Source organism: Salvelinus namaycush, chromosome 17 (genome assembly GCF_016432855.1).
Source record: "Salvelinus namaycush isolate Seneca chromosome 17, SaNama_1.0, whole genome shotgun sequence".
Lineage (NCBI taxonomy): Eukaryota > Metazoa > Chordata > Actinopteri > Salmoniformes > Salmonidae > Salvelinus > Salvelinus namaycush.
The window spans coordinates 21,466,438-21,607,796 of NC_052323.1; the positions used below are offsets into that span (position 1 = coordinate 21,466,438).

Here is a 141,359-nt window from a genome sequence, read left to right on the forward strand (position 1 = left end):
AGGCAGGGGATGAGCGGGGATGTTCTCTTGATAAGTGCTTGAATTGGAACAATTTCATGCCATGCTATGCAGTCAAAATGTAACGAGTATTTGTGAGTAGCGCTCCTGTATCTCTCACAGAACTAGAATGAGATTCACTATGACCTCTCTCCCTCTTTCTGCTCTGATAGACATGACCCTGCAACTCTCATCACTCCAGGGTTGCACTTCTTTATAGAGGTGCATTTGATTCTTTATAGAATCATCTCCACGCGAAGGGTTCTGGAGGAGCTGCAGCACCCCTGATAAATTGAAATACATTTGCCAAAGTTATAGAATAACTGCTGTCTGTTCAGAAAGAAATGAAATAATTCAGAGTAGCCTACTACACCGCGAGAAGGCCTATAATTTAGCCACAGAGGATCAATATCTTATTTTTTTTAAATTAGCCTAGCTCTGGATTGTGTGTAGCCCAATAACAAGGCATAGCCTACTGTCGGGACCTCGCGCAAATCTGTCAGGGAACAGCATGCAGACAAAACAGGCCTTTCGCAATATTTAAAATACAATCGCGGGAAAACACAGGTTGGAAATCAAATAGCTCCTGCTGGAAAGAGAAGACTCTAATCTGTCTGCTGTGGGCTAACAAAATATTTGATCAACTCTGAAATATTGTTTTACAAAGTACAGGTACAACTCTCCTTCCGTGGCCTCCAACTGCTCTTAAATGCAAGTAAAACTCTGTTACGGCTGTCCTTGCTGACAGAAGGTGGGGACCAAAACGCAGAGTGGTTAGTGTTCATTCTTTTAATGAAAATCAACAAAACACTTCAAAATACAAAAACAACCAACGTGACAAAACCGAAACCGTCCTGTGTGGCAACAAAACCTCCACAGGAACAAACACCCACAAAACACAAGTGAAACCCTGGCTGCCTTAGTATGATTCTCAATCAGGGACAACGATTCACAGCTGTCTCTGATTGAGAATCATACCAGGCCGAACACAAAATCCCAACATAGAAAATCAACCATAGACAACCCACCCAACTCACGCCCTGACCAACTAAAATAAATACAAAACAAAGGAAAACAGGTCAGGAACGTGACAAACTCAACCGGTCGCTGCCCTACCTGCCTGCCCGTTCAGCATCACTACTCTGGAAGGTTCTGACTTAGAATATGTGGACAACTACAAATACCTAGGTGTCTGGCTAGACTGTAAACTCTCCTTCCAGACTCACATTAGGCATCTCCAATCCAAAATGAAATCTTGAATCGGTATCCTATTTTGCAACAAAGCATCCTTCACTCATGCTGCCAAACATACCCTCGTAAAACTGACCATCCTAACGATCCTCGACTTCGGCGATGTCATTTACAAAATAGCCTCCAACACTCTACTCAACAAATTGGATGCAGTCTATCACAGTGCCATCTGTTTTGTCACCAAAGCCCCATATACTACCCACCACTGCGACCTGTACGCTCTCGTTGGCTGGCCCTCGTTTCATACTTGTCGCCAAACCCACTGGCTCCAGGTCATCTACAAGTCTTTGCTAGGTAAAGCTCTGCCTTATCTCAGCTCCCTGGTCACCATAGCAGCACCCACCTGTAACACGCACTCCAGCAGGTATATCTCACTGGTCACCCCCAAAGCCAATTCCTCCTTTGGCAGCCTTTCCTTACAGTTCTCTGCTGCCAATGACTGGAACGAACTGCAAAAATCACTGAAGCTGGAGACTCATATCTCCCTTACTAGCTTTAAGCACCAGCTGTCAGAGCAGCTCACAGATCACTGCACCTGTACATAGCCCATCTGTAAATAGCCCATCCAACTACCTCATCCCCATACTGTATTTATTTATTTATCTTGCTCCTTTGCACCCCAGTATCTCTACTTGCACATTCATCTTCTGCACATCTATCACTCCAGTGTTTAGTTGCTATATTGTAATTACTTTGCCACCATGGCCTATTTATTGCCTTACCTCCCTTATCTTTCCATCTTTTTGAGAACTTGTTCTCAACTAGCCTACCTGGGTAAATAAAGGTGAAATACATTTTTTTTTTTAAACCAATGTAAAACAATAGCGAGATATAGGCTCTTCATCGCCATTATCTGCGAGTGAGCTGCACATCATTGGGTGAGTCAGTGAAACTGGCAAGTATGTTTAGGACTTTAATTTCCTCCTCATATTGTAGCCTACAATATGTCTCCACACACCTAGGCTTACTATTGATGGATTCAAGATTCTCAGTTTGATCTGAGATTCTCAGTTTGTCTGTGTCAAAGGAGCATGTCATTTCGATCATTTGTGCGGTATTAAAAAATATTCTGCCAAAGTCTCGTCATGTAAAACAATGATGAATTGGATTAAATGCATTTATAATATGGCAGCATTTACCTTAGGCTACTAAAATGTTCCCCATGTGTGCAACTTCTGTAAGTGCCTCTAGTTTACTGCTCAATGCCACTACTCAAATGCGATGATAGGCATGCAACATTTTATTATAAAGGTGTTTTTTTCCCTCATGCGTTCCAGGACCTCAGAGCTTCCCAGGTCACCACCCTCTCTTGCTCACTTTTTGTTCCGGCACCTCCCAATTGACAAATTAAGCACTGGGCCTGTCACACATGAAACACATGCAGCCTGGGGGCCACTTTGTACACTGCCATCTGGTTGAATGTGAGCCAAGACTTGTACTCCCAACAAGGGTATGTGTAACAGAAGTGAATTCACATGTAATGCTGTTGAGGCAGTCACTATACTGTGACAATAGGCTACTGTAAATAGAGGCATATAACTAAACAAAGCCTAAACAAACACTATATCCTGTTTAAACCCCCACCAGACAAGACATGATTACATTAAATCTGTTGAGGTCATGAGAGGCTGAAACTAGCAACATCCAGAGGACAGAACTTCACTCCCTACTCTCACCGATCGTTAAATTAGTTGCCTAAAGGAAGGCTGGCAACACTCATAATCAATGGTGATAGCAGCAGGCTACCCAGCCCTGCTCTTGAAAAAGAAAAACACAATGACTGATAGTGTTTTTGCCTGGAGCGACTGATAAGGACAGATTGTGCCATTCGAAATGTACATGTTCAGACACCACCCAAATGAATGCCTGTTCTATTGTATTGTGTGTATGATCTAATTCAAAGAACCTTGCAGAGAAACAGCAGTTCTTCCAGGACCTTTGGACTTGTTGTTTTGCATTTTTGTGTAGTATATGTCAGGCCTATTTCTGCTTATATCTTCTCTATTATATAGGCCCAGGCCATAATATTTCCTATTTAGTCTACTCTCCTTCATCAACCTCCTACATTAATCTGGGCTTGTCCCTTGATGTCATTGTGATGATGACGTCAGTGTGATGGAGACTGAATTCTACTCAGAACCAAATATAGGCTCTGCGCCATCTGGGCCTACTGTTCGCTTTTAGAGATGATCTTCCTATTCCTTTCCTAGTTTGATCTTCATTATGATATGTCTGACTATCGAGTGACGCATGAGGTTTTGTGAATTAGCTTTGCGCCATCTGGTGGTGAATGCAAACTCATTCCTCTGCCTTCCAGATCCAGGCAGTAGTTTTCCACTAAGACACAAATTGAGCCTTTTGTTGGATTCTCAAGATTCAAGCTTTATCTTCTAGATTGAAGACACAAAATGTCCTTGGCTAGCAGATATTGATCACTGGGTGTCTAAATAGACAGATAGACCCAGATAATTCAATAATTAAGTTTTTTTTCTTCTCCCTTTTATTTAATCGGATTGTTGTGCCAAGATATCACATTAAAAAAGCTGATTATAAGACACAAATAAACCTGCTGATGGATGTGGTTCGGCTGCTGCCAATGTTGGCCTCATGAATAATCATCACTTTTCCAGCATATAAACCACACAGGTTTGTTCTGGGCTACTGCAGCCATCTTGAGTTTTGTTCTGATGTAATATTTTGAACGCCACTGATGAGTCATGTTACAGCTCGTCAGGCTATTTTTGTTCAAGGAAAATTAAACTGGTTTGCTCTTCTGCAAATGTGTAGTTGTTATATTGTTTAAAAGATGGGTGGGAGTCCTTGGTTGGTAGGCTACACAATCAAAGACGTGTGACACAATATCCGAAATTAGTCAAATCCAACTTCAGCAATGCAGTAAAAGAGAAGTAGACCCGGTAGAATGAACTAGTGAATTCCAGTTTCATCCGGTTTGTAAGGACTGTTCACATCTAGCTTTGTATTCATCCGAGCACCAAATGCTTTGACGTCAACTGTTGTTATTTGAAAATGTCGAATGACTGACTCACTCTTCCAACTGCAGCGTCTGTGACCAACGAAATGAGTAGACTTTATAATAAAGAATGGCAACATTTACAGTACTGTATTATGGTTGGCAAGTTTGAAACTGTTTATATAGATAGGTTGGTTCATGGATGAGGTGAAAGCAAAGTGCACATTTTGATGGGCTCCCATAGTTACTTTTTTCCGAACCCCTTTTTTCATGACCATAAATCAAAATGAGTAGGTAAGAAAGCTTATGTTTCACGGTGAAGTAACAAAGTGTAAGTAGAAGTACGTAGTAATTTCATAAAGGCTCGACAAAGTTGGACCTATTTCGTAGAATCACTAGGTCGGAGGTATTCGCATTGTGACGTTGGCCGCATCACAGCTAGACTATAAATTCAGTCAGCAAACCTTCTCTTCTTAACACGCGTTGATGCGATCTCGTCGTGTTTCTTTTGCGGTCCGGTCGTTGTGATTTTATTTAAATGTTCTGACTCGCTTATTGGGCTTCTTTTATTTGAGAAGTGCCTAATGATAACGTTAATTGAGTAGTACAGGTTTAATAGCAGCAGTGTAGTGTGAATATAGGTGAAGTTGACCAGATAATGTAGGTATGTTACTGTAGCTAACTTTAGCTGTTTGGTTGTCATTCGACGCCTAGATTTGTTGCTATCTATATCTATCGCATTCTAGCGACAGATACATAGTTGTAGTTGTGTATTTAATTAAAAACAAGGTGACGTTAAGTCATAGCAACTCGCTAGCAAAGGACACTTTTGAATTCTGACGTGTCAGTTGACAAAAGTCAAGATGATGGCCACGAGATTAACGTTACGCGGCAGGGTCTTGTTTTTAACAGCGGCGGTTACGTAATATACCTCAAGTATGCTTATTTCAACTGAACTGGCATCTCGGTATTAATTCTAAGCTAAGTAACATCGAAAATGTCAACCAAAAAATGTTTGCCAAACAAAAGAAGCGTCTTGTGGCGCACTTGTAGGCCCGATTCAAAATGGCGATTAGGGCGAAATGGATGTCCTGGGGATTCAGTGCTGAAAACAGCTGGTGCAGTTATCTGAAGTCCAAGCTATCGTTTTTTTTCGAAGATCAGAAAAGAATCAGGTTGTATAAGGAGCGTTATTGAAAGAACCAAGTTACAATTCAATAACCGTATGAAAGATGAACGACGTTCCTATTTATGAGGCAGTATAGTTACGTCAATGCGTCTATTTTATCTTTTTCCTAAAATGAACAATACGTTACAAGAAAATAACTATATGAAGCCTTGTGAATACGAAGCTAAATATGCAAGTTACTAGACAATCTTGTGAAGAATTGAGACGTCATAAGAATAGCCAGCTAAATATTTGAATACTTGGAAGTAGGGCGGCGGTCTCAGACAGTTTAGCTAACTTTAAGTGGTGTTGCAAGTTGATCACATCGGCAAGAAATACATTTTATACCGAATAAGAATCAGTAATAGAAGTTGGGTGAATATCAGATGCATTTCCACGGTTTTGTTATTTTAAGCCTAAAATTAATAAGTGTAGCTGCTGATAGTTGATTACATAGAAGGACAATCGTTTAAAAAAATTGAGGGAAGCAAGTTTCAAGACTAATACCTTGTGAAAAGTTAGGATGCCTTTTGAGAATAGCCAACAACAAATTGAAGAATGGAAGTTGGGTGATGGTCCCATTTATCAGACGTTTTTTAGCAACTTCAAGACGTTTTTGTTTTTACTTGACCTGAAGAACAAGTTCTGATAATTGTCTATTGTCAGGAAAAAAAATCTGTGTAGGTAACATGTGAAAGAAAAAAGCTACTAAACTTGAACGATATGAAACGTGAAGCCTTATTCATTTGAATAGCAAGCGAAGTATTGGAAGAGAATTTGGCCTGACGGTGCCTGTATCAGTCATTTGACTGACTTCAAGAATTTAAAATGTTTTAAACCTAAAATGACAAAAAGATGTGCTGCTGATTAAGGATCCAAGTGAAGTGGTCGCCTTAAGTGCACGTGCTGTAATTCATGGAATCGCAGGCTCAAATGTGACCTTGCGTTGTCACACCTCAGATTTTATTAACTTTTTCAAAACACAATTGGCTCTAGTGAAGAAAAGAAGGCTATTTTTTCCTGGGGAGAATGGACTGAGTTTGAGTTGTGGGGGGAAGGACTTAGCTAGTAAGCAGTTTGTGAGGAAGGACTATTTCAGGATCAGAGGGAGGAACCAGGCCATGGGCAAACTGGGAGGACCAGCGGGGGAGCCAGGCAGGACCCAGGGGGATCGAGGGAGGAGCTGATGGGAGCCAGTCGTGGGACGCAGCCGGGTGTTCATCGGAGGGAGGGAGCGAGCCAGATGGCAGGGTAGCGAGCCTTGCAGTGAGCCGAGAGCGGAGCAGTCCTGGGTCGACTGTTGCCCTAAGCCAGCCAGTGGGTCCCAGCAGCAATGAGGCAGACGGGTTAAAGAGCAAACGCGTAAAAGGGTCAACTAGCTTCGCCAGTCACAGGAAAAGTGTTTGGTTTGTATGATGGGCAGTGGTAACATTTAACTAGGCCAATAGTCTTTATTTAAAAGTCACTTTTTAAATCTGTCAAGAACAGTTGCTCGCGAAGTTTTGTTTCTTCCTCTTTCAGGTAATGGTGTGGTAAAGCGTTTATTTTCCTGGTCACAACCCTTTCCTGTGTGCTGAGTGTCTGCTGTGATACGTCCCCCATGGCCTTCTTGGTAGAGTGGGCTGGTGAGAGGAGGACCGTCTTAAAAGGATTTCACCCTCCTGCAGCACAGATGTAGTGCCCCTCGGGGCGGAGGAGTTTCTCCTGTCATTGAGTTCAATAGGTCTACCCCCCAAGATGTGGTCTACATGGGAGTGTGTTGAGTGGGAGGTCTTCTGTACGTCCGTACCACAACGCCCCTTTGGTGCTGAGCAGCTACATCTGCTGGTTAAAGTGAGCAGTGAGTTTAAATGCATGATCTGATCACGTGCGGAGTAACTATTCCCCTAGCTAAATATTGATATCAAATTTACATTTGCCTTTGTATTGGTAACTAAGGGATTATCCCTGAATTTGTATTTAGTCTGGTGTTATTGGTCCAACTGTAGTGCCTTTGTGGATGGGGGGGGACGTTTTCCGAGTTCTTCTTTTCACAGGCTCGGCCCTTAAAGCAAAGCTGACCTTCCAAGGGAGTCCCTCTTTAGTACTACCCACCACATTAATCAAAGTTGGGGACGTCACGTAAATGATAGTTCTAAGGATGGATCAAGTGACACCGGCATTAAAGTGATGTAGGAAGGTATTTTGTGCTAGTTTTCTGTAGTGAGTTGCTCACATTTGAATATGTACTACCATACTTAAGTGTTTTTCTTCCAATGCATTTTAACTGGGCAGACATCATTTGGGTTCTGGGAGGGTTGTGGGGGGTGTTAATCCAAATTTCTTCCTAGAATTCTTTCACACAGCTTCGTGTAAAGCAGCATTTAAAGATCCAAATGGCTAGCATTGAGGTTTGGGGAGCAAGGAATCAACCGCGTGGTCCACATCTTTCGAGTGTCCGTTTTGCCTTGTGGTGTAGAGATTCCTCGGTGTCTACAAGGGTGTAGCAAGTGGCGGGCCACGTTTTGGGAAGTCGACTCGTATTCTCCCAGGGAGTGTGGTAATGGTCACCTTTTAGATTGACACATTTTATGTCATGGAGTATAAAGTTGCATTTGGGGTTTCTGGGGTCAGGGGACTGCTTAATTGTGACTTTTCCAGATTATTATGTGACCCAACCTTTCAATGAAAGAACAACTAGAGGTCCACGTCTACCCCCGTGTGTCTAAAGGAGAAACGGTGACGCAGAGGCCAGTGGTATTTTAAAGTTTTTTTGTGTGGGAAGTTAATGATTTGGTATTTCTCCAAATTTTGATATTTTCTTTGTATATTAGCAACTGTTAATACAATTTGATACTGTAATTGTGGTGTCTTGGTTGGTTACTGTTTGGGTTTGTCTGTGGGTGGGAATGGTGGAAGGCTTGTTTTCCCTTCTGCATTTTTCAGTGTGCTGTGTCCTGCGTTTTCAATACTCAAGACCAACAGGAACACCCCTAACTCATTGTATGTAAAGGTTTTCTATTGCTTCAAAACGCCTCGCAAGGTCTCAAGTAAGGTCACTTACAAATGTGTTCACATTTCCCTTTTTAATATTTCATTAACATTTGGCAACGCATAAATTGCACTCCCTTTGCAAATTAGTTAATGTTTTGTATTGCAACAGAGCTATCTGTAAAGGATTCATAATTGGTAATAAATGCATAGCTTATTGTGATTGAAGACATTTTTGTTATGCATTTGTTCTTTGGGGGTATCTTGTCTGGGGGGCTTTTCTTGTGCTTTTTCAGGTATGTCTTAGCTTGGTGCTTTTAGAGCACGAAGTAACCTGGGCTTGATGGCAGCTCTTACATGGTGGAAAGTGAAGGTTTCAGATAAGTTCAATCCAGCTCATATCTGTCTGAACATGGGTAAAGTCAAGATATGGAACATGGCTGTCTGAATGGGCTTATTCTGGCCTCAGTTGATTATTCTTGAATAGAGAAGCATCTACCTAGCAATGCAACAGCTCAGCACTACTTGTGGTATGTAGAAGTTGCACTGCTGTGCTTTCCCTATGGGTGCAAATCTCTTCTGTTCCAACAGGAAGATTTGGTGGAAACCCTTAATTTTATGTCAACTATAAAGCATACTTTGGGTATGGGTAACATGTGGGCTCTGGTGAGGGTGGGTATAGGGGTGTTGGTTGTTTGCTTTTGATCTTGCAGAATTGCAAAACCCCTACCGGAGAATGACATCTACCAGTGACGTGACCACAGGAATCGCACCGTCCTTTGACCTCGTCTCAACACAGGCAGGACAGTTTGAGCACGTTTGTTACATTCAAGACAATTTCTAGCTTTACCTATTAGATCACCTCAGCTACCAGCTCTTGTGCAACTGTTCAAGGACACAGGCAGTCTTGTATCACAGTAGATTTTCAACTGTATAGCATTTGGTTTAATGATTTTGCAGCAGTCTCGCAACTGTGTGACAGCTTTCCCAAATGAAGGTAGCTGAGGAACACTGCGCAACTGTGCAGCTGTAATTTGGACTGAGTGCAGCGCAAATGTGTTGCTTTTGGATTGGTATTTGTTGGGCTTGGGAGGGGAATTATGCAATTTTTCTCTACAGAAATCAGTGAGCCTGGTGCAAGCACATGTGATGTCTTCTAACCTGGAACATGTAGGAAGGTGTTTACCTCTTTCACTATTCATTTAATAAGACCCTTGTCATATTTTAGTTTGATTCAATGGACATCTTGAACTGGATTTCTGTTAATATCCATTAATGACCATAGTCAAGCAATGCTTTTAGCTGCATATACCTCACTCCCTTTGACCCAGAGCCCTACAGCTTTGCATCTTTAACTAAGTTAAGGAATGTCATGTGGGTGTTGTGAGTACTGTGGTGGGAGAATGTTTGTCGACACCTCTTCGTTTCAGATCATTCTCTCGTTTCACTGTCCACTACGATTGCGCCTCCTGCATCTATCAGCCGCCGGGAACTGTCAGCAAATGAGTGTGCCCCCTGAATGAAGTACCTACCATCTCCCTCTATTGGCTTGAGCTTAAAGTCCTCCCCGCCCGAAGTTCTTCATCGTCTCCTCTCCCTCTCTGCTCTGTTTGTTCCTTTCCTTTCCCCCTTTTGGTTTCTCAGGTGACTAATTTCTCAATCTGAAGTAAAATGGTCTTGAATTGGCATCTGTGATCCGCCCCGTAATGGAACACTGAGAACCAAGTCACTTTCAGATGAAGAGCCACAAGCTTGTCTTGCTGCTAATTGAGCATCTCTTCAGTTTCTTGTTTACTAAGTTAAGTCATTTTGGTTCCCATTTGACTTTGAACACACCATGGCTATGTGTAATTCAACCCTTTGTCTGCATGCACAACAGCTCTACATAACATTAAGATCATAAAAAAAATGCATAACCTAAATGTTCCATGTAACTATTGCGGAGAATGGGCACATTCCAGTAGTTTGGGTGGACGCAAGGAGGGTGGGGGGCAACACTGTTTCTTTCTTCCTTTCAGATATCTCTTGAGTCAACTTCTGTTTCTACGGCGCACTGGGACAGCTCACAGCTGCAGAGTCACGGGGAGTCGGTCTGTCTTGGTTTGATCCCGTTCTAGGAAGTTGAGTGTCAGTGTGGAAAAACTGTCTGGGTGCGGTTTGTACTGTTTCGGTCAGTCACAGTAAATGACTAAGGATTTCAATTTCAGAGAAAATCTGGTTCTGCGTTGGGGGGGGGGGGTAATTGTCTCTTTTCTTATTACAGCTTCAAATTTAAGCGCTTGATCCTCGCAAGTTTGACTAACTTCTGAATCCGGACCAGTGTCAGTAATCTAGTATCATGGCTGAAACTTAGTAATGTTGTGGAATATTTCTTATGGCATTTAGTGTACCGATGCAGTGTCTTTTTGGGAGGGGGGCGACCTTTTATTTTCCTCTAGTTTCAGGCACGCAACGAAGCTAGAGTCCTCTGGTTCGTGTAGAGCAGCAGGTAGTAAGGGTTTTTCTTTTCCTGGGAGAACAAACCATTTGGTTTTTGTTCCTCCAGGTTTTGCTTTTTGTCCTTACACAACAAAAAAAGCAAAAGACTCCGGTGGTGGCACTCCTGATATTCCTCAGGATGGGGTTCAATTCCCTGTGGAGTCTTTGCTTTTTCAACCTGCTGCTGAGTCAGGGAATAGTTAAACAGGAGAACCTAGGAACTTTTATACGTTTTAGCGAGATTGCGATTTGAATTCAAATATTGAATAAAGTCTGTTATAGATGGGTTAGCTGACGTCACAATGCATGCTTCAATGGGGCCGAAGTTGTGATTCTTGATGGCCAGGTGCTACTAACAATGACAAACTGCCATGTCTGAATCATAAGTGACTTGTTTCTTCTTGATACCACATCTTGTTTTGACTAATGTCAATGCTAATATGACAAATTTGCTTGTTAACCCTCTAACAATGTATTTGAGACTAGTGCAAATGTAATTGTTTTCAATTAACATTGGAGACTAAATATATCCGACTTGTCAACAATCTAAGCCAACCTAGTCTGGTTTATGTTGCTGAACAACCAACCTGTCTTGAGGCTGTTAATAGGGTCTGAAAATCCTTTCAAGTCATGGAATTTTAAAATTGAATTTTTCCAGACCTGGGAAAGGATCAAATCCCCGAAGTTATGAATGAATTTCCACAACTAAGTGTAATTTAGGCTTGTTTAAAAAAAAAAATCAACTTATCGGCCAGGATCAGAATGCCACTTTGACGTGTCAGTGTTTGCGCGCATTACCTGCACGTGTGAAAGACGAGTGGGCCGGTGCTCAAGGAGAGGAAGACTCGGACATTGCAGTAACAGGTAGGCCTAGCCTGTAAAATATGATAGGAAACAAGTTAATGACTAATTACGTAGCCAATTCAGAACATATATTGTAGCCTGTAGTTAACTGTTTAGCAAATATCATGTATTAATGTTTGCATCATGTCTGAAACTGTTCCATTGACACTCAAATAAGGACATATGAAGTTATGGAACTTTTTAAATGAATCACTTAAACAATTTGAATTAATGATTCACTTTGCCATTGTATTAGTTGAGATTTGGTTCAATTGCAGTGATTTGAATAAAAAATATCAACTTTGTAGATGCTTCCAGTTTATTTGGTCATTTTGTGTATGGGACTCAATAGCCTGCAAAGTAAGCACTTCTAAGGTGGCTAAGATAACTGACTGAACTAGGAAAGGTACATTTCCTGACTTTGCTTTTGCTTCAGCTGCATAGTTAAGGCCAAAGGGGGTGTGGTATAAGGCCAAAATACCACAGCTAAGGGCTGTTAAGCACTATGTAATGCAACACCGTTAGCTGTGGTATATTGGCCATATACCACAACCCCCCCCCCCCCCCCCCGTGCCTTATTGCTATTATAAACTGTAACAATGTAATAAGAAGTAGAAATGAATGTTATAACTGGGTGACAGCAATTCTATTTTAAACTACCAATCAGTGCTTGAACCACCCAGTCCATAAATATTTATTTATAGCCTACCAGAGCTAGTTGATCTTTGAATTAAAATTTTTCAAAAGGCAATGTTATACATCAAGGGTGGTCAACTAGGGCTGTGGCGGTAATGATATTTTGTCAGCCGGTTAATGTCATGCAAAAGACTACCGGTCTGATGGTAACTGACCGTTAACACGTTTAGCATCTCCAGGCCTCCACACATGCGAGCTTTTGGAACATCTACATTTTATAAAAGTCGATTTAAATCAATTTAATATGCACATCACAATAAATCCATTTCTTTTATGCAGGTCTAAAGAAACCTGAACAAAATATGAGTTGGCCTACTGTATGTTATCTGGCCATGCCACAGGCTGTAATTTTAACTAGGCGAGTCGGATTAGAACAAATTCTTATTTACTTTGGGTAGGCTTGTTCATTTAACAGACAATATATTCTGATGTCCTGTACTATTTTATTATAATGACCAAAAATATACATGCAAAAATTTAAAAGATTTTACTGAGTTAGTTCATAACAAAATCAGTCAATTGAAATAAGTTAATGAGGCCCTAATCTATGGATTTCACATGACTGGGAATACAGATATGCATCTGTTAGTCACAGATACCTTAAAGGTAGGGGCATGGATCAGAATCAGGCAGGGTCTGTTGTGACCTCCATTTGCCTCAGGCACAGGTCCTTCGCATTGAGTTGATCAGACTGATTGTGGAATGTTGTCTCTTCAAAGGCAGTGCGAAGTTGCTGGATATTAGCGGGAACTGGTACACGCTGTCGTACACGTCAAACCAGATCATCCCAAACATGCTCAATGAGTGACATGTCTGAGTATGCAGGCCATGAAGAACTGGTACATTGTCAGCTTCCAGCAATTGTGACACGGGCCTGTGCATTATCATGTGATGGCGGTGGATGAGTGGCATGACAATGGGCATCATCACGGTATCATTGTTCATTCAATTTACCATCGCTAAAATGCCATTTTTGTGCTTGCCCATTTTTTTATGCTTGCCCATACCATAACCCCACTGCCACCATGGGGCACTTTGTTCACAACGTTGGCATTGGCAAACCGCTCGCCCAAATGTCACCATACACACTTTTTTTTCACCTTTATTTAACCAGGTAGGCTAAAGTTCTCATTTGCAACTGCGACCGTGCCAAGATAAAGCAAAGCAGTTTGACACACAACACAGTTACACATGGAATAAACAAACATAGTCAATAATACAGTAGAAAAAGTATATAGCATGTGCCAGGGAGGTAAGGCAATAAATAGGCCATGGTGGCGAAGTAATTACAATTTTGCAATTAAACGCTGGAATGGTAGATGTGCAAGTAGAGATACTGGGGTGCAAAGGAGCAAGATAAATACAGTATGGGGATGAGGTAGTTGGATGGGCTATGTACAGGTGCAGTGATCTGTGAGCTGCTCTGACAGCTTGTGCTTAAAGCTAGTGAGGGAGATGTCTCCAGCTTCAGTGATTAAAAAAAATAAAAAGTGTGTGCAGTTCGTTCCAGTCATTGGCAGCAGAGAACTGGAAGGAAAGGCGGCCAAAGGAAGAATTGACTTTGGGGGTGACCAGTGAAATAAACCTGCTGGAGCGCATGCTACGGGTAGGTGTTGCTATGGTGACCAGTGAGCTGAGATAAGGCGGGGCTTTACCTAGCAAAGACTTATAGATGACCTAGAGCCAGTGGGTTTGGCGACGAATATGAAGCGAGCGTACAGGTCGCAGTGGTGTGTAGTATATGGGGCTTTGGTGACAAAACGGATGGTACTGTGATGCACTCAATCTGGATGAGAGCATCTGTTTAATTTACTAAAATGCCAAATGTAAACCGACAGGGCAATAGGTTCCATGACCATGTAGAAGAGGCAGAGGATTTATTTACCAGCATTTTACTCTATAAAACACATACATTAATTATTAATTTCGGTTGCCTATCCTGACATGAAGTTTGTTCTATAGAAAGTATTTGACTCTAGCCACAAAATTAAGGCCTGCCGAAAACCCCCCGCCCACCTCCCCCCTTCTATCTTGGGACTGCAAGGCCTGGCACACTTCAGAATCATTTTGGCAGCTCATGTTGACCAGTAGTGTATGCCACAGAAAGCAAAATTAGAGTATAAAGAAACATAATTTATTTTAGAAACATTTTGTAATGTTTAAGAAAATAATGATAATACATAAATATTATCACACAATAACAAAAAACATCACAGAAAGTTAAGTTTGTTAACAAACATTAAATAAGAAATACACATTTTGATCTTTGCATAATAAGATATAAAATGACAATAAATCAAATATAAAAAGACAAATAACAAACAAATATTGGAAAGCTGCAACAGCTCCACTGAACATTTAGTCCACTTTTTATGGAAAGTTTTCCAGGTGATACTGTCGCCTGGAACTCAAGCCTAACCTGGTCCTGACAGGCAGCGCAGACATAATGCTCCAATGGTGGGATGGTTTTCATACAGGTGGAGCCATTGTGGGCAGCGGTCACAACCAATCTGAAATTTATGATGAAAAAGGTTAATATATTTAAAACAAATACATTTTCTTGAATTACAATTATTTAATTATCAGACAACAGATGATACTACCTCAATAAATATTACTGCTTATACCAATTCGTACTCCTAAAAATGTGCCTTTAGAAGTGAACAGGCAATTACCCAGTTAGTGTCTTCCTCTTTGTTGGCCACCTCCCCACAGAAGTGGCACAGTTGGCTCAGGTCATCTAGCAAAACATAGTGTCAAGTAGTCTATACATCTTTACATGTATTTTTCTGAGCGAACAGGGAACAAAGGAATAGTATACGTTTCTTGTAACATAATTATTTAAATACATGTGTTAAGCAGCCATCTAGTCAGAAGTTGGATCACAGATAACTTTGAAAGATCCAAATATATATTTTTTTTTTAATCTACAATTATATTCAATTAGAAATTGAACATACCAGTGTTTTGGAGGAGCGTGACTGCTATTTCTTCTCTCACGATGTTAACATCTTTGTCCGTATTTGAAAAGACAATCGACTCCTTCAGGACACATTCAGCAAACTGGGGGAAAAATTTGATGGGCATTTCAGTTTCCCCCAACAAAATTGTGTTACACTTAAGATTCTAATTCGCAAGTATACAACGACACAGCTATAATATAATTTGACAGTTCTGTTTTGCCTTTTAGTATGTGTTCTTTCAGTAGGTTAATTGTACATTACTTATGCTCTCATACTTACTTTCAAGGCAAAGAACCCACAAGAAGTAACATCTTGTTGGCATGGGTGAGGAAGGGTACCACACGCCCATCTGGAGATATTACACCTCTTCTTTCTCAGGAATGAACATATATGTTAATAAAAGTACAGCATTTTGAAACACTTTATTGATTACAATATAGAGATTAATAACAGGGGATTCTGAGAATGCAGGGATTCCAGCAGGGTGTGAGTTGAAGTAGTCAAATCTGGAGCTGCCAAGGGCTGGAATGTAAATGACGATCATCTCGGATGATCTATTATCTGCGAAAAGGCAGGCCTTCCCTCGGGATGAAGAGCATCTCCGTTTATGTGCTGTCACCTGTGTATCTGATGTAGGAAAAGAGATAAGTTGAGTGTTCTGTGAATATGTTTATGTACTGTACGTATATATTTTTTTTTATTTACATTTATATTATTATTATCATTATTGTGGTCAAGGGATGGAGGGGGGCTGATGGTGGAGGTGTCCCATTGAGGGCGAAGGGACCTATTGGGGAGGGGATTCTTCATGGAGGTGTAACAGTATAGTATATACTATAGTATAGTATTCCGTCCCTCTCCTCACCCCTACCTGGGCTTGAACCAGGGACCCTCTGCACACATCAACAACAGTCACCCATCCGCCACAAAAGCATCTGGTTCTTGCAGAACAAGGGGAACAACTACTTCAGGTCTCAGAGTGAGTGACGTCACCGTTTGAAACGCTATTAGCGTGCACCACCGCTAACTAGCTAGCCATTTCACATCGGTTACAGAGGCACGTTCAGTCACATTATTATACATTTTTCCCCCCTATTATTATAACAGTTCACTGTGATTATGGATATGCACTCATGTTGACTTATATATTTGAACTTTCTTTTTTCACATAGAGTACACATTTTTTATTTATTATCCTTATTATTGTAATGAAACCGGCAGGGAGCAGGCCTCGAACCCTCGACCTTCTAGCCCGAAGTCCAGCGCGCTATCGACTGTGCCCCAAAATCGTGCTTGAGCGGCAGAGTCGATATCAGCGCTTATAAACCCAGTGTCGGTACATTATTATTTTATCATTACTACTGTGCTTCCAAGCGCATACTTCACCATTTTCGACACCTCAAATGGGTTTGCCACATTTTTTTTTTTTTGTAACTAGGCAAGTCAGTTAAAAACCTGTCTAGGACTGGGGTTCCGCTAGCGGAACTCCCCCCCACATTCCACTGAAAAGGCAGCGCGGGAAATTCAAAAATATTTTTTTGAAATATTTCACTTTCACACATTAACAAGTCCAATACAGCAAATGAAAGATAAACATCTTGTGAATCCAGCCAACATGTCCGATTTTTTAAATGTTTTACAGCGAAAACACCACGTATATTTATGTTAGCTCACCACCAAATCCAAAAAAGCACAGACATTTCTTTCACAGCACAGGTAGCTTTCACAAAACCCACAAATATAGATAAAATTAATCACTAACCTTTGAACATCTTCAACAGATGAGTCATATAACATCATGTTACACAATACATTTATGTTTTGTTCGATAATGTGCATATATATATTTAAAAAAAATCTCAGTTTACATTGGCGCGTTACGTGCAGTAATGTTTTGATTCCAAAACATCTGGTGATTTTGCAGAAATACTCATAATAAACATTGATAAAAGATGCAAGTGTTATTCATATAATTAAAGATAAACTTATCCTCTATGCAACCGCTGTGTCAGATTTCAAAATAAACTTTACGGAAAAAGATTAATCTGAGAACGGCGCTCAGATCACAATCCAGCCAAAGAAATAGTCGCCATTTTGGCGTCAACAAAAGCTACAAAAAAACTATAAATATGCACTTACCTTCGAATAACTTCATCAAAAGGCACTCCCAGGATTCCCAGATCGACAATAAATGACTGAAAAGTTCCATAAAGCCCATCATTTAGCCACTTGTTGTTAGCATGTTCAGCCCAGGAATCCATTTTCATGACGCATGAGCAATCCCTCCAGACAAAAACTCAAAACGTTCCGTTACAGGTCGTAGAAACAGGTCAAATGATGTATGCAATCCATATTTAGTATGTGTTTTACATTAATCATCAATAAGGATCCAACCGGAGAATTTCATTGTCTGAAGAAAGAGCATTGGAACGAGAGCACTCTCTCTCGTGAGCGCGCCAAAAGAGACTGAAATATTCTGACGACCACTCAGTAAAACAGCTCCTATGAGCCCCTCCTTTATAGTAGAATCATATAACTAAAATCTAAAGACGGTGACATCTAGTGGAAGCCCTAGGAAGTGTTTGTTCATTCATATCTAGAAGGGGTATCATTTGACACTGTTTTGAAAATCGAGTTCGCATTTCCTGTTTTGACCTCTTCTCAGGTTTTTGTCTGCCAAATGAGTTCTGTTATACTTACAGAAATAATTCAAACAGTTTTAGAAACTTCAGAGTGTTTTCTATACAATAGTAATAATAATATGCATGTATTACCTTCTGGGTCAGAGTAGGAGGAAATTTCGTTTGGGCACGCAATTTGTTCAAAGTGGAAACACCGCCCCCTATCCCGATGAAGTTTTTAAGAACAAATTCTTATTTAGAATGACGGCCTAACCCGAATGACGCTGGGACCATTGTTCACCGCCCAGTGGGCCTCAAAAGAACCCGGACAACAGAAGTGTTGTGTTTTGAGTTTCGGAGCAGAACAACCTTCAAAGGGATAATCTCAGGGGTGAAGACGGATGTTCAGGTTGAATACCTGAAGAGAATTCCTGGTGTGATTGGTGACTGGCATATGACCCGCTGGGTGAATGGAGAAAAATAAGAAAGTCTGGCGGTCCTGTTGTTTTATGATAAAGAGCAAATAGCTGTGAAGCTTGTTTATGTAACATACGCCGTAAGAGCTTTCGTCCCCAAACCACTGTAGTGTAAGAATTGTGTGTGCAGATGAACAGAGTATACTGGAGACAGGTGTGTAGAAGGACGACGGCTTCGCAATTGTAATGGGGATCATGATCCTGAGTTCCTGGAGTGCCCTGTAAGGGTAAATTGAAGTGACACAAATTGGAGCGGTCAATCGAATCCCCTATGCGGGGGCGATTAAAATAATTGGTTAAACAAGTAATCTTAGTGAAGAGATGGTAGTGGATACACCACAGCCTGTGGTAAATGTTAGCTGCCAAACAAAAGATACCCTGTGTTTTAAAAATGTGGATTTTGTTGAATTCATTTCCACAGTTAGAAACTGTACAGCACAAGTCTCAAATAAGTCGAAAAAACTAGACATTATTGTGGCTGCAGTTGAAAGGTTTCTGGGACTGAAGGATTTTACATCGAAATACTTCCAAGGGGTACTGACGCCGGAAGACACGCCATCCCAGGTTTCCCTTGAGACTGTAGGGATCAGATCTGTTTATTTTTAACCGATTTTTTGGTGGGAGGCACATTAAATTGTGTGATCGCCAAAATACCATAGAAGAAGAAGAAGTCAACATTTGAATCACCCACTGCCTACACTCGCCAGTCTGGCACTCTGCTCCCCCCCCCCCCCCTCCCCTGGAATCAACGACAGGGAAGGATCTGATCTATCCGGTGTAGCTAGCCTGCTAGCAGGCTGCGGTTCGCCATAGCTACGTAGTTGTTTGCTTGATGTAGGAGCGATGTGGTCCTTTTTCGCTCGGGATCCAGTCAAAGACTTTAATTATGAAATTTTACCGGACACTCAAGACACGTCCGGAATATGGACACTGCATCGAGGCAAGCGAAAGGTAAATACAATAGTGGGGGCAGACATATATTTGACAGATGTCTAGTTAGCTTGCTAGCTAGCTGATACAAGGCAAGGCCTCGCTAGCTAGCTATGACTGAGTTCAAGGCAGGACACCATTCTTATTTATGGGATGAAATTGAATGTTAAATTGCCATACATGATTATCACGATGTATGTCTAATATATAGATGGTGTTGTCCGGATATTTATCGCCTAGTTAAAACAGCACAGTTAGCGAACGTTACTTGTAGGCTAGCATAGTTAATGTTAGCTATGTTTTGTTTATGCAGGGACACGTATTATCGCCACGTCAATCTCTGCTACAGTTATTAGCTAGCTAACGTTAGCTATCTAGCCACTGGTGTCACCTATAACGAGCTAGTTAACGTTACATGCTCATGCAAAATGTATTTCGACAAACTGTCATGACAAATAATGATGTCGTTAGCACACTGTCATTCTTGTTCTGCCTGGTAACTTAGCTAGTTAGCTAACTACTAACGTTATTGGCTAATTTGTCAAAGGTTCCGCTTAGCATTGTTTTTTCCTTTTACTTATTGTTCAATGCCATGCAGATGCAATGGTGGAACCTTTGACGTACTTGTGTAGCTAGTTGACTGAGACAAATTGTATGGTGACATGACAACAACCCTTATTGCAAGGTTCAGGATCGAACAACACCACTCCTGTGATTGAAGTCTGGCCTCACCAGGGAGACTGTAACTTAATCTCCCTTAAATCACAATAACATCACCGCTAAACCTCGATAACATCTCTTCTCATACTAATGATGGATCATGACATTGTCACATTTTGACATCTCCTTAGACGGGTGGGGAACCACTATCGGTGTTTGTGTACGAGGTGTCAACAGGGACAGAGGAACAGACCCAGCTAGCCAAGGCAGCGTTCAAACGTATGAAGACCCTCCGACATCCCAACATCCTGGCCTATGTAGATGGATTGGAGGTGTGTGTCTGTGTGTTTCACACCAAATGCAAATAACATCACAATTTAGTTGATATTTAAAAGACCAACAACAGTATTGTACAACAATCATTCTGTCACCATTTTCTCAGTCTTCTATATTTGTTTTTCTTGTAATTGTTTTTCATGCAGAGTGTGGTGAGTATCAAGGACTGAATCAGTTAGTTCCCCTGTCTCTCTTCTAGAGAGAAACAGTAGTTAGTGTGCTAGTCATTAGTGTACTAACTGTATAATAGAACCATACTTAAAAGACTAATGCACTTTTTAACAATGCCATTGTGAATGCATTAATGTTGTCTCTTTCTGGTGCCTTGCAGACAGAGAAGAGCCTGTACCTGGTCACAGAGCAGGTCACCCCCCTGGCAGCCCACCTGAAGGCCCAGTCAGAGAGGGGGGGCTCTGGGGAGCTGGAGGTGTCCTGGGGCCTGCATCAGACTGTGGTCAGTACACTGGAGGGGAGATGAGTGCTCTGATTTCCTGATGTGTTTCTTTATGTTGAGTGCTGCTTGTCCTTTATCAATCCTCTTCCACCTCTACTCCATTATCCTCCTTCCTTCCTCTCTATCAATCTCTTACTCAATGGAAAGATGACTCCATCTTGTCTAAGAAGGCACTTGTATATTAATCACACAGTACTGAATGTTCTCTAAACACCAGCCCGAAAGGCTCGTAGGAAGTCACATTAACTGCTACAGAGTTAAACAGGTTCACAGATACACCAGAATGGCGTCTAACTTTAACCATACAACACGGTCAGACATTTGATGCTGGCAGTTAAACAGGTCAAAGGTAGAGCATCAGTACTCAGTTACAACAGATGATTCTAGACTAACTTTCCTCAAACGAATGTATCTGTCTCAGTCTTCCCACACTTAAAATCATGTTTATTACATATCAATCTATACCAAATCAAATTCAGGCAAATAATTAGTCCATTGTTATGGGGAATTATTTGATTATCTCTCACACACTCTATTTCCCCCCTGTAGAAAGCCCTTAGTTTCCTGGTGAATGACTGCCACCTCCTCCACAACAACCTGGGTATCTGGGCTGTGTTTGTGGACCGAGCTGGAGAATGGAAGCTTGGCGGTCTGGACCACATGACCCCAGAGAACGGGGACGCCTCCACATCACTACCCTCCGCCAAAGCTGTTCACCCTGACATGGACAAATACGACGCCCCTGAATCACCAAACAGTGGAGAGAAATGGTGAGGCGGACAGAGAATAAGTTAAGAATGAAAGACTGATTTCATACTGATTTCATGAAAAATTATCTTCCTGGGATCTCACATACAAAGGTTTTAGTTCAATGCTTGATGTAGTCTGAAGATACTTCATATTTGTATTGTCTGAGTCCATCTCTCTGTCCTCAAGGGCTGGGGATGTGTGGCGGCTGGGCTGTCTGATCTGGGAAGTGTTCAATGGTCCACTTCCCCGAGCCTCCTCCCTACGCTCCCTCGGAAAGGTACCCTCCTCCCCCACCCTTTACCTTCTAACATTTTACCAGAGCATCACACATTTTAAGAAAATCCTAGTGATTTTAATGTCCTCCTGTCAAAAAAAATCAAAGGTCATGAATTAATTGGAAGTGATGTGAAATGTTGTCCCTCAGATCCCTAAAGCATTGGTGCCACACTACTGTGAGCTGGTGGGGGCCAATGCCAGGGCCCGGCCTAACCCAGCCCGCTTCCTGCAAAACTGCAGAGCTCCTGGAGGATTCCTTAGCAACAGCTTCGTTGAGAGCAACCTTTTCCTAGAGGAGATCCAGGTGTGATTCCTGACCCCCATCCCAATATTCTTTATTTATTTTATTTTTTATTTGACCTTTTATTTAACTAAGCAAGTCAGTTAATTAACAAATTCTTATTTTCAATGACGGCCTAGGAACAGTGGGTTAACTGCCTGTTCAGGGGCAGAACGACAGATTTGTACCTTGTCAGCACGGGGATTTGAACTTGCAACCTTTCGGTTACTAGTCCAAATAGTCCAATATAGAAAAAGCTTTACATATTAAAGATGACACAGCTCTCATTGAAATGTGTTGACTTACCGAATAAAATGTTTTATCTATTCAATCTGATCCAGATCAAAGACCCAGCAGAGAAGCAGCAGTTCTTTCAGGACCTGAGTGAGAACCTGGACTCATTCCCAGAGGACTTCTGTAAGCACAAAGTGCTGCCACAGCTACTCACTGCCTTTGAGTTTGGCAATGCCGGTGCTGTCGTCCTCACACCTCTGTTTAAGGTATGTGTGCTGTGGAGGCAGAGAGGAGGGATTCAGATAGGAGAATGGATCACCGGCCTGGCATTTAATTGCTCCTCTCTTTTATGCAGAAGTGGGAAAACTATGTCATATCTATATAAAGCATAATCATTAAACGGCTTTTAAAGGCATTTCTTCATGAGGAAACATGCTTTTGGCAACTAATCATCTCCCACCCTCAAATCAATCAAATGTATTTTGTAAAGCCTTTTTTTACATCAGTAGTTGACACAACAGATACCCATCCAACCAGGCAGAATATAACCCCACCCACTTATCCAAAGCGCAGCCCCCCACACCACCAAGGGGATATCAACAGACCACTAACCCACTTCAGGATCCCTAGAGGGCAGAAAATCATTCCTTTTTCCATGTCTCTTTCTTTCTGTCTCTGTCAGGTGGGGAAGTTCCTGTCTGCAGAGGAGTACCAGCAGAAGATCATTCCTGTCATTGTGAAGATGTTCTCTTCTACAGACCGGGCCATGAGGATACGACTGCTTCAGCAGGTACAGTGTACCACACATCAGAGTACAGAGGCGGCCATTACACCAGAATGAGTGTTTGCTGCAGAACCCTTGTTTTATTCCTCTTTCCAACCCCGTCCTCATCTCTCTTTCCTTCAGATGGAGCAGTTTGTTCAGTATCTAAACGATGCAGCGGTGAATTCGCAGATCTTCCCTCATGTCGTTCACGGTTTCACAGACACAAACCCAGCCATCAGAGAACAAACTGTCAAGGTATAACTGGCTCACCAACTCTGTCAGACTTATCCTCACAAGACCAGGTGGCTTCACTTCTTTATTCAAGTGTAACTGAAAGTGTACCTTCCCTGTGGATAATGGTGTTCTCAAAGGTCTGTTCTTGTTGTTAAATGGTTCTGATGCCTCTTTCTTTTCTCTCCTTCTCCCAGTCCATGCTGCTGCTGGCCCCCAAGCTGAATGAGAGTAATCTGAATCAGGAGCTGATGAGGCACTTTGCGCGGCTGCAGGCGAGAGACGAGCAGGGACCAATCCGCTGCAACACCACCGTGTGCCTGGGAAAGATCGCCCCCTACCTCAACGCTGGGGTAACTCACCTGCTTTCTCTCTCTCTCTCTCCATAGATCTATAGATAGAATGGGTTGTATTTACAATGGTGTTTGTTCTTCACTGGTTGTCCTTTTCTTGTGGCAACAAATCTTGCTGCTGTGATGGCACACTATGGTATTTCACCCAATAGATATGATTTATCGAAATTTGATTTGTTTTAAAATGTGTGGGTCTGTGTAATCTGAGGGAAATATGTATCTAATATGGTCATACATTTGGCAGGAGGTTAGGAAGTGCAGCTCAGTTTCCACCTCATTTTGTGGGCAGTGTGCACATAGCCTGTCTTCTCTTGAGAGCCAGGTCTGCCTACAAGGCTATGCTCACAGAGTCTGTACATAGTCAAAGATGTCCTTCATTAAGTTCCGGTCAGTCACAGTGGTCAGGTATTCTGCCACTGTGTACTCTCTGTTTAGGGCCAAATAGCATTCTAGTTTGCTCTGATTTTTCGTAAATTCTTTCCAATGTGTCAAGGAATAATTGTTTTGTTATGATTTGGTTGGTTCTAATTGTGTTGCTGTCCTGGGGCTCTGTGGGGTCTGTTTGTGAACAGAGCCCCAGGACTAGGGCTGTTGCGGTGACCGTATTACCGCCACACAGGCAGTCACGAGTCATGAAGGCAGTCAAATTCCACGTGACCGTTTAGTCACGGTAATTAGACTTCTCCAAGCTCTGATGCTGCTGATGGTCATTGGTAGCCTACCAAACTTGCTAACTGCCTGGTATTCAGCAATCTATTGTCCCTCTAGATTTTCGACTACATTTGCATTGATGTCAGAGTGATTAATCAAACACTTCATGAGAGCTCATGTTGTTTTGATCACGCGGACTGGGATATGTTCCGGTCAGCCTCAGAGAACAACATCGATCTATTCGCACAGGTGAGTGAGTTTATAAAGAAGTGCATTGGAGATTGTGACTATTAAAACCTACCCTAACCAGAAACCGTGGATGGATGGCAGCATTCGCACAAAACTGAAGGTGCGAACCATCGCATTTAACCATGGAAAGAGGTCTGGGACTATGGCTGAATATAAACAGTGTAGTTATTCCCTCCACAAGGCAATCAAACAAGCTAAATGCCGGTACAGGGACAAAGTGGAGTCGCAATTCAACGGATCAGACACGAGTCGTATGTGGCAGGGTCTACAGGAAATCACGGACTACAAAAGGAAAACCAGCCACGTCACGGACACCGACGTCACGCTTCCAGACAAACTTAACACCTTCTTTGGCCACTTTGATGATAACACAGTGCCAATGTCGCGGCCCGCTAATAAGGACTGCACTCCTTCTCCGTGGCCGACGTGAGTAAAACCTTTAAACGTGTTAACCCTCGCAAGGCTGCTGGCCCAGGCGGCATCCCTAGCCACGTCCTCAGAGCATGCGCAGACCAGATGGCTGGTGTGTATACGGACATATTCAATCGCTCCCTATCCCAGTCTGCTGTCCTCACATGCTTCAAGATGGCCACCATTGTTCCTGTACCCAAGAAGGCAAAGATAACTGAACTAAATGACTACCGCCCTGTAGCACTCACTTCTGTCATCATGAAGTGCTTTGAGACTAGTCAAGGATCATATCACCTCCACCTTACCGGCCACCCTAGACCCACTTCAGTTTGCATACCGCCCCAACAGGTCCACAGACAATGCAATCGCCATCACACAGCACACTGCCTTATCCCATCTGGATGAGGAATACCTATGTAAGAATGCTGTTCATTGACTACAGCTCAGCATTCAACACCTTAGTATCCTCCAAGCTTATCATCAAGCTGGAGGCCCTGGGTCTCAACCCCACCCTGTGCAATTGGGTCCTGGACTTTCTGACGGGCCTCCCCCAGGTGGTGAAGGTAGGAAACAACATCTCCACTTCGCTGACCCTCGACACTGGGCCCCCACAAGGGTGCATGCTCAGCCCCCTCCTGTACTTCCTGTTCACCAATGACTGCGTGGCCAAGCACGCCTCCAACTCAATCATCAAGTTTGCAGATGACTCAACAGTAGTAGGCCTGATTACCAACAATGACGAGACAGCCTACAGGGAGGAGGTGAGGGCCCTGGGAGTGTGGTGCCAGGAAAACAACCTCTCACTCAACGTCAACAAAACAAAGGAGATGATCATGGACTTCAGGAAACAGCAGAGCGAGAACCCTCCTATCTACATCGACCGGACAGTAGTGGAGAAGGTGGAAAGTTTTAAGTTCCTCGGCGTACACATCACAGTTAAACTGAAATGGTCCACCCACACAGACAGTGTGGTGAAGAAGGCGCAACAGAGCCTCTTCAACCTCAGGAGGCTGAATACATTTGCCTTGTCACCCAAAACCCTGACTAACTTTTACAGATGCACAATCGAGAGCATCCTGTCAGGCTGTATCACCGCCTGGTTTGGCAACTGCACCGCCCTCAACCGCAAGGCTCTCCAGAGGGTGGTGCGGTCTGCACAATGCATCACCGGACGCAAACTACCTGCTCTCCAGGACACCTACAGCACCCGATGTCACAGGAATGCTAAAAAGATCAAGGACAACAACCACCCGAGCCACTGCCTGTTCACACCACTACCATCCAGAAGGCGAGGTCAGTACAGGTGCATCAAAGCTGGGACCGAGAGACTGAAAAACAGCTTCTATCTCAAGGCCATCAGACTGTTAAATAGCCATCACTAGCACAGAGAGGCTGCTGCCTGCATTGAGACCCAATCACTGGCCACTTTTTAATAAATGGATCACTAGTCACTTTAAACAATGCCACTTTAATAATGTTTACATATCTTAGATTACTCATTATCATATGTATATACTGTATTTTATACCATCTATTGCACTTTGCCTATGCCGCTCGGCCATCGCTCATCCATATAATTATATGTACATATTCTCATTCACCACTTTTTAGATTTGTGTGTATTAGGTAGTTGTTGGGAAATTGTTAGATTACTTGTTAGATATTACTGCACTGTCGGAACTAGAAGCACAATCATTTCGCTACACTCGCATTAACATCTGCTAATATATATGTGGCCAACAAAATGTGATTTGATTTGTTGCGCAACATTTCAATAGGCTATGCAATTGCGTGAGAAAACGAGAGTGATGGCCTCTAGTAACAAGAGGATCAGCTTTCTATAGGCTAGGCCTACTATATTTATTCATCAGCTTTCCTAATATTAAGCACATAGGCTATACTCCTGTTGTAAATATAACCAACCAGGCTGGCATGAAAATAAACCACGGGAAAAGCGTCCTCCATTCGCTATTTAAATGCATAAATGACATGTATTTTTTCAGCTGCCCCTGTTGTGCAGGATAATGATCCATTCTAAATCCAAGTTAATTTCACACATATATTATTTAGTGTATGTAAATTAAATCAAGAATATATAGCCTATCACTTGTGAGTTATATATCACTTGTGAATGATGCCCAGCATAAGAAACCAAGCCTTTTTTGCGACTTTTTCGAAACGTAGTTGCACACCTCGTGTAGCCTAGCCCATAGGCCAATATGTTTGTATCACAACTAAAGTGGCCAAATAACTTCTTAAAATTAAGAACGTTAATCCGCTTTACAAGGGGTGTAGAGCCTAACATAAGCAGCTCGTGAGTTTCAAGTTTGGGGAAGATGGATTTTCACCATAAAAATGCACCTTTATAATAAAAGCATTACAAGCATAATTGCATTTGCGGTCACTTTTGATAATGGTGATTTCCGCTAATTGAACATTTGCACTTATAGACTACTACCATATGTGCATTGCTGCTCTTATAATGTGAAGAAATATTAGAATAGTTTCAACATTTTAAGATTAACATTCAGATCTGTTGCGTCAGCCACATTGTGTAAACATAATTTTTTTATGATAGTGGTTGTAATAATTTGGGATCTATCGCATCCCACAACTGTCCCAGACTGTTTGGAATATTTATTTATCGCTCAGAATAGAATAGGTCGACCTTTGTACTATGGAGGATAGTAGATTGACATAGGCTAGTGCTTTTGCTGTTCGTTAGGTCTACTCATCTGTTGGCTGACGAAAAGTAAATGTGGACAGTTCTTCCAAAATCTTCAATATGCACCTCGTAATTCGATAAGGACATGCACAGTTGTGTTCCTGATGTGTCTGTCTTCACTTGTAGCCTGTGAGAAAGACCCAACCACGTGATGGAGCGCTCAGGGAGAAGGGCACCACGGCCACTGGCCACAAAAGGCCAGGATTTTCTTTTTAGGGTGCATTGTTTTAGAGTGCATGTCAGAGCAAAAACCAAGCCATGAGGTCGTAGGAATTGTCCGTAGAGCTCCGAGACAGGATTGTGTCGAGGCACAGATCTGGGGAAGGATACCAAAACATTTCTGTAGCACTGAAGGTCCCCGAGAACACAGTGGCCTCCATCATTCTTAAATGGAAGAAGTTTAGAACCACCAAGACTCTTCCTAGATCAGTCTCAAAGTGAGAAATCAGGGGAGAAGGGCCTTGGTCAGGGAGGTGACTGAGAACCCAATGGTCACTCTGACAGAGCTCTAGAGTTCCTCTGTGGAGATGGTTGCCCTTCTGGAAGGTTCTCCCATCTCAGCAGCACTCCACCAATCAGGCCTTTATGGTAGAGTGGCCAGACTGAAGCCACTCTTCAGTAAAAGACACATGACATCCCACTTGGAGTTTGCCAGATTCTCTGGTCTGATGAAACCCAGATTGAACTCTTTGGCCTGAATGCCAAGCGGCACGTCTGGAGGAATCCAGGCACCGCTCACCACTTGGCCAATACCTTCTCTACGGTGAAGGCTGCATCATGCTGTGGGGATGTCTTTCAGCAGAAGGGACTGGGCGGCTAGTCAGGATCAAGGGAAAGATGTATGGAGCAAAGTACAGAGATACTTTATAAAAACGTGCACAGGACCTCAGACTGGGGCGAAGGTTCACCTTCCAACAGGACAATGACCGTAAGCACACAGCCAAGACAATGCAGGAGTGGCTTTGGGACAAGTCTCGGAATGTCCTTGAGTGGCCCAGCCAGAGCCCGGACTTGAACTTGATTGAACATTTCTGGAGAGAACTGAAAATAGCTCTGCAGCGACACTCCCTCTCCAGCCTGACAGAGCTTTAGAGGATCTGCATAGAAGAATGGGAGAAACTCCCCAAACACAGGTATGCCAAGATTGTAGCATCATACCCAAGAAGACGCGAGGCTGTAATCGTGCGAAAGGTGCCTCAACAAAGTACTGAGTAAAGGGTCAGAATACTTATGTAAATGTTTTTTTTTATATATTTGCAAACATTTCTAAAAACCTGTTTTTGCTTTGTCCTTATGGAGTATTGTGTGTAGATTGAGGGGGAAAAAATATTTAATCAATTTTAGAATAAATCTGTAAAGTAACAATGCGGTAAAAGTCAAGGTGTCTGAATACTTTCCAAATGCACTGTGTGGAAGGTTTGGGAATCGCTTCCTTTTAGATGGTTGTAGAATTTCTGGGTTTGGATAATTAGTGGGTATCTGCCTAATTCTGTTCTGCGTGCATTATTTGGTGTTTTACGTTGTATACAGAGGTTTTTGCAGAGTTCTGCATGCAGAGTCTCAATTGGTGTTTGTCCCCGTTTTGTGGTTGGTGAGCAGACCCCAGACCTCACAACCATAAATGGCAATGGTAACTAATTCATGTATTTTTAGCCAGATCTTAATTGGGATGTTGAATTTGATGTTCCTTTTGATGGCGGAGAAGGCCCCTCATGCCTTGTCTCTCAGATTGTTCACAGCTTAGTGGAAGTTATCTGTGGTGCTGATATTAAGGCCGAGGTAGATATAGTGTTTTGTGTGCTCTAGCGCAACTGTGTCTAGATGGAATTTGACCTTTTTTGGAACACCATTGTTTTTGTCTTACTGAGATTTACTGTCAGGGCCCAGGTCTGACACAATCTGTGCAGAAGATCTAGGTGCTGCTGTAGACCCTCCTTGGTTGGGGACAGAAGCACCAGATCATCAGCAAATTTGACATTAAATAAATAAAAATATCAAACTTTATTTGTCACATGCGCCAAATACAAGTGTAGACCTTACTGTGAAATGCTTACAAGCCCTTAACCAACAGTGCAGTTCAAGAACGAGTTAAGAAAATATTTACCAAATAAACTTAAGTAAAAAAGTAACACAATATCAAGGTTATATACAAGGTGTCCCGAGTCAATGAGCGGGGGTACAGGTTAGAGGTCATTTGTACATGTAGGTAGGGGTGAAGTGACTATGCATAGATAATAATAAATAGTGAGTAGCAGCAGTGTACAAAACAAATGGAGGGGGAGGGTGGTGGTGTCAATGTAAATAGTCCGGTGGCCATTTGAGTCATTGTTCAGCAGTCTTATGGCTTGGGGGTAGAAGCTGTTAACTTCTTATGGCTGCATCCCGCTAACGGGATCGATATGACAACAGCCAGTGAAAGTGCAGGGCGCCAGATTCAAACAGAAATCTCATAATTAAAATTCCTCAAACATACATGTGTTTTATATCATTTTAAAGGTAATCTTGTTGTTAATCCCACAAGTGTCTGATTTCAAATATGCTTTTCAGCGAAAGCACTACAAACGATTATGTTAGGTCACCACCAAACCACAATAAGCACAGCCATTTTTCCAGCGAAATATAGCAGTCACAAAAAGCAGAAAGAGATAAAATGAATCACTAACCTTTGATGATCTTCATCAAATGACACTCATAGGACTTCATGTTCCACAATACATGCATGTTTTGTTTGATAAAGTTCATATTTATATAAAAAAATCTGAGTTTACATTGGCGCGTTACATTCACTAGTTCCAAAAACATCAAGTGATTTTGCATAGCCACATCGTTTCAACAGAAATACTCATCATAAATGTAGATGATAATACAAGTTATACACATGGAATTATAGATATACCTCTCCTTAATGCAACCGCTGTGTCAGATTTCAAAAAAACTTTACGGAAAAAGCAAATCATGCAATAATCTGAGACGGCGCTCAGAACAATAGCCAAATTAGCCGCCATGTTGGAGTCAACAGAAACCAGAAAATACATGATAAATGTTTCCTTACCTTTGATGAACTTCATCAGAATGCAGTCCTAGGAATCCCAGGTCCACAATAAATGCTTGATTTGTTCAATAATGCCCGTTATTTATGTCCAATTAGCTCCTTTGGTTAGCGCGTTTGGTAAACAATTTCAAAGTCACAAAGCGCGTCCACTATAACGTGACGAAATGTCCAAAAGTTCCATAACAGTCAGTAGAAACATGTCAAACGATGTACTGAATCAATCTTTAGAATGTTGTTAACATACATCTTGAATAACGTTCCAACCGGAGAATTAGATTGACTTCAGTTGAGCGATGGAACGGAGCTGCCTATCACGTGAACGCGTGTGGTCAAAGCATGGTCAGCTGTGGTGACTAATTCCTGTCTCCTTCGGCCCCCCTTCACATTAGAGTCATCAGTCAAAGTTCTATTGACTGTTGACATCTAGTGGAAGCCGTATGAAGTGAAAACTCATCAATATCTCGCTGTAATTTCAATGAGAGCTTGGTTGAAAATCTGCCACCTCAGAAAAAATCCAAACAGGAAGTGGAACTTCTCAGGTTTTTGCCTGCCATATGAGTTCTGTTATACTCACAGACATAATTCAAACAGTTTTAGAAACTTCAGAGTGATTTCTATCAAATACTACTAATAATATGCAAATATTAGCAACTATGACTGAGGAGCAGGCCGTTTACTCTGGGCACCTCTGTGCACCTTTCATCCAAGCTACTCAATACTGCCCCTGCAGCCATAAGAAGTTAAGGAGCCTTTTGGTCCTAGATTTGGCGCTCCAGCACCCCTTGCCGTGCAGTAGGAGAGAAAACAATCTGACTTGGGTGACTGGAGTCTCTGGACAATTTTTTGGGCTTTCCTCTGACCACCTAGTATATAGGTCCTGGATGGCAGGAAGCTTGGCCCCAGTGATGTACTGGGCCGTATGCACTATCTTTTGTAGCGCCTTTCGGTTAGATGCCGAGCAGTTGCCATACCAGGCAGAGATGCAACCGGTCAGGATGCTCTCGATGTTGCAGCTGTAGAACCGTTTGAGGATCTGGGAACCCATGCCAAATCTTTTCAGTCTCTTGAGGGGGTAAAGGTGGTGTCGTGCCCTCTTCTCGACTGTCTTGGTGTGTTTGGACCATGACAGTTCGTTGGTGATGTGGATTCAGATTCTAGAAGTGTGAGGGTGGGGGCTGTAGACTGTTCTAGTGCCCCCGCCAATTAGTTGATATATATACAGTTGAAGTCGGAAGTTTACATACATTTATGTTGGAGTCATTAAAACTCGTTTTTCAACCACTCCACAAATTTCATGTTAACAAACTATAGTTTTGGCAGGTCGGTTAGGACATCTACTTTGTGCATGACAAGTCATTTTTACAACAATTGTTTACAGACGGATTATTTCACTTATAATTCACTGTATCACAATTCCAGTGCGTTAGAACTTTACATACACTAAATTGACTGTGCCTTTAAACAGCTTGGAAAATTCCAGAAAATTATGACATGGCTTTAGAAGCTTCTGATAGGCTAATTGACATAATTTGAATGAATTGGAGGTGTACCTGTGGATGTATTTCAAGGCCTACCTTCAAACTCAGCCGAGACCTCAGAAAAAAAAATTGTAGACCTCCACAAGTCTGGTTCATCCTTGGGAGCAATTTCCAAACGCCTGAAGGTGCCACATTCATCTGTACAAACAATAGTACGTAAGTATAAACACCATGGGACCACGTAGCCGTCATACCGCTCAGGAAGGAGATGCGTTCTGTCTCCTAGAGATGAACGTACTTTGATGCGAAAAGTGCAAATCAATCCCAGAATAACAGCGAAGGACTTTGTGAAGATGCTGGAGGAAACCAGTACAAAAGTATCTATATCCACAGTAAAACGTGTCCTATATCGACATAACCTGAAAGGCCGCTCAGCAAGGAAGAAGCCACTGCTCCAAAACCGCCATTAAAAAAGCCAGCCTACGGTTTGCAACTGCACATGGGGACAAAGATCGTACTTTTTGGAGAAATGTCCTCTGGTCTGATGAAACAAAAATAGAACTGTTTGGCCATAATGACCATCGTTATGTTTGGAGGAAAAAAGGGGAGGCTTGCAAGCCAAAGAACACCATCCCAACCGTGAAGGACGGGGGTAGCAGCATCATGTTGTGGGGGTGCTGGTGCACTTCACAAAATAGATGGCATCATGAAGTAGGAAAATTTTGTGGATATATTGAAGCAACATCTCAGACATCAGTCAGGAAGTTAAAGCTTGGTCGCAAATGGGTCTTCTAAATGGACATTGACCCCAAGCATACTTCCAAAGTTGTGGCAAAACGGCTTAAGGACAACAAAGTCAAGGTAATGGAGTGGCCATCACAACGTCCTGACTTCAATCCTATAGAACATTTGTGGGCAGAACTTAAAAAGCGTGTGCGAGCAAGGAGGCCTACAAACCTGACTCAGTTACACCAGCTCTGTCAGGAGGAATGGGACAAAATTCACCCAACTTATTGTGGGAAGCTTGTGGAAGGCTACCCAAAATGTTTGACTCAAGTTAAACAATTTAAAGGCAATGCTACCAAATACTAATTGAGTGTATGTTAACCTCTGACCCACTGGAAATGTGATGAAAGAAATAAAAGCTGAAATAAAACATTCTCTCTACTATTTGTCTGACATTTCACATTCTTAAAATAGTGATGATCCTAACTGACCTAAGACAGGGAATTTTTACTAGGATTAAATGTCAGGAATTGTGAAAAACTGAGTTTAATATTTGTATTTGGCTAAGGTGTATGTAAACTTACGACTTCAACTGTACAGTATGTTGAAGACAGTGGGGTTCAAGCTCACTCCCTGTCTCAACCCACGGCCCTGTGGAAATAAATGTTTGTTTTTTTGCCCATTTTAACTGCACACTTGTTGTGTACATGTTTTTTATAAAGTATTTTGTTTTTCCCCCAACACTGCTTTCCATCAATTTGTATAGCAGACCCTCATGCCAGAGTTGAGCTTTTTTTTATATTCAAAAAAGCATGAGAAGGGGTGTCAGTGGGCTGACTGTGAACACTCTGAGAGACTCTGTGTTGAGGTCAGTGATAAAGTCATCTACACTACTACTTCCAAGAGATGAGCTATAGGTGTACCTACCATAGAAGTCCCCTTGAAGCCTACCATTGACTATGTACAGACCCAGTGTGCGACAGAGCTCCAGGAGTTGTGACCCATATTTGTCATAGTTGTGTCTAGGGGGGCATATCAGGGAGGGAATGCTGTCACCTCCAGGTAGGTGTTTGTCCCCCTGTGTGCTGAGAGTGTTGTGTTCTGGCATGTAGTTCGCCACAGACCAGTACATGTCCCTGAGCCTGGAAATTGTTGATCTCCCCTCTAGGATGGCGAAGCTGTCATCGTTAAAGTACATGGATACTGTAGGGGGGATATAGGTAGCACACATGAGGACATTTTTCTCTGTTGAGATCATTTCCTTATTAATTTGTTCCTGTTTTGAATAATTGAATAGAGTGGGATAGGTCTGCTCTACCAAATTAGCATACCCCTTGAGTCTCTTCCCTGTTTCACACCTGGTAGTTTGGTGGATGGGACTACCAGCTCTCTATAACCTAGAGGGCAACGCGTGAGTCCGTCTCCTCTATACCATGTTTCTTGTGGGATGACAATGTCTGTATTTCCAATTTACTTGAAGTCTAGGTTCTTGCTCTTTAGTCCAAAGGCAGATGACCTCAGGCCTTGTATATTCCAGCATGCGATAGTAAAAGCTTTGTTTTCCATACTGTCTAGTGGTGTTTTGTGTGGTTTAGGCTCGGACCATTACAGTAGGTGTGAGCAGAGCATGTTGAGCAGCTCTCTCCCTCGCTCTATGTTAAGCTTGCTCGCTCCTTGCTCTCTCTCTCCCTTTCTCTTCCCGTCTCCCCCTTTCTCGCTCTCACTCTCCCCCCTCGTTCGTGCTCTTATTCATACCTCTCTCCTTTCCTCCACAGACACGGCAACGAGTGTTGATCTCGGCGTTCTCTCGGGCCACTAAGGACCCCTTTCCCGCCTCTCGGGCGGCCGGGGTTCTGGGCTTTGCAGCGACCCACAACTACTACAGTGTGACAGAGAGTGCAGCACGGGTACTACCAACACTCTGTACCCTCACTGTTGACCCTGACAAGAACGTTAGAGATCAGGTGAGATGCACTACAAACACCTTACACATTGAAATAACTGCACTAGTACATTTAGCTTGCATTAGGTTTAGAAATATTTCACCCTGGGGCTTCCGGTGATGCAACTTAGGAAATGGCTGCCTAGTTTTTCGTACTGCACATCAGTTGGGTATTTCCCCCCCAAATTCAAGTATTTACTCTGAGCATTATAATAACTTACGCAAAATGGAAAAGGGGAAAATAGGAAAAGGTCGCGGAGCTACAACAACAAGACAGCAGAAGATATAATCGTCGATGAACCCGAAATGGCTAATGCTGGCGCAAATAAGATAGCAGCAGCAAAAGAACCCTCATTTCGTGAGGTGATGAAGGAGGAATTGCGCAAGGCGCTCACAGGCTTACGAGAGGAACTTCGAGAAGATGTAAGAAAATAACTAAATGAGTTCAGGAAGGACATTAACCAGAAACTGGAAGAAAACAAGTTAGAACTTCACAGCATATCTACAAGAATGGGGGACGCAGAACAGCGCATTGGGGAAACGGACACATGGAACTTCGCAGTCACTGAAAAGCCAACACGCACTACAGGCAAAAGTGACAGAACTCTCAGGTTTCTCACGTCGAAACAACATTAGACTTTATAACGTAGTAGAGGGCGCAGAAAAAGACTCTATGCCCAACTTCGTGGAGGGTCTATTCAAGGACATACTTGAAGACGACACTAACCTGGGAATCGAGAGAGCACACCGAGCTCTGGCCTCAAAACCCCCCAGTGGCGCCCCACCAAGATCCATAGTACGGTTCCTAAAATTCTCAGTCAAAGAGAAAGTATTACATGCTACCTGGAAAAAGCCTGTTAACTTCCAAGGCCAACGAGTATGCTTTGATCATGACTACGCGGGAGAGATACTGAAAAGAAGGAAAGAATACACCCCCATTAAGAAAGCACTTAAAGAGAAGGGTATTTCTGAAAAATGGCCCGGTTACATACGAGCATGTAGACGAGGCGGCTGAGGACCTGAAGTCAAGGGGCTTCCCAGTGGAGTATACCGCCAGGAGAAAGGCGACATCACCAGCGGAAAGACTCGAGCAGGCTCTCCCATGGATCGTTGTCGACAAGCAGGGTCATGGAGAAAGAGGGAAAGCATCTCGGCGAGAGGACGTTCACATCCGAGAGAGACTCAGGCATTTCCAACGGGAAGATGTAAGACACTGAATCGGATTTAACAGAATTAATAGTTACCGCAGCTGTTAAGACTTTGGGTTGTTACGGTTGACATTGCAATAGATAAAATATCTCCCCTATTTTCCCCCAATGCTGAACAAGGGTGAGTAGCCAAAAGCATGTGTTCTTTATGAACACATTAAGTAGCGTCACGTTAATAACATATATATATATATATATATTAGCTAAGGATTAATGACACATTGACAACGGGGCGACAGAAGGGCATATCAAGGGGAGGTCATGCGTGATATGCACGCATGACCGATATAGTTTTCACTTGTAATTAACCGATGTGTATAAGCGACGAAATAGGCGCCCTTATTATTTTCGCTTCCACCAGGTCTTGTTTGTGACTACGTCACGCATTTTCATATCTGAGCGAGGGGCCCATCCTGCGGACAGGCTCATCCCCTCAAACCCCAGAGGCAAGAGACAGTCCTCTGACATGGGAGTCCAAATACCAAAGTATTTTCCCACTTTGGTTTACTTTATTATCGTTCTTGATTTTTCGTTCATGATAAGCAGGCAGATATAGTGCACAGTTTTTTTTATTTATATCGATGCATCATCGGGAATTTAAGGTCATAAGTCTCAATGTAAACGGACTGGGGAGTGCCATCAAGAGAAGTAAGGTAATAGCAAAGATGAAACGGGAGAGAGTTGACATACTATTCTGGCAGGAAACTCACTTATCCACATCTGAACACGAGAAACTCAAGAAAATGGGATATAGGAACACTTTTTTTTCTTCTTACAAAATGGGTAGAAGGGGAGTTGCAATCTTGATCCCAAATTCAGTTAATTTTGAGTTTGTCAGAAATAAAAGACGAGGGTAGATTTATACTTGTTAAATGTAAACTGGATAACAAGGAAGTTACATTATTTAATGTATACGCACCCCCAGGGAGTGACATGGTCTTCTATAGGAAGGTGTTTGATTTAATTGCCACATAAACCACTGGCACTCTTATCTGTGGAGGGGATTTTAACACAATTCTAAACCCAAAACTGGACAGCACAAATCAAAATAGGAAAATGAGCCTAGTTGCCAAAAAGATCAATAGGATACTGCAGGATCTAGGACTGCTCGATGTATGGCGTGACACCCACAAGACCGATAAGGAATATACTTTTTACTCAGCCCGCCACACTGAATACTCCAGGTTAGACTACTTTTTTATGTACAGTGCAGATAGACACAGGCTTAAGAATTGTAGGATCGGGCAGAGCGACTTATCAGATCATAATGGAGTTTACCTCACTCTACACCTTGATAGCAAACCAAGAAATACTATATGGAGACTTAATACAAGCATGCTGAATGATCCAGCATTCAAGGAATCAATAAAGACAGCATTGAACATCTATCTGGAGAATAATGATAATGGGGAAGTATCTCCTGCTACATTGTGGGATGCAGCTAAGGCGGTTATTAGAGGAAAGATCATAGCCACATCATCTCTCAAGAAAAAGATTAAAGCACAGAAACTGCTGAAATTACAGGAAACCCTAAGAAACTTAGAACGATCTCATAGTCAATACAAAGACCCTCTTATATTACGAGAGATTCAAAAGGTAAAACAGGAAATTGACCAGATTTATAGAGAAGAAGTAGAGAAAAAGCTTAGGTTCCTGAAACAACAACGATATTATGAAGCAGGCTCAAAGGCAACCAGATTACTAGCATGGAGACTCAGGAAACAACAAGCACAGAATACCATTTTCAAAATAAGACCCCAAAACAAAAAAGATCAATATATATATTTCACCCTGAACACTCCATCTGCATATGAAAATCTATGTTTACCTACTCTCTCATTTCACATTGCAACATTCCATCTGTAAGAAGGTTCCATCCAACCTTTTTATGCGCGTGAAGTATAAAAAATGCCACGACGGGCAGTAAACTTTCCAAATGTCGAAAAATACGCTAGACAAGGTGGGATCTTTTTGTGTCTGTAAAATGTATTATGCGAGAAATGGCGGTGGAAACGCTTTTATGCGCAAATATTGATATAATAACCAACATATGGAAGTAAACTTTGAGTCACGTGATGACATGTGGTGTGGTTCTCCCACTACAACTGGAGAAAGCATGCAGTTTGTTAGGCTACAGATGAAATAAATAATGATGAACTTCACAGGGTGGTGACAGTACAAGGTGATGAGCTTGATGCTCCTTTCCAATAAATATCCAGGGTCTTATTCTGGTGACATGATTGACGCTTGGCTTCCATTTGACAAGCCAAAAATTATTTTGCTCCTTTGTCCATAATAATGTCATCATGTAGGCCAGGGGTGTCAAACCCATTCCACGGAGGGCCTAGTGTCTGCAGGTTTTTGGTTTTTCCTTTCAATAAAGCCCTAGACAACCAGGTGTGGGGAGTTCCTAACTAATTAGTGATGTTAATTCATCAATCAAGTACAAGGGAGGAGCGAAAACCCGCAGACACTCGGCCCCCCGTGGAATGAGTTTGACACCTGTGATGTAGGCTATACCTGCACTGTGTCTGCAAGCTGTTTGCTAGAGCGCAGTGCCAACACCAGAGTGGGTATATTTAGCTATATAGCGCAACATTTCTGGTGACGAAACCATCAGTGAAGTTGATTGCGATGGAAATCCATTTTAACTTTGTATTTTTATGTGAATTAAACGCAAAAGTTATTTTTATGTGCGCTACGTCATCACACAGACTTTTGATCACAAGTAAATTTGATGGAAACGCATATCTGGTGAGAAAATGCACATAATTGTATTTAATGCCTTTTTTATTTATTTTTACATTTATTGATTTAATTAAAATGTTTTGTTATTTTTGTATTTATTTATATATATATATATATATTCGCATGAAAATTTGTTGCCAATTGGATAGAAACCTAGCTTGTGAAACACATGTTTTTTTTCTGTCCCTCAGGCATTTAAAGCCATAAAGAGTTTCTTGACGAAGCTGGAGACTGTTTCTGAAGATCCAACCAAGCTGGCTGAAATAGGTCTGTACACAATCGCAAACCTCCAGGTCGCCAAAGACAACAAAGCCTCAAGCACTGATCTCACATTAAAGGGATAGTACGGGATTTTGGCAATGAAGTCCTTTATCTGCTTCCCCAGAGTCCGATGATCTCGTGGATAAAAATGTTTCTGTGTCCAGCATGAAGGAAGTTAGAGGTAGTTTTGTGAGCCCAATGCTAACTAGCGTTAGCTGTACCCAAAGACTTCCAGTCATTGCGCTAAGCTCGGTATCATTTGCTCGCAAAACTACACTATATAAATATATAACACACACACACACACAAAAATATGTGGACACCCCTTCAAATTAGTGGATTTGACTATTTCAGCTACACCTGTTGCTGACAGGTGTTTTAAGATCGAGCACACGGCCATGCGATCTCCATAGACAGACATTGGCAGTAGAATGGCCTTATTGAAGAGCTCAGTGACTTCAACGTGGCACCATCATAGGATGCCACCTTTCCTACAAGTCAGTTCGTCAAATTTCTGCCCTGCTAGAGCTGCCCGATCAACTAAGTGCTGTTATTGTGAAGTGGAAACGTCTAGGAGCTTCATGAAATTGGTTTCAAATGGCCGAGCAGCCGCACACAAGCTTAAGATCACCATGCGCAATGCCAAGCGGCGACTGGAGTGGTGTAAAGCTCGCCGTCATTGGACTCTGGAGCAGTGGAAGCGCATTCTCTGGAGTGATGAATCACGCTTCACCATCTGGCAGTCCGATGGATGAGTCTGGGTTTGGCGGATGCCAGGAGAACGCTACCTAGTGACAACTGTAAAGTTTGGTGGAGGAGGAATAATGGTCTGGGGCTGTTTTTCATGGTTCGGGCTAGAACCCTTAGTTCCAGTGAAGTGAATTCTTGGCGCCACAGCATACAACATTCTAGACAATTCTCTGCTTCCAACTGGGTGGCAAGTTTGGGGAAGGTCCTTTCATGTTTCAGAATGACAATGCCCCCATGCACAAAGGGAGGTCCATACAGAAATGGTTTGCCGAGATCGGTGTGGAAGAAATTGACTGCCTTGATCTCAACCCCATCGAACACCTTTGGGATGAATTGGAACGCTGACTACGAGCCAGGACTAACCACCCAACATCAGTGCCCGACCTCACTAATACTCTTGTGGCTGATAGCAAGTCCCCGCAGCAATGTTCCAACATCTAGTGGAAAGCCTTCCCAGAAGAGTGGAGGCTGTTATAGTAGGGGGATCAACTCCATATTAATGCCCATGATTTTGGAATGAGATGTTTGACGAGCAGCTGTCCACACTCTTGGTCATGTGGTATACCTGTAACTTCCTTCATTGCCAAAATCCCAAACTATCCCTTATAAGGAATCTTTTTGCAGCCTTTGAGTGTCTAATATTACTTATCTCCTTCTCAACCTAGAAAAGGATGTGATGTCATCAGCCCAGCCGGCTGGGGCAGCGGCCAGTTGGGCAGGCTGGGCAGTGACGGGGGTGTCCTCTCTGACCTCCAAGCTCATCCGGACCGGCCCAGGGGCAGAGGGGGGCAGCCCGGCCGAGAACACCCCTGTTGGTGGTGGTACTGGATCTCCTTGCGCCGGGAGCCCTGTGATAGATGGAGTACCCGGGGGTAAGGAACTGACTTATTCGCAGGATTACTCAGATCTTAAATATGTTTCTGTTTGATTTGGCATGGGTCCCCAGATCCTCAATGTTATACAGCTGCACCATCGAGAGCATCCTGACTGGTTGCATCACTTCCTGATATGGCAACTGCTCAGCATCCGACCGTAAGGCGCTACAGAGAGTAGTGCCTACAGCCCAGTACATCAAGCTTCCTGCCATCCAGGACCTATATACTAGGCGGGGTCAGAGGAAGGACCAAAGAATTGTCAGACTCCAGTCACCTAAGTCGTAGACTGTTCTCTCTGCTACTGCACGGCAAGCGGTACCGGAGCGCCAAGTCTAGGTCCAAAAGGCTCCTTAACAACTTCAATCCCCAAGCCATAAGACTGTTATTTAAATGGCCACCAGACTATTTGCATTGACCCCCCCCCCCCCCTTGTTTTTACACTGCTGCTACTCGCTGTTTATTATCTATGCGTAGTCGCTTTACCGCTACCTACATGTACAAATTACCTCGCCTAACCTGTACCCCCGCACATTGACCCGGTACCCCCTGTATATAGTTATTGTTGTTTTATTCTAACTTTTTAAAATGTATTTTACTTTAGTTTATATTAGTAAATATTTTCTTAACTGCATTGTTGGTTAAGGGCTTGTAAGTATTGTAAGTAATTTCACAGTTGTATTGTGACAAATAAAATTTGATTCGATTTTTGGTCATTCTATACATAAGGGTGGCATCCCCCATAGAAACATAGGAAGAGCCGGCAAAGCTGTATCCATCAGTTAATGGCATCCGCTATTTACATCCACCTTTCACCTCACCGTTCTCCTCATTCCTCCAGGCTCTGAAGTTAAACCACCGCCGGCCTCCATGACTCTACCCATTGCTTCTGGCCTTGCTACCCAATCAGACTCTCCTAAGGTGACCGAAAAGAACGAGGAGCCAATCGGAGACCGGTGGGATGACGAGGACTGGGGAAGTTTGGAGGTAATTGGCATGGAATGGTTTTGGGGTGGGATTCGACAGTTGGGACCGTGGGACGTCAACTGTCACGGAACATGGGAAACAGTGATGTTTGTATTGGAGAGGCATGTTCTATTTTATCAGTTAACTCATTCAACTACTCTCGCTCTCTCTCCCCCCACAGGACCCAGAGAAGGTACAGGCAGCAGACCCAGATGACTGGAACTCTTCTGATTGGTCAGGAATGTCTTCTGTCAAAAAGAAGGCCAGTGTAAGAGGAGTACGTATCTGGTTTTCAGGGAGGCAGAATGTTTGAATAGAGTCAAAGATAATGGCACATTGCATAGTCATGCTATTTCTGTAAAGTAACTAACACTCACACTTGTCTTTTCTTACTAGCTCTGGCTTTGATGATATATACTTAATTGAGGAAAAATGTACTTACTATGACAGAGATGTGGTTGTCTCACCTAGCTGTCTTCTCTCTGGATAAGAGCATCTGCTAAATGACTAATTTGTAAATACATTCCTGTCTGCAATTTCTTGAAAGTTCCAACCTACTGAACAATGGTCCATGATTTAAAACCGTGTGCATGCTGAAACTTCATGGGGAATATTCATTCATTTCTGTCTCCGATTCCATCCAGGTGGGTCTAGCAACTTCTGATGCAGTGAAAAAGCAGAGCTCTGATTGGAGCAGCTCGGGCTGGGATGCCGACGACAGCTGGTCCAATGAGAAGGAGGCTGACAGCCAGGGTCAGAGTTCACCAGGAGAGGAGGCGTGGGGCAATGACTGGGAGGAGGAGGGAACGACTGCTCCGGCCACTAAGAGTGCTGCTCTGCCGGAGGGGGTTCGGTTAGCCAGCGAGTATGACTGGGACAGTAAGGGAGCCACGCAGACGGACTTCCTTGCCAACGTGTCTCAGAGAGCAATGCCCACCCCCATTGCTACGGTGAGGAGAGGGGGGGGGCTTTATAAATAAACGTTTGACAGGAGTAGGCTTTGTGTTTTGAAGAACTGACAAACAGGCTTGTCAAAGTGGAGGTAAAAGTTAGGTGTTGATGTTGAGTGGGGAACATTTGAGGTGGAAATGGAAGGACAATGCATGTTTTAATGTGCGCTGTGCATGTGTTTTCTGGTTCATGCTAGGCTGGTGATGGCTGGAGTGCAGAGCCTGCTGGAGACTGGGGAGCCGAGGAGAGCTGGGAGTCTGTGGACGGAAGTCAAGGTGAGTCTCAACCTGCTCTAACTTCTCTATACTCCATCTCTCAATGATCTGAAACCAGGGAGTCCTTTTAATGAGATGCTGTTCATGTTATAAGGCTCAAGTCAAATGATAACAGCTGTCTGTCTTTTTGTTTCCTAAGCAGGCCTAAGCAAGGCAGAGCTGGCCAAGAAGAAACGTGAGGAGAGGAGGAAAGAACTGGAGGCCAAACGGGCAGAACGCAAGGCAGCGAAGGGTCCTCTCAAACTGGGTGCTCGGAAACTGGACTGACTGGAAGGAAGAGGAGGGCTGGCGGAAGACAGGAAGCGAAGCAGAGAGTGCTATGATGACTTTCCCCTGACTCCCACAGAGAGGGTGGAATGTATGGAAGGTTCAACATTCCATAATGAAAAAAATATTGAAGAAGAGACACTGTGAACTTGACGACTGTGCAACCTGCTCATTGGCTGAGAGGGGATCAGAGCACCAGAGGCTGACATGTCTCATCCAGACTATTACGGGGTTTAAACATTGCATTCACATTACAACGCAAATATTGTTTTTATATAAAAACAAAGATGTAAAGAAATGTACATAGTTGGTGCATTTGTCTGAAAATGTTTTTTTATTATTATATTGATATAAAATGTGTATATGCTGAATGTTCACATATACGCATAAATGGGTTATGAATGTTTTAGATAAGCTGTCAGTCACACTGCAGAATTAAGACTGACAGTCTGCATGCATGGGTCTGTATATGAGTGACCCACCAGACGGCATACGGTACTTCCCTAAAGGGTAATGCTGGGACACGTTCAGCAGGGCACAACGTTGTGGAACAGTCTGATAGAAATATGTTATGTAGAACAAACATTCCTCTCACATAGAATAAGGGATCATGTCAAGTCTATTCATGATATTTCTATATTTGTTTGCCAACTGAACGTGTCTCTGTTGATTAAAGGTACCTCACTGTACGCAGATGAATAATATACACCTGGCCTACATCCCCTCGGAGCCAATCAGTTATCATTAGTGGTGGTGGGTTGACTGACTTGAAGCCTTCATATTCAGCATGGATGGTGTTAACATGCAATTTTACCTGTAGCTTCCTCCTCCTATATATTTATGGAGTCACTTAGCTATTTAAAATCAAATCATATAGTGCAAGATAATTCTGCCCATCAACTATCTTGTCAGATTGGTAGTGTTGGGTGGGTCAAGGGAAAGAGAAGGTTCTGTTTGATGGCAGCATTGTTTACTGGGGTTAGGTGGTCAGATGAACTGTGCTCTGTGATTTTTAAATATGTTGTGGGTGGCGAGGGAGGTAAGTCCAGTGAAATCAGATGCGTTGTTTTATAGAGATGGAATCTTGTGTATAATGAACAATTCCCAAAATAAAACCATGACAAAAAAAGTGTTATGCGAAAGGGTGTGAACTGTTTTACAAATATATATTCAGAACAATTCCTACTTCTGCCAACATCCAAATCCACTGGAAAATTCCTTGTGGGGCAACAGAGGTGTTTCTGTTTACTAAGATAAGTATGTTAATCAGACCACAAACCTAGAGACCAAATAATGTTTATTAAAAATGTACAAACTTACAGAGCATGTCAAGACCAGATCAACTAATCTAAAATGACGAGGTTCAGTTTATTCATTATCAATATATTTCAACTTAATTCATGTGCAAACAAGTTTATGGATCAAACACGGGTTAATATGAAATATTTTCAATCCAACATCTAGAAATTGCTAGTATACTCATGAATAAAGATTTTGTTCATAATGCTGTCAGTCATTTCAAGGCGATATAAGGAGCATTAGATGTATCCAGTGGCGGGGCAAACTCCCCCAAAATATTTTAGATGCATGCCAGCAAAGCCACAACACTAAACACTATAACTGTGACAAACTGTTAAAGCCGACATAAAGCTGTCCCAACAGCAGAGCTTTCTGTTCAGCACCATGGAGTGAATCCTTACCACCGCTACACCTGGTTATCAGTGGAGCCTTGTCTGGCAGCAAAGCAGTTCATTCAGCCTCATTTACTGCCTTTAAAAAAACATTGCTGATATTGCTGACTTGCTTGAACAAATGTGGTTTCTACTGACAATTGAGATGTACAAACTATGGCAGAAGGGGACGACGAGCGGATAAGAGGCAATCTGTAATTTCTATTAAAATATTAATGAGCGAGCTAGGATGGACATAGTCAGCATAACTATTTGTTCTGCACTTTTGAAATGTACAGCGACAGAATTTAGAACATGGGCCGTTCTTACATTATTCTCCCTGTACACCAAGTCAGAACCGTAGGATAAATAAAGGGGGCATTTAAGCAGAAAATGAAAGCTCTTACAATATTCAATGATTATATTTCTCTAAAACAGGCTATAGGCTACATGTATACCTCCAAGTCAGAACAGTAGGCTAAGTTATGAGGGGGAAAGGGACCAAATTATTAAAGTGAGGCACATGGGCTACTAACAGCTTACTACACAACATACACTTAGTATTACTTTCTTAGCTACGGTATACATATCTCACTGGCATATTTCATAATTTATGCAGCAGCATACAATACATTTTTGGACTCACCTTGTTGTGCTGTGCTCACTTGAACAGGAAGGTGGCACGGCGGTCCTTGAGGAAATTTTTTGTCATCAAAGTCTGGCATTCTCTGGATTTATGGTGCTTTCAAGACAACTGGGAACTCTGGGGAAAATAACAGGGTTGAATCATGACTTCAGTGGTCTTCAGGTCAGAGCTCTAGAAAGAGGCCAGAGTTCCTGACTTGGAATTACAAGTTGGATGACCGTTAAAAACGTATTTTCCCAGTCGGAGCTAGTTTTTTTCAGAGTTCCCAGTTCTCTTGAACTGACTGAAGTCTGAGATATCCCAGTTCTGAGTTTCCAGTTGTTTTGAACGTGGCAGAAGTCATGCTGGATTGAGAGCATGGCCAATGTACTACAAATTTTCTGGCCCATGGTGTTGAATGTTTATTATTTTAAGCTTGGAAAAGAGACCCTTAAACCCCGACTTGGACCACACACCCACTCCACTGAATAGCAGGCTAGTGATTGCTTTGCAAATAGCCACTGATTCCTTCCAAACCACTCATTGTTGAATTTGTGTTTTCCAACTTTTTGTGTAATGTTTATGCCCAATGGCCGATGAGCACCGATACGTTTTATCTATAATTTCTCTTCATATGACAAGGATTGAAAAGGATTTTTCAGTAGATTGTCTACATAATTCATGACGATGACTGCTTGTCTAGCTAAGATTTTTAAAGTATGATGTTGTCATGATCAGTCCAATCAAAACTACGGTAGATATAACGTGATTTGCCATAATTTTTATCTGTGGCCAATGACCTTGAGCCTTCTTGGATGGGCACTTCTAATGTAACTCTATGGCAGCACCCAAGGGGTTTGAATTTTCAAGCTCTAGCCGTAGATTTTGCAGTGACGTAGTGTCCCCATGAGTGACAGAACACTGAGACAATCACGGCACAACTAGAGAACATTACCAACCCCTACGCTCCGTATTTTCCGCTGGCTGCCCCACCACCACAGAAAGCACTGAGCTAGGCTGAACCACCTCCGTTTTATTAACTCAATGATTTTAAAAAAACATTTTTTTACAATGTTTGCAAACTGATATGTGACACGTTTTAATGCCAAAATAACATGCAAAACAGGCACACATTTTTAAAATATATTTTTATTTTTTATTAGCTAAACAGGTGGGGCTCAAGCCCACTGGACGTATCCACTCCGACCCTAACCAGGAGTAGTTCTGTGAGTCCTAAAGACAATTGACTTCATGATAGAAATATCAGAACTTCCGTGGAATACCATTTTATCCCATTATAAACAGATCTCAGTCTACATAAATATGTTGAAACTTTAGTAGGGAAACTTAGTAGCTTATAAGTAACTGACAATTTTTTTGTTAAATCAGCTAGCAGCCTGCAAGGCTATGACACCTCCAAGGCTTTAAACCTCGGAATTATAACAAGACACTGTTCCTCGTTTCCTTTGTGCTTTCAAATCACGTCTGTGTAATTGTAAAAGTACAAAAAAAAGATGTAGGGAAATACTCAATCCTCCCTTCTGAAAACAACAGAATTATTTAAGTGACGAGGGCAGTAGTACTGTAGTTGAATAATTAATCTCTATCAGGCTTATTGGTGATTGGCTGCTCAGGAAGCTATCATACAGGTGCTCACTTATATTCTCCTCCTTTATTCTTTTTGCTTCCACCTCCAAAGATGGCCGCCGCGACACCTGCAACAGCAAGGACTCCGAAGCCCACCATTGCGGCCATTCCCACTGTTTCCACAGCTTGCCGAACCTGGCAGAAAAAAACATTAATTTGAATGAATGACTGACTCAGAAATAGTCATAGCTACTTTGAATGTATAACAACAAGTAATCCAGTTACTCTACACTCTCTTGACACACATTCATAGCTTGAGAATGTCATTGTGGCTCACAAGATAACTCTATGCTGAGCACAGTACACCTATTGATGAGCACCAGTCCATTGTACCTACCTGTCGAGACTCAGCCTTCCCATATCTCAGCTCTGTGACAAAGTGCTCACAGTTCCCCTTGAAGACACAGAAGGGCAGCTCCCGGTCCACATAGGCCTGGGCTTCCTTCAGTATCTCACAGATGGGTCGAACCTATAATAATATAATGCATGACATTTAGCAGATTATTTTATGCTAAGCAATTTATGCCATTTAGCAGACGTTTTTATCTTAAGCGAACTTACACTAGTGCATGCATACATTTTCATTTGGGTGGCCCCAGCGGGAATCAAAACACTATTCTGGCATTGCAAGCACCATGCTCTATCAACTGAGCCACATAGGATCACACAGGCTGGCACCTTATTCCCAGCGGTGGAAAAAGTACTCAATTGTCATACGTGAGTAAAAGTAAAGATACCTTAATAGAAAATGACTCAAGTAAAATTGAAAGTCACCCAGTAAAATACTACTTGAGTAAAAGTCTAAAAGTATTTGGTTTTAAATATACTTAAGTATCAAAAGTAAATGGAATTGCTAAAATGTACTTAAGTATCAAAAGTAAAAGTATAAACCATTTCAAATTCCTTCTATTAAATAAACCAGACAGAATCATTTTCTTTTATTTATTTATTGGCAGAGAGCCATGGGCACACTCCAACACTCAGACATCATTTACAAATGAAGCATTTGTGTTTCGTGAGTCCGCCAGATCAGAGGCAGTAGGGATGACCAGGGATGTTCTCTTGATAAGTGTGTGAACTGGACCATTTTTCTGTAAAAATGTAACGAGTACTTTTGGGTGTCAGGGAAAATGTATGGAGTAAAAAGTACATATTTTTTTTAGGAACGTAGTGAAGTAAAAGTAAAAGTTGGCAAAAATATAAATAGTAAAGTACAGATACCCCCCAAAATACTTAAGTAGTACTTTAAAGTATTTTTACTTAAGTACTTTACACCACTGCTTATTCCCTACATAGTGCACTATGTTTGACCAGGGCCCCATGGGGTGCTATTTTGGGTCGCAACAATACTGTACTTACTGGTACTGACCTGGTAATCCTGATCCAGCTGGTTGTTGATGCACCACTGATCATGCCCCACCACGTCCCAGATCTCTTCCTTCTTCACCTTAGCCTTGTCACTAAGCACAGACATCAGGCTGTTGGAACTGGCTCCAGAGACCTCGGCTGGGGAGCAAAGAGACATGGGAGAAGGAGAGGGAAAAGTTCCAAGGGAGGGGGTGCACAGACAAAACATGTCATAAAACATATCATCAGTACCAAAGATGAGTTTAAAGTTGAGTTTTGTCACATTAGTTTTTATCAGAAAGTATTCACTCCCCTTGACATTTTCGTTGCGTTACAGCCTGAATTTAAAATGGAAGAAATTGAGATTTTGTGTCACTGGCCTACACACAATAACCCATAATGCCAAAGCGGAATGACGCTTTTCGAAATTTTTACAAATGAATTAAAAATCTAAATCTGAAATATCTTCAGTCAATAAGTATTCAACCCCTTTGTTATGACAAGCCTAAATAAGTTCAGGGGTAATAATTTGCTTAACAAGTCACATAATACGTTTATTTTCTTCACCTTTCAGCAGAACAATATTCTAAAACACAGGGCCAAATATACACTGGAGTTGCTTACCAAGGCGACTATGAATGTTCCTGAGTGGCCTAGTAGCAGTTTTGACTTAAATCGTCTTGAAAATCTATGGAAAGACTTGAAAATAGCTGTCTAGCAATAATCAACAACCAACTTGACAGAGCTTGAAGATTATTTTTAAGAATAATGAGCAAATATTGTACAATCCAAGTGTACAATATCGCTTAGAGACTTACCCAGAAAGACTCACAGCTGTAAACGCTGCCAAATGTGTTTCTAACATTGACTCAGGGGATTGAATACTTATCTGCTTCTACACCTGCATTGCTTGCCGTTTGGGGTTTTAGGCTGGGTTTCTGTACAGCACTTTGAGATATCAGTTGATGTAAAAAGGGCTATATAAATAAATTTGATTTGATCAAATCAAGAAACAGTGCATTCAGAAAGTATTCAGACCCCTTGACTTTTTCCACATTTTGTTACGTTACAGACTTATTCTAAAATTACAAAATGTCCACATCAATCTACGCACAATACCCGAAAATAGCAAAGCAAAAACAGGTTTTTAGAATTGCTAGCAAATGTATAAAAATAAAAACTGAAATACCTTATTTACATAAGTATTCAGACCCTTTGCTATGACACTCGAAATTGAGCTCAGGTGCATCCTGCTTCCATTGATCATCCTTGAGATGTTTCAACAACTTGATTGGAGTCCACCTGTGGTAAATTCAATTGATTGGGAATGATTTAGAAAGGCACACACCTCTCTATATAAGGTCCCACAGTTGACAGTGCTTGTCATAGCAAAAACCAAGTCATGAGGTCGAAGGAATTGTCAGTAGAGCTCCGAGACAGGATTATGTTGAGGCACAGAGCTTGGGAAGGGTACCAACAAATTTCTGCAGCATTGAAGGTCCCCAAGAACATAGAGGCCTCCATCATTCTTAAATGGAAGAAGTTTAGAACCACCAAGACTCTTCCTAGAGCTGGCCGCCTGGCCAAACTGAGCAATCGGGGGAGAAGGGACTTGGTTAGGGAGGTGACCAAGAACCCGATGGTCACTCAGAGAGCTCCAGAGTTCCTCTGTGGAGATGGGAGAATCTCCCAGAAGGACAACCATCTCTGCAGCACTCCACCAATCAGGCCTTTATGGTAAAGTGGCCAGACGGAAGCCACTCCTCAGTAAAAGGCACATGACAGCCCGCTAGGACTCAAAACATGAGAAACAAGATTCTTTGGTCTCGTTAAACCAAGATTGAACTCTTTGGCCTGAACGCCAAGCATCACGTCTGGAGGAAACCTGGCACCAACCCTACGGTGAAGCATGGTGGTGGCAGGGGACTGGGAGACTAGTCATAATTGAAGGAAAGATGAACGGAGCAGAGTACAAGCATCTAGCATCATACCCAACAAGACTCAAGCCTGTAATCGCTGCCAAAGGTGCTTCAACAAAGTACTGCGTAAACGGTCTGAATACTTATGTAAATGTGATATTTCAGTTTTGTATTTTTTATCAATTTTCAAACATTTATAAAAACCTGTTTTTGCTTTGTCATTGTGGGGTATTGTATGTAGATTGATGAGGGAAAAAAACCAATTTACTCAGTTTTGGAATAAGGCTGTAACGTAACAAAATGTGAAAAAAGTCAAGGGGTCTGAAAACTTTCCGAATGCACAGTATATTAGTGTTTTATTTTCCATTATTTAAATTCGTTTTAATTCCACTTTGATATTAGCGTATTTTGTGTAGATCCTTGAAAGGAAATGATAATTAAATCCATTTTAATCCTACTTTGTAACCACAAAATGTGGAAAAAGTACTTTCTGAAGCCATTGTCTGTACTCTATATCTACAGTGCCTTACAAAAGTATTCTTGCCCCCTTGGCATTTTTCCTATTTTGCTTCATTACAACCTGTAATTTAAATAGATTTTTATTTGGATTTCATGTAATGGACATAGACAAAATAGTCCAAATTGTGAAGTGAAATTTAAAAAATAACTTGTTTAAAAAAATTCTGAAAAATAAAAAACGGAAAAGTGGTGCGTGCATATGTATTCGCACCCTTTGCTATGAAGCCCCTAAATAAGATCTGGTGCAACCAATTACCTTCAGAAGTCACATAATTAGTTAAATAAAGTCCACCTGTGTGCAATCTAAGTGTCACATGATCTCAGTATATATACACCTGTTCTGAAAGGTCCAAGAGTCTGCAACACCATCAGATGGGGCCACAGTGTCCCCTGACCCCTCCTGTCTCAGCCTCCAGTATTTATGCTGCAGTAGTTTATGTGTCGGGGGGCTAGGGTCAGTCTGTTATATCTGGAGTACTTCTCCTGTCTTATCCGGTGTCCTGTGTGAATTTAAGTATGCTCTCTCTAATTCTCTCTTTCTTTCTTTCTCTCTCTCGGAGGACCTGAGCCCTAGGACCATGCCTCAGGACTACCTGGCATGATGACTCCTTGCTGTCCCCAGTCCACCTGGCCGTGCTGCTGCTCCAGTTTCAACTGTTCTGCCTGTGGCTATGGAACCCTGACCTGTTCACCGGACGTGCTACCTGTCCCAGACCTGCTGTTTTCAACTCTCTAGAGACAGCAGGAGCTGTAGAGATACTCTTAATGATCGGCTATGAAAAGCCAACTGACATTTACTCCTGAGGTGCTGACTTACTGCACCCTCGACAACTACTGTGATTATTATTATTTGACCATGCTGGTCATTTATGAACATTTGAACATCTTGGCCATGTTCTGTTATAATCTCCACCCGGCACAGCTAGAAGAGGACTGGCCACCCCTCATAGCCTGGTTCCTCTCTAGGTTTCTTCCTAGGTTTTGGCCTTTCTAGGGAGTTTTTCCTAGCCATCGTGCTTCTACACCTGCATTGCTTGCTGTTTGGGGTTTTAGGCTGGGTTTCTGTACAGCACTTTGAGATATCAGCTGATGTAAGAAGGGCTATATAAATACATTTGATTTGATTTAAGCAAGGGGCACCACCAAGCAAGCGGCACTATGAAGACCAAGGAGCTCTACAAACAGGTCAGGGACAAAGTTGTGGAGAAGTACAGATCAGGGTTGGGTTATAAAAAAATATCAGAAACTTTGAACATCCAGCACCATTAAATCCATTATTAAAAAATTGAAAGAATATGGCACCATAACAAACCTGCCAAGAGAGGGCCGCCACCAAAACTCACATACCAGGCAAGGAGGGCATTAATCAGAGAGACAACAAAGAGACCAAAGATAACCCTGAAGGAGCTGCAAAGCTCCACAGCGGAGATTGGAGTATCTGTCCATAGGACCACTTTAAGCAGTACACTCCACAGAGCTGGGCTTTACGGAAGAGTGGCCAGAAAAAAGCCATTGCTTAAAGAAAAAAATAGGCAAACACGTTTGGTGTTCGCCAAAAGGCATGTGGGATACTCCCCAAACATATGGAAAAAGGTACTCTGGTAAGATGAGACTAAAATTTAGCTTTTTGGCCATCAAGGAAAACACTTTGTCTGGCACAAACCCAACACCTCTCATCACCCCGAGAACACCGATGTTTTTCATCGGCAAAAGTATTGACTTTTGGGGGGTGAATAGTTATGCACGCTCAAGTTCTGTTTTTTTGTCTTATTTCTAGTTTGTTTCAAAAGAAAAAATATTTTGCATCTTCAAAGTGGTAGGCATGTTGTTTAAATCAAATGATACAAACCCTCCAAAAATATATTTTAATTCCAGGTTGTAAGGCAACAAAATAGAAACAATTCCAAGGGGGGTGAATACTTTCGCAAGCCACTGTATGTAGGCTACTGTATATAAATTGTTGAGTGCACTATATCTTCTAAAATAAAGATTTGATCATACTCAATAGTATAACTCACAGGGTGGGGCCAGGTGAATGACAAAACCGTCACCAACGTACAAAGTCCAGTGCTGGTAGTTCCCTCTGAATATCTCTATCAGGTCCCCTGGCTCTGGCTTCTCATCGTACTGTCAAGGGAGAAATAATAAGTATGATTTAGCAAATCTGTGTATTGCCACATACAGGGGTGTTGTTGCTAGACACCCTCTTGTTGAAGTACGCAACCGCCAACCAACTGCCAAGTATGCCGTTCTGAAAGGGAAAGTGCTCAGATCTGGGAACAAAACTAAGTTCTTCGTCGTGCAAACACTATTTTGTACAAACAAAATGCAAATATTTGCATAAAAACAGACTACACAGAGACAGTGGACACAATCAACATTTGTATTGGACTTTACTTACCAATGTTGGAGCCATGGTTACCGTTATTTCCTTTCCACAGCTTTGATTTCCCTTCTGCTTGTAAATAACTTTACGTTTCCTATTTCCTGAGCTTTTATCTCGACCCTGTAAAGTCAGAACAAAATCTATGGGTTATATTTAGGGGGCCTGTTTTCCTAAGACATTAGCTAACAAAATATTAGGCAATCTATTGGCTAATAAACTAGATACTGATCTAATTTCACTATGTTCTGGTGTCTATAAAAAATCAGTGGAGTGTATTCATGGATGCCAAGGGGAGCCAGGCTACACCAAAAAAGAAGGGGGAAAAAAGAAAATATATAATTTTTCAATGACATTTGTCTCTCTGTTTCAGAATTTTTCTTCAATTCCCAAGAGGCTGAATGTATCTCTGGAGCAAGATAGCTGCCAAAAGGTTAAACGTACGTATCGTTAGGATCGTAAGAAAATCCATATGTAAATTGTTAGGATCCTAAGAAAAGCCATATGTGAAACAGAAAACGTAACCGTTAAATTAGATCTGTAAACGTATAAACCCTATGTTACGACTATGAATGAACATTTACACGTTCAATTCTTACTTTACGTCTCCCTTTACTCGGTTACAGATATTTTTTATACGCACAAACTTTTGTCAGGAATGTGACATCTGCAAAGGACATGAACCGAATGTAACTAGTCAAAGATAGCTAGTCAATCAAGCAACTCTAGCCAAGACGTTATAGTTGATTTGCAGCTTCCGGTTTCATTTCCAGAATAAAAGTCTAGAGCTTGTTTTAGAACAGCATTCGATAAGGACGTTATAACAGTAGATGACGTAATACAGGCTTGGGCCTTCAGCAAATGACTTGTGTGAGAATTGTATTATAAAGACACAGAAGACCCTTGTCTAGAATAACCGCCTGAGCTGCAAAATAGAAAGTAAATATGATTTAGGCTAGGCCTATTCCACTATCTAAATATGCCATACTGTTGTGTGTTATTTAACAGTCATATAATTGCATCATTTATTTTTTATAGCTGCGTGAGGGCTACTGAGGTGATCATGTACACTTTTTCCAGTATTTGGGAGCACGGACTGTAGGCCTTATACAAGGCATTTTGACTGTTGTATTTGCAAATTCCACTCTGTATGTAGGCTTATAGCCATTTGCATTGCACAACCCCATCACGCAGAGGCTATATCCATATCAATAAATTAGATTAAAGAAATATTGATTAAGTCTTGGCTATAACCTGTCCTGAGCTAAATAGCCAAGGGGTCCCAAATGGTCAAGACTATGAATAGCCTATTCTTATTGCCAGATTGGTTTTCCCTATCCTATTAGCCACTGCATGTGCTTCTTCAACTATCCTATTAGCCACTGCATGTGCTTCTTCAACTATTTAGTTTCAAATGTATTTAAAGGCTATATTTAGAGGCCTGTGAGCTGGGGTCTCTTTTTAAGGGGAGGCCTATAATAAAAACAGTAATAAAATACAAATAGAGTTCTACAATTATTCTGCAAGACACCAGTACCCAAAATGATAGCCTAAATTGCAATGCCTACAAGTTTGTGGATAGGCCTAAATTAAACATTGAATTATTAGTAATATAGAATGGAGACTTTTAACTTGAAAACATGCAGGATACCTCTTTCCGGTTTCCCTGACTTCCGTTTTTTTATACTGTGTTATGCTTGTTCACATAGTACTCCTCACAAGTTTTTATTGTTGGTGAGATGAAATTGCCAAAACTCGGAAAGGTACATCAGAATTGCAACACAAAATTTTTTCAAGAACAAAAGTTTTGTCCGTAATCATAACATGGTGTTTATATGTTCACAGATGAAATTTCACATTTACGTTTCATGTTTCACGCATGGCTTTTCTTACGACCCTAACAATTTACGTATGGATTTTCTTACGATCCTAACGATTCATACGTTCAACCTTTTGGCAGCTATCTGGCTCCATATGTATCTCACCGGAGAAAGCATGTGAGCGACCAAAACAGTGCCCCTCTGTCTCTTTATGTGTAGGCCATCTATCTGATGCTGTCTGGTCCAAATGAGTATGACATTGTTGCCGCCCATAGCATTGAATGGAATGCAAGGGAAGCATGCGTGCATTTGGCTTACCTTGATAAAAAAGTATAAAAAATTAGCCAATCAGCATTGAGCTAAACTGAGCGAGCTCAACTGTGAATGTTCTTGGCGCACCAAAAGAAAGTGTCAAGGGAAGCCAGCTTGGATTTTGGTGTCACTCCTATCAAATCGCATTGAGCGCATACGTCATTGACAGAAACAACTTGAATTGTTGCATCGTGTTGTGTTGTTGTCCTCCGGTGGCTAGCTAGCTAGCTAAAATTGTCCCTTTCCTAAATTAGCCATGGATGGCGATAGGGATTTGGACATGTGGTTTTACTTAATTCTCCTTACTGGCCAATGATTGTAACGGCGACTCTGATCCAACCATTAATTCATACATTGTTGTGCCCCTGGCCTGAAAGGATGGAAGTTCAATATGTAGCTAGATGTTGAAGGGTAATGTTAACGAGCTAACGTTGCCCATGAATGGAAGTTAGGCTAGCAAACAACCATTTTAGCAAGGTAGCCTAGGACAACAAGAAATAAAAGCCTGTACTGTATGACAGAGTGATAGACCGTTTTGTCAACATGAAAGAGAGGAGGATGGCATTGGAGTTTCTCTACAAGTAGGGTGTCAACATATTTTTCTACTTGCACAAACGCACACATAGAAATCAGAACCATGGACAGCCGCATCTTAAATATATATATAGAGAGAGCGAACAGACACAGAGAGCATGGGCTCCTGAGTTCTTCTGCAAAAAGATAGAATTTAGAGTTGGATAAATGTAAATAAACTTGAATTTTTTCACTAGGACATCAAAACATCAAAACCTTCATTCCAAATCACAATTCCATACCTAAAACCTTAATTTTGAACAAAATTACCTGAATGGACTATTACTACCAAGGATTATCAAGAAGAAAAAAAACTTCTAGCAAACCAAAACCTGCATAAGAAACACAGCGGAACATGGAAATACCATCCAACAGAAAACTAGGTGAGTAATGTTCAGTCTGAACTTACTTCTGAAGCCAAAAATTAAAAGACAATCTCTAGGTAATTTTGTTATATAATGCTTAATAAATAAGGCTACGAAGCTACCAAGCTGCTAGGAAAGAAACTGACTGAAATTCGCACAGAAGTGTGAAGTGAGAGGTGTGGAAACTCTTGAGCCTAACAATGGCAGGAGAGTTTCACAGCACCACCCCCCCGCCCCATTGGTGCAGAGGTAATTAAAATACAGTACCCCCTGGATTTATCTCTATTTTTAACTGTAAATTACATCAATAAGAAACAATATTGTTGCTTTGATCACATCAGAAGATATCCTCCTCAGAATCTCCAAAATACAACAGCCACAGAACAACTTTACTTGGACGTCTTAAAGGACCATTCCCCGTCACTCACACTGTTGGGGCGAGTGACTCTGAGTCTTACAATGGTTAGCCCCAAGTCGTTATATTTTTCTCTGGTGCTTTATGCTATTTGCCTCATGACTCCTGCGTGCTTTGTTGACTATGAACTTCTTGTTTACCCAACCGTGAGACAGACTATGTTTGTTCCCAAACTCGGGACTCTGACTCTCTATTGGTTACACAGACTCTTGGCCTCCCATCCTATTCTAACCACCTCTCGCCAGCTTTGTATTCATGTTACCTGATGAAATTGCTTTACAATATGATCTTGTGCATGTATACCCTGGCACATTTACTGTTGCTAACCCCAATTCTGGTTTCTGCTCTTATATCTGCTTCAAGGATTTCTGCTCTCGTAAAAGCCTGGGTTTTCTGCATGTTAACACTAGAAGGTTATTACATAAAATGGATCAATAGAAAGTGTGGGTTCACAGCTCCAATCCAGATGTGTTGGTTATTACTGAGACGTGGTTAAGAAAGAGTGTTTTGAACACTGGTGTTAACCTTTCTGGTTATAACCTTTTTCGGCAAGACAGATCTTCCAAAGATGGGGGAGTGGCAATCTTTACCAAGGCCACCTTTAGTGCTCGGTTGTCTCCACCAAGTCTGTCCCCAAACAATTCGATTTGCTGGTTTTACGCATTAAACTTTCAAATAACTCTTTGTTGACTGTTGCTGGGTGTTATCGGCCACCATGATCCCCTCTGTCGAAGACACCTGTACCATCTTTTTTGATATTTTCAGTGGTATCGTTAACAAATACGCACCCATAAAGAAAACGATCATTAAAAATATGTTCAGTCCCTGGTTCGACCGTGATCTGTCAGAGTTACTCCACCTCAAGAATTCTATTTGGCAAATCGCTCGGCACACGCATACTCAGGCTGACTGGCTCTCGTTCAGGCAAATTAGAAATAAGTGCTCTCAGGCGATCAAGAAGGCCAAAGTGAGTTACTTTAAGGAGCAGTTCTCTCTCTGTGGGTCTAACTGCAAAAAGTTCTGGAAAACGTTTAAAGACCTGGAGAATAAACCCTCCTCCTCACAGCTGCCCATGTCCCTTAATGTTGATGATGTGGTTGTTACTGACAAGGAGCACATGGCTGAGCTCTTTAATCATCACTTCATTAAGTCAGGATTCCTATTTGACTCTGCCATGACTCCTTGAACCATTCAACATTTCATCACATCCCACCCCTTCTAATGTGACTATCCCTGATGCTGCTCCATCTTTTTCCCCTGCCCCGTTACAAAGTTTCTCCCTGCAGGCAGTCACTGAGTCCGGGGTGCTAGAGGAGCTCCTTAAACTTGACCCCCAAAAAACATCTGGGCCAGATGGTTTAGACGCTTTCTTCTTTAAGGTTGCTGCCCCTATCATCGCAAAGCCTGTCTCTCCTCTCTGGGGAGGTTCCCAGTGCTTGTAGGGCAGCCACCGGGCATCCTTTATTTAAAGGGGGAGACCAAGCTGATCCTAACTGTTATAGGCCTATTTCTATTTTGCCCTGTTTATCAAAAGTGTTGGAAAAACTTGTCAAAAATCCACTGACTGGCTTTCTTGACGTCTATAGTATTCTCTCGGGTACACAATCTGGTTTCCGCTTAGGTTCTGGATGTGTCACTGCAACCTTAAAGGTCCTCAATGATGTCACCATTGCCCTTGATTCTAAGCAATGTTGTCCTGCTATTTTTATTGACTTGGCCAAAGCATTTGATACGCTAGACCATTCCATTCTTGTGGGCCGGCTAAGGAGTATTGGTGACTCTGAGGGGTCTTTGGCCTGGTTTGCTAACTACCTCTCTCAAAGAGTGCAGTGTATAAAGTCAGAACATCTGCTGTCTCAGCCACTGTCTGTCACCAAGGGAGTACCACCAAGGCTCAATCCTAGGTCCCACACTCTTCTCAATTTACATCAACAACATAGCTCAAGCAGTAGGAAGCTCTCTCATCCATTTATATGCAGATGATACAGTCTTATACTCGCTGGCCCCTCCCCGGATTTTGTGTTAAACGCTCTGCAACAAAGCTTTTTTAGTGTTCAACAAGCTTTCTCTGTCTTTAACCTTGTTCTGAACAACTCTAAAACAAAGATAATGTGGTTTGGTAGCAAGAATGCCCCTCTCCCCACCGGTGTGATTGCTACCTCTGAGGGTTTAGAGCTTAAGGTAGTCACCTCATACAAGTACTTGGGAGTATGGCTAGATGGTACACTGTCCTTCTCTCAGCACATATCAAAGCTGCAGGCTAAGGTTAAATCTAGACTTGGTTTCCTCTATCGTAATCGCTCCTCTTTCACCCCAGTTGCCAAACTAACCCTGATTCAGATGACCATCCTAACCATGTTAGACTACGGAGACGTGATTTATAGATCGGCAGGTAAGAGTGCTCTCGAGCGGCTAGATGTTCTTTACCATTCGGCAATCAGATTTGCCACCAATGCTCCTTATAGGACACATCACTGCACTCTATACTACTCTGTAAACTGGCCATCTCTGTATACCCGTCTCAAGGCCCACTGGTTGATGTTTATTTATAAACCCCTCTTAGGCCTCAGTCCCCCCTATCTGAGATACCTACTGCAGTCCTCATCCTCCAACATACAACACCCGTTCTGCCAGTCACATTCTGATAAACAGTTCCCAAAGCACACAGATCCCTGGGTCGCTCCTCTTTTCAGTTCTCTGCAGCTAAGGACTGGAACGAGCTGCAAAAAACACTCAAACTGAACCGTTTTATCTACATCTGTTCATTCAAAGACTCAATCATGGACACTCTTACTGACAGTTGTGGCTGCTTTGAGTGATGTATTGCTGTCTCTACCTTCTTGCCCTTTGTGGTGTTGTCTGTGCCCAATAATGTTTGTACCATTGTTTGTGCTGTGTCATGACTCTCCTTTGAGGATCCAAAGATCAGGTTACAGTGGATCAGCGTCTACAGAGCCCTCTCACCCACAGAGGGGGGAAGGGATTGATGTGGAGGGTTTTATGACACCTCACGTCGATCATAAATTGTAGGCAGCAGACGACTCCTTTTGGTCTCTAGTATGGGTGAATGGAATGTCTCTTTGTTACAGAAGATTTTGCCACAAACATAATATCCAACAAGGAACACTGGGACAATATATTTCAACATCTGAATGTTGGGAATGATGAAAGATGGAATTTGGAAAATAAATGTCTATTTTATGATGTCATTAAAAATGGTATAAACACGTTATAACAACAAATGTGTAACTTGAGGAGCTTTTACACTGTGTATATCAGGTTTACATCCTTTACGTGGTGTAGAAAATATCAAGGATGAAGAGAATGTTTTTGTGATGATAGGATTGTGATTTTAGTTCTCTAATAAGATCATAGTAATTATAATACTTTGCCTCTTAACTAGCCATGCCCCAGGGAGCCCAGTGAGCATGTCATCATGATGAAAATGTCCCTTTTACCCAGAGGGTGTAAAAGATTGAGTTAAGAATTAACATACCAGACTAAACGGACCATAAGCTGCAGCTAGGTCACGACCAATGAAAATCAACATGAGGTTGAAGAAGACGAAGTAGCCTCTAACAGTCAATGTTACGGTTGAGTAGCTGTATCTAAGAAAGGGAATTTGAGTATGAACATCTGGTTACTCTTTTCAAATCATCGCCGACTACACTGCTTTCATCACCACTCGGGATCATCGACACGGCTGATTAGCCGTCTTCAGAAGACCACTCTTCCAGAACAAGTGCAAGTAAACAGACAACTAAGAAGGACATTGTGACCTGTTGTGGACAATCAGAGCCTTACACCTGAGAACGAAGGAGAAGGCCCATCCGAAGAAGGCCCAATCGAACCCTTTTCACGAAGGCCTGGGTCCAACAGAGATACACGACAAAGACCTTCAACACGTAAATACATGCATTACTTCTTACCCAAAGAGGCAGCAGTTCGGGGCAAGGTATTAGGGTTACTGTGAGCGTAGTTCCCCAAAGTATCCAAGTGTTGTCTCTCTTTCTCTCTCTCTTTAACTCTCTATCTTTTGTAACAACTGTCATATTGTGTTAGTCCGCCAGGTACCTGTTGTCATCATATTAAGTTTCTAATCAATAACGTATACTGTATGTGTGTGTGTCTGTGTGTATTCTGTGTTATCATTTAGTTTGTTAGTAAATAAATAATGAAATACATTTGTGTGGTACAAAATTATCAGTAAGACTCAGGTTTGTGCAGATTCAAGAAGTCTGCGATGTTCAGAATGAGACTGATATGAGGTAATGATTAATAAGTGACTGTTATCGATATATATATCCTTTAGGTAATTCGGGAGATGGTAACTCGTTAAACAATTTCTCCCGTGGTGCCCCAAAGTCCTAATGAGTTAATTGTTAGATGATTAATTTAATCTGGTAACAATTAAACATAGTAGGTAATTATTCGATAAATAACAGTCATCACATTAATGAGAGTCACATCACAACAGCTGCTACCATGTTGTGCTGCTGCCATGTTGTGTTGCTACCATGTTGTTGTCATGTTGTGTTGCTACCATGCTGTGTTTTTATGTGTTGCTGCCATGCTGTTGTTGGCTTAGGTCTCTCTTTATGTAGTGTTGTGGTGTCTCTCATGTCGTGATGTGTGTTTTGTCCTATATTTTGTATTTATTTTGTATTTTGAATCCCAGCCCCCGTCCCCGCAGGAGGCCTTTTGCCTTTTTGTAGGCTGTCATTGCAAATAATAATTTGTTCTTAACTGACTTGCCTAGTTAAATAAAGGTTAAATAAATAAAAAACTTATTATTTAGCTTACGTTGATTGGACTAAATTGTTTTTGGTATCTTTTAGTTGTCACTGTATTAGATTAAGCAGAGGTGATTTGATGATGTTGAAATTGAAATGGTGTTGGAATAGTGGAGGCAACTCCTGTTTCTTTGCAATTTGTGGTAAATATCTGTGGTTCTAAATCAATAGTTGTTTAGTGGTCCGAAAATGTCGGAAACAATAACTTGCTTGAGGTCATGTAACTGTCTATTACATGCAATATGCTATGTGGACTAAACCGAACAGAGGTTGCTATCCGGTTTTGTGTTAAAACAAAGGTTTGGGTGAATTTATTCTGCAACTGTCTTATTGTCTCGGGCTTTAGGCCTAAATATCACTGTGGCAACATATTACTTAACAGGTTATAGAGAAAACAACACAATTATCACAACACATAGGTTGTAAAATGGCTTTTTTTCTGGCTTCCTCAGTGATTTTACCCACGCACCGCTACTGTAAAAAACATTAATTATGCAAGGAAATAGCTAGCTACTGTAGCTACGTTACTGTAACTGACCACAAACGGCACACAACATAGACTATGTTTGCATGCTGTCAAGACTTTCGATCCCATTTAGCTGGCTAGATATTTGTAATTCTCACAAGTACTTTAGTCCAGATAATCACTAAATACTTGTACCTTCTTATAACTTACAGTAAGTTCGGTGTCGTGGCTACGATGTTGATTGCTTTACATCGAACACAGAAATAACCTTAGACGTCAACGATCAGCTGACTCGAAAAAAAGCAAACAAATCCGAGGGCGTATCTCTGGCAGTGTGCGTCCTGACGTAGTTTCCAAGTACAGTGTCAGGCCAGTAGATGGCAATAAATTACCCCTCGAAAGACAACGATAGAATAAGAAAATAAAGACTTCCGGTTTTGGAGCGCACTTGTAACAAGCTACGAATAATCAACTCTACACGTCAGATATGATGATATAAGGGGAGAGTTCTTCATGTTCTATTTTCAGTTTGGGAAGTTGAACGATGTGTGCCGTGTTTGACGGGACTTCCCTGACAGTCACCATGCAGACCTCTCTCACTCACACACCGCAGAATGCATTTAGGTGAGTTGCTTAGCATAGCTAGATTGCTAGCTAGCTAGCCAGTAGTTGTAGCTATGTGGCTGCTTCCCTACTGTACCAACAAGTTCTAAGGCTGTTATTGTGCTATGGTTAGATGCAGTGGTCAGCATTTTTCAAACATATTTATGAAATATTATAGTCTGAGAGAAAATACAATTGATACCAATTGTTTTTAGACAGAAACGTAACTTTTGTCGTGTGTGTAGCCCCCAGGAACTGTCCCAGGAGATAAAATCCTTCATCAGTGGCGTGGACCAGACCCAGGGTCGTAAACTCAGCGTCCGCGAGCATGCCCGCTGTGCTGTGCGTCTACTACGGTCTGTGCCTGCCTGTCGCGGGGCGGTCCTCGAGCACCTAAGGGGTGTGTACAACGAGCACGTCTCAGCCTTTCTTCACAATCTAGAGACGAACGGCGATGGCGACGGGGACTCCAATCTGGAGGATGTCATCACGGAGGTCCATGGCGTCCTGGCGGAGTTCATTAAGCTCAACCCCCGAGCCTGGGCTCCCCTTGTCTCAACCTGGGCTGTAGACCTGCTGGGGCAGCTGAGCTCCAAGCATGCTGGCCGCAGGGCAGCTCCCCACTCCTCCAGCCTCAACGAGCTGCTGCAGCTGTGGATGTCCTGTGCGGCTACACGCTCCCTCATGGAGGCCTATACCCAGTGCCTGGCGGCCATGATAGCCTGGTGTCCTGACCAATGTGTGGATGCTCTCCTGGACACCTCTGTGCAGCACTCCCCCCACTTCGACTGGGTGGTGGCCCACATTGGATCCTCCTTCCCGGGCACCATCATCAGCCGTGTCCTGGCCTGTGGCCTTAAAGACTTCTGCTCCCACGGGACGGCTGACAAGTGTCAGGGAGACAAGAGCAGCCGAGTGCCTAAGATCGGCTCTGTGGTAGGGATCCTGGGCCACCTGGCGGCGCGGCACTCTGACAGCATCCGGCGGGAGCTGCTGAGGATGTTCCAGGAGAGCCTCAGTCCCCCGACTATACCCCCCAGCTCTGGGTCCACCTCCTTGGAGCACTCAGCCCAGCTCCGCAGAGCCACAGTGCCCTTCCTTCTCCAGCTGGCGGCGCTGTCTCCTTCTCTTCTGGGTGCCGTATCTACAGAGCTGGTGGAGTCTCTACGGCCTCCAGTCTTGCTCCAGCTCCAGGCTGTTCTACAGGGCCTTCCCAGGGACGAGCTTGACAACATGCTGGGGCTGGCTGTCCACCTCATCGCCCAGAGCCCTGCTGGAGGGGCACGCATCCTCCGCTTCCTAGCTGACACGGCCACCCCCGCCTCTGTCATCATCTCCGGCCCCACGTCTTCCCCTCACGAGGGGGTCCGGGAAGCCTGCGACCTCCTCCTCCAGATGCTCCTGCTGCACCTCCACAAGCTGGTCTACACCCGCTCAGAGGGGGACGACGGCTACTACAGCCGCCCCCACTCTCCCTCCTCCCAGGCGCCCCGTGTGGTCCCCTTCCTGGAGGAGCTGCAGTCCCACGTGGGAGAGCTCTGTGCTGAGATGCTGAGACTGGAGAGGAAGCGTCATCTCTGGCTGCACCAGCTGCTGTGTCTGCTGTGTCTGCTGTCTGTATACGGGGGCCCTAGCGTGGCCACGGAGGCCCTCTGTCAGCTGCTCACCCTGGCCCGGAACCCAGACCAGCTGGCCCTGGCCTGGCAGCTCCACACCCCACTGTCCGCCTGCCTGCCGGGCCTCATCCCTGCCGCAGTGACCCGCTGCGTGGCCCAGATCCATACACACACCCTGGGACCCAGGCAGCTCTGCCAGCTCCTTCTCAACCTGGGCTCTGCCATGCAGAGTGTACAGGAGGAGGAGAGGAGGGGTCCAGGAGGAGGCATGGGAGGAGGAGGTGCTAGTCCTCAGTCCTCCATGGCAGTGCAGGTTGGAGCAGCGGTCTCAGGACACCTCCATGACTTCTGTCCTCTGCTCCTCCACGGTGACCCGGCGGTATCCCACGCTGCCGTGCGGCTCCTGTCCCGCAGCCCCCTCCCCCATGCTGCCCTGCCTTCCCACCTGTTGCTTGTTTGTCGGGCTGCTGTCACACACTTCTTTCTGGCGCTGCGGAGGAGAGGAGAGACAGGGAAGGGGAGAGACGAAGGCCAGGGAGGAGAGGCGGTGAACTGTTCGGTGCTCCTCCTGTCCCGTCTGGTAGGTTACTCCCCTCTAACCCTCAAATGTGTCCTGCAGCATCTGGTGGAGGGAGCTCTACATAAAGGAAACGCTGACCTGTTCGGAGGGCAGAGTGAGGACATTGGAGGGGACACCCCCATCTCCCCGTCCCTGGCCCCTGACCGGGGGGGCTCCCTGCTGGACATCAACTGCAGGTTCGGCACCACGGTCAACTTCTCTGGCAGTGTGTGGTCTGTGTTCCATGCTGGGGTGATAGGGAAGGGTCTGAAGCAGCGCAGTGCTACGCCTCACCCCGACGCCGCCAGTGTCATACAGAATGTCCAGACTCTGCTGGCTGTCACTGTCCAGTGCTGCAGCGCACCATCCGGGAATGGCGGCAACGGTGGAGGCACCCGACACCAGCCCTCCGTTCCAGATGAGCCGCCGCCCATCAACGCTGAGGCAGCCAAAATGATGGCAGTGACGCTGGTGGAGTATATCTGCCCCGATGTGGCCAACGGGGAACTGTCATGGCCGCCAGAGGAACATGCACGCACAACTGTAGAACGTGACATACACATCCGCCGCTGCTTCGAGGCCCACCCTGTCCTCTTCCCTTTACTCCATGTTGTGGCTGCCGGGCGTCCTGCTCTCTGTTACTGTTCTGCGGTGCTCCGGGGCCTGCTGGCCACTCTGCTAGCCCACTGGGAGGCTTCGAGGGAGGCTTTGGCGATGGACTCCCCGTGGCACCTCCAGGCCTCCTGCATGCTGGTGTCCTGTATGGGTGAGGGCCAGCTGCTGCCCCCTGTGCTGGGCAACGTCCACGAGGCTTTCCCCTACCTGACGCCGTTCGAAGTGAGGCTTCTCCTCCTGGCTGTGTGGGAATATGTAAGGGGTAACGGCCCCATGCCACAGAAGTTTGTCTTCAGTGCCGAGAAGGGCCTGTTCTGCCGGGATTTCTCGCGGGACGGAGACGTGGCGAGATACGTAGCACCCATTCACAGTGTCCTGCATAAGAACATTGACCGGCTGGGGCATCTATGCTGGCGTTTCCAGCTCTAAACAAGGGAAGGAGAGAACTGATAGAGGGATGCAGAGAAAAGGTGTAAGAAGTGGGACGGTTGGGATTGTTTGTGAAAGATGAGGATAGGGGTGGTTGGTGATGTTGCTTTGCTGTTTTCTTGTTTGTTGCTCTAACTTTAATCTAGATCTGTATGCGCTCTGAAGCATAGTTGAGCATGTTATATCTACTGTTTATCTTTCTCCTGTTTTGTATCATTTTATAGATTAAGTAGAGTTTTGTATGTAGCTGTTACTGTAGGGGGATAAAAACATGTAGTATACCATAAATAAAATAGCAGAAAAAGGAGTGATCATAATTTTGTTGTTTCAAATATCTGGCCTTTGAACTTGACTGTCTACATTTCGAGTTACAGCAGTTCTAAATTTCAATTCAACTTATTTTTTCATGAATTGAAACAGAAGTACAACTTTGTAATGAGAAGGTACATCAATGATAATGTAATCATTTTACATCAACAGCCTGCAGGTATATGATGAATCACACAAATATTCCTTAAAATGTCTTTACATGCAGCACAATTTATGTTTGAACCAGATCTCCTAATAAATGTGCAAGAGTGCAGCAAAGCTGACTGTTATTTTGTCAACCTAGAGGGGAATTCTATCAACACTACACCTTTGACACTTAATGGGCAATTTAATTCATTAATTGGATTTTAATCTGAATTGACTCCAAATGTGCATGCCATTCTAAACAGAGCCATACATATCTGTGAAAGATCATTGTCTCTGACTTCTATATGCTCTGTGCAAATGTTTCACAATGTAGTTTTATATTGGTAGAGCCTGAAGGAAAAATAAGCAAGTGTAGTGCAACCATAGTACAAAATAATCACAGAGAATTGCTCCAGAACTGACCACCTCAAGCTGACGTGTCCTTGTCTGAGAGGATAAAGAAATACAAGGAGGGGATAAACAGGGTGAATAATTCCGGAAGACTCATAAATACAAAATAACAGTTTCGAATCTAATTGCCGATGAAAATTGAATATATAATCAATAAATACTGAAAATAATCCACCAATATCGAATTTCGTCCTACATATTTAAAGACTACAAAAAAATATTGTTACTCCACGATTTTTGTTAGTTTGAGTGAAACGGGGGTGGGCCAAGGTTGAAACTAAACCAAGATGGCCGCCTTCGTAGTAAGGTAAGACAAAGCATTTCGGCGGTTAAATTATACATTTAACTAGTGGTTTCGAAAAATATTTCGCATGCACAGTGATTCGCTTGCTATATCCAAGAGTAGACAGGTCGAGTTATATTTTTACTGTCTCTAGCTAGCAGCAGTCATATCAAGAAGCTCGAGCCTTTAATTGAAATAGCGGCCTGACAGCGCTCTATAAGCAGCTAACGTTAACCTTTCAGGATGATGATCTATCTAGCTAGATAATGATGGACATACATTGGTAACTATTTCGATCGGTGAAATATCATATGTGCGTATCTCTGTCTTGTGTGTCCTACATTTTGTATTACAACGGGGATTTAGGTAGCTAGCAACCGGTGTTGGCTAACTAGCCAGATTTGACAGGACCAAATTGACGTTAGCAGTTAACGTTAGCTATCCAGCTGAATAGCTCTTCCAGCATTTTAGGACGCAGCGAGCGCAAATGACAAGGAGCCAGATAATAGTTTGCCAAAGATGGCCTTTCTATAACCCATGCATACTAGCTAATTAACATATATAGCTAACTAGCTATAACGTTAGTGATTCATCAAACAGTTAGACGAGGTTAATCAACAACAGGATATGATACCCGGAAGCAGCAACTTCGGGTCCTTGAGTACAGCATATATTTTTGTTGTATCCCCAGACAAAAACACTTGATTCAACTTGTCTGAATCACTTCAAAGGTAACGCGTACCTCACATGTGGGGTACAGCATTCATGTTGTGAAGGGTGTGATTGCTATGATGATTTCCTCCTTTTAATGTGATTGTAGTCTAATCGGGTGCACCAGTTGACCAGTAGAATCAGGTCTGCTTGTCTTGGAGCACAACAGACATGTGCTGTTGGGAGTACTCGAGGATCTCAGTTGGAAAATGTTTGACTTGTTGTCAGCGTGATCTATCACTGTAATGTTACAGAGCTGAATGTATGTAGTATTTCTCCACAACATTTACTTCCAATTTTCTGTTTCTCTCATCAGCCCTCTCAAGATGGGGCCTCTGTTAGTGTTGTGGCTGGCTGTCTGCCTCAGTGGGACCTGGGCAGTGGACCGGGGGAACTTCAAAACCTGTGACCAGAGTGCGTTCTGCAAGTGAGTTCTAGATGATACGCAGCTACACCACTTAGCACCTTCATAGAGATTGTACACAGTCAATGAGAGTAGACTGTCAGTCTAAGTAACTGATGGTACCGTGTAAGTCCTCAACAAGTCTACCCCCATTCTCTTCCACACTTATGGTCCAGTGTTCACAATATGTACTTCTACATTCACACAACACAAACCCTAATAAACATGTTTTAACTCTGTGTGTTTGTGCACTCAGGCGTCAGCGAGCATTGAAGCCTGGCCAGTCCCCATACAGAGCCCTGCTGGAGACCCTGGAGCTCACCAACACCAAACTCACACTGCAGCTCATCAATGACAACAACAAGGTTTGTTAGACACACACACAGACTTTAATTCACAGATGATGTAATATGTTATTGTACATCCATCCATACATGTATTAACAGGTGTGCTGAAACCCCTTTGGGTCCTGGTCTCGTCTTTTTTAACACCCCCCCTCTGCCCTGGTCCTTCAGGTGCGTCTGCTGCTTGAGCTCTATCGTCTCCAGGGCAACATGACCAGGGTGAAGATAAATGAATTGAAGCCACTGAAGCCTCGTTTTGAGGTCCCCGATGTGCTCATCAATGACCCTCCCACAGAGCCGTAAGTCTCATAGGGAGCCATCTGGAGTAGTGGATGGGTGACATTGAGCCATGTGGATGGGGATAATTAAAGAATTGGTTAGGACAGAGCCCAGCAATGGAGTTAAAAGATAATGTAGTTAGTGGAGGAAGCAGGAAACCACTACCTGAGGGCATGCAGTAGATAAATTGCCTCGCTCTCAGCAAGTGGTGTATATCGGTTGATAATGTTATAACCTCCAGCACCAAGAGAGAATACATCTGTGTGAATGGACAGTGGAGACGAGATGGCACAGAATAATTTATTTGTTGGGTGTTGTCTGTTTCTTCCATCAATTTACCTATTTCACACATCTCGTTCTCCCTCTCCTTCCTCAGCTTGTCTCTCCTGTCTCGGGATGAGAACGGGGTGGTTCTGTCTTTGGGGGCAGACTCTCAGCGGCTGATCGTCAGCGCTAAGCCGTTCCGATTGGACATCATGGAGGGGCGGGAGGTTCTTCTGTCACTTAACTCCCGTGGCCTGCTGGCCTTCGAGCACCTCCGGATCCGCAAGGATACGTGAGTCACACCCACATCCCACACACCCCTTATTATACATGTTTATTTGTTTTCTTGCTTTTTCACTGCTTGCTATTGTGTTCTCCATTTCATAATTATTTTCCTCCATTCTGTCCCGTTCTTCTCTTCTACCTCTCAGCATCTCCTATAAGATAAAAACCAAAGTTAATAGCATGTGGGAAAACATCAAGTGGGTATTCTCTAGGTAAATTCCTTCACCTTTGTAGGTTTGTATTTGTCTGCTGGCAATGTAGGAGTATGGAATTGAGTTGTAGTTTAGACATCCAAAAATGACATGCTCAAGGATGTGGTGACTTGGGCTGGTAGCATTTTCTGAAATATTTTCCTGTCTAGGCATGAAGGCCAGTTCTAGGCTCACTACCATTTGGTCTGCTCTTTACCTGTCTTCAGAGGAGATGCTCACACGCCTTTTTCCTCCCACATTTCCACAGTTCTCTTGACTTCAAGATACAGCCATTTCACCACACTGTTGACCCAACAGTCATGTGATATGTAGAGGCGGCCTAGTCTAATCCCATAGCACTGAGTAGACCACGATGTCTCCCCTCTCAAGGCTTGTTTGTTCCGGTCAGTGTGTGCTTTCACAGGGGTAGTATGTGTTCGCTGAGAAAGTCTGTGTAAGGCAGGGTACCGGTAGTCACTTGGGGTTAGTCCCTTGGTGTTTACCTCAAAATAACCACAAGGTAGGGAATTGTTCTCCTCTTGTTCCCCTTTGTCATTAGAGTGAAATCTTAAAAGGTTAAAAGTAGGTTGACACTAACACTATTTTGATTCTAGTGAGAAGGCTGTGTGGGGTCATGATTTTCCTTCTGTTCTCTTTTCCATGTGTGCCTCTTGTACCGTTTTGGGATTTTTATTTACTCAGTTGTCAGCAAGTTGTGTCTGTTTCTCTCTCTCCCACAGTAAGGTTGACCCAGAAGGAACTGAGAATAAAGAAGAAACTGAGGCTGCCAACGAACCGGCAGAAGGAGAGGAGGTATGGGGGGAGGTAACACTGTAACGAAGGTTTCCCCCAGGCTTTTGATTAGGATCAGTAAACTGAACAAAAGATGCAGTTAAAGGGTTTTTTAACATTGCTTTCTGTTGTAACATTACTGCCCCTGGGCTGAAATCAACTCCTTTCTGTTGTAACATTACTGCCCCTGGGCTGAAATCAACTCCTTTCTGTTGTAACATTACTGCCCCTGGGCTGAAATCAACTCCTTTCTGTTGTAACATTACTGCCCCTGGGCTGAAATCAACTCCTTTCTGTTGTAACATTACTGCCCCTGGGCTGAAATCAACTCCTTTCTGTTGTAACATTACTGCCCCTGGGCTGAAATCAACTCCTTTCTGTTGTAACATTACTGCCCCCGGGCTGAAATCAACACCTTTCTGTTGTAACATTACTGCCCCTGGGCTGAAATCAACCCCTTTCTGTGGTAACATTACTGCCCCTGGGCTGAAATCAACCCCTTTCTGTTGTAACTAGAGATGAAATGGTATGAGAATTTCATATCACGATTATAGTGACCAAAATGATCACGGTTATCAGTATTATCGTGGTATTAAAACGTGCTGGACATGTTCAGAAAGTCCTGATACACACACACACTGAAATCATTTCACCAAGTTTTATATTGAAAACCAACAAACAACGAATTAGCAGCACTATGCACTTTTTGTGTGCATAAACATTAAAATAATATCATTAACATTAAAGATGGCGCCATGAGCGGTAAGAGTTTCCCTAGTGCAGGTTTAAATGAACACAACCTAAAGGAAGAAAATCAAATGTGCATATAAAAGCAACACAAGTAAAGCAATGTGCATGTAAGAATAATACAACCATATGTAAACACATCCAACGTGTAGGTGTTGACATTAAAATGACAACACAAAATATGTAATCAAATGAACAGCACTGATTGTATGTCTGTTCTCTCCATAAAGAAACAAGGTGCTGCTGGCCTAACATCCTGCATGTATGCGTCGTTCACTTGAGATTGAAATGTAAAAATGTCAGCATATTTACTTTGTCTGGTTTAAGTAGTGATCTGCGAGGAGAGACGATGTGCCCGCTGGCACTGAACACTGATGGCACACTGGTTGCTGGGATGTACAAAAGCTTCCTGGCAAGGTGAGGCAGCTCTGATACATGGCCCCTCCACCACACCAGTGGATCCTCTTCTGCTGGAATGGGTGGGGCCCCTCCACCACACCAGTGGATCCTCTTCTGCTGGAATGGGTGGGGCCCCTCCACCACACCAGTGGATCCTCTTCTGCTGGAATGGGTGGGGCCCCTCCACCACACCAGTGGATCTTCTTCTTTCACTCTTTCTTCTGGGGTGGTCGGAATCTGACCCTCTTCACCTCTCTGCTGCCTTGAGGTAATCTTTCTCAGCAACCCAGCCAGGCCTTTCCCCTCTGATGCCGCTGTGGGGGTGTTGGTGGTGCTTTGTGGTTCTTCCCTGACTTGTGCAGCTGGCAGCTTCAAGGCCTCCTGGACACAGCTGTCAGTGTCAACTTGTGCAGCCTCAGGCTCATCTAAAAAGCTCCCTTTGAAGCAGGGGGTCAATGAAACAAGCCATGTGCATGACTCTTTGCTTAATGTGTATCTGTTGTTAAGGTCTTCTCTCATTACCCTTTTCATCTCATTGGTCAGGGATGGATCCATATCCTTTTCCACCAGAACATCACGGGTGATGTGGTCCAGGACAGGCTTGATGGCAGACGGTGTCACTCATGTCTCTGAGGCAAGTGCATCTGTAAACTTGCTCAGAGGTTCAAGGAGCTGGCACAGTTGCTCCCATAACACTTATGTCGGCATCCTTGGGCATCAGGTGCCATGTTCCTCTTTCTCCAGCTAGTGATGCACAGACTGGCTGCGGAAAAGCTCAAGCATCTTGTGTGTAGATCCCCATCGGGTCACCACATCATGGATCAGGGCCTTCTGTGGCATGTTGAGGGCAGCTTGCTTTTCTCTCAGTTCTCTCCTTCCAGCTCAGTGAGAAGCCTTGGACCAGATGACGGCAGGCCATGACTGTTGTGTCAACTCTCTGAATTTTCAGAGCCTTTGAGATGGCCAGGTTCAAATTATGGCCAAAGCACCCAAGCCACAGATCTGTGAACTCTTCAAAAGTCTTGGTCATGTTTGTTGTGTTGTCGGTGGTTATGCAGACCAGGTCTTTCTTGTTGATTCCAGCATATTCTCAAACTCTGTGAGCTGAGTGGTCTTCTGGGAAGAACTGTATTTCCAGGCAGTTTTGATTCCAGTTGCCAGGCTGGGATGAGGTAATGGATAGTGAAGCTGATGTATGGTTGACCACCCCGGATTTCACTGGTCCAGAGGTCAGTAGTTGCAGCAAACCATGTGCCCTGAGCCAAACTTTTTCCAACATCAGCTTTAACCTGGTTGTACAGGTTTGGGATTTCAGTCTTGGACAATAATGTTTGTGATGGCATGTTGTAGTGAGTCACGGCAACCTTCATCAGCCTCAGAAAGCCAGGGCTCTCAACAATTTGAAATTGCATCATGTCCTTTGCAATATGAAAGGGCTGCGGTGGGGTCTTGAGCATGTTTTGATGTGGGTGCATAAGCTGCCTGCCTTTTTAATACTTGCTCAGTGTCTGTGTCACAACTGTAGATGAGGGACCAGTAGAATCACTGGGTTTGCCTGCTGCATGCCCACTCTGTAAACAAAGGAATAGCAAATGTATTATTATTGGTGTTACATTATTATTATTCACACAGTCTATCTTCTGTGTTGCATTTGAGTATATGCAATGACCTCATCCACAATGTACATAAACACATGAGTCTTAAGAAGACGATCCTAGTTATTGCAATGAGCCCAACAAATGACATAAATACAGGAGTCTTGTACAGGAGTATATAGTGTTTCTCCTTTTGGAACACTTTTACAACCTAGTCGATGACTGACGGATTTTAATTGAACAAAATGTTGGTTAAATTAAATTGCATAACGTGTTATCGTGTGCAATGGGCGAATAGTCTGCAGATGTAACGGATGTGAAATGGCTAGCTAGTTAGCGGGTACGCGCTACTAGCGTTTCAATCAGTTACGTCACTTGCTCTGAAACCTAGAAGTAGTGTTGCACCTTGCTCTGCACGGGCCGCGGCTTTTGTGGAGCGATGGGTAACGACGCTTCGTGGGTGTCAGTTGTTGATGTGTGCAGAGGGTCCCTGGTTCGCGCCCGAGGTCGGGGCGAGGGGACGTACTAAAGTTATACTGTTACACAGACACACGGCGCATATAGCAGCAGAACAACGTGTAGTATTTTTTATAAGAGTAGGTAACTGACATTTTCAGTTTACATTATTGACAAGCTATTAGCAAGACAAAACATGACATTTTCCCCCATTCCGAAGTCCCTACATCATGCATTGAGCTAAAAGTTAACTTACTCTGCATTCGCTATAAAGTAGTGGGTGGTGGTTACGAAGATGACTCAAGAGATTTGAATTGTTGCCCCCTTATGTGCATTTTTTGGTTGTTGCATATTCTGCAGACAGGGTGACCATCTTCGATTAAATTTCCCTCAGCACTCTTGTAAAACCCAAAATACGACCACACTTCAGATTGGGTCCTCTTAGATGGCAGAAAAATCTCCCGAGCGCTGTCACTGCCTTCCGCCATGTTTTTACACGAAACAAAACCCACGTTGCATGCTGCGCCAGACTGTTGCTAACTTTGGTTGATGTTGAACAGCGTTTACTGTGAGTTTTTCAAACCGTGGTAATCAAACACGGTTTTAATGGTTATTTGAAACGGTAATACTAACCATCGGGAATTTTACCATGGTTTATCGTGAAGCCGGTAACCATTTCATCCCTAGTTGTAACATTACTGCCACTGGGCCGAAATCAAACCCCTTGTTGCTGTTCCCATTATCTCTCGCACCACAATGCTCCTCTGCAATTATTTCCATCTGTCTCTACCTTTGTTCTTTTGTTCCTTCCTACCTAGAAGGCGAAGGAGGATGAGAAAGTGGAAGATGGAATGTGGGAGGAGACATTCAAATCGCACACAGACAGCAAACCCAATGGTATGTATACTTTTCTGTGGACCCGTAATTTCAATTGACTGGTGGAAGAGGCGGCTTGCAGTTGAATAATTGGTATTCTGATGCTGAGTACTCACTGCTCATCTCCTGGAGATATTATTTTATGATTGATTGAGTTTTATGACTTGCTTTAGGCACAGTGACCAGTCAGTGTTGATTTTGTTTTTTTGAGTGTATCTTGATTGGCTGTTCTCTCTTAGGCCCTTCCTCCATCAGTCTAGACTTCTCTCTGCCAGGGGTGGAGAACGTCTATGGCATCCCAGAACACGCAGACAGCCTCAAACTCAAAGCCACTGAGTAAGTGACTGACATAGGCCATGACATTGGTTAATCCGCCATCGATAAAAGACAGTACTGTGCAGCCGTATTCATCGACCTGGCCTAGGTTTTTGACTCTGTCGATCACCATATTCTTATCGGCAGACTCAACAGCCTTGGTTTCTCAAATGACTGCCTCGCCTGGTTCACCAACTACTTCTTAGAGTTCAGTGTGTCAAATCGGAGGGCCTGTTGTCCGGACCTCTGGCAGTATCTATGGGGGTTACATCGGGGTTCAATCCTCGAGCTGCCTCTTTTCTCTGTATACATCAATGATGTCGCTCTTGCTGCTGGTGATTCTCTGATCCACCTCTACACAGACGACACCATAATGTATACATCTGGTTCTTCTTTGGACACTGTGTTAACTAACCTCCAGATGAGCTTCAATGCCATACAACACTCCTCCCGTGGCCTCCAACTGCTCTTAAATGCAAATAAAACTAAATGCATGCTCTTCAACCGATCACTGCCCACCCGTCTAGCATCACTACTTTGGAAAGTTCTGACTTAGAATATGTGGACAACTACAAATACCTAGGTGTCTGGTTAGACTGTAAACTCTCCTTCCAGACTCACATTAAGCATCTCCAATCCAAAATTAAATCTTGAATCGGTATCCTATTTCGCAACAAAGCATCCTTCACTCATGCTGCCAAACATACCCTCGTAAAACTGACCATCCTACCGATCCTTGACTTCGGCGATGTCATTTACAAGATAGCCTCCAACACTCTACTCAGAAAGACTGCATTCAGTTATCACAGTGCCATCCGTTTTGTCACTATAGCCGTATATACTACCCACCGCTGTGACCTGTATGCTCTCGTTGGCTGGCCCTCGCTTCATATTCGTCGCCAAACCCACTGGCTCCAGGTCATCTATAAGTCTTTGCTAGGTAAAGCCCAGCCTTATCTCAGCTCACTGGTCACCATAGCAGCACCCACCCGTAGCATTCACTGGTCACCCCCAAAGCCAATTCATCCTTTGGCCGCCTTCCAGTTCTCTGCTGCCAATGACTGGAACGAATTGCAAAAATCACTGAAGCTGGAGACTCACATCTCCCTCACTAACTTTAAGCATCAGCTGTCAGAGCAGCTTACAGATCATTGCACCTGTACATAGCCCATCTGTAAATAGCCCACCCAACTCCCTCATCCCCATATTGTTATTGTTTTCTTGCTCCTTTGCACACCAGTATCTCTACTTGCACATTCATCTTCTGCACATCTATCACTCCAGTGTTTAATTGCTAAATTGTAATTAGTTTGCCACTATGGCCTATTTATTGCCTTATCTCCCTTATCTTACCTCATTTGCACAAACTATATATAGACTTTTCTATTGTGTTATTGACTGTACGTTTTGTTTATTCCATGTGTAACTCTGTTGTGTCGCACTGCTTTGCTTTATCTTGGCCAAGTCGCAGTTGTAAATGAGAACTTGTTCTCAACTGGCCTACCTGGTTAATAAAGGTGAAATAAAAAATTGAGACTGTAGTTAACTAAGACCTACTGCATGTTTTCAGATGGTTATCTAGTGTATGTGTTTTCTAACGGTGAAGGACATCCTTATATGCATTTGATTTTATATTTTTCAACATTGTGGGTTGAAGATTTTTAAATAACACGAAATGACCGACTATATGACAATAATATATATGCGTTTTCCAGTGGAGGGGATCCATACCGGTTGTTTAACCTAGACGTGTTCCAGTATGAGGTGTTCAACCCTATGGCCCTGTACGGTGCCATCCCTGTCATGCTGTCTCACAGTGCACAGCGCACCATGGGCATCTTCTGGCTCAACGCTGCTGAGACCTGGGTGGACATCAGCTCCAACACCGCCGGCAAGGTAAGACCGACACACACACACACACACAGTCAGTCAATCCTCTTTCTCCAGGTTCTGAGTGAGACAAACACATCTGAGCCACCCTGTGAATAGACTTTGAAGGGTACAGTCAGAGAGAACACACACCCTCTTACCCCTACGCTGGTTCTCTCTGGTTATGCAGACAGTGTTTGGCCAGATGCTGGACTACGTTCAGGGCTCCAGTGAGACGCCACAGACAGACGTGCGTTGGATCTCAGAGAGCGGCATCATCGACGTCTTCATCATGCTGGGACCCACTCCCGCTGATGTCTTCTCCCAGTACGCCTCACTCACAGGTCAGACTCCCACTACCGAAACCCAGTTCATATTCCCAGTCCAGTCTATTTCCCCTACCCTCATCACCCTCACACACCTAGTCTCTCTAGGCAGACTGTTTGCTTCCGGCAATGTATCAACGCTCCAGCTAAAAGCTCTGGCATCAATTGGAACCGAGAGGACCAGTCGGAAATGGGACTCGTCACCAGTAACGTCGCTGCCGTATCCGCTTGTTGCCCTAGCAATTTGTTTTTCTTCAGGAATTGTTACTAATGTATATATATATATATGGACTTCTTAACTTGCCACTGGCCCATCTAGTGGAAACCACTCAACTCTGCCTTCAGGAGAAGATTCATCCCAATAAACGTCAACCAACATCTTAGGAGGCCACTCCCCAGAATATTTTTCTCCCATTTCAAATGTCAGAGAACCTGACATCCTCCCCAGGCCTTGTGCCTTTGCATATAGGTACCCAGGCCTCCCCTCCCCTGTCTGCGCTGGCCTGCCACCAGGGTCCCTCATAATACAACAGTCTGTATATGACCACCCAGCTCTCTCCCCCCACCAGGTACCCAGGCCTTCCCTCCCCTGTCTGCGCTGGCCTACCACCAGTGCCGCTGGAACTACAACGACCAGGAGGATGTGGCGGCGGTGGATCAGGGCTTCGACGACCACGACATCCCCTACGACTTTATCTGGCTGGACATAGAGCACACGGACGGCAAGCGCTACTTCACCTGGGACCATCACAAGTTCCCCCAGCCCAAAGACATGCTGCAGGGTCTGTTAGACAAGAGACGCAAGGTGAGCACATTCATGTGTTACAGCTGTCTGGCCAGGGCTCCTTTGTAGTAGACGTTTCTGGGTTCTGTCGACTGGATGAATGGAGAAAGTAAAAGGTTCTGAGACACATTGACAAGTCATCTCGTTTCATTTTTGCTATTTTCCTTCTCCCTCATGTTCTCCCTGTACAATTTAGATGGTGACCATTGTGGACCCCCACATCAAGGTGGACAGCAGCTACAAGATCCACAATGAGATCCGCTCCAAAGGCTTCTACGTCAAAAGCAAAGATGGCGGAGACTATGAGGGCTGGTGCTGGCCTGGTAAGAGATGGCGAAATTGGTCTGACCCACAATCAAAGGAAGAAAATGAATTGCAGCTACACATTGCGTAAAAACACATTGCAATTACTCAACATCTCTCTCTAATCTTTCTTCTTTCTATTGTAGGTAATTCTGGTTACCCAGACTTTACCAACCCTGAGATGAGAGCTTGGTGGGCCAGTATGTTTGCCTACGATCAGTATGAGGTAAGTCCCTTCTGCCCGGGTTTGACCCATGTGTCGTTCTTTTGATGAAATATCTCTTCCCCCATCTCTGATCTCAGGGTTCCATGGAGAACATGTATACATGGAACGATATGAACGAGCCGTCAGTGTTTAATGGACCAGAGGTCACCATGCATAAAGACGCCCTGCATGGGAACTGGGAGAACCGTGACCTCCACAACCTCTACGGATTATACGTGGTGAGTGTTTGACCGTGTTGTATGTGCACATCTTCACTCTAGTAGAACTTGGACTTGCAATGGTAGACTTTTTCTTGAATAATAGAGTCGCACATTATATATCTATCCCAGTAATTTATTGGGTAAAACACCGTCTCGGCATCATTTTGCCTTCTTCAGGGTGATGTCATGAATGCTTGAATCAGGTTATGTAGACAAAATATGCAATTAGTGCAACCAATGACAATAGAGAGGGGTGTGTCATAATTATTAGGTTGATTAGAATGAATTGAGTGAAACTGTTAAAAGACAATAGGTTACAGCATATAGAATATATTAGGCTGTTATCATATGGAAACATAATTAGATATTTTACATAATATTAGCATCAACATACATTGTTTCATTTAATTTCACATATATGAAATGTTTTCCAATGTAATTTTTGTTCCATGTTATCATTTGGTTCAACCATAATGCATAATAAGCATCACCAACAGGGGGAACATATTGAGTGTACGCTGATAAGCTGTAGAAAGAATACATTTTAAGCAGTAAGGCCCGAGGGGATGTGGTATATGGCCAATATACCACGGCTAAAAGCTATTAATTTGCGCAACGCAGAGTTTCTGGAGACAGCCCTTAGCCGTGGTATATTAGCCGTGGTATATTGGCCATATATCACAAATCCCTTGCTATTATAAACTGGTATCCAATGTAATCAGACCAGTAAAAATAACTTTTATCATAACCGTGGTATACGGTCTGATATACCACGGCTGTCAGCCAATCAGCATTCAGGGTTCAAACCACCCAATTTATTAGACTTGTTCATAAAGAAGAGAAAATAATTGTTCATGAGAAGGGCCTGAGATCAAAGTCAATATTAAGACCACTAGGGGTCAATGTTTTTAGACAGGATATCCAGTAAGCCTCCCTCTGTAGTAGTAGGAGCTCCATGTTACCTCTACTTTTTCTTGAAGAAATTACTGTTAATGTTTCTACCGAGCTTTGCTGCTTGAACTTGCAGTAACCACCTCTTCTCTTTCCCTCAGCAAAGGGCCACAGCAGAGGGTCTGATTGAGCGCTCAGGGGGAGTGGAGAGACCTTTTGTCCTGGCCAGAGCCTTCTTCGCTGGCTCCCAGCGCTACGGTGCTGTGTGGACAGGTGATAACGCTGCTGAGTGGGACCATCTGAAGATCTCCATCCCCATGTGTCTCAGTCTGGGCTTGGTTGGTGTCTCTTTCTGTGGAGGTGAGTCTGACTCAGTCTTAGCTAATACCACTAGTTTCCTCTCCACTAAAAGCCACAGCTAAGCAATTAATACATTCAGATTTTATTTTGGCGTTATCTGCTTTTTTACATGACTTGTTTACATTACATTATTAAGGTTCATTGCCTGTTTGTTTACACCTCAACACATTGAACATTGTTATCTCTGTACCACTCCTCATCCTCCTCTCTCTCCCTCTCCTAGCTGATGTGGGTGGCTTCTTCAAGTCTCCCAGTACTGAGCTCCTGGTGCGTTGGTACCAGACGGGGGCATACCAGCCCTTCTTCCGGGCCCATGCCCATCTGGACACCCCCCGCAGAGAGCCCTGGCTGTTTGGCCCCGAGAACACTGCTCTGATCAGGGAGGCTGTCCGCCAGCGCTACGCCCTCCTGCCTTACTGGTACCAGTTGTTCTACCACGCCCACCACTCTGGCCAGCCCGTCATGAGACCCCTGTGGGTGGAGTATCCTCAGGATACGGCCACGTTCTCCATGGATGACCAGTTCCTGCTTGGTGAGTGAGATCATGTTATTCCCTAGTATAGCTCAGTGTCAATAGATATTCCTGTCTTTGTGTACCTTTTATGGCTGATATCATGACTGAGTCACGTTCCTTCTATCCTGCTGTTTCAGGGAGAGATCTGCTGGTACACCCCGTGACTGAGGAGGGGGCTAGGGGTGTTACTGCCTACCTGCCTGGAAAAGGAGAGGTGAGTCTCTCTCAGGAACTGTGATAACGTTATGTCACTATTATAACAGTCTTATGTAGGTTATATGTCAGCCATCTAATTGAAACCCTCTCCTAGCTGCTCTGTTCTGTGTCCTTCAGGTCTGGTTTGACGTCCACACGTTCCAGAAACACAACGGAGCCCAGAACCTCTACATCCCTGTCACCATCAGCTCTGTAAGAAACTCTACAACACATTCACTAACAACCAGTCAGTCACACCCAGTGGGCTACATGCTTAGTTAAACAGTCACATACAGTTAAGACCATATCCTGAAAGTTCTGTTGAGAGAACTGGGTAAGATTGGAAAGACACTCCCTGACTGACTCTCTCTCCTTACCAGATTCCGGTATTCCAGCGCGGTGGTTCCATTATTCCCAGGAAGGCCCGGGTTCGAAGGTCATCATCATGCATGGAACACGACCCCTACACCTTATTTGTTGCTCTCAGCCCCAAGGTAACACAAACACACACTTTGTCACTTATACTGTTGCCCCCATTTGGATGGGTTCAGGATTTGACCTTTAAACATTTTCAAATGTTATGTCTGTTAGCGATTTGCCCAGGGTGAGCTCTACATAGACGACGGCCACACCTTCAACTTTGACAAACAGAAGCAGTTCATCCACAGGAGATTTTCCTTTGCCAATAATGCCCTGTCCTCCAGGTCTGTCAAATAATTTCTCTCACATATTATGTTTATTTTCATTGTTAGTCTCCTTGATTTTTGTCTATGTTGAATGTAACTCTGAATTCTCTCTCCCTGCAGGAACCTGGCCCCTGGCTCTCAGTTCACCACTTTTTCCTGGGTTGAGAAGATTGTCATATTGGGGGCCAGTAAGCCCAGCAAGGCCACTCTGAAGACTCCTGGTGAGTTTTTCCAGTGTCTTATTCATATTATGGGTTAGTGTACCAAGTTAAGATGCCAGTACGTCATTGTGTTTGAATGTTTCCTGTTTTCACACCCTAGTAGGCAATTATGAGATGGAAACAGTTGGCCAAAAACTGTAATTCTTTGTGGATATTGATTACTGTGTGTAAAATGGCAGGTCTGTCTCAAATGACTGTTATTGATCTATTCTGATGTCTTTTCTCTGTAGATGGCAAGGAGAGTCTGCTGGAGTTTGAGTTTGATGCCTCCATGTCGGTGTTAACCCTTCGCAAACCGGGTGTCAACGCAGGGCTGGACTGGACTGTGGTGCTTCAGTAACAATGGAGAAGTGGGAGGACGACGACTGAACCGGGCTGAACGAGAGATGGAGGGACTTAGTGGACACGGGTTGCAATTGTAACGCACCAAGCAATATATTTGACGAAACTGCTTTAATGTGGTACACAGACTGGACAGGGGATAGAGGACTATCCAAACACACAATATTTCATACCAAGCTTGCATACCAACACTGCCTGTAGATCTTAACCCGTGTCTCTTCCATGTCCATCTTGCGTTCAGTCAAACTGACAGTTGGTCAACTTACTGAAGGGTTGCTAGGCAGATTTATTGTTAGTTGCATTTTAGGGAAATTCTTCACAGTTCAAATCATGATGTTGTAGTGAATGTTTGGAAGTACTCAAAGACATTCAAGTCTGATGGATGATTATTTTAGGTTTTCTGTCAAGTATGCTTTAGATGTAAGAGATCATTGAATAAGTTTGCTGACAACAAAATTAAGACACTCATTCAGAGGCTGTAGTGTAGTTAGTATGTGTTAATAATTCCATATCTGGCCATGTCTTATGACTTTAAATTCTTATTTCTTCTTATTTCATGTTTTCATTCCATTACCCCCTGTAATTACTGAAGAGCAATCAACAGGAAAGCCAAACCGCTCCCTTTACTTTCAACTCGTGCCACATTCTATTCAGGTTTTATTAGAAACTCCACCAAGCAACAATGCAGCACTGATCCAAGACTATCTGTAAATGTTGTGGCATTTCTCTTCTTATTGCCATAAGGTGTATTGAGTCTTACCTCTGATATCCCTAATTTAAGGTTACTCATTCCTTCTTAGTTTATCCCCAAATTAGTTTCTGGTAAGATTGTGTGCACTTACATCAGTCATTACTATGGCATGTTTTTATGTACTGGTGGTAAAAGACAAACACATGGTCAGTAACAACTTAATGGAAGGGGATTTGGCTTTTTAAGTTTGCTCATATTGGAATTATTCAGGGGTTAGGACCACTGACTTTGTGGAAACTCATCCTAATAACATGTTTCTGTTCTGACTTGTTCAATTTGTTTACTTGATTATCAAATGCACTTGAAGAGAGGAAGGTGAGAGCTTTTTGTCCAGATTGAACTCAAAGCAGTTAGGGTCAGGCATTGGGTTTAGATTGTGGGTTGGGGTTCATGGTCCAGTGTCTTCAGAGTGTCTCAAGCTCTTAATATTTTTCATAAAATTTGTCAATGTATTTAATGTGACTAAGAAAATAAATAATGATATATTTAGTTAGTTTACAAAGATGCAGTTAACTCTGGAGACAAGGGACTGGTCCTCGTTAATAATAGCATCTCTTTATGGGGTTGTTGCGTTCCCTACTGTCCTTGGCGATAAAGCATTTTAGAATAGTTTTTCTTGATTTCTTTTGTGGTTTAGAATTAAAATCTTACTGCAACATTCTCAGTAAGTGTGTTGGAACCAGGAAGGAAGGAGGCCAGTTGTATGTGATAAGATGGCAGACCAAGTGTGAGAGAGCATTGTTGTTTTTAATCATATGAATTCATGCAGCTTACGTAGATAGGACTGATAATAAAGTAACTACATTCCCAATACAATGTCTTGATTTATTGTACATAAGAAATATATTTTGTAAACCTAAAGCTTTTCAATACAATTGTGTCTCTGCAGAATATGAATTTGGACTACAATAATACCGGACGTTTTTAAGAAAGGCTGGTTTATATTATTCCTATGAATACTTTCTGTGAAAAATGTCAACTGACCCTAAATCAACGCTCGGTGGCAATTTTATTCGGTCAATTCTATTCGGGATCCTAGGAACATACCTACTACCCTAAACTGTAACCCAGAGATGCAACATCGCGAGACTTCCGAAAACACTTGCAAAATAGACCAAACAGACCATGCTAGGGTTTGGGGTTTGAGTAGTCAATGAGAGAAGTGAAACATTCTTCCTTATTAAGATAATTTTCTCGAAATCTAAAAGCACAACATAGATTCGAGCCAATTAAGTAGTTGAACGTGACATGTTATCATTTCCGTCAAAAACAACTTTATATCGAAGGAGTTTTGATTTGACGGCCTGCACATGTGCAGTTCGACGGGAGACGACCGATTACTTGTTTCACCACAGGTGGCCGGTGGCACCTACATTAGGGAGGACGGGCTCATAGTACTGGCTGGAACGGAATAAATTGAATTGTATCGAACACATTAAACACACAGTTTCCATGTGTTTGATACCATTCCAAGCCATTAAGAGCCGATCACCCTTCGGCAGCCTTGTGGTAGACGTCATGAGCTTTGCTAGCCAACGTCGCAATGACATCGCCTACAAGTGTGATCGGGGATTTCTATTGAATAAGCAGTTTAAGCCTATATTCATACTGTACGGTTTGTGCCGTAACTTTAACACCTACTCTAACCTTAACCTATTTTAAATGTCAACTGTAATGGGGGGGTATGGCCGTCCCAAGGATCCCGGATAGCACTGACCAATGTTACCACAGCCACAAAGTCAAAATGGGCTATATCGTCAACGTTCATGAAAACAAACATTTTTCGTCTAAATGTAAAGTTATGGTTAGTCATTAGGTTAGCAGAGTGGTTAAGGTTAGGGTTAAAATCAACATTTTAAAGAAGATAAATAGGGTTTGGGTTAGAAATAGGTGGGGTTTATGACTTTGTGGCTGTGATAACTAGTGACTACCTCTTGCAGAAGGTACTTGTCGCATAGGAGTGACGTAATTCTGTCATTTTCAAACATGGCGGCCGAAGGCTCGGATTTAGAAGACCTGAGCAGCAACGGGCTAATGGAGGGTCCTTCGGGTTGTAAAAACATTAAATAATACAAATATATTGATGAAGCTATTCGATAGTGACGTAGAGATCATATGAATAGTCATTTGTAAGTTCACAGGTCAGCTAGCAGTCGCAACGACGCATGTGAAACGATGGCTAGCTTTCTAAACTAGCCGACATGGCTAACATGAATTTCTGTTGCGCAAACTGGCGAAACAGAAATGGTCTTTCCCCTAGCTAGTACCAGAGTAAATCAACCAGCTAGTACTTGCTAGCCCGAGTATTTTGTTATGGTATATTAATCTAATCTAACGACTGTAGAAGCAGACATAAATCGCTGTTACCCTGCAGAATTTCAGAAGTTTATGCCGTTTGTTGACATTGCCGACGTCATGATCTCTGTGTAGTATGTTGAAATCCTAATGAATGAATGGCTAAAAACACTATCAGTGACTGGAATTTCCTTTATAATGGCATTAATTTACATTTAGTCTGTAAATTACATCTGCTTATGCATTATCGAGCAGGCCAGCCATTTCTTTGTGTTATAGATAAAACCATTTTCTTCCCTGTGTAACTTTCTCAATTTCTCATTTGAAAGCTCCGGAAGCCACGGAGGCTGTACAACCTCCAACAGAGATGGAAGAGGTATCAGAGGAGAATGGTGGAGAAGAGGCTTCAGAAGCAGCAGCTGCGACAGCATACAACATGCCTCTGGTGGAGAATGAGGAGGAAGAGGACGGAGAGTTGCCGGCGGACTTTGACCGACTCTGGAAGCTGGCCCATGACAATCCACAGGATTTTTCTAGCTGGACTGACCTGCTGCAGTACAGTGAGCAAGAGGTGAGGAGAGCTGAGGGGACAGACAAGATTCCTATTGCCATTTTGACATAACCAAGATCTTCTGCATGAATAATAAATGCGTAGCTAACCATATCACTGTTGTTAAGGAATGCAGTGTTGAAGTTGAAACCAACACTTCACATCAATAATGATTTAAACTAAACTGACAACTAAACTCATTGTTACTTGGTGAATTTGCAGCTAACCCAGATTTCTAATGGTCCCCAGAGTCACATGACAGCATCACGTCGAGCGCTGGTTGCCTTTCTGGCGCGTTACCCCCTGTGCTACGGATATTGGAAGAAGTTTGCCGACTTGGAGCGACGTGCAGGCTACACCAACAAAGCTCAGGAGGTATGATGAAGAAGAGTGTTTGGTAAAAGTGACACGGATGTGTGTCTTGTAGTGCTAAGCGATTAGTGATTTTTTTGGTTTGTTTTGGTTAGATTATTTTTTTAAACAATCACTGTTTTCGATTTCTCTTTCAATCATTTTTTTTAACATGAAGTGCATTATGAAATACCTATTTAATGGAAATTTGAAAGCCAAAAATAGCAAACATTCAATTGCCAAAACATTGAAAATATTCATTGTCTCTGGGACTCCATATAGAAAAAAAGGAAATTATTATGGGACTCCCAATCACAACCGGCCATGATTGGGAGTCCCATAGGGCGGCGCACAATTGGCCCAGCGTCTTCCGGGTTCGGATTATGCCGGGGTAGGTCGTAATTGTAAATAAGAATTTGTTCTTAACTAACTTGCCTAGTTAAATAAAACATTTGACTAATCTCTGCACAGGCAGTAGCATCCTGCCAGCCAACCATCTACCGTTATCTCTGTGCTCCCCATACTGAACTGTCGGTAGTCATTCTATTTAACTAGCCTGCCTAAGTATGCTGTCTGACAATTATTTTACTTGTTTTTCAAAGTAGATAAGCTATTCTTTCACGAACTGTCTCTCTCTCTCTACTAAATGGAATTCCAGTAATTGAACCGATGTCGGTCAATTAGTTGTTTAATAACCAGCATCTGCTATGGTCTGCAGCATCTGCTATGGTCTGCTATGGTCTGCAGCATCTGCTATGGTCTGCAGCATCTGCTATGTTTAATAGCCACTGACTAAACAAAGGGCACATACCGCAGTGCTACATTCTTTGAAAGTCTTTGGCACTAGGAAATTATGTAAGTGACATGATTGCTTCATAATGTTTTTGTGTTGTTCCAGGTGTGTGTTCAGGGTCTGAAGGCCATCCCTCTGAGCGTAGATCTGTGGATCCACTACATTAACCTGCTACTGGGCACGCTCAACATGAACCTGCCAGAGTCCTCTCAGTGCATTCGCAGGTATACACTCTTAAACTCAGTGTCACAGTTATACACATTTGTTCACCTTATTTGCCAGCTTTACATTCAACTCTAGCCAGAACACCACCTTTTTCCATTCAGTACTTATTATTAACGTAATGTTCTAACAGCCCAAACTATTTTTTACATAAATCTGATTGACTGATTCTTGTCTCTTCTCCCCAGTGCATTTGAAGAGGCGGTGGCAGCGGCAGGAATAGACTTCCACTCTGACCGTCTGTGGGAGCTGTACATCGAGTGGGAGAAGGAGCAGGGAGACATGAAGGCTGCCACTGGAGTCTACGACAGAATCCTCAGAGTCCCCACTCAGCTGTACAGCAGCCACTATGAGAAGTGAGACTATACACATTCACAAAGAGTACACTTTCTCTACTAAGAGAAACAGTAGAGCTTCAAATCAGTCAAAACTATGAAATGTTAACATTTTATTAAATTCTAGATTTTGATAATTGTATGATTATCAAGCTCACTTCTTAATCGGGACCTCTTATTTGCTGACCTGGTGAATCTTATCCACTCTCTCCATCCCTCCTCTCTCTCACAGATTCAAGACTCATCTTAATGCTCATGCGCCCAAGGACGTCCTCTCAGCAGAGGAGTATGAGGGGTTGCTTGAGGAATCTAAACAGATCCACAAGACTGAGAAGGCTGAGTTGGCTGAGGGGGAAGATGAGTTACCACCCGGGGAAGAGAAGGAACCTACAGAGGTGGTTTACAAATGACAAATCCCTGCTAGTGTTGGAGATTTAACATGGATGTCAGATGCTGCCAAAATAGCAGATAGTGGAGACATTTCAAGTTGTGGAGTGAGGTTACTGTGTAGGATCTAACTCTGTTAAACTAATTTAAAAGTCTGTCATTATAACTGTCATGTTATGATTCACCCAATCAGGAAGAGGTGATTCCGAAGATGCGAGAACTCCTATTGGCTCGCAGGGAGAAGGTGTACCAGGACCTTGAGGGAGAGGTCAGGAAGAGGTGGAACTTTGAGGAAGCTGTGAGTTACCCTGGACAGACACACACACACATATCCCTTCTATGTGCAACTCAGAAGTTACGATTGAAGTGTGATACTTTCATTGGTTGGAAACATTGACTTACCTTCTCTTCTGTTCCCATTCCTCCGTCCATTCCAGATCAAGCGTCCTTATTTCCATGTGAAGCCTCTGGACCGGACCCAGCTGAAAGCCTGGCACTCCTACCTGGACTGGGAGCTCACCCAGCTGGGAGGAGGAGGGGGGGGGGGGGAGGTGGAGACCGAACCAGACTCCATGGAGGGCCAGGAAGAGGAGCAAAAAGAGGGGTCAAAGAGCAGTGGGATCATTGCCGGGGGCGACCGGAGGGTACGGATCCTGTTTGAGCGCTGTCTGATTGCCTGCGCTCTCTACGAGGAGTTCTGGACCAAGGTAGGGAGGGGCTGCAGGGGTGTGTGTCAGTAACATGTTTGTATGTCAGTGTAACTAATGTATACTGTATGCATATTTCTCAGTATGTTCAGTACCTGGAACCTCAGAGTCTGTACGAGGCACGGGGAGTGTTCAGGCGAGCCTGTGACATCCACCTGGCCCACAAACACACCATACACCTGCAGTGGGCCACTTTTGAGGAGAGGCATGGTGAGAGAGGAAGAGACATGAAACACAGGATATCGTTACCCAGTGTTGTAGCTCACTCACGTCCTCCCCTCCTCCTCCCAGGTGATCTAACAGAGGCACGGCGTGTTCTAGAATCTCTGGAAACCTCTATCCCAGGATTGGCCATGGTCCGGCTGCGCAGGGCGGGGCTAGAGAGACGGGCGGGCCGGCTAGATGAATCAGAAGCTCTGCTCAGGGACGCGGTGGACCAAGCCAAAGAGACTCCTCACCTCCATGCATTCTACTCCATCAAACTGGCCCGGCTGTTGCTGAAGCTTTGCAAGAACCCCAGCAGGGCCCGGGGAGTCCTGCAGGAGGCGCTGGAGATTAGCCCAGTGAGAGAAGGGGGGGTTGAGGGAATAATAAAGCTGGAAGCTTTTAGTACAGAGGGGAAGAAGATCACTTGCTCTAACTTTTACATGAAACCTAAACCTCAGAGAAGATCTCACTTATGGTTTGATGCCAGATCTTTCTTGATGATCTCTTGACCAAGCAGTAGGCTATAACTCTCTGTCCCTCTCTTTCCTCCCTTACTCGCCACCTATCCTCTCTCCCTTTCCCAGGATAACGGTAAGCTGCACCTGAACCTGCTGGAGCTGGAGGTGTCTGGTGACCCTAGAGGGTCACCCGAGGGGGTGCAGCAGTGTGTGACTCGGGCGCTGGCCGCACCCCTCTCCCCACGGACCAAGATCCTCTTTTCCCAGAGGGGCCTGCAGTATGCTGAGGACTATGGGACTTCTGTGCAAAGGTCAGGGGTCACTGGATTGTTTGTTGTTTTTAGATACAATCAGGAACCCAGAGAAAAAGAAACATGTCAATGCATTTTATTGAATGAATGAAACTGGGAGAAATGCATTTTACCATGTTTTAAATCTTACTGTTGCTGTCCTCTGGCCTGCAGTGTGCTAACAGTCTATGAAGAGCATCACTTTACCATGTTTTAAATCTTACTGTTGCTGTCCTTTGGCCTGCAGTGTGCTAACAGTCTATGAAGAGCATCAGAAGCTGCTGAAAGAGCTTGGCAACAAGAAGAGAAGGGCTGAGAATGGGTGAGATTATAGCACATCTGTCAATATCATTACCAATAAAATAGTGTGATGTAGTGACTCAATATTGAGATTTGACAGTCAAACATGGAGAAGCAAATGTATAAACTGTTCATGGATTGGCTATTGACGTAGTTGTTGTATTGATTGATCTGCAGAGACAGCGAGGACCCAGAGAAGATGAGTAAAGGAGAAGACGGCTCCGCTGTGCCCGCTCCACCACCGGCCCCTCCCACAATGCCCCATGTTCCCATGACGACACCACCTCCACCCATGATGGGTGGGGACATGAGTGCGGCTCATGCAGGCTACGCAGGCTATGGAAGCTGGTATCAGGTACGACAGGGATTGTTACTGTACCATCTAGCCAGATATTAGACGAAAGCCCTCAAATTCAATCTGGACCTCGAAAACAGTTCCACTGTGTTTCTTTCATTTTCCCCCTTTAATCAGAGACTGATTTAGACCTGAGACACCAGGTGGGTGCGATTAATTATCAGGTAGAACAGAAAACCAGCAAGTAGTTTGGACCTCATAGGGTAAGATTTGAATATCCCTGCACTCAAGTGTTGATTAATGTTTTTTCTCTCTTTCAGCAACCACAGTACGGGGGATACGGAGGCTACCAGCAACCCTGGAACTACAATCAGGGTTACTACCCTCCCAGCTAAGGGGGAAGAGAAATGCTGTGACACCATTGTTCAGTGAACTCACCACCATCTCAGTTTAAACTCCACGGATGAGTCCAAATGGCACCTTATTTCCTATGTTGTGCACTATCTTTGACCAGGGTCCAGGTCAAAAGTGGTGCACTTTGTAGGGAATAGGTTGCCATTAGGGATTTAACTCATATCTTTTATCAGGAACAGGGGTGTGACATCTACTACTTGTTTGGTCTTTGAAAATGTGCTCTTGTACATTGTTTTAATGATAAACTATTTTTGTATTCTCTTCTACATGCAGTCCCTTTCACTTTAAGCAAACCCGTCTCTCCACAGGTCCTGTATTATTTAAAGTCTTGCATCATTCCAGAAGTATAGGCTAGTCTTTTTTTCTAATGTACATAATGGTGTTTTATAGTGTGAAGTCAGAGCTCTTTTCATACGAGCAGGTTAAGATCAATCTATTGTCCCTCATTCAAAGCTTGTGGATCACCATTCAAGTTTCTGCCCAGTCGAGTCCTCCAGACAGAAGATAGGGAAGCCATGTTGTTGTATGCAGGTACCAGTGCCTCTGGTCAAGCAAGGCGTAACAAGTGGATGTACGCTGTGCTGTACCTAATGGACATTTCCAAAAATAACAGCATTGGTCATGTTTGGTAAAACTTTAGGAGTAGGAAACTGTTAAATGTTTGTCAAAATCCACTTGTAAACCACCACAACTTTTGCCTTTATCACTCAGTTTTTGAAAATGTAACTTTTTAATCTTCACTTTTAACATTGCTCAATAAACCATTTCAGTGAAGCTTAATGTGAATTCGATGTATGTAGATTAAGTATCTGTTAAACTGATTTGGAGCCTTGGATTGTACAGCTTCATAAAAAATTACAGGTTATTCCTGTAAATTTTGAGTTGTTGCATTTTCTGTGGAAAGTATGTTCAGTCCACCACATTACTCTCCAAGTAAGTTTTATTCAAGTTTGAGTGAGTATGCAATAACACCACTGTAAAATGATTTAACTTTGAAAAACTACAATGCAGTGGAAAGTGTCAGTGTCGGCCCCATGAGAATCAATAGTCATCCATTTTGTGTTGCCATTAAAGATTCAGATTAAAGTTCAAAGTGTTTGTTGAAGGAGAATCAATCCATAGTTGACATCCTGGTCTCTGTCCTGTTGGGGGTGATAAATGATGTGTTGGCTCATAAAGCATCTTTTTACTTCAGGTCCTTATTTCTTTGCAACGACCAGCACAGCTGAAGGCACCAAACCTGAACAATGACACAACAGTTAAGACCGTATCAAATCAAATGTTATTGGTCGCTACACAAACTAGAACACACCTTCAATCTCATATTAGATTAATCTCTAACTGCAACACAGCATAGAAGAAAGCAATATGTCTTTGGCTGGTTTTGACCTCTCCAGTCCTTTCAGATTAGTGCGGATGAAGGAGAGGAAGCCACTTTAGACTATTGTGACTGTACAAGCCCAGTAAGAGGGGCATCGTCCTGTCTGCTCACCCAACTCCTGTAGGGGTTTCTCCATGTCCAGTTCTGTGTAAACGCGGCGTGGGTACGGGGACAGCAGCGTGAAGTCCTGGCCCTCGGGGGCGTCGCCATTCATCTGGATGTAGACACGCACGGCAGCCAGCGGCTCCTGGGCCTTGAACACGGAGGTCAGTGCCGAGCCATCAAGCATACGCACCTGCGAAAAGGAGGATGAATTAATAAACTTTATTGACTGTTGAGACACCAAACAACAGTTGTCTAAAGATTATTGTGCAAACAAACTCATAAAAAAGATCTGTTGTATTACAACTGTTGTGTCAAATGCGTTGTACATCAGTTGTGAGTATGAACAGAATGAAAACTAAGCCATAGACATCCATGGCCCCTTACCTGTATTCTGCACTCGTTATAGTCCTTCTTGGCGGGAGGCGGGCCCTGACTGGGTGGAGAGGAGGGAGGGCCCTCTGCTGAAGGGGAGGTTACTGCTCTACTAGAAGAACCACCTCCAAACTGGAGAAGAGAGGCATAGAAGGGGTTAGTGCATTCAACTCTTTCTATGAAAGATATGGAGACGTTATTTAGCAACAGTTCAGCATACGGGTCAGATGCTGTAGGTGCAGTCAGTACCTTAAGTGCTCTCTCCTCTCTGTCACGTGCTATCTTGTCTCGCACCCGCTGCCTGAAAAAGAGAGCAGTCATTGGATTAAAAAAAATATGTATATATTTAACTAGGCAAGTCAGTTAAGAACAAATTCTTATTTACAATGACGGCCTACCCCGGCCAAACCTGGATGACGCTGGGCCAATTGTGCGCCGCCCCATGGGACTCCCAAACACGGCCGGATGTGATACAGCCTGGATTCGTACCAGGGACTGTAGTGATGCGTCTTGCACTGAGATGCAGTGCCTTAGACCGCTGGGCCACTCGGGAGCAAGAGAAGAGTTGTGGAGTGGGAATAGACCTCATTTGCACTAAGCCGTTTAGAAGAAGCAACTATTGGCGGGGGCTGAAAACATTACTAGCTATTTTTGTTTCTTAAATTCCTCTCAAAGCTCATTGGAGGAGGTTCGAGGGAGGGACCTTGGATCCTCTCCTCCAATGCGCTTTGAGACAACAGCCATGTCGAGAGCATCAAATCCATCCGTGATGTATTGTGGGTAAATTGTGACTGACTAAATGATCTACAAATAATAATACTTATAAACAAAGTATTTTGTAGATCAGTTAATTGGCAGTCGCCTGCAATGCTGGCTGAAATGACTAACAAGCCAATTGACTTCATGGCTTACTTGGCCATTTTGTCGTCGTTCTTCTCTCTCTGGCGCAGGTCGACCATTTTCTTCATCTCATCCTCCTGCAGTTTCTGTTTGACCTGCAGCAGCTCCTGGCCCTGCCTCCTCCTCTGCTTCTCTCTGTCCACCTCTTCCGCTTGCTCCCTCTCTCTCCGCTCCTCCTGCTTCACCCGCATCAGATCCTCTAGCCTGGTACACACACACACACAGGCAGACATGCAGACAGACACAGGTTTCATTGTATGCCGTCTCTTTGTATTTCCAACAGAAGGCCTACCCTTTTGCTGATCTTATTGAGTAACACCTTTTGACCAAACCTCAGTTTCTGACAGAATAAGATAAGTGTGTAAACAGAGGTAGAGGTGAATTATCTGACCTCTTTATCTGCTCACGTTTCTCCTCCTCTGTCATTGGTTGTTTGGCATCCCCGTCATGGATCATCTGGTCTCCCCCATCTGTAGCTAAAAGGTAGAGTTAACATATAAGAGGTGAGGGACAAGAAGACAATGTAAACCAACAACCATGTTAAACAGTAATGGGAAGCCATAGTTATAACTCGATCATAACAATATAAGTAACCATAATACAAAATGCTGTCATGACAATTGACCACTTACCAGGGTCTGCTCCCTCTGCTGTGGGCTGGGCTGCTGGACTGGGCAGTTGTGGGTCACTTCCTCCAAGCACGTTCCCCACAGGAGGTACATAGGGCTCGTCAATGTCTGGGTCACCCTCATGTTCCATCAACCTGTGGAAGAAGCATGATAGAGAGAGACATCATGAATCAGTTATCCAATGTGAATAACTTAACTGAGGACGAAAAAGCCTCAGAGACTAGCTCACCAATGCCCCTATCAGTTGACTTACCAGTCCATGGCCCGCTCTATGCCCTGGTTTCCTGTGTGTGCCACAGCCTTTTCCCTGCAAGCAGAAGAAAGGTGGACAGGATCAGAGTTGATCACATCATTTTATCATGATCTTTAGTTTGTAGAAGAATAGACACATTAATTCAGTTAGCTACTTACGCTCTGTTTCTGTCAAAGCCCATTTCCAGCAGGCTGTCCAATGTTGTTTGTTCTGCCATCTTGCTGAGAATATGAAAGTGAAGAAGCGTTTCACTTTGTACTCTGATACTGTAAGCAAGTAGCTGGGCATGTGAAGTAGATCCAAGGGCAACAAACATGTATCGTTATGTCTATATGGTTGAGATTCAGGTTTAATCACTTACATGCTACCTGTATAACTACTTTAGTTAGATGGGTTGTTACATAGGTCCAGAATGTGCTGGCTAGCTAGTTGTGTAACGTTAAGTTAGCTAACGTACTTGACTGGACTGGCTATGAAGATAACAAAGCAGCATCACCTAGGTAACGTCCCGCAGGAAACATTTTAGTATCTACAGACCATCACATGAAAATCATTTATAAACTAAATAAGATTTGTCCAGTAACTTTGCCGTATTATCTGTGTTCACATATAGCTGGCTATCCAGCTAACTAGCTGTAAACTGACGGTAGCTAGTATGATGGAGGAATGAGATGGCTAATTTCAGTTAGCCTCTCCTGCTAGCTTGTAACAAGAACACTGTTTGCAGAGTAAATTGATGATGGCCTGTAAAATATAGCTAGGGTGACTATTACATTGCACTTGTAAAAATATTGGCGCTCAACCATTTCATAAACGTTATTTTACTAAATAGCATTATTTGTTTGTGCAACATTAGCTAACGTTAGCAACTCACATTCAGAATTAGTCAACCCACAACACCGCTTTCTGACCGTACAGTCCACATGCAAGTACGGAGGCCCTAAAGGATTAAAAAATGACCACATTTTCCAAACATTCTCATTCACAGCTCATTGCTGCCATCTAGTGGACCTTTCACCTCCCTATCTAGTGGACCTTACGCCTTCCCTGTCTTGTGGACCTTACACCTTCCCTGACGTCCCCCTGAATTTAATTGCGCTGCTCTATCGATAACTGAGAAGAAACAGTTGGCTGGAGCGATGTGAATGGGGTAACCAGGTAACACTACACTAACAGGGTCTTTATAACATTTTCTGAACACTGTGTGATTTATACACACACATTATAGTTTCATTATGGGTAAACTCCACTTTTGTTTGCCCCCTGTATTATATATAAAGTTATATCTGATTCCTGAGCATGCTTTTACTGATACTATTTGGGTTTAGGGTGTGTGTGATTGCGTGTGTGTGTGTGATTGTGTGTGTGTGTGTGTGTGTGATTGTGTGTGTGTGTGTGTGTGTGTGTGTGTGTGTGTGTGTGTGTGTGTGTGTGTGTGTGTGTGTGTGTGTGTGTGTGTGTGTGTGTGTGTGTGCACCCGTGTGTGTGTGTGCACCCGTGTGTGTGTGTGTGTGTGTGTGTGTGTGTGTGTGTGTGTGTGTGTGTGTGTGTGTGTGTGTGTGTGTGTGTGTGCACCCGTGTGTGTAGGCTTTGTGTGTTTGCTAAGGTCTTACTGTATGACTGTATACCTGTAGGTATTCAAACAGGATGCAGAGTTTATGGGCAGGGCCTGTTACATATTTACTGTACATATAATTATTAATTTATCTCTCCCTCTCGCAGCCTTATAAGCAGCCCTCACTCACTTCCTTGACCAGTCCTTTACTGAACTTCAGTTCCTGAGGGTGAGTAGGTTCAGTTTGTTTTCAAATTCTTATGTTTAAATCTCAACCTGTCTACATTATGAGATGAAGAAATTTAGTAAAGTGCAATAGATCATTCCATCCATAGTCAGTTTTATTTAGGACACTGGTAGCCTTTCATCTTGTGGTTTTCTCTTCTTGTAACTGACAGGCACAGAGAAAGTCAGCTAATTTCCAAACTTGTTTCCGTACTTGATTTAACGGATTAAGTACTTGTAATTCTAAATGATTACATGATTATATTTTGTGATATGTGAATTCACTGATCAGACAAAGAAACTCAAATGAATGCAAAAATATAGAAAGAGAGCAACATGTTTGACAGAAAGGTGAACAAAGTTGAAGGAGGCAGTAAGGGTCCAAAGTCACTCTCTTGTGATTTTTTTTTATTGTTTTAGTTTTGCAAAGCTGGATAGGTGGGGGGTAAAGATCAGTGAGTCAAAGTCTAGAGAGATTCTGGGAAGAACAGCGAAAAAGAGAAGGCCTAATATTTTGGAACTAGAGAAGGTCTAGGATTTATACTATGTTTATCATAGTAAGTTCAATACTGTTTGATATCCTCTCAATTCAATAAATGTAATTGAAATTCAATCATGAATGCATAAAAAAGTATTTCATTGATTGAAGTTGAATAACTGAACCCCCTTTGCAGGACTCCCAGACTACCTATGTGCTGAACGATACCAACCCTTTGAGAACATTGCGCTGGCGGGCACAATCACCATGCCCTTTAGTCATACTCTATCATTCAGATAATCACCATGCCTTTTAGTCATACTCTTTCATTCAGATAATCACCATGCCCTTTAGTCATACTCTTTCATTCAGATAATCACCATGCCTTTTAGTCATACTCTTTCATTCAGACAATCACCATGCCCTTTAGTCATACTCTTTCATTCAGATAATCACTATGCCCTTTAGTCATACTCTTTCATTCAGATAATCACCATGCCTTTTAGTCATACTCTATCATTCAGATAATCACTATGCCCTTTAGTCATACTCTATCATTCAGATAATCACCATGCCTTTTAGTCATACTCTATCATTCAGATAATCACTATGCCCTTTAGTCATACTCTATCATTCAGATAATCACCATGCCCTTTAGTCATACTCTATCATTCAGATAATCACCATGCCTTTTAGTCATACTCTATCATTCAGATAATCACTATGCCCTTTAGTCATACTCTTTCATTCAGATAATCACCATGCCCTTTAGTCATACTCTTTCATTCAGATAATCACCATGCCCTTTAGTCATACTCTATCATTCAGATAATCACTATGCCCTTTAGTCATACTCTATCATTCAGATAATCACTATGCCCTTTAGTCATACTCTATCATTCAGACAATCACCATGCCCTTTAGTCATACTCTATCATTCAGATAATCACCATGCCTTTTAGTCATACTCTATCATTCAGATAATCACTATGCCCTTTAGTCATACTCTTTCATTCAGATAATCACCATGCCCTTTAGTCATACTCTATCATTCAGATAATCACCATGCCCTTTAGTCATACTCTATCATTCAGATAATCACCATGCCCTTTAGTCATACTCTATCATTCAGATAATCACTATGCCCTTTAGTCATACTCTTTCATTCAGATAATCACCATGCCCTTTAGTCATACTCTATCATTCAGATAATCACTATGCCCTTTAGTCATACTCTTTCATTCAGATAATCACCATGCCCTTTAGTCATACTCTTTCATTCAGATAATCACCATGCCCTTTAGTCATACTCTATCATTCAGATAATCACCATGCCCTTTAGTCATACTCTATCATTCAGATAATCACCATGATTTTATTGCCATAATAAGTGATACACAATCTGTATTGAAAATAAGCAATAAGCTAGATCAAAAGTAACAACATGAAGTATGTATCAATTTTGAAGCTCTGTGTTGTAATTCTCCTTGACCAACAGGAGGCAGTCTAATCTCACACTACATGACTCGACTCCTTGAGACTTGTGATACAGTACTTAAATGGTTTACTATTGAATAATGTGGGTTTATAGCTGTGTGATAAGGTTCAGTGTAGCTCCAGTGTCTGGTGCTCGCTGGCTGTAACAGCATCTCCATATGGAATAGCTCAGGGTTCCAGTGGAGCTGCTGTTATGGGCGGAGAGACACCTCTGGTCATCACCCTGGATGCACGGTGTAGGCCTACATCTATTGTATGTGACGTTGTCTATGTACTTGTATGTACTTGAATAGCACTTTCAATTATCATGTATACATCAGGGCTGTTCGATTCTGGTCCTGAGGGCCGAATTGTCTCTACGTGGTCGTGAATTGCACTCACCTGGTGTCCCAGGTCTGAATTTGTCCTTTATTAGGGGAAAGGGGATACCTAGTTAGTTGCACAACTGAATACGCATTTAACCCAACCCCTCTGAATCAGAGAGGTGCGGGGGGCTGCCTTAATTGACGTCCACGTCATCTGCGCTCCTTCTTCATTAAAGAAAATCACATGTTATTGTTCACATACACATTTTTAGCATTAGAAGGAGAGGATGAAAAAAGGTGTTTTGGCCCTCCAGGACTGTCATCGAACAGCCCTGGTATACAATAAAATAAATGTCTATACATAAAATAAAGCTTGCTGTATATCTATGTGATATTTACTTGTTTTTGTATGTACTCTGTACATTTCACATCAGAGTGTTTATGTACAGTACCAGTCAAAAGTTTGGACACACCTACTCATTCAATGGTTTTTCTTTATTTTTACTATTTTCTACATTGTAGAATAATAGTTAAGACGTCAAACTATGAAATAACACATATGGAATCATGTAGTAACCAAAAAAGTGTTAGACAAATCAAAATATATTTAATATTTGAGATTCTTCAAAGTAGCCCCCCTTTTTTCCTTGATGACAGCTTTTCACACTTTTGGCATTCTCTCAACCAACTCGATGAGAATGGGGGCGTGCTCGGTCCTCATTTTCCTGCAGTCCACAATCATCTCCTTAGTCTTAGTTACGTTGAGGGATAGGTTGTTATTCTGGCACCACCCGGCCAGGTCTCTGACCTCCTCTCTATAGGCTGTCTCGTCGTTGTCGGTGATCAGACCTACCACTGTTGTGTTATCTGTAAACTTAATGATGGTGTTGTAGTCGTGCCTGGCCATGCAATCGTGGGTGAACAGGGAGTACAGGAGGGGACTGAGCACGCACCCCTGTGGAGCTCCAGTGTTGAGGCTCAGCATGGCAGATGTGTTGCTACCTACCCTCACCACCTGGGGGCGGCACGTCAGGATGTCCAGGATCCAGTTGCAGAGGGAGGTGTTTAGTTCCAGGATCCTTAGAAATGTAGAAAATAGTAAAAAATAAAGACAAACCCTTGTATGAGTAGGTGTGTCCAAACTTTTGACTGGTATTGTAAGTAAAGTAAATTGTTTTCCATTGTAATGTGGATGTAACATTGCACCTTTCACAATAAAGTATCCTGTTCACTGTATCTGGTATTTGTACATCACAGCCTATCTGCAATGATGCTACCTAAACAATGGGCCAGCAATAAACACACACACACACATTATATGACATGACTCGACTCCTTGAGACTTGTGATACAGTACTTAAATGGTTTACTATTGAATATTGTGGGTTTATGGCTGTGTGATAAAGTGCAGTGTAGCTCCAGTGTCTGGTGCTCGCTGGCTGTAACAGCATCTCCATATGGAATAGCTCAGGGTTCCAGTGGAGCTGCTGTTATGGGCGGAGACACCTCTAGTCGTCACCCTGGATGCACTGTGTAGGCCTAAATCTACTGTATGTGATGTTGTCTATGTACTTGAATAGGCCTTTCAATTCTCATGTATTTGTATAGTGTTTCTTAACACAATAAAGATACTAGTATTAATGGTAATTGTCTCTCCTTGTCACAGTATCTGGTCTTTAACACAGCCTACCACATATTTGGGCCAACAATGAACACGCACACACACACACACACACACACACACACAATCATACACACAGCAGATTTTTTCTTTGGCTATCAGATGGGCCACTATATAGCTGAGTCCATCTTTTAATGAATTGCAGAATAGTGAGGCCAAACCAGCAATGTGCAGCGGCTGTCACAAGACTGGGTGAGATGACGAGAAGTCAGGTATTTATTGGCTGTTACTTCATCCTGATTCCTCACCATCATCTGAATCAGTTTGATCATAGGCCTACGCACTTCATTATTTCGCTGGGACATTTATTTTGAAGTTCACATTCCACTTCCGCTAAGAAAAAAACATTCCGCTTCCTACACGCAAGTGTCAGCCAGCCAGTCAGCAGGTGAACGCGGCCTCAGAACACAAAAGGACAGGTAAAGTGATGTTTTCCCTCCTTTTAACGGATAGCGTGTGTTTATTATTCAACGTTTAAGATAAATTACGCTCTCAACACCTACAAAAGATAGCTGGCTAGATACATTCATTCTCAAGTTAATGTAGAGGGATTTGTGCTTGGCGGTTGATTGGCTACTAATAATAACTAGCTGGGGCGTGTTTGGCTGGTCAGGAAGGAGGGACGATCAACACTTCAAGACCTCGCCTACTTTAGCATCTCCAGCTAATGTTACTCTACTACTGTTGTATGTGATAGAGTTGCGCTAGCTACTTCGCCACCTCTCTCTGTTGTTTTCAGATCGAAAGCGACACTGCTGTGTCAAACCAGCTCAACAGCCTACCATGTTCCGCAGTAGGGACAAAAAAACGCCTGAACCGTTCCAGGATGTTTCGCAAGGGTTGAAAAAACTATATCGGACTAAACTCTTTCCCCTGGAGGACACCTACCAATTCCACGACTTTCACTCACCGTCGCTCGAAGATGCCGACTTCGACAACAAACCCATGGTTCTCTTGGTCGGTCAGTACTCGACCGGGAAAACCACCTTTATTCGGCACCTGATGGAGCAGGACTTTCCCGGTATGAGGATAGGGCCCGAGCCGACGACAGACTCATTCATAGCCGTGATGCACGGTGACCAGGACGGGATGATACCTGGAAACGCCTTGGTTGTCGACCCCAAAAAACCCTTCCGCAAACTCAACGCATTTGGTAATGCGTTCCTCAACAGGTAAATAAATACTCATACCAAATTCCCAGGCCCTAGGGGAGCCTGTCAGGTGACACCCATGAATTAGGAATTTAATAGGATCTCTATGGTAACGCCTCTCTCAACATTCCATAATAGCTCCCTCACAAGCCTCTGCATGTAGGGACTCTTTGAAACAAAACGATCTCTACTGTTCCTCCTGTCATTCCCCTTTATTTCCTCACCACAACATATTGTAGTATCTGTTCCATCCACCATGCCTGTTGTTAACCCACCTGTAAAAGTCACCCTGCCAAGTTGAGCCATCCCTTTCCCCTTGGCTATTTGAACAGTATAACAATACCTAGCCTAATCTAAACTATAGTCACGTCCTAGTCTGGCAACTGGCAGCATTGTTTAGCCTGTTTAGCCTGCAGCAGCACTGTAAGGTAAATGGAAAATAATGGATTGTGTTTTCAGTAGCCAGGCAAAAGTGTGTTATCTGTCTTCTCCTTAGATGCACACCCCAGGGCAGGCTACAGTTGCCACATCAGTAGTAACAGCTGGCCAACTCTCACCGAGGCTTCTGCCTGCTATGAGGCATTAGGAAATCCTAGTCAAATTGCAGTGCTGGTATGTTCTTTATGGTAGTGTGACAGCATAGTCAGTCAGCATCTAGGCTATGGCTACTCAGTACTCAGCTGGTCTTCTTGTGTGTTGAGTTACTCATTATCATGACACGTCAAAGTGATTCAGCAATCCAGACTGCTCTATGGCGCATTCTGACACCACAGTCAGTTGTTCAACGTGGCATTATGACAGCAATCAATTAGTCTGTCTGTTCTGTGGCTTCAAACACACAATCCTTCAAGGGTGTATTTATTGTAGTGTCCTTTGCTGAAGTAGACCTTCTCTCTAGAGGTTATCTCCCCTCTGTGAGAGCTTGGCTGGCACCACAATACACAGCACTCAAACAGATGGTACGATAAACCTGGCCTGTTCTCTGACTACAGGTTTTAGAGGAAGTCATGTGCTCAACCTGGCAATAGGGGATTTCCTCAACCCCAGATTAGCTGTGGTGCCTCACACACCGCCATATGCTAGCTCAAGACACATGGGTCAACACTGATGCTGGATTAAACTCCTCCTCATCCCTGTTCTAGGGTACTACATTACCCAGGATGCATATGTACAATTGATTTTTGTTGACTCATAGCAGAGAAAGTCAATGAGGGTCAATTGATAATAATTGACGAGATGAACAAGGCATCACAAGGCCCATGAGACAGGCTGTTTCACAACAAGACTGATGACTTTTGTAACCGAGAGGGAGTAGTAAGAGTCAGCGGGATAGGGTTTGGGTTCCGTTTTACTGAACTCAGCCTGTTATTTCAGGACACTGACTGACTGCACATTACTGCATACAGGCTTCCAGTAACATCTCAAAGGGAAATGTGTTGTAAAGTACGTAGGCCTACTTGTCTTGCACAGAAGTACACTCCACCATGTCCTCATTGCTCATACAATGAATGGCAATGCTGATAGTATTTCTTCACTTTGGGAAGTTGAAGGTCTGCCTGGTGGTGGCTCGGGGTGAGGAGGGGAACAGCGGGATGTGAGTTACTGTTTGAGTGTGTGATGGAGAGGGATTCTGCGGTTAGCCCAATTGTGTGGAAAATGTTAGATAAACGGGAAGGCTTGGACAGAGTGCCGCAGAATGTATGACATACGAAAAGCCGAAGTGGAAAAATGTACGTTTTTGTTATACTTGGCAAATATTCCTGTTGTAATATGATACTACTCTACCACAGGATCCCCCACCCCCCCATATTTCTTTGACTTGTTGTTTGGCGTTAAAGGTTATTTTTCTCCCTCTCTCCAGTTGTAGGATAGCTCTCCTGGGAAAATGTAAGTTAAGAGCTTAGTTCTAGTAGCCTTGTGACCTAATGCCTGTAGCATAATGTCCGGAATATTAGTTCCGAGGGAGCGCTGTCCGGAATATTAGTTCCGAGGGAGCGGTGGGACAGCAGAGTTCTGGGTTGAGAAGAAATGGTAAAGCGTAACAATCCCCTTCTTTGTTCCTGCTTGAGGAAAATGCAGTTTTCTGTTTGACCGACCTTGCCTTCTCTCTCCAGATACATAAGATGTGATTATATCTGTGTGTATCATGGTTTGCTCCAACTTTGTTGAAAAACCTTTATGTTTGGGGTGACTAATGCAAGATGACAACATCATGTGTTGTATGGGCTTGGACAGTGAGTCAAGGTTATTCTATGGACAATTGAAGAAATTAGGCAGCATTCAACTCTCACAGAAAACAGTTCTCTCCTTGTTTGAATTGAGCCTTGTTCCACTTCCAGTCAAACCATTCAGTTTCCATTTCCAGCTGTGACAGGTTGACTGGAAGCATAGTTTGGGCCTACATTAATGCCTAGCTTAGTTTCAACGTCCTCACCTCTCTCTCTCTCCCTCTCTCTCCTTGCAGATTTATGTGTGCTCAGATGCCCAACCCAGTCCTGGAGAGCATCAGTATCATCGATACCCCTGGAATCTTGTCAGGAGAGAAACAGAGGATAAGCAGAGGTCAGCCATACACAAACTAATATATCACCGTTATCTCAATAAATGTGTTAAGCCTGACAGTGTCAACCACTCAAAGCGGGTCAGAGGTAACACAGGCCAGTTAAAACTCACCTAAGAGGAGAGAATAGTATCAAATACTTATATTTTCTGTCAAGAGAAGTGCATCTAATCCAACTGTCTTGTATGACATTTGGGGTCCTAGGAAGGGAAGCTGACTAGAACTGAAATGACTGTGAATTTCCCCATAACCCCTATTTTGCACATTCTTCTGATATTGCTCAGCCAATATTTTCATTATTGGCTCATTCTGCTGATTTTAATATTTTGTAAAATCATCTTTTATTGGGTCAGTTTTTTTCCCCCTACAAGTGAAAGGTTGAGAGGGAGAGCTGGGCAGGGATCCTAAGAGGGGAGGGGGGGAGACGTGATACTGGAATACCGCATTCCTACCTCAGACGGCTATGATTCCACACACAGGGCTGACTATTGTTCATCAGCAGTATGACAGTGCCGGGGACTGGGTTAGAAGCAACACTTGGCATTGTGCGGCGATAGTGGGGAAGGCCTGAACATGGGTAGACTGTAGAGAGTGGTGTAGTTGTCATTGTGGGGACACTTGGTAGACTGTCTCCCACACACTCTTTCCCCTGGTCCCCCCCCCCCCCCACGACACGCACGCACAAAGTCTCCCCCTGCAATGCGTGTGCAGCAGAGCTGGTGCTGATTGTGTGGTCAGCCGCGTAGATGAGATTTTTAGACAGACTGACTGCATTCTTCTCCGATCAGATGACAGCGGCACTAATCAAAACCATCATTCTCTCTTTCTATTTCTTTCTTTTCTTTTTAAAAAGCCTCGGCTCGCTGTGCCAGAACTCCCCAGGCTTCTGTTCAGAAAAGCAAAAGCCCTCTCTGTTCCAATTGTTTTTTAGCCTCATCTGTTTCCTGTTGTTTTTTAAATAGGTTAAAGAGGATGGAACTGAATACGTTATTTATTTACATATATCATTTTTTTTTTGTATTTTACCCCCATTTTTTTCCCTCCCAATTTCAATTACAATCTTGTCTCATCGCTGCATCAGCAACGTTTTGAAACACGTTGCATAGTGTCTATAGTTTCAGTATGTAATTGTCAATTATAGGATCATGCTCGTGTCCAACCCTCAGAATACACCACAATCCAAAACCCCAAACCCACTTTTCCTCTTTATTTTGTCTCTCCACCATCTCATCTTTCTCCTCAGTCTCATTTGGGGTTCCTCCTCAACATAATTCTTGCTGATAGACACAGTCCAGACGTGTGTGTGTGAATCCACCATAACCCTCCTCCCGTTGCATTTCTCAAGGGTATGACTTTGCGGCGGTACTGGAGTGGTTCGCGGAACGCGTGGACCGCATCATCCTCCTGTTTGACGCCCACAAGCTGGACATCTCAGACGAGTTCTCTGAGGTGATCCGCGCCCTGAAGAACCACGAGGACAAGATGCGCGTGGTGCTGAACAAGGCTGACCAGATCAACACGCAGCAGCTGATGAGAGTCTACGGCGCCCTCATGTGGTCGCTGGGAAAAATCATTAACACCCCCGAGGTGAATTATTATTATTTTATTCATTTTGACAAATGTGCGTCCCAAATGGCACCCTATTCCCTATATAGTGCACTTATTTTAAACAGGGTCCACATAGGTCTCTCAAATGGCACCCTATTCCCTATATAGTGCACTTATTTTAAACAGGGTCCACATAGGTCTCTCAAATGGCATTCTCTTCCCTATATAGTGCACTACTTTGCCATGGTCAAAATTAGCGCACTATTTTGGGAATAGGGTGCCATTTCAGATGCAGACAATTGAAAATGCATACAGAGTTGCCTTAGTCATCAGACTACAGCACAAACATTAAGGATGTGAAGTGTACCGTCAAGTTTACCGTAAAGTCGACCAACTTATTTCCATTGTGGTCCTGCTGGGGCCGTGCCTGGCTACCCAGACTCCTTGCTACGGCCAAATGCTACCCCACGTCCATGGATGTTAGTTTCTTCTCAATGAGTCTGGATCTGAGTACTTATCTATAGCTCTATATCACACACACACACACACATTACCAGTCAAAAGTTTGGACACACCTAGTCATTCAAGGGTTTTTCTTTATTTTTACTATTTTCTACATTTGTAGAAAATAGTGAAGACATCAAAACTATGAAATAACACATGGAATCATGTAGTAACCAAAAAAACTGTTAAACAAATCAAAATGTATTTTAGATTCTTCAAAGTAGCCACCCTTTGCCTTGATGACAGCTTTGCACACTCTTGGCGTTCTCTCAACCAGCTTCATGAGGTAGTCACCAGGAAGGCTTTTCCAACAGTCTTGAAGGAGTTCCCACATATGCTGAGCACTTGTTGGCTGCTTTTCTTTCACTCTGTGGTCCAACTCATCCCAAACCATCTCAATTGGGTTGAGGTCAGGTGATTGTGGAGGCCAGGTCATCTGATGCAGCACTCCGTCACTCTTTTTCTTGGTCAAATAGCCCTTACAAAGCCTGGAGGTGTGTTGGGTCATTGTCCTGTTGAAAAACAAATGATAGTCCCACTAAGCGCAAACCAGATGGGATGGTGTATCGCTGCAGAATGCTGTGGAAGCCATGCTGGTTAAGTGTGCCTTGAATTCTAAATAAATCACCCTCAGTGTCACTAGCAAAGCCCCCACACACCACCTCCTCCATGCTTCACGGTGGGAACCACACATGCGGAAATCATCCGTTCACCTACTCTGCGTCTCACAGAGACACGGTGGTTGGTACCTAAAATCTCAAATTTGGACTCATCAGACCAAGGGACAGATTTCCACCTGTCTCTAATGTCCATTGCTTGTATTTCTTGGCCCAAGCAAGTCTCTTCTTATTGGTGTCCTTTAGTAGTGGTTTCTTTGCAGCAATTTGACCATGAAGGCCTGATTTCACGCAGTCTCATTTCAACATTAACTGTTCAGAGGTCTGTTACTTGAACTCGGTGACACATTTATTTGGGCTGCAATTTCTGAGGCTGGTAACTCTAATGAGCGTATCCTCTGCAGCAGAGGTAACTCTGGATCTTCTTTTCCTGTGGCGGTCCTCATGAGAGCCAGTTTCATCATAGCGCTTGATGGTTTTTGCGACTGCACTTGAAGAAACTTTTGAAGTTCTTGAAATTTTACCGGATTGACTGACCTTCATGTCTTAAAGTTATGATGGACTGTCATTTCTCTTATTCGCTTATTTGAGCTGTTGCCATAATATGGACTTGGTCTTTTATCAAATAGGGCTATCTTCTGTATGCCACCCCTACCTTGTCACAACACAACTGATTGGCTCAAACGCATTAAGAAGGAAAGAAATTCCACAAATTAACTTTTACAAGGCACACCTGTTAATTGAAATGCATTCCAGGTGACTACCTCATGAAGCTGGTTGAGAGAATACCAAGAGTGTGCAAAGGGTGGCTACTTTGAAGAATCTCAAATCTCAAATATATTTTGATTTAACACAATTTTTTGGTTACTACATTATTCCATGTTTGTTATTTCATTGTTTTGATGTCTTCACTATTATTCTACAATGTAGAAAAACCCTTGAATGAGTAGGTGTGTCCAACTTTTGACTGGTACGGTATATATGTTTGATTTATTTAACTAGGCAAGTCAGTTAAGAACAAATTCTTATTTACAATGACGGCCTACCCCGGTCAAACCCTAACCCGGACGACGCTGGGCCAATTGTGCGCCACCCTATGGGACTCCCGATCATGGCCAGTTGTGATACAGCCTGGAATCAAACCAGGGTGTCTGTAGTGACACCTCTAGCACTGAGATGCAGTGTCTTAGACCGCTGAGCCACAAACACCACCACAGAACCAGGGTGTCTGTGGTGACGCCTCTAGCACTGAGATGCAGTGTCTTAGACCGCTGAGCCACAAACACCACCACAGAACCAGGGTGTCTGTGGTGACACCTCTAGCACTGAGATGCAGTGTCTTAGACCGCTGAGCCACAAACACCACCACAGAACCAGGGTGTCTGTGGTGACACCTCTAGCACTGAGATGCAGTGTCTTAGACCGCTGAGCCACAAACACCACCACAGAACCAGGGTGTCTGTGGTGACACCTTTAGCACTGAGATGCAGTGCCTTATACAGCTGAGCCACAAACACCACCACAGAACCAGGGTGTCTGTGGTGACACCTCTAGCACTGAGATGCAGTGTCTTAGACCGCTGCACCACTCAGGAGCCCATATATTTATTTGTCTTTGTCTTTATTGATTTCTGTGTATTGTGGTCCTTAGGTGGTCAGGGTGTACATCGGGTCGTTCTGGGCCCAGCCTCTCCTGATCCCTGACAACAGGAAGCTGTTTGAGGCTGAGGAACAGGACTTGTTCCAGGACATCCAGGGGCTGCCCCGGAACGCAGCCATACGGAAACTCAATGACCTCATCAAGAGGGCACGGCTGGCTAAGGTGAGGGGAGGGGTCCAGATGTTTGTAGGAAGGTATGGGGGAAAAGATAAGGAAGTGGAGGGCACTCAACCAACGGGAGTCGAGGTGCAACATTTATAAAAAATAATATTATTGAAAAGGTGCAGCACTCGCTCACCATTATTAACTCGTTGTTCTATTTAAGCTAAATTAAAAGAATGGGACTAGGAATAAGGGAATATCCAAGAGGGCACTTTAGCAGAGAGGAGCAGCGTTAAAGCTAGTAGTATTTTGTTGTGGGCCAACAGGTAGTTTCTCGAGGATGTTTGAACCCTTGTCCATGTCTACATCCTCAACTAGATGGTTTATTATGGCAGAATATCAGTCTGGTCAATAGCTTGTTTCTAAAGGTTGTGTGAACTTTGAACCTTTGTCCAGGTCCATGCCTATATCATCATCTCTCTGAAGAAGGAGATGCCCAGTGTGTTTGGAAAGGAGAACAAGAAGAAGGAACTGATCGCCAACCTGGGAGAGACGTACCTGAAGATCGAGAGGGAACATCAGATCTCCCCTGGAGACTTCCCTAAACTCAAGAAGATGCAGGTGAGATGGAGACCCTGAATCCATATCTAGTTTAGCCTTTGTTTCCTCAGAGAAATGTTGCTGGAATAGTTTCCGTACACACCAGAGGTTAATCAATGTGACTCTACAAACTGAAGTCTTATCCCGTTCTCTGTATTATGTTGTTGAAGTAATGAAGACCATCCAATGATGAACATATTATTTGTTAATTCTCAGACCTTTAACATAGTATACATCTCCCCTCTCCCTCGTCTCTATAGGAGCTCCTGGCTGGCCACGACTTCTCTAAGTTCCCTACCATGAAGCCCAAGCTACTGGAGGCTGTGGAGGACATGTTGGCCAACGACATCGCTCGCCTCATGACCCTGGTCCGACAGGAGGAAGCCGCCATGCCCAGCCAGGCTGTCCACGGAGGTGCCTTTGAAGGTACCATGTCCGGCCCCTTCGGTCACGGCTACGGAGAGGGTGCCGAGGAAGGCATCGATGAGCTGGAGTGGGTGGTGGCCCGGGACAAACCTTCGTACGATGAGATTTTCTACACGCTGTCACCAATCAATGGTAAAGTGTCGGGCGCGGCAGCCAAGAAGGAGATGATGAAGTCCAAGCTGCCCAACACGGTCCTGGGCAAGATCTGGAAGCTGGCCGACGTGGATAAGGATGGTTACCTAGACGACGAGGAGTTTGCGTTGGCCAATCACCTGATCAGAGTGAAGCTGGAGGGACATGAGCTGCCGGGTAAGCTTCCGGAACACCTGGTGCCACCTTCTAAACGCCACCAGGAGATTGATATGGGAGAGTGATGTGGGGCTGGGAGGAAGGGGGGGAAACGCAATCTGATGAACCTGGGGAGGGCTTTGTTAGGGAGGGCTTGTTTTGCGTTGTGGGGGAAATGTTTCTGAATATTTGCTGAGGGAGGGTTGGAACTGATGAATGGACATTAATGCAACATAATGTGTTGATGCTGCGTGAGGAGATGGAAAATGTGTTAAAGACATTTAAAATATACTGTCCATATGTTGATCCAAAGAAACGTAATGAACTTGTTCTTTTTGGAGAAAAAAGATTATAACTTAGAATTGTTTTATCTATATTTTTGTATTTCGTGTCGGTTTACTATGAGATGTTTTCAAATGCTTCCGTTTTATTTTCTCCAATTAATAAAAAATTTAATATTTATCTCAATTAAGTAGTGTATGTTGGAAACTCTTATTTTGAAATGTCTACCTGTATAGAATTGAATACATAAGTGCCCCCTGTAGGTGAGAACCGGTCACTGTCAGCTGAGCTGGACGCAAGCAAGTGAGGACAGGACTCCACTTATGTATCTGCTTGTCAAATATGTTTTGACCAAGGGTGGAGAGATACAGCTGTAGGCCTACTGATCAACTGACGATACTGACCAAGAAAGAAGGAACTGCGAGAAAGAAGGAAGTGATTGAGAGTCTGGAACACATTCATGGTGAACATGTGGAGATCATTTAGAATGCTGGAAGCCCAGTTGAGAAAGTTCCAGAACTTTGACACATATAAAGAGAAACAAACAGAAATTTTGAGTTTAAACTATTGAAGCTTTCAAAAGCAGGTTTTAAACTACTAGACTGGTTTCACCTCAACCCAAGATATTGTTGGCATGTGTAGATGTGCCAGTTTAGCATAATTCAAATTCTCTTATTTCCATATCTTAGAGAGAGAGAGAGAAACCAAATGTTTACACTTCCACTCAACAAACTAAACTCAGCAAAAAAAAGAAATGTCCTTTTTCAGGACACTGTCTTTCAAAGATAATTTGTAAAAATCCAAATAACTTCACAGATCTTTGTAAAGAGTTTGAACACTGTTTCCCATGCTTGAACCATAAACAATTAATGAACATGCACCTGTGGGATGGTCGTTAAGACACTATCAGTTTGCAGACAGTAGGCAATTAAGGTCACAGTTATGAAAACTTAGGACACTAAAGAGGCCTTTCTACTGACTGAAAAACACCAAAAGAAAGATGCCCAGGGTCCCTGCTCATCTGCGTGAACGTGCCTTAGGCATGAGGACTGCAGATGTGGCCAGGGCAATAAATTGCAATGTCCGTACTGTGAGACGCCTAAGACAGCAATACAGGGAGACGACGGACAGCTGATCGTCCTCGCAATGGCAGACCACGTGTAACAACACCTGCACAGGATCGGTACATCCAAACATGGGCAACAACAACTGCCCGAGTTACACCAGGAACGCACAATCCCTCCATCAGTGCTCAGACTGTCCGTGAGAGGCTGGAATGAGGGCTTGTAGGCCTGTTGTAAGGCAGGTCCACACCAGACATCACCGGCAACAACGTCGCCAATGGGCACAAACCCACCGTCGCTGGACCAGACAGGACTGGCAGAAAGTGCTCTTCACTGACGAGTCGCGGTTTTGTCTCACCAGGGGTGATGGCCGGATTCGCGTTTATCGTCGAAGGAATAAGGCCTGTACTCTGGAGCGGGATCGATTTGGAGGTGGAGGGTCCGTCATGTTCTGGGGCGGTGTGTCACAGCGTCATCTGACTGAGCTTGTCATTGCAGGCAATCTCAATGCGGTGTGTGACAGGGAAGACATCCTTCTCCCTCATGTGGTACCCTTCCTGCAGGCTCATCCTGACATGACCCTCCAGCATGACAATGCCACCAGCCATACTGCCCATTCTGTGCGTGATTTCCTGCAAGACAGGAATCAAATCAAATTTATTTATATAGCCTTTCTTACATCAGCTGATATATCAAAGTGCTATACAGAAACCCAGCCTAAAACCCCAAACAGCAAGCAATGCAGGTGTAGAAGCACGGTGGCTAGGAAAAACTCCCTAGAAAGGCCAAAACCTAGGAAGAAACCTAGAGAGCAACCAGGCTATGAGGGGTGGCCAGTCCTCTTCTGGCTGTGCCGGGTGGAGATTATAACAGAACATGGCCAAGATGTTCAAATGTTCAAAGATGACCAGCAGGGTCAAATAATAATAATCACAGTAGTTGTCGAGGGTGCAACAAGTCAGCACCTCAGGAGTAAATGTCAGTTGGCTTTTCATAGCCGATCATTGAGAGTATCTCTACCGCTCCTGCTGTCTCTAGAGAGTTGAAAACAGCAGGTCTGGGACAGGTAGCACGTCCGGTGAACAGGTCAGGGTTCCATAGCCGCAGGCAGAACAGTTGAAACTGGAACAGCAGCACGGCCAGGTGGACTGGGGACAGCAAAGAGTCATCATGCCAGGTAGTCCTGAGGCATGGTCCTAGGGCTCAGGTCCTCCGAGAGAGAGAAAGAGAGAAAGAGAGAATTAGAGAGAGCATACTTAAATTCACACAGGACACCGGATAAGACAGGAGAAATACTCCAAATATAAAAGACTGACCCTAGCCCCCCGACACATAATCTACTGCAGCATAAATACTGGAGGCTAAGACAGGAGGGGTCAGGAGACACTGTGGCCCCATCCGATGATACCCCCTGACAGGGGGGGGGGTACCCCCGGACAGAATGTCAGTGTTCTGACATGATACCCCCGGACAGAATGTCAGTGTTCTGCCATGGCCAGCGAAGAGCCCAGATCTCAATCCCATTGTGCACGTCTGGAACCTGTTTGATCGGAGGGTGAGGGCTAGGGCCATTCCCCCCAGAAATGTCCGGGAACATGCAGGTGCCTTGGTGGAAGAGTGGGGTAACATCTCACAGCAAGAACTGTCAAATCTGTTGCAGTCCATGTGGAGGAGATGCACTGCAGTACTTAATGCAGCTGGTGGCCACACCAAATACTGACTGTTATTTTGATTTTGACCCTGCCTTTGTTCAGGGACACATTATTCAATTTCTGTTAGTCACATGTCTGTGGAACTTGTTCAGTTTATGTCTCAGTTGTTCAATCTTGTTATGTTCATACAAATATTTACACATGTTAAGTTTGCTGAAAATAAACGCAGTTGACAGTGAGAGGACGTTTCTTTTTTTGCAGAGTTTATGTACTTGATTGATTGCACTTGACAATGTTTACTTTTTCACAACTCACATACCATTATGATGACAGTCCCCCAACCCCGCCTAGTTGTTTTGCCCCCAATGCCTTGTCTCTATGGTGATCATAGATCTTTCTCTTCATGCATGGCACTCAAATGACATCTAGCTAATGGAGAATGGGCTAGGGACAGGAATGTGAGTTATGCAGAAGTACTCTGATCTGATTTCCTGTGTTAGTCTGTGCATGTTTACTGTACAGCAGGCTCATCTGCTGTCTGAATGCAGCATGTTTACTGTACAGCAGGCTCATCTGCTGTCTGAATGCAGCATGTTTACTGTACAGCAGGCTCATCTGCTGTCTGAATGCAGCATGTTTACTGTACAGCAGGCTCATCTGCTGTCTGAATGCAGCATGTTTACTGTACAGCAGGCTCATCTGCTGTCTGAATGCAGCATGTTTACTGTACAGCAGGCTCATCTGCTGTCTGAATGCAGCATGTTTACTGTACAGCAGGCTCATCTGCTGTCTGAATGCAGCATGTTTACTGTACAGCAGGCTCATCTGCTGTCTGAATGCAGCATGTTTACTGTACAGCAGGCTCATCTGCTGTCTGAATGCAGCATGTTTACTGTACAGCAGGCTCATCTGCTGTCAATGCAGCATGTTTACTGTACAGCAGGCTCATCTGCTGTCAATGCAGCATGTTTACTGTACAGCAGGCTCATCTGCTGTCTGAATGCAGCATGTTTACTGTACAGCAGGCTCATCTGCTGTCTGAATGCAGCATGTTTACTGTACAGCAGGCTCATCTGCTGTCTGAATGCAGCATGTTTACTGTACAGCAGGCTCATCTGCTGTCTGAATGCAGCATGTTTACTGTACAGCAGGCTCATCTGCTGTCTGAATGCAGCATGTTTACTGTACAGCAGGCTCATCTGCTGTCTGAATGCAGCATGTGGGTTGTTTTACATCTGTAGAAGCAGCTGCGTCTTTACACCTTGATGCTTGTTTTTGTGCTCTATTGCACCTCTTAATATTTGAACTTGATGCCCAGTACACACAAAGGTTATACCTACTACACAATGGTGACTGCACTTGATTTCTTCTATGTTTCCTTTGTGTCTCCATGACAGCTTGGAATTTGTCTGCATCTTTATCCCCTTTAGAACCTGATTTTGGGGGTTTATGTTTCGCTAGCATCAAACACACGCCTTGTGTCAAACCCTCAGCTAGGGGCCCAGCATGAAACTCAGACTGTGTGATGCTCTGTCATGCTCTGACCCTGTTCCACATGATCCCCACAACATACCTCTGGTGAGACAGGATTAGGTTTGAACTGGTCTACACTGTTTTCATTTTGATTGGGACTTGGGCAATCTCTTGAGTTATTCCTACACACGATATATATGTTACTGTTCTACTGACTGACCTGTAAATGCTGTAGTTCCTCTTGTGAGTTATGGATATGGGTGAGATACTGTTTCAAAAGTTTCCATCAATCCAGTGCTTGTGTGGCGTGTTTGTAATAGGCTACTGTATGTCTGTGTTGAAAGTATCTGTACAGCACACTTAAACTAGAACAATCTGTTAACAGCTCAAATGATCTTGCTTCCATACTTCAAAGTCTTCATAATATCAATAGTAGTATAAAGCTATCAGTATTCTAAAGTAAACCAACAGCACATTATGTAAGCCCTGTGACATGACACTAATTAGCCATTTCACACGTCTTCCTTAGCATCGCTCTGTGTTCTTCACACACTTGATTAAATAGAACAGATTGCACGCCATGCACAGTACAGCATGTCAAAAATAACCTTGCCACTCATAACATTGACTCCACCATGGCCTGAATGTACAGCCGAGAGAGACCCACCCAGTTGTCTGGTTTAAACCACTCTTCAAAAGCAGTATTTCAGTTTTAGAACACATTGTGCAAAGGGTGCTAGAATGGCCACGGTGGTGTGAAGTGAGTCGATGTGCATATCGTCCTCTTAACTCAACCCTTATCCTCCGACTGCCTCTCTTTCTTGTCTCTCTCCCCCTGTCTTTTTCTATACCTGTCTCTCTCTACCCCTATTTGTAAAGCTGTCTCTCTCTCCATCTCTTTCTCTCTACCTCCATCAGTCCATTTCTGGGCCACTGTCATTCTGTGCTGCTCTGAAAATACCTCGGCTCCATAGACTTAGATAGACATCGCAACATTGTATCTGTCCCATTATGCCGTCTGTGAGAGCATGGGCAGTGCCATTGAGGCCATCTCTCTACCTCCATCTCTCTACCTCCATCAGTCCATTTCTGTCACTGTCCTTCTCTGAAAATACCTCGGCCCCATAGACTTAGATAGACATCGCAACATTGTATCGGTTCCATTATGCAGTCTGTGAGAGATTTGCGTCAGTTCAAATCTGGCATCAGGACAAAATGTGATTCATAGTCACCGAATATAGTTTAAGTATTTTAATTAAACTCAAACGATAAATGGCAAATGCAATTTTCGTATATACGGGTTCACTGGATCTCCGCGCAGGGTAGATCAGAGAACTGTGGAATGTACTCAAAATAGTAGTTTTATACTATGACAAGTTTATTCTCAACTCTTCCAGTTGGCCTATCATAGTAGAGGTTTAGCATGGTTCATACTCTTGCTCCTCCTTTGTGGGCCCCCAAACTTGTCCAAGCCCCTTGGCGTTTTCCTTCTCCACATCTGGTTGTTGGGTAGAGCAGCTCCATTCTGTGTCCCCCTCGACCATTCACTGAAACAGTTCCTAATATGGTATTGTCCAGTATTCTAAACTCCTGGTTGGTCTAGAGAGATGCACCCCTCCCCTCTCCAGACTGTCCACAGCTTTTATGGCCTGTGGTGGTCAGTTTTTACACACCCCCTCTGCATTGTGTGTGTGTGTGTGTGTAACAAAACATCATTCACCTTCCACCAATCTGCTAACAGCCTATAGTGCATAAACATAAATCCTAACAAGTCTGTGAGAGCATGGGCAGTGCCATTGAGGCCATTGATGTTGCACATCATTTTGAAAGAAATACATTTTCTTCTTCTACTACTTCTATGAGTTGGCAAACCAACTGAAAGGGTGCACTGCCATCTATAGTGTGTTGTTAGAACAGGTATAAAGCCAAGGTTGGCGATTTACTGCCACCTGCAGTTATGGCATGTTTCCTCACCAGTATAATTCATTGGCTGATCCCTCCTGATGACCTGGATGGAATTATGTGATCCGTCTTTAACCCATATGAAATCCCACCCAGTTGACTACTTCAAAATGGTGAAAGTCCTCAATGGCGCTGCCCATGCTAAAACAGGATTTTGGGCACTAGAGGCAGCCAGGGGGTTTTGTAACACAGCTATTGTGTGAGTGAGTGAGTGAGTGAGTGAGTGAGTGAGTGAGTGAGTGAGTGAGTGAGTGAGTGAGTGAGTGAGTGAGTGAGTGAGTGAGTGAGTGAGTGAGTGAGTGAGTGAGTGAGTGAGTGAGTGAGATATGGTATGTCTGGGGCACGCGTCTAGTTCAAGTAACCATACGGGCAGCAGGTAGCCTAGTGGTTAGAGCATTGGGCCAGTAACCAAAAAGGTTGCATGATCGAATCCCTGAGCTGACAACATAAAAATCTGTAGTTCTGAGCAGGGCAGTTAACCCACTGTTTCCCGGGTACCGAAAATGTCGATTAAGGCAGCCCCCCCCACCTCTCTGATTCGGAGGGGTTGGGTTAAAGGCACAAGACACATTTCAGTTGAAGGCATTCAGTTGTACAACTGACTAGCTATCCCTCTTTCCCACACATGACTAATATAACTCATGACTCTCTGAAGTTACTGAGATTCGGGTGATGCATGTGAAGTCATGACTTTGTGTCCTTGAACAAAAAAAGACATGCTGTTACATGATCACAAGGCTCTTAGGATGGGGAATAGTAAATTACAAGCTTGTTTGGCTAGCCAAAAATCAAACCATTGTATACACTAAAAGGACAGGGAGTTTATTTGGGAATTTCAATTAGATTGGATTTTACAGAACACAGATATACAACATGAACACATTTAATAATAACACATGTAACACTTTGCCAAACTTGTAACGTGTGTAATAACAAAGGAAGACAGAAAGGAATGATAATGTTTCATGAGGAAGACATAAAGGAATACTAATGTTTCATGAGGAAGACAGAAAGGAATGATAATGATTCATGAGGAAGACAGAAAGGAATGATAATGTTTCGTGAGGAAGACAGAAAGGAATGATAATGTTTCATGAGGAAGACAGAAAGGAATGATAATGATTCATGAGGAAGACAGAAAGGAATGATAATGTTTCATGAGGAAGACAGAAAGGAATGATAATGATTCATGAGGAAGACAGAAAGGAATGATAATGTTTCATGAGGAAGACAGAAAGGAATGATAATGATTCATGAATAAGACAGAAAGGAATGATAATGTTTCGTGAGGAAGACAGAAATGAATTATTATGTTTCATGAGGAAGACAGAAAGGAATGATAATGTTTAGTGAGGAAGACAGAAAGGAATGATAATGTTTCATGAGGAAAACAGAAAGGAATGATAATGTTTCATGAGGAAGACAGAAAGGAATGATAATGTTTCATGAGGAAGACAGAAAGGAATGATAATGTTTCATGAGGAAGACAGAAAGGAATGATAATGGTTCATGAGGAAGACAGAGAGGAATGATAATGTTTCACGAGGAAGACAGAAAGGAATGATAATGGTTCATGAGGAAGACAGAAAGGAATGATAATGTTTCATGAGGAAAACAGAAAGGAATGATAATGTTTCATGAGGAAGACAGAAAGGAATGATAATGTTTCATGAGGAAGACAGAAAGGAATGATAATGTTTCATGAGGAAGACAGAAAGGAATGATAATGGTTCATGAGGAAGACAGAGAGGAATGATAATGTTTCACGAGGAAGACAGAAAGGAATGATAATGGTTCATGAGGAAGACAGAAAGGACTGATAATGTTTCATGAGGAAGACAGAAAGGAATGATAATGTTTCATGAGGAAGACAGAAAGGAATGATAATGTTTAGTGAGGAAGACAGAAAGGAATGATAATGATTCATGAGGAAGACAGAAAGGAATGATAATGTTTCATGAGGAAGACAGAAAGGAATGATAATGATTCATGAATAAGACAGAAAGGAATGATAATGTTTCGTGAGGAAGACAGAAATGAATTATTATGTTTCATGAGGAAGACAGAAAGGAATGATAATGTTTAGTGAGGAAGACAGAAAGGAATGATAATGTTTCATGAGGAAAACAGAAAGGAATGATAATGTTTCATGAGGAAGACAGAAAGGAATGATAATGTTTCATGAGGAAGACAGAAAGGAATGATAATGTTTCATGAGGAAGACAGAAAGGAATGATAATGGTTCATGAGGAAGACAGAGAGGAATGATAATGTTTCACGAGGAAGACAGAAAGGAATGATAATGGTTCATGAGGAAGACAGAAAGGACTGATAATGTTTCATGAGGAAGACAGAAAGGAATGATAATGTTTCATGAGGAAGACAGAAAGGAATGATAATGTTTAGTGAGGAAGACAGAAAGGAATGATAATGTTTCATGAGGAAGACAGAAAGGAATGACAATGTTTCCTGAGGAAGACAGAAAGGAATGATAATGTTTTATGATGAAGACAGAAAGGAATGATGTTTCATGAGGAAGACAGAAAGGAATGATAATGTTTCATGAGGAAGACAGAAAGGAATGATAATGTTTCATGAGGAAGACAGAAAGGAATGATAATGGTTCATGAGGAAGACAGAAAGGAATGATAATGTTTCATGAAGAAGACAGGAAGGAATGATGTTTCATGAAGAAGACAGAAAGGAATGATAATGTTTCATGAGGAAGACAGAAAGGAATGATAATGTTTCATGAGAAAGACAGAAAGGAATGATAATGGTTCATGAGGAAGACAGAAAGGAATACTAATGTTTCATGAGGAAGACAGAAAGGAATGATAATGATTCATGAGGAAGACAGAAAGGAATGATAATGTTTCGTGAGGAAGACAGAAAGGAATGATAATGTTTCATGAGGAAGACAGAAAGGAATGATAATGATTCATGAGGAAGACAGAAAGGAATGATAATGTTTCATGAGGAAGACAGAAAGGAATGATAATGATTCATGAGGAAGACATAAAGGAATGATAATGTTTCATGAGGAAGACAGAAAGGAATGATAATGATTCACGAGGAAGACAGAAAGGAATGATAATGTTTCATGAAGAAGACAGGAAGGAATGATGTTTCATGAAGAAGACAGAAAGGAATGATAATGTTTCATGAGGAAGACAGAAAGGAATGATAATGTTTCATGAGGAAGACAGAAAGGAATGATAATGTTTCATGAGGAAGACAGAAAGGAATGATAATGGTTCATGAGGAAGACAGAAAGGACTGATAATGTTTCATGAGGAAGACAGAAAGGAATGATAATGTTTCATGAGGAAGACAGAAAGGAATGATAATGTTTAGTGAGGAAGACAGAAAGGAATGATAATGTTTCATGAGGAAGACAGAAAGGAATGACAATGTTTCATGAGGAAGACAGAAAGGAATGATAATGTTTTATGAGGAAGACAGAAAGGAATGATGTTTCATGAGGAAGACCGAAAGGAATGATAATGTTTCATGAGGAAGACAGAAAGGAATGATAATGTTTCATGAGGAAGACAGAAAGGAATGATAATGGTTCATGAGGAAGACAGAAAGGAATGATAATGTTTCATGAAGAAGACAGGAAGGAATGATGTTTCATGAAGAAGACAGGAAGGAATGATGTTTCATGAAGAAGACAGAAAGGAATGATAATGTTTCATGAGGAAGACAGAAAGGAATGATAATATTTCATGAGGAAGACAGAAAGGAATGATAATGTTTCATGAGGAAGACAGAAAGGAATGATAATGTTTCATGAGGAAGACAGAAAGGAATGATAAGAAGGAGACGATGAGCGAGGACGCAAGGAGTATGTAAGTTTCAACATGTTTCTTTTGGAGGGACCCCAGAGCACCCAACAGACCTCAGGGGTTCCTGGAGGTGATACAATATCCCAACAGGAGGGAATTTCACTTGTGTCAGGGTGAGTACCCACAAGGTAGGACATCCCTCTTCAGCCTATTTCTCTCTGCTGTTACGCTAATGATCTCTATTGATATTTTGCTCAATTATTAGAGAGTTATTATAGAGGTTTCTTTCTATTTCTTAAATCTCATTGAATAAATCAAATAGAGTCCAATCATCTCAGTCCAACTCCGGCAGAGCAGGAAGTGGTCAGAAACTAACCAAGTGAAGGTGCAGGTACATTCATCAGGTAGAAGGGTGGGAGAACAGAACCCATAGTTTAATCTCAATTGATTGAAAATCCAACCTTTCCTCCCCTACACTGTCACTTCATCGTCAAAGACTTGACAGGTGAAAACAATATGGTGGAAGCTCATCATTGCCTGGACTGGCTTCACCTGGTGAGTTCTTCCAGATCAGTGCAGTGAAAGAGAGGAAGCAAGGTGAGGACAGATCTTTCAGACATTGAAGAAGGAGCCCATAGTTTGGGCTCAGCGGGGATGGGTAGCATCCGCATCCCCTCTGGACATGTCCTGTGAGGTGTAGGTGATGAAGAGGAAGCCATCCGGGTCGCTGTACTGGGAGTGTAATGAACACGATGGGAGACAGAGAGCTGGTTTCAAGCGCAGGGCGCAGCATGTGTTTATTGTAAAGGACCACAGGAGGAGGCAGGTAGCATCGGTCCAGGGGCAGGCAGAAGGTCATACACAGGAGGAGGCAGGTAGCTGGGTCCAGGGGCAGGCAGAAGGTCATACACAGGAGGAGGCAGGTAGCTGGGTCCAGGGGCAGGCAGAAGGTCATACACAGGAGGAGGCAGGTAGCTGGGTCCAGGGGCAGGCAGAAGGTCAGACACAGGAGGAGGCAGGTAGCTGGGTCCAGGGGCAGGCAGAAGGTCAGACACAGGAGGAGGCAGGTAGCTGGGTCCAGGGGCAGGCAGAAGGTCAGACACAGGAGGAGGCAGGTAGCTGGGTCCAGGGGCAGGCAGAAGGTCAGACACAGGAGGAGGCAGGTAGCTGGGTCCAGGGGCAGGCAGAAGGTCAGACACAGGAGGAGGCAGGTAGCTGGGTCCAGGGGCAGGCAGAAGGTCAGACACAGGAGGAGGCAGGTAGCTGGGTCCAGGGGCAGGCAGAAGGTCAGACACAGGAGGAGGCAGGTAGCTGGGTCCAGGGGCAGGCAGAAGGTCAGACACAGGAGGAGGCAGGTAGCTGGGTCCAGCGGCAGGCAGAAGGTCAGACACAGGAGGAGGCAGGTAGCTGGGTCCAGGGGCAGGCAGAAGGTCAGACACAGGAGGAGGCAGGTAGCTGGGTCCAGCGGCAGGCAGAAGGTCAGACACAGGAGGAGGCAGGTAGCTGGGTCCAGGGGCAGGCAGAAGGTCAGACACAGGAGGAGGCAGGTAGCTGGGTCCAGGGGCAGGCAGAAGGTCAGACACAGGAGGAGGCAGGTAGCATCGGTCCAGGGGCAGGCAGAAGGTCATACACAGGAGGAGGCAGGTAGCTGGGTCCAGGGGCAGGCAGAAGGTCATACACAGGAGGAGGCAGGTAGCTGGGTCCAGGGGCAGGCAGAAGGTCATACACAGGAGGAGGCAGGTAGCTGGGTCCAGGGGCAGGCAGAAGGTCATACACAGGAGGAGGCAGGTAGCTGGGTCCAGCGGCAGGCAGAAGGTCAGACACAGGAGGAGGCAGGTAGCATCGGTCCAGGGGCAGGCAGAAGGTCATACACAGGAGGAGGCAGGTAGCTGGGTCCAGGGGCAGGCAGCAGGTCATACACAGGAGGAGGCAGGTAGCTGGGTCCAGCGGCAGGCAGCAGGTCATACACAGGAGGAGGCAGGTAGCTGGGTCCAGCGGCAGGCAGCAGGTCATACACAGGAGGAGGCAGGTAGCTGGGTCCAGGGGCAGGCAGAAGGTCAGACACAGGGGGTCCAAAAGGGCAACAGTACAGGCAGGGAAAAGGCTTGTAACGTTGTCTAGGAGATCAGGCAATAGGTTGATAACAGGAAATCCAATAGGCTAAAGTACAGGCAGGCTAAAGTACAGGCAGGGAATAGGCAAAAGGCGTCGTTAGTGAGGCAGGCAAAAACTATCATACACAGGAGGAGTAAATTACAGGAAAAACAGAGCTCCAAATAGAAGTGTATCACAAATCAAACAATACCTCACAGTGATGGGGTGCAAAGAACTGAACTAAATAGTGTGTGATAATGACATACAGGTGTGTGAACAGGTGATCAGAACTCAGGTGATTGGGATCTGGAGAGTGAGCTGCGTTCAGGGGATCTACGTGTTTGAGACTGTGAGTTGGAAGCAGACGTTACAGGGAGTAGACCTCTCCCATACTGGACGACATGCAGGACATGGTCCTCTCCGACACCAACAGATACATAGCCTGGGTGGACTCCAAGTCAATCTTACTCCTGAGGAGAGGTAGAGAATAGAAAGGGCCTGTTTAATGCAGGCAGGGGCTTACCGCGGCGGACCCAAAAGGCAGAAAAAAATGAACACTTAATTATTTAGGAAAAATATACTGTATGTATTATATATGTAGTATATATTTTAGGTTTTTTCACTGAACCGACAACCACAGGAGGACTCAGGAGCACGCTATCAATGAGTATAGACAGCCTGCTGCCGCTCTGCTGCCTGCTCTGCCGCTCTGCTGCCTGCCGCTCTGCTGCCGCCTGCTGCCTGCCGCTCTGCTGCTGCTGCCCTGCCGCTCTGCTGCCGCCTGCTGCCTGCCGCTCTGCTGCCGCTCTGCTGCCTGCCACTCTGCTGCTGCCCTGCTGCCGCTCAGCTGCCTGCCGCTCTGCTGCCTGCCGCTCTGCTGCCGCTCTGCTGCCTGCCGCTCTGCTGCCGCTCTGCTGCCTGCCGCTCTGCTGCCGCTCTGCTGCCGCTCTGCTGCCGCCTGCTGCCTGCCGCTCTGCTGCCGCCTGCCGCTCTGCTGCCGCCTGCCGCTCTGCTGCCGCTCTGCTAATCATCAGATGGGGGGAGGAGAGGAGGTAGGGGGGGCACATGGGTAACTGCCTTGATTGGGTAACTGATTCATTTTTTAAATTAAACTGCATAATAAATAAATGTGATTGGTCAAGTATGTGAGTCAGGGGCTGGGCCCAAGCCCATACGGGGCCCAAGAGGCAAAACAAATACAAATTATGCTATTTGTTTTATTCTCATTTTTCTCATCCTCAACCACAGGAGCCCACTCAAAATGTTCACAATACACCAGAGTGCATCATTTAGCCACAGGGGATCAATAGTTTCTAAAAAATAGTTGTGAATTAAGTTTATCACAACCACATACAGGTATCTGCCAAAATTAAGGAAACATCAACATAAAGTGTCTTAAAAGGGTGTTGCGCCATGACCAGCTGCCAGTACAGCTTCAATGCGCCTCGGCATAGATTCTACAAGTGGACCTAAACCATGCCAGAAAAATGCACCCCACACGATAACATATACTTTCTATCCCTTGTTAACTCAAGTGTTTCCTTTATTTTGGCAGTTACCGGTATGCCTATAGTTGGGAAGGCCGCAGCTTGGGCAGCATGCTAGCTATAGGCTACAGCTTGTTCCTTCATGATCATAGAAAAATATTCCATAGAAGGATTTTATCACCTCTTACCCTGGCAATATGACTGTTAAACTAGCAATGGATGCCAGTCCTGACTTGAATGGAAACTGCCATCTATGGTTTATATTTCTATGGTTTGTTGCGGCTGTCAGTTTGCCTTTTGCAGATTTAAAAATACAATTGCGGGAAAAACTTACAGTTTGGAAAGCAAATGCCTACTGCTGAAAAGAGTAGACTAATCTGTCTGTAGAACCAATAGAAAAATATTTCCTCAACAACTCCCAAATTGTATCTAACAGCAGCACTGTTTTTCAAAGTAGATCATCTTGAGATAGGCTATTGCCTTGACGAGTGCATCCGCCATCGCAGTGAGTAGCCTATAGCTTCCTCTTCATCATTAGGTGTGTCAGTGTGCCTCTGGAAATGTCATTTAGTAGCCCCTTGCAGCCTATGATTCACTATATAACCTATACTGTATATATATTGCCTCCTAGTATTGAACAATCTGCATGTCGCTTCATTTGCCTGAGCTACACACACACACACACACACACACACACACACACACACACACACACACACACACACACACACACACACACACACACACACTTATTTGACCCTTGTATTTTATATTACTGTACACCTACTGTGATATGAATATGGTATCAAAGCAAGTACTGTGTAATGACACATAGTACAATACTGTACAATGTACTGTATTATACTGAAAAAGGGAAATGCTACCACAACTGGAATGAATCAATTAATGGATGACTGAATGAAATTAGTAGAAGGAGGAGGTTTATATTTCACAGTATTTTACTGTAATTACAAGGGATTGGTGCAAGCAGGTTGGCTGCTAGGTAAAGTGTTTACAAACATTACATCATATTACTCAATATTTTGTGTTTTATATCATTGTCACTTCTAGAGACTATAGCTCTTTCCTGCAGTCAAATGACCTAGTGGCCTCAGGGATTCCTATTTTTCATAATTTCATAACTAATAAACATAGTTTAAAAAACGCTCAGAAAATCCAGTGTTTCTATGTCAAACGGTTTTGTTATATTTCATTCTTCTGTGATGTATAATATTGGGATGCAAACTCAAAATTGTAACATTTCAACTCTATCTCTCCCTTTGAATTGTATGCACCTTGAAAAGCCCAAGGGGTAACGTGGCGCTTTAGGGATTTGTTTATCTTGCTCTCTAGGTAGGAGAATGTTGCTCCACCTACACAATTAGAGAACAATCCCCTTTGAAATGCTCTCACCTTTGTTGTACAGTGAGAAAACATGAATTATAGAATTGATCTAGAGAGCAAAGAAGCTGCTGTAGACCCAAACCAAAACGGCTCTTGGAATGAACCACATTTGTATACCTGTAGGCAAAGATTGCTCTCTGCTGGTTGAAGGTTGACATAACAGAGTGGTTTTCAGCGGAGTAGACAGGGCGAGGTGCACCTGTCCGATCCAAAGTGACAGAACTTATCCCATACTGTAACCCAAATAGGTGATTGATGCAACTGTAATGTGAACCTTTCATTTCCGAAGACTCACAATAACAGGCCTAGTAAACGTGTAGACTAAATATACTACACTCAACAAAAATATAAATGCAACATGCAACAATTTCAAATATTTTACTGAGTTGCAGTTCATAAAAGGAAATCAGTCAATTGAAATAAATTCATTAGGCCCTAATCTATGGATTTCACATGACTGGGAATACAGATATGCATCTGTTGGTCACAGATACAGTGCATTCGGAAAGGATTCAGACACCTTGACTTTTTCCACTATTTGTTACTTTACAGCCTCATTCTAAAATGGATTAAAACAACATTTTCCCTCATCAATAAACACACAATACCCCATAATGACTAAACAAAAACACGTTTGTAGAATGTATAAAAACACAACAGCTGAAATATCACATTTACATAAGCATTCATACCCTTTACTCAGTACTTTGTTGAAGCACCTTTGGCAGCGATTACAGCCTCGAGTCTTCTTGGGTATGACGCTACAAGCTTGGCACACCCTTTATTTGGGGAGTTTCTCCCATTCTTCTCTGCAGATCCTCTCAAGCTCGTTCAGTTTGGATGGGGAGCGTCGCTGCCCAGCTATTTTCAGGTCTCTCCAGAGATGTTCGATCGGGTTCAAGTCCGGGATCTGGCTGGGCCACTTAAGGATATTCAGAGACTTGTCCCGAAGCCACTCCTGCGTTGTCTTGGCTGTGTGCTTAGGGTCGTTGTCCGGTTGGAAGGGAACATTCGCCCCAGTCTGATGTCCTGAGTGCTCTGGAGCAAGTTTTCATCAAGGATCTCTCTATACTTTGCTCCGTTCATCTTTCCCTCGATCCTGACTAGTATCCCAGTCCCTGCCACTGAAAACATCCCCACAGCATGATGCTGCCACCACCACCATGCTTCACCATAGGGATGGTGCCAGGTTTCATCCAGATGTGACGCTCGGCATTAAGGAAAATAGTTCAATCTTGGTTTCATCAGACCAGAGAATCTTGTTTCTCATGGTCTGAGAGTCTTTAGGTGTCTTTTGGCAAACTCCAAGCGGGCTGTCATGTGCTTTTACTGAGGAGTGGCTTCCGTCTGGCCAGTCTACCATAAAGGCCTGATTGGTGGAGTGCAGCATAGATGGTTGTCCTTCTGGAAGGTTCTCCCATCTCCACAGAAGAACTCTAGAGCTCTGTCAGTGACCATCGGGTTCCTGGTCACCTCCCTGACCAAGGCCCTTGTCCCCCGATTGCTCAGTTGGACTGTCAACTGTGGGACCTTATATAGACAGGTGTGTGCCTTTCCAAATCATGTCCAATCAATTGAATATACCACACAGGTGGACTCCAATCAAGTTGTAGAAGCATCTCAGGGATGATCATTGGTAATAGGATGCACCTGTGCTCAATTTCGAGTCTCATATCAAAGGGTATGAATACTTATGTAAATAAGGTATTTCTGTTTTTTATTTTTAATAAAATTGCGAACATTTCTCAAAACCTGTTTTCACTTTGTCATTATGGGGTATTGTGTGTAGATTGATGATGACATTTAAAAAATATATATATTTTAGAATAAGACTGTAACGTAACAAAATTTGGAAAAAGTCAAGGGGTCTGAATACTTTCCAAAGGCACTGTATAATAAAGAAAACATGAGACATAAGAAAGGAAGCTATAGACAGGGTCAGTTCCAACACCACATGTAGGTGGGAGATTAGGAGAAAGTCACTGGTAGCAGGATAAATAATAAGAATAATAATAGTAAACAGTATGGCAGCAGCATAAGTGGTGGTGAGTGTGTGTGCCAGAGTGTCAGTGTAGGCGTGATATGCAGATATATGTAAACAGGGCTGAAAAGTGACTGGTAGCAGGACTATACACTGAGTGTACAAAATATTAAGAACACCTGCTCTTTCCATGACATAGACTGACCAGGTGAAAGCTACGATCCCTTATTGATGTCACCTGTTAAGTCCACTTCAATCAGTGTAGATGAAGGGAAAGAGACAGGTTAAAGAAGGATTTTTAAGCCTTGAGACAATTGAGATGTGGATTTTGTGTGTGCCATTCAGAGGGTGAATGCCCAAGACCAAATATTTAAGTGCCTTTCAATGGGGTATGGTAGTAGGTGCCAGACGCAGCTGTGGAGATGTGCAGTGATTTGTATTTTTCAACCTAAACAGTTTCCCGTGTGTATCAAGAATGGTCCATCACCCTAAGGACATCCAGCCAACTTGACACAACTGTGGGAGTGGTTGGAGTAAACATGGGCTAGCATCCCTGTGGAATGCTTTCGACACCCTGTAGATACCATGCCCCATGAATTGAGGCTGTTCTGAGTGCAAATGGGGTGTGCAAGTGCAACTCAATATTAGGAAGGTGTTCTTAATGTTTGGTATAGTCAGTTTATAAATAGTTATGGTAATATACTAGTGGTAATATAATGAGGCAATATACTGTGGTAATATACTAGTGGTAATATAATGAGGTAATATACTGTGGTAATATACTAGTGGTAATATACTAGTGGTAATATACTAGTGGTAATATACTAGTGATAATATACTGTGGTAATATACTAGTGGTAATATACTAGTGATAATATACTGTGGTAATATACTAGTGGTAATATACTAGTGGTAATATACTAGTGCCAATATAATAGTGGTAATATACTAGCTGTAATATACTAGCTGGTAAATACTAGTGGTAATATACTAGTGGAAATATACTGGTGGTAATATACTAGTGGTAATATACTAGCTGGTAAATACTAGTGGTAATATACTAGTGGAAATATACTAGTGGAAATATACTAGTGGTAATATACTAGCTGTAATATACTAGTGGAAATATACTAGTGGTAATATACTAGTGGTAATATACTAGCTGTAATATACTAGCTGGTAAATACTAGTGGTAATATACTGTGGTAATATACTAGCTGTAATATACTAGCTGGTAAATACTAGTGGTAATATACTAGTGGAAATATACTAGTGGTAATATACTAGTGGTAATATAATGAGGTAATATACTGTGGTAATATACTAGTGGTAATATACTAGTGGTAATATACTAGTGATAATATACTGTGGTAATATACTAGTGATAATATACTGTGGTAATATACTAGTGATAATATACTGTGGTAATATACTAGTGGTAATATACTAGTGGTAATATACTGGTGGTAATATACTGGTGGTAATATACTGATGGTAATATACTGGTGGTAATATACTGGTAGTAATATACTGACTGGTGGTAATATACTGGTGGTAATATACTGGTGGTAATATACTGGTAGTAATATACTGGTGGTAATATACTGGCTGTAATATACTAGCTGGTAAATACTAGTGGTAATATACTAGTGGAAATATACTGGTGGTAATATACTAGTGGTAATATACTAGCTGGTAAATACTAGTGGTAATATACTAGTGGAAATATACTAGTGGAAATATACTAGTGGTAATATACTAGTGGTAATATACTAGCTGTAATATACTAGCTGGTAAATACTAGTGGTAATATACTAGCTGTAATATACTAGTGGTAATATACTAGCTGTAATATACTAGCTGCAATATACTAGTGGAAATATACTAGTGGTAATATACTGGCTGTACTATATCAGCTGGTAAATACTAGTGGCAATATACTAGTGGCACTATAATAGTTGTAATATACTAGCTGTAATATACTAGCTATAATATACTAGCTGTAATATACTAGTGGTAATAAACTAGTGGAAATATACTAGCTGTAATATACTAGATGTAATAAACTAGAGGTACTATTTTTTTAACTAGGCAAGTCAGTTACGAACAAATTCTTATTTACAATGACGGCCTACCCTGGCCAAACCGTAACCCGGACTACGCTGGGCAGCCCTATGGGACTCCCAATAACGGCCAGTTGTGATACAGCCTGGAATTGAGCCAGGGTCTGTAGTGACGCCTCAAGCACTGAGATGCAGTGCCTTAGACCGCTGCACCTCTCAGGAGCCCCACTATACTAATGGTAATATACTAGTGGTAATATACTGTGGTAATATACTAGTGGTAATATACTAGTGGTAATATACTAGTGGTAATATACTAGTGGTAATATACTGTGGTAACAAACTAGCTGTAATATACTAGTGGTAATATACTAGTGGTACTATACTGTGGTACTATACTTCGGTAATATACTATGGTAATATACTGCTGTACTATATCAGCTGGTAAATGCTAGTGGTAATATACTAGTGGTAATATACTGTGGTACCATACTGCGGTAATATACTGTGGTAATATACTAGTGGTGATTTACTGTGGTAATATACTAGCTGTTATATACTAGTGGTAATATAATGTGGTAATATACTAGTTGTAGTATACTGTGGTAATGTACTAGTCGTAATATACAAGTGGTAATGTACAAGTGGTAATATATCTGCTGTAATAAACTGTGATAATATACTAGTGGTAATATACTAGTGGTAATATACAAGCGGTAATATACTAGTGGTAATATACTAACTGTAAAATACTAGCAGTACCATACTAGTGGTAATATACTAGTGGTAATATACTGAGGTAATATACAGGTGGTAATATACTAGTGGTAATATACTAGTGGTAATATACTAACTGTAATATACTAGTGGTAATATACTAGTGGTAATATACTGTGGTAATATACTAACTGTAATATACTAGTGGTAATATACTAGTGGTAATATACTGTGGTAATATACTAGTGATAATATACTAGTGGTAATATACTGTGGTAATATACTAACTGTAATATACTAGTGGTAATATACTAGTGGTAATATACTTGTGGTAATATACTGTGGTAATATACTAGCTGTAATACACTAGTGGTAATTATCTAGTGGTAATATACTTGTGGTAATATACTGTGGTAATATACTAGTGGTAATATACTAGTGTTGATATACTAGTGGTAATATAGTAGTGGTAATATACTAACTGTAATATACTAGTGGTAATATACTAGTTGTAATATACTACTGGTAATATACTGTGGTAATATGCTGTGGTAATATACTAACTGTAATATACTAGTGGTAATATACTAGTGGTAATATACTGTGGTAATATACTAACCGTAATATACTAGTGTTGATATACTGTGGTAATATACTAGTGGTAATATACTGTGATAATATACTAGTGGTAATATACTAGTGGTAATATACTAGTGGTAATATACTAGTGTTGATATACTGTGGTAATATACTAGTGGTACTATACTAGTGGCAATATACTAGTGGTAATATACTAGCTGTAATATACTAGATGTAATAAACTAGAGGTACTATTTTTTAATTTGAGTTATCCTTTTTTTTAACTAGGCAAGTCAGTTACGAACAAATTCTTATTTACAATGACGGCCTACCCTGGCCAAACCGTAACCCGGACTACGCTGGGCAGCCCTATGGGACTCCCAATAACGGCCAGTTGTGATACAGCCTGGAATTGAGCCAGGGTCTGTAGTGACGCCTCAAGCACTGAGATGCAGTGCCTTAGACCGCTGCACCTCTCAGGAGCCCCACTATACTAATGGTAATATACTAGTGGTAATATACTGTGGTAATATACTAGTGGTAATATACTAGTGGTAATATACTAGTGGTAATATACTAGTGGTAATATACTGTGGTAACAAACTAGCTGTAATATACTAGTGGTAATATACTAGTGGTACTATACTGTGGTACTATACTTCGGTAATATACTATGGTAATATACTGCTGTACTATATCAGCTGGTAAATGCTAGTGGTAATATACTAGTGGTAATATACTGTGGTACCATACTGCGGTAATATACTGTGGTAATATACTAGTGGTGATTTACTGTGGTAATATACTAGCTGTTATATACTAGTGGTAATATAATGTGGTAATATACTAGTTGTAGTATACTGTGGTAATGTACTAGTCGTAATATACAAGTGGTAATGTACAAGTGGTAATATATCTGCTGTAATAAACTGTGATAATATACTAGTGGTAATATACTAGTGGTAATATACAAGCGGTAATATACTAGTGGTAATATACTAACTGTAAAATACTAGCAGTACCATACTAGTGGTAATATACTAGTGGTAATATACTGAGGTAATATACAGGTGGTAATATACTAGTGGTAATATACTAGTGGTAATATACTAACTGTAATATACTAGTGGTAATATACTAGTGGTAATATACTGTGGTAATATACTAACTGTAATATACTAGTGGTAATATACTAGTGGTAATATACTGTGGTAATATACTAGTGATAATATACTAGTGGTAATATACTGTGGTAATATACTAACTGTAATATACTAGTGGTAATATACTGTGGCAATATACAAGTGGTAATATACTGTGATAATATTCTAGTGGTAATATACTAGTGGTAATATACTAGTGTTGATATACTGTGGTAATATACTAGTGGTACTATACTAGTGGCAATATACTAGTGGTAATATACTAGCTGTAATACACTAGTGGTAATTATCTAGTGGTAATATACTTGTGGTAATATACTGTGGTAATATACTAGTGGTAATATACTAGTGTTGATATACTAGTGGTAATATAGTAGTGGTAATATACTAACTGTAATATACTAGTGGTAATATACTAGTTGTAATATACTACTGGTAATATACTGTGGTAATATGCTGTGGTAATATACTAACTGTAATATACTAGTGGTAATATACTAGTGGTAATATACTGTGGTAATATACTAACCGTAATATACTAGTGTTGATATACTGTGGTAATATACTAGTGGTAATATACTGTGATAATATACTAGTGGTAATATACTAGTGGTAATATACTAGTGGTAATATACTAGTGTTGATATACTGTGGTAATATACTAGTGGTACTATACTAGTGGCAATATACTAGTGGTAATATACTAGCTGTAATATACTAGATGTAATAAACTAGAGGTACTATTTTTTAATTTGAGTTATCCTTTTTTTTTAACTAGACAAGTCAGTTAAGAACAAATTCTTATTTACAATGACGGCCTACCCTGGCCAAACTGTAACCCGGACTACGCTGGGCAGCCCTATGGGACTCTCAATAACGGCCAGTTGTGATACAGCCTGGAATTGAACCAGGGTCTGTAGTGACGCCTCAAGCACTGAGATGCAGTGCCTTAGACCGCTGCGCCTCTCAGGAGCCCCACTATACTAGTGGTAATATACTAGTGGTAATATACTGTGGTAACAAACTAGCTGTAATATACTAGTGGTAATATACTAGTGGTACTATACTGTGGTAATATACTATGGTAATAAACTAGCTGTACTATATCAGCTGGTAAATGTTAGTGGTAATATACTGTGGTACTATACTGCGGTAATATACTGTGGTAATATACTAGTGGTGATTTACTGTGGTAATATACTAGCTGTTATATACTAGTGGTACTATACTAGTGGTAATATAATGTGGTAATATACTAGTTGTAGTATACTGTGGTAATGTACTAGTCGTAATATACAAGTGGTAATGTACAAGTGGTAATATATCTGCTGTAATAAACTGTGATAATATACTAGTGGTAATATACAAGTGCTAATATACTTGTGGTAATATACTAGCGGTAATATACTAGCTGTAAAATACTAGCAGTACCATACTAGTGGTAATATACTGAGGTGATATACTGTGGTAATATACAGGTGGTAATATACTAGTGGTAATATACTAGTGGTATTATACTAACTGTAATATACTAGTGGTAATATACTAGTGGTAATATACTAACTGTAATATACTAGTGGTAATAAACTAGTGGTAATATACTGTGGTAATTATCTAGTGGTAATATACTTGTGGTAATATACTGTGGTAATATACTAGTGGTAATATACTAGTGTTGATATACAAGTGGTAATATACTAGTGGTAATATACTAACTGTAATATACTAGTGGTAATATACTTGTGGTAATATACTGTGGTAATATGCTGTGGTAATATACTAACTGTAATATACTAGTGGTAATATACTAGTGGTAATATACTGTGGTAATATACTAACTGTAATATACTAGTGGTAATATACTAGTGTTGATATACTGTGGTAATATACTAGTGGTAATATGCTGTGATAATATACTAGTGGTAATATACTAGTGTTGATATACTGTGGTAATATACACTGCTCAAAAAAATAAAGGGAACACTTAAACAACACAATGTAACTCCAAGTCAATCACACTTCCGTGAAATCAAACTGTCCACTTAGGAAGCAACACTGATTGACAATACATTTCACATGCTGTTGTGCAAATGGAATAGACAAAAGGTGGAAATTATAGGCAATTAGTAAGACACCCCCAATAAAGGAATGGTTCTGCAGGTGGTGACCACAGACCACTTCTCAGTTCCTATGCTTCCTGGCTGATGTTTTGGTCACTTTTGAATGCTGGCGGTGCTTTCACTCTAGTGGTAGCATGAGACGGAGTCTACAACCCACACAAGTGGCTCAGGTAGTGCAGTTCATCCAGGATGGCACATCAATGCGAGCTGTGGCAAAAAGGTTTGCTGTGTCTGTCAGCGTAGTGTCCAGAGCATGGAGGCGCTACCAGGAGATAGGCCAGTACATCAGGAGACGTGGAGGAGGCCGTAGGAGGGCAACAACCCAGCAGCAGGACCGCTACCTCCGCCTTTGTGCAAGGAGGTGCACTGCCAGAGCCCTGCAAAATGACCTCCAGCAGGCCACAAATGTGCATGTGTCAGCATATGGTCTCACAAGGGGTCTGAGGATCTCATCTCGGTACCTAATGGCAGTCAGGCTACCTCTGGCGAGCACATGGAGGGCTGTGCGGCCCCACAAAGAAATGCCACCCCACACCATGACTGACCCACCGCCAAACCGGTCATGCTGGAGGATGTTGCAGGCAGCAGAACGTTCTCCACGGCGTCTCCAGACTCTGTCACGTCTGTCACATGTGCTCATGTGCTCAGTGTGAACCTGCTTTCATCTGTGAAGAGCACAGGGCACCAGTGGTGAATTTGCCAATCTTGGTGTTCTCTGGCAAATGCCAAACGTCCTGCACGGTGTTGGGCTGTAAGCACAACCCCCACCTGTGGACGTCGGGCCCTCATACCACCCTCATGGAGTCTGTTTCTGACCGTTTGAGCAGACACATGCACATTTGTGGCCTGCTGGAGGGCATTTTGCAGGGCTCTGGCAGTGCACCTCCTTGCACAAAGGCGGAGGTAGCGGTCCTGCTGCTGGGTTGTTGCCCTCCTACGGCCTCCTCCACGTCTCCTGATGTACTGGCCTATCTCCTGGTAGCGCCTCCATGCTCTGGACACTACGCTGACAGACACAGCAAACCTTTTTGCCACAGCTCGCATTGATGTGCCATCCTGGATGAACTGCACTACCTGAGCCACTTGTGTGGGTTGTAGACTCCGTCTCATGCTACCACTAGAGTGAAAGCACCGCCAGCATTCAAAAGTGACCAAAACATCAGCCAGGAAGCATAGGAACTGAGAAGTGGTCTGTGGTCACCACCTGCAGAACCATTCCTTTATTGGGGGTGTCTTACTAATTGCCTATAATTTCCACCTTTTGTCTATTCCATTTGCACAACAGCATGTGAAATGTATTGTCAATCAGTGTTGCTTCCTAAGTGGACAGTTTGATTTCACAGAAGTGTGATTGACTTGGAGTTACATTGTGTTGTTTAAGTGTTCCCTTTATTTTTTTGAGCAGTGTACTAGTGGTACTATACTAGTGGCAATATACTAGTGGTAATATACTTGTGGTAATATACTAGCGGTAATATACTAGCTGTAAAATACTAGCAGTACCATACTAGTGGTAATACACTGAGGTAATATACTGTGGTAATATACAGGTGGTAATATACTAACTGTGATATACTAGTGGTAATATATGAGTGGTAATATACTGTGGTAATATACTGTGGTAATATACTAACTGTAATATACTAGTGGTAATATACTAGTGGTAATATACTGTGGTAATATACTAGTGATAATATACTAGTGGTAATATACTGTGGTAATATACTAACTGTAATATACTAGTGGTAATATACTAGTGGTAATATACTGTGGTAATAAACTGTGGTAATATACTAGTGGTAATACACTAGTGGTAATATACTGTGGTAATATACTAGTGGTACTATACTAGTGGCAATATACTAGTGGTAATATACTAGCCGTAATATACTAGTGGTAATTATCTAGTTGTAATATACTAGTGGTAATATACTAACTGTAATTATCTAGTGGTAATATACTAACTGTAATATACTAGTGGTAATTATCTAGTGGTAATATACTTGTGGTAATTTACAGTGTACATGTAAGCTGAAGTAATAGTGACCAGTAGCAAGATACTAAAAGTAATAGCAATCAATAATCAATGAACAGCAGCGTAGCGGTAATCATAAATCTAATCAATAATAATTTTAGCAGAAGCGTAGTGGTAATAATAAATCCAATCAATAATAATTTTAGCAGCAGTGTAGGTGAGGGGGAGTAGTAGTTGTTAGCCTTTTAACAGTCTTATGGCAAGAGCATGGAGAACTTTCTCAGACACCGTCTGGCATGAAGGTCCTGGATGGCTGGGAGCTCACTTGCAGTGACGCTCTGGGCCGTCCGCACCACCCTCTGTAGGGCCTTACAGGTCAAGGGTGGTGCAGTTGCCATACCAGACGGTGATACAACCAGTCAGGATGCTCTCGATGGTGCAGCTGTAAAAGTTCCTAAGGATCTGAGGGGCCATGCCAAATCGTATCAGCCTTCTGAGGGAGAAGAGGCACTGCCATGCTTTCTTCATGACTGTGCTGGTGTGAGAGGGCCATGTTAAGTCCTCAGTGATGTGGACACTGAGGAAATTGAAACTCTTAACCCTCTCCACTGTAGCCCCTGTTTCTTGAAGTCCCCGATCAGATCCTTGGTCTTGACATTGGGGGAGAGGTTGTTGTCCCAGCACCACACTACCAGGTTTCTGACATCCTCCCTGTAGGCGGTCTCATCAGTCTGACCACCATCGTGTTGTCAGCAAAGTTGATGATGGTGTTGGGAGTCGTGCGTGCCCCCCCCCCCCCCCCCCCCCCCACATACACTTTTTTCTTTGTCGATTACAGTTGGGTGATCATAATATGAAACCAATATCGAGGATTAAGATGGAATATGATTTGATAATCTCCTTAGTGTTATACATGTGAATCTTTAGTCAGCATGCTTCAATGTAGCCTATAATCTTATGGTTGAGATATAATTAAGTAGGCTCGGCAATTTTGCCAACAAATCATTGGTTGAGCTGGGCGGGAGGATACAATGTTGCTATTGTTGATTGTCAGAACATATGTTGCACTGACTTGTGCTGGACCATAGCCCGTTGTGATTGAGACCAAGCTCATGAGCTCACCAAGCTCTTCAAGCACCGCCGATTCAGCCGCCACAATGGCTGGCCGCAGCAGCTGTGTGAATTCGCTCTGGTCGGGCACCGAGCGGGTTCGGATTGGCGAGCGGCTGAAAGCGACCCTGGCCGGAATCCTAGAGCTGGACCTGCTCCGGGAACAACATCTAGACATGATCGATGCGGAACTAGACCTCAAAGACACCAGCAGCACCGGTACCACCGTGACTGTCATCACTGATAAACAGGAGGAAAACCTCGAGAGCGCAGCCTCCGATGGCTCTGCGACATCCCGCAGGCAACAGGTCAGTGTGTATGTAGACCCAGATCTCTTGACAAGATTGGTTGTTATTAAATATGAATGCATGCTGATCTGCAAGTAAGGCATTCCCATCCCGTTCCATCAAACAGACTGCTGCGCTGCGCTTCTCCACTGATTGAGCGATGGAGTCATAAGCACGGAGCTACATTGATTACACAAAGGTGTTTGATCTGTCTAATAGAATTGACAGCAATCCATCCGCCTCCACTGCTTCTAATTCCGTCTTGTATCAGTCAAGGTTAAGAAGACAAAGGGTGTTATGGTTCTGTCCCCTTCTGGATCTAATATGATGAGTGTCAATGCCCACATCTATTTCACAGTCCAGTTTTCCCCAAGGACATCTCATACAAATGTATCTGTGTAAAGAATGTTCACTGTGGTACACACCCTATAGATACAATCCTACTCCTAGGTCAGGTCATTCTGTAGATTTCTACAGAGTTCTATATTCTGTATAGAACAAACGTCTTCTTTGTAAGTAGGCTACTGTAGTATGGGAATAGTTGATATTTTTGTGTGAGATAAGATTATTTGATTGGGAAAGCCCCATAGTAAAACAACTTGGTGCAAGTGTAAGTTGTAGACCTATTGAATAAACGTATTGTTATTCACTTGAACTCTTTCACCATGGATGCAGCCTTCAGCTTTCATTGTGCCATTTGGACATCTGTTAGGTCTAGTTGGTACAATACTAAGAATAGAATGCAGGAGGCCACAGAGCCCTACACTGCCTCATATCTGAGTTTGAAGTCTGAAGTTTAACCAGATAGTCTGTGAACCCCCTGACCTCATGTAGGTTAGGCTACCATGCTGCTTTGTTGTTACAGTGTTTGGTGAACAGTCACTTAGCTCCAGTAATAGGGACAACTCAAGTCATTCCCTTTTATTAATCAAATAGAGCATGGTCATCAGATCCCGAGGTAATGAATCAGCACAGCATTCTATTTACTGCTTTTTCCTTCTCAGAAACCCTGCATCGATTTATTCTCTATAGGTTCCCTGTGGCTTTCAGCAGCATCCATCCTAAGCTATGTTAAATGCTATTACATCACCCACACCATAGAGACTAGCGCTGTAGCTGCCTTTCCATCCGCCAACGCAGACCTGATCTGCATATTAAACAACAAATGAAGAGACAAGTTGCTTCTGCTGTTGTTATTTTCAACATGACACGTTATCACCTCTCCAATTCTGCCCACTGGGGAGAGAAGAGAGGGAAAAGGAGAGAGGAGAGAGGGAAGAGGGAAGAGAAGAGAGGGAAGAGAAGAGAGGGAAGAGGAGAGGGGAGAGGAGAGAGGGAAGAGGAGAGTGGAGAGGAGAGTGGAGAGGGGAGGGAAGAGGAGAGGAGGAGGGAAGAGGAGAGAGGGAAGAGGAGAGGGGAGAGGAGAGTGGGAAGAGGAGGGAAGAGGGGAGAGGGAAGAGGAGAGAGGGAAGAGGAGAGAGAGGGAGGAGAGGTGAGAGGAAAGAGACGGGGAAGAGGGAAGAGGGGAGAGGGAAGAGAGGGGAGAGAGGGAAGAGGAGGGAAGAGGAGAGAGGGAAGAGGAGAGAGGGAAGAGGAGAGTGGAGAGGAGAGGAGAGTGGGAAGAGGAGGGAAGAGGGGAGAGGGAAGAGGAGAGAGGGAAGAGGAGAGAGGGGAGAGGAGAGAGGGAAGAGGAGAGGGGGGAGGAGAGTGGGAAGAGGAGAGGAGAGGAGAGGGAAGAGGAGAGGGGAGAGGAGAGGGAAGAGAAGAAAGGGAAGAGGAGAGAGGGGAGAGGAGAGAGGGAAGAGGAGAGGGGAGAGGAGAGTGGGAAGAGGAGAGGAGAGGGAAGAGGAGAGGGGAGAGGAGAGAGGGAAGAGGATAGAGGGGAAACGTGACTGGATATACAGACTGCAGTTAGTCACTCTCTCTTTCTCCCTCTGTCTCTCTGTCTCTCTCTCTCGCTCTCTCTGTGGCTATTTGAACTATCACAGTGGGGTAACAGTAGTACAGTACTGTTGCACCCCATCAACACTTGGTTTTCTGCCAAAGCCCACACTGTGATCACTCTCACCAGCATTCTTCTATGTACATTTGCACCATTACATGTATTGCTGGCCCTATATCAACCCCCAGCCCACACAGATAAACATGACGTCAGAGGGCATTATCTTGGATTGAAACGTCAGGCTCCTCTGCTTCTTCAGTTACAGTCAACAGAATTCATCAATAATGCATAGTGTGCAGGTGTATAACCAATATCTGCCTGTAAGTGCTGTTAATAATGTAGCCTATCTTTCCCAACGTCTCAAAAAGATGCGTCCCATTTTGAAAATAACTTATAAAGGCTTTATAGAGCATTCTTAAAGTGTTCGTAAACCCTACATAGATGCTTCATGAAAGTACGTCACAAAAGTATGTTATACGTTCATATTATGTAGTCTGTCATTCTTATTGGAGTATTTTCTGTCATTTGTCTTTGCGTTGTGTGGACATATTGTACCTTTAGGGAAAATGACTGTGTGTCTGTCTCACAAAGAGGAATATCAGATTACAGTACTGTTAGCACTGAGGGGCCCCCACCTGCCTCTCTCACTCTTCCTCATCTCATACTATAAGTTTACACTGTGGTAACTTCATGTCCATGGAAGAGTGGGGGTGTACGTGTTTTTATACATGGCCCTGACGGTTATCAGTGTGTGTGTGTATGCGTGCACACTTGCGCAACTGTGTGTGTGTGTGTGCAACTGTGTGTATGAGCTCGCTTTCTATGTGTGTGTTTGTGTGCATGTACACGCTAGTGTGCGTGCGAATCTTAGGGCATTTGCTATTTGTGTTTTAGAGTGTGGCAGGCAGGCAGGCAGGCTCTGGATGAGTTGAATGTTCTTCTGCTAGGTCTGTTGTGTGGGTGGAGAGTGAGCAGGAACCGGAGCATTTGCACATCGTTACAACATTGTATATAGTCATAATATGACATTTGAAATGTCTCATTTCCTATGGAACTTTTTATGTTAACTGTTTATTTTTTACTGTTTATTTCACTTTTGTTTATTATCTATTTCACTTGCTTTGGCAATGTAAACATATGTTTCCCATGACAATAAAGCCCTATCAATTGAATTGAATTGAGAGCAGCTGTAGCTATGGTGAGGAGGGGGTAGCTTTAAGATATTATGGGGGTTGAGCGGGGTATTCATCACACTTGTTCTCTTCCTGACTCACTCACTCTTTCACTCCCCTCTTTTCGCTCACCCTTAGCTCCCCCACTCTCAAGCACCCACTCACTTCCCCTTAGAAAATGACTTTTCTAACTAAAAGTAGCAGAAGAGAGAGAGGAGACAGAGAGAAAACGAAGCAAAGCCTGTAAGCTGAAGAAGAAGAGATAAGCAGGATCAAAGTTTTTTCCCTGCCCCCACCCCCGTCATCCTCCATTATCCCCCTCTCCTCCTGCCCCCACCCCCCTGTCATCCTCCCTTATCCCCCTCTCCTCCTGCCCCCACTGCTCTTTGTTACGTCATCTGTCTTCCCCTATTATTCCTTAAAATCCCCTTCTCTCCCCCTCTGAGTGAGGTTGCATCCTAAATGGCACCCTATTCCCTATGTAGTGCACTACTTTTGACCATTGCCCTATGGGCCTCATAGGGAATAGGGTACCATTTGGAACACAGACCTGTCTTCCCCTCTCAGTTAGGCAGTATGAGTCACCTGTATTGTCTCCTGTTTATCTCCGTAGTAATGGAGGATTGATCAGGCCTGACTGTGAACAAAGCCCCTGTTGTCCCCTCCACCCCATAACCCTATCCGGCTAATATAGGGCATCATCACAGGGGTCACGGGTCATCACATTCATCTAAGTAAGAAGAAAGTCATGTATTGGCTATTGAGGAGAAAGAACACATCATGTTCACGAGTGTTCTAGAACTTCCAGTAAGGCTGATGACATCAGTGTTTGGTAAATAAGAACATTAGAGATCCATTCTACACCACTCTCTAATTATCATCTCTTTAAAGACATGTTGTGACTTGAACACCCCTGTTTTCTGTGTTCTGTCTTTCAGGTTCCCTCTTCCCCTTCAGAAACAGTGTTACCATGCCACACCAGCACGTTGGACAAGGACAGTGGGGGGAACTCTGGAGGAGATGGGCCGGTTCATTCCAGAGTTGATGGGAATGGTGGGGATAACTCACGCTGCTCCACCCTCTCTTGGGATGCTCCGTCTGACCTGCTCTTACCCCCAGACCTTGATGGTGCAGTCCAGCTGGACTATTACTCCAGGCCCAGCTCAGGTACTGGGCTGTGTGGTTGTGTGATCGTACCATGGGGGCGTAATTTGGGGGTGGTCTGTGACACCCATAGGGCTTTGGCCAGGGCCGGACTACCAATCCTGGGGCCCCGGGGCACCTACAGTACCTCCAGGGGGCTTGTGATGTGTTCATATGTTATCTAGGGGGGCCCTGACCTCCAGCCCTGCATGCCCATTCTGTAATCTGGCCCTGGCTTTGGCCAATAACAGTTTTGTTTACTTTGTGAGACACCATGTTGAAAAGCCTTATTAAATATTAACCCTCTCCTCTCCTCTCCCTGTTCCTTTATTTACCCCTCTCTTGTTATCCTCTCAACACCACTTAATCACTCTTTCTGGTGACCACCTTCTCACTCTCTCTCTGGGCCTACACTCTCTCTTGCTTTCTCGCTCCCCATCTCTCTTCCTCCCTCTTTATTTCTCCCACCCTCCATCCTTCTGTAGGTTTTTATTCGGTCAGTGGCAGCTCCCTATCAGACTCCTGCTACTCTGTGTCCAGTGAGGCATCCCTGGCCCAGGGGGGTCCAGTAAAAGGTGGGCTAGTCCGGGCTGGACCAGGACCACCCTCAGGGGGAGCCTTCAGGCTGTGGGAGCAGCGGGCCCTCTCTACAGACCACAGAGACACCCAGTGGCCGGAGGCCACGCAGCAGCCAAGGACTCAGAGCATTGAGGAGACCACAGAGATCGCTGATAGGAGACCAGTGTCTACGGGTCAGATAGATATAAATGCACTCACTCTTCAGTACAGTTCATCTGTATTTAACCAGTAGAGGCCATTCAGACATAATTGTCACTGTTTTCCAGGGAGTCCTGGGACCACGGTCCTAGATAAATGTCACTGTTTTCCAGGGAGTCCTGGGACCACGGTCCTAGATAAATGGCACTGTTTTCCAGGGAGCCCTGTGAACATAGTCCTAGATAAATGTCACTGTTTTCCAGGGAGTCCTGGGACCATGGTCCTAGATAAATGTCACTGTTTTCCAGGGAGTCCTGGGACCATGGTCCTAGATAAATGTCACTGTTTTCCAGG

At 43.2% G+C, this 141,359-nt stretch overlaps 7 protein-coding genes and 1 long non-coding RNA gene across 14 annotated transcripts; 6 read left to right on the plus strand and 2 right to left on the minus strand.

Annotated features, from left to right (window-relative positions):
* Positions 1–4,683: 4,683 nt before the first annotated feature.
* LOC120062430 lies at positions 4,684–8,587 on the plus strand. Its single transcript, XR_005478403.1, has 2 exons — positions 4,684–6,793; positions 6,909–8,587. It is a non-coding gene; the product is annotated as an uncharacterized LOC120062430 (long non-coding RNA).
* A 10,570-nt stretch (positions 8,588–19,157) lies between these two features.
* Positions 19,158–44,368, plus strand: LOC120062431 (N-terminal kinase-like protein). Of its 3 annotated transcripts, none has more exons than XM_039012404.1 (18): positions 19,158–19,385; positions 20,216–20,356; positions 20,692–20,814; positions 21,364–21,584; positions 21,751–21,841; positions 21,989–22,144; positions 22,462–22,620; positions 23,037–23,144; positions 23,262–23,375; positions 23,549–23,704; positions 34,772–34,960; positions 39,086–39,161; positions 40,571–40,777; positions 41,619–41,764; positions 41,925–42,011; positions 42,388–42,693; positions 42,891–42,969; positions 43,109–44,368. In XM_039012404.1, exons 1-18 carry the CDS (start codon positions 19,278–19,280, stop codon positions 43,234–43,236), a joined length of 2,595 nt encoding a protein of 864 aa, XP_038868332.1. In that variant the 5' UTR covers positions 19,158–19,277; the 3' UTR covers positions 43,237–44,368. The 3 variants fall into 3 exon arrangements, with proteins under 3 accessions (XP_038868332.1, XP_038868330.1, XP_038868331.1); XM_039012402.1 differs by having other exon boundaries at positions 19,159–19,385; positions 41,925–42,020; XM_039012403.1 differs by having other exon boundaries at positions 19,159–19,385; positions 41,925–42,020; positions 43,112–44,368.
* A 2,294-nt stretch (positions 44,369–46,662) lies between these two features.
* On the minus strand, positions 46,663–62,431 carry LOC120062432 (phospholipase A and acyltransferase 4-like). Of its 2 annotated transcripts, none has more exons than XM_039012405.1 (6): positions 62,301–62,431; positions 53,365–53,469; positions 52,982–53,090; positions 48,548–48,684; positions 47,516–47,647; positions 46,663–47,313 (listed from the first exon to the last, which is right to left on the minus strand). In XM_039012405.1, the coding sequence occupies exons 2-6, from the start codon at positions 53,377–53,379 to the stop codon at positions 47,185–47,187; spliced, it is 522 nt and encodes a 173-aa protein (XP_038868333.1). In that variant the 5' UTR covers positions 53,380–53,469; positions 62,301–62,431; the 3' UTR covers positions 46,663–47,184. The 2 variants fall into 2 exon arrangements, with proteins under 2 accessions (XP_038868333.1, XP_038868334.1); XM_039012406.1 differs by having other exon boundaries at positions 62,286–62,388.
* A 75-nt stretch (positions 62,432–62,506) lies between these two features.
* LOC120062433 (integrator complex subunit 5-like) lies at positions 62,507–66,500 on the plus strand. Its single transcript, XM_039012407.1, has 2 exons — positions 62,507–62,714; positions 62,939–66,500. Exons 1-2 carry the CDS (start codon positions 62,635–62,637, stop codon positions 65,910–65,912), a joined length of 3,054 nt encoding a protein of 1,017 aa, XP_038868335.1. The 5' UTR covers positions 62,507–62,634; the 3' UTR covers positions 65,913–66,500.
* Positions 66,501–66,889: 389 nt separating this feature from the next.
* LOC120062434 (neutral alpha-glucosidase AB-like) lies at positions 66,890–83,200 on the plus strand. Of its 2 annotated transcripts, none has more exons than XM_039012408.1 (22): positions 66,890–67,086; positions 68,090–68,200; positions 68,433–68,541; positions 68,692–68,819; positions 69,176–69,355; positions 70,280–70,364; positions 74,347–74,425; positions 74,644–74,740; positions 76,435–76,615; positions 76,779–76,932; positions 77,484–77,719; positions 77,895–78,021; positions 78,148–78,227; positions 78,305–78,445; positions 79,480–79,678; positions 79,902–80,210; positions 80,330–80,406; positions 80,526–80,600; positions 80,768–80,881; positions 80,979–81,091; positions 81,194–81,294; positions 81,525–83,200. In XM_039012408.1, exons 1-22 carry the CDS (start codon positions 67,067–67,069, stop codon positions 81,632–81,634), a joined length of 2,826 nt encoding a protein of 941 aa, XP_038868336.1. In that variant the 5' UTR covers positions 66,890–67,066; the 3' UTR covers positions 81,635–83,200. The 2 variants fall into 2 exon arrangements, with proteins under 2 accessions (XP_038868336.1, XP_038868337.1); XM_039012409.1 differs by having other exon boundaries at positions 66,891–67,086; positions 70,280–70,352.
* A 1,157-nt stretch (positions 83,201–84,357) lies between these two features.
* Positions 84,358–90,765, plus strand: LOC120062436 (pre-mRNA-processing factor 39-like). 2 transcript variants are annotated; one of them, XM_039012410.1, is made up of 14 exons: positions 84,358–84,437; positions 85,012–85,253; positions 85,455–85,607; positions 86,482–86,600; positions 86,787–86,954; positions 87,166–87,328; positions 87,514–87,618; positions 87,758–88,027; positions 88,111–88,237; positions 88,319–88,590; positions 88,819–89,003; positions 89,230–89,304; positions 89,460–89,637; positions 89,898–90,765. In XM_039012410.1, exons 1-14 carry the CDS (start codon positions 84,374–84,376, stop codon positions 89,970–89,972), a joined length of 2,196 nt encoding a protein of 731 aa, XP_038868338.1. In that variant the 5' UTR covers positions 84,358–84,373; the 3' UTR covers positions 89,973–90,765. The 2 variants fall into 2 exon arrangements, with proteins under 2 accessions (XP_038868338.1, XP_038868339.1); XM_039012411.1 differs by having other exon boundaries at positions 85,482–85,607.
* Positions 90,766–90,913: 148 nt separating this feature from the next.
* On the minus strand, positions 90,914–94,619 carry LOC120062437 (UBX domain-containing protein 1-like). 2 transcript variants are annotated; one of them, XM_039012414.1, is made up of 10 exons: positions 94,506–94,619; positions 93,790–93,852; positions 93,632–93,685; positions 93,382–93,512; positions 93,141–93,225; positions 92,762–92,953; positions 92,099–92,150; positions 91,862–91,981; positions 91,484–91,667; positions 91,191–91,231 (listed from the first exon to the last, which is right to left on the minus strand). In XM_039012414.1, the coding sequence occupies exons 2-10, from the start codon at positions 93,846–93,848 to the stop codon at positions 91,191–91,193; spliced, it is 918 nt and encodes a 305-aa protein (XP_038868342.1). In that variant the 5' UTR covers positions 93,849–93,852; positions 94,506–94,619. The 2 variants fall into 2 exon arrangements, with proteins under 2 accessions (XP_038868340.1, XP_038868342.1); XM_039012412.1 differs by lacking the exon at positions 94,506–94,619 and having other exon boundaries at positions 90,914–91,231; positions 93,790–93,848.
* A 5,109-nt stretch (positions 94,620–99,728) lies between these two features.
* LOC120062438 (EH domain-containing protein 1-like) lies at positions 99,729–109,295 on the plus strand. Its single transcript, XM_039012415.1, has 7 exons — positions 99,729–99,791; positions 100,112–100,544; positions 102,988–103,085; positions 104,429–104,670; positions 107,403–107,573; positions 107,970–108,134; positions 108,374–109,295. The coding sequence occupies exons 2-7, from the start codon at positions 100,156–100,158 to the stop codon at positions 108,911–108,913; spliced, it is 1,605 nt and encodes a 534-aa protein (XP_038868343.1). The 5' UTR covers positions 99,729–99,791; positions 100,112–100,155; the 3' UTR covers positions 108,914–109,295.
* The last annotated feature ends 32,064 nt before the right edge of the window (positions 109,296–141,359 follow it).

Bases quoted from the DNA above. Each gene is read 5' to 3' on its own strand.
- LOC120062431 (XM_039012402.1), top strand. From the start codon at position 19,278: ATGTGGTCCTTTTTCGCTCGGGATCCAGTCAAAGACTTTAATTATGAA. The intron at 34,961-39,085 runs GTGAGATGCACT...TCTGTCCCTCAG, and splicing joins ACAAGAACGTTAGAGATCAG to GCATTTAAAGCCATAAAGAG. The intron at 41,765-41,924 runs GTAATTGGCATG...CTCCCCCCACAG, and splicing joins AGGACTGGGGAAGTTTGGAG to GACCCAGAGAAGGTACAGGC.
- LOC120062432 (XM_039012405.1), bottom strand. The intron at 47,648-48,547 runs GTCAGTACCAGT...ATATTATTATAG, and splicing joins AGCTGGATCAGGATTACCAG to GTTCGACCCATCTGTGAGAT. The intron at 47,314-47,515 runs GTAGGTACAATG...TTTTTCTGCCAG, and splicing joins GGAAGGCTGAGTCTCGACAG to GTTCGGCAAGCTGTGGAAAC.
- LOC120062433 (XM_039012407.1), top strand. From the start codon at position 62,635: ATGTGTGCCGTGTTTGACGGGACTTCCCTGACAGTCACCATGCAGACC. The intron at 62,715-62,938 runs GTGAGTTGCTTA...TCGTGTGTGTAG, and splicing joins ACACCGCAGAATGCATTTAG to CCCCCAGGAACTGTCCCAGG.
- LOC120062434 (XM_039012408.1), top strand. From the start codon at position 67,067: ATGGCCGCCTTCGTAGTAAG. The intron at 68,820-69,175 runs GTAAGTCTCATA...CTCCTTCCTCAG, and splicing joins AATGACCCTCCCACAGAGCC to CTTGTCTCTCCTGTCTCGGG. The intron at 70,365-74,346 runs GTAACACTGTAA...CTTCCTACCTAG, and splicing joins GAGAGGAGGTATGGGGGGAG to AAGGCGAAGGAGGATGAGAA.
- LOC120062436 (XM_039012410.1), top strand. From the start codon at position 84,374: ATGGCGGCCGAAGGCTCGGATTTAGAAGACCTGAGCAGCAACGGGCTA. The intron at 89,004-89,229 runs GTCAGGGGTCAC...TTTGGCCTGCAG, and splicing joins TATGGGACTTCTGTGCAAAG to TGTGCTAACAGTCTATGAAG. The intron at 89,305-89,459 runs GTGAGATTATAG...ATTGATCTGCAG, and splicing joins AAGAGAAGGGCTGAGAATGG to AGACAGCGAGGACCCAGAGA.
- LOC120062437 (XM_039012412.1), bottom strand. From the start codon at position 93,848: ATGGCAGAACAAACAACATTGGACAGCCTGCTGGAAATGGGCTTTGAC. The intron at 93,686-93,789 runs GTAAGTAGCTAA...TTCTGCTTGCAG, and splicing joins GGCTTTGACAGAAACAGAGC to GGAAAAGGCTGTGGCACACA. The intron at 93,226-93,381 runs GTAAGTGGTCAA...TCTACCTTTTAG, and splicing joins AGCAGAGGGAGCAGACCCTG to CTACAGATGGGGGAGACCAG.
- LOC120062438 (XM_039012415.1), top strand. From the start codon at position 100,156: ATGTTCCGCAGTAGGGACAAAAAAACGCCTGAACCGTTCCAGGATGTT. The intron at 100,545-102,987 runs GTAAATAAATAC...CTCTCCTTGCAG, and splicing joins GGTAATGCGTTCCTCAACAG to ATTTATGTGTGCTCAGATGC. The intron at 107,574-107,969 runs GTGAGGGGAGGG...ACCTTTGTCCAG, and splicing joins AGAGGGCACGGCTGGCTAAG to GTCCATGCCTATATCATCAT.